Source organism: Anabrus simplex, chromosome 1, assembly GCF_040414725.1.
Source record: "Anabrus simplex isolate iqAnaSimp1 chromosome 1, ASM4041472v1, whole genome shotgun sequence".
NCBI classification, from domain to species: domain Eukaryota; kingdom Metazoa; phylum Arthropoda; class Insecta; order Orthoptera; family Tettigoniidae; genus Anabrus; species Anabrus simplex.
Window position 1 is genome coordinate 567,001,110 of NC_090265.1, and position 144,179 is coordinate 567,145,288.

A 144,179-nucleotide genomic window follows, 5' to 3' on the forward strand; every position below is an offset into this window, starting at 1 on the left:
AGTTTTGAAACTGACCCAGGTAGAGAAACCTGTTCTTACTAATCATCTTCCTGGAATTCGTGAGTATTGAGACGACACGGATTGAAAGAATGAGCTGCTCGGTTTACCGCCAAATAACTAAACGCATATGCAGTTCCATCACAGCATTTACCAAATTGGCACTTAGAAGTACGTACAGCTGAATGAGGAAGATAATAATTGAGGACGTATTAGATAGCCAGAAAGGCGATTTATCTATTACGCATCACATATCAGAAGCTCACATCAGTGTCACAGGTCGAGCGCGACAGAATGTTGGAATGGCTGCGCGCTTGTTTTCACACCGTACAGCTAAAGCATTGAAGTATGTTCTAGGTAAGGAACGCGAGAGCATTTTCTTTGAATTAGTGAATGATGTTTTCGATGTTCTGAATTCTCGAGTTCTCTTTGACCATGGTACACCTCTTCGTAGCGGATTCGGTCTCAATCTTCCGAGCCAGGAGAATACATTAAGAAGGTTCATGGACGTTTGCCGTGGCATGTGCTTTGGAAATAGAAAAGGTTTGTTGCCGTTTCAAAAGGGATTTCTCATTTCCATCACATCACTTCTGGGACTGTATCCAGTAATCGGGAGATAGTGGGTTCGAGCCCCACTGTCGGCAGCCCTAAAGATGGTTTCCGTGGTTTCCCATTTTCACACCAGGCAAATGCCGGGGCTGTACCGTAATTAAGGCCACGGCCGCTTCCTTTCACTTCCTAGGCCTTTCCTATCCCATCGTCGCAATAAGACCTATCTGTTTCTGTGCGACGTAAAGCAAATACCAAAAAACGTAACATCTCGATTAAATCAAGACTGTCTAGAAAATTATTTTTCGAGAATTCGAGGTCTTGGTGCTTTTTATAACAATCCTACAGCACTTGAGGTGAAACACAGAATTCGGCTTCTTATCTTAACAGGAAACTCAAAGGACATACTCTTATCAGGAAGTACATCAGTTGCTGAAGAACGAAGCAATACAGGTGTGGCAGACGTTGAACCGCTGGACGAGGAAACAGATGGGGAATTCTTCAAATTCAAAAGTAGTGAACCTTGCATTGAAGTAACAGAAGAAAGCCCAGCGAATATTATACGTAGTTCTGACATTGAAGACATTACAGAAGACGAAGAAGAGTTACTGAGTAAAGTCCATGAGTTAGGGCAGAACTATTCTAATAATGAGGACGTTTCTCCCGATACTGTGCAGTACATGGCGGGCTACCTCGCATTTAAATGCCGAGCGATTGATAAATCCCTGGGATCACGAACTGAAATGTGCCCGATTTCTCGGGCAATTTCTCTTTCCTGGATATCTACTGTTTCTCGAGGGAGCCTTTTTACTCCGACAAAAGATTGGGTGAACACAGTCAAACAATTCGAAAGTATGTTTGTTGGTTTTCATGGACATGACAGTTCGAAGTGTGACAAAGTGATTAAAACTTTGTCTTCCAAGTTTCCTCAGGTGCATGAAAATACAATTCATTTGTATACAAGGACGAGGACATTTATTCGCATCGGACATTTGAATAAGGAAAGGCAGATGCAAGCAGCAAAGAAATATGCCGCAAAGAAAAATCTGATGTGGACTGCATCTCAGCCAGTAAAATAACGAGGATACTCTTCACTCTCCTGCATACAGGTAGGTTCGGTTTACGACAAATTAAATTAAATTGATGCATGGTGGACGTGGAACTCGTTCACTTGTATATAGTACCGTATTAATTTTGCATGCTATGTATTTGTGTTTATTTTACACATTTTTAAAACTTGTAAGTTATGAAAGTAGTACGTTCTCGCAACCTACACAGCATGTGCTGTCTCAAGGCTATCCGCCGGTTGACGTCACGCGAAAGCGACCAATGGCAACTTCCATTGCCGGACTGCCCCCCCTGGCCTTTACCTTCCACTCCTCCAAGGGCCTTCATGGCCTGTACGGAGGTGACTTTGCTTTGCTTTGCTTTGCTCCACTGTCCAAACTGCACTGTGAAAACTTCATTACTTCATTACAGTTAGTGATAAAACTACTGTATAGTGGCTGATTCATACTGGAACACTTCTAAAATTTCAGGATAACTGGATACGATCATTATAATATTTTGTATTTGTACATTTATATAATGAATAATGATGAAAATTCTGTAACAATATTGCCAATTTACGGAGATGATAGACACTTATATTCAATTGTCTATAACAATGTGAAGTTGTTTTGTCACATATATAAAGAGTATTGCACACCATGTCTGCTATTGTTCCTTCAAACATATTTAGTAGTCGGCAAAATATAACAAAGCTAGCTCACGGGCAGTAGCCTAGCCAAGATCGAGCGACTGGGAGGGGGGGTTGTATAGCTACAGAATGATGACAGAACATAATTAAGGTGCTTGTGAGTGTTTGGTGCGCATGCATGAGTGTCTTTATAAGGACACTGATACAAGTGAGTTACGTTAATATTCAGATTGCAGTACACTACAAAATCTTACAATAAAATACAGAACAAGAACAATATGATCAAGGTGAACTGTTTTACAGCGAAAGGTATGTTCAGATTACAATCTAAAATCCAACTTTCGAGGCTTCCTAGAAAATAGATTTCAAGAGATCTGTTGATTTTACGGTTATGTCTCTGTGAATGTTCAAAGGAGCCAACACATTGACTCGACTTTCACTTGTTTATTGTCAGTTTCTGTTTATGCCCTTTTGGTTGGTGGGGGGGGGAGTTCTAACCCCCCAGTAAGCCCCCTTGGTTACGCCCCTGAGTCTTACGAATGTTGAAAGTGCTTATATAAATAATATGTATTTTATTTACATAAGCATGAAAAATTAGTTGTTGCACATCCACTTGAAGCAGGTCATTAAGTATCAAATACACAAAATTCTCTCACTGTCTTACAGATTCATCCGAAAGGGTTAAAATTGAACATTTTAGAAACTCTACAAATTTATAGGCATCAATTGATTCCTTAACAAGTACTCAATGATAAAATTGAAAATGAATAGTTAAAAACTAAGCTTCTTGTTGTTGTTTGTTGTTTAAAGGGGCCTAGCATCTAGGTCATCGGCACAAACTAAACTTCATTACCAACTGAATATTTCTGAGATGACACAGCTATAGTTGATTCAACATTGATGTAACAAATTCAATAAAATGGTATAATATTCTTAGAAAACAGCTGTGTATTAAATAGAGCAACAATTAAATGTCACAATTTCACTACCTGACAATAGAGTATAAGCTCAGAAAGCGTTGTGGAAAACAAATTAATAAAAATTGTGACATAATTATTTCATAACAAATAAATTACCGCCTCTGTGGTGTAGTGGTTAGTGTAATTAGCTGCCACCCCGGAGGCCCAGGTTCGATTCCCGACTCCACCATGAATTTGAAAAGTTGTGATGTAACCGTTCACTGCCATACTAATAGGCATGTCATGAGGTCCAATAAGTAATATATGCCGTTTTCCGCGTCATTCTACGACATATTTGGTGGTAATGAGCATTTTTCGCCCAGTCCGGGATCCGACTGGCGTTGCGCTAGCTTGGAGGGTGAAGGTCTAGTTAAGCGTACAGAGGGAGAGAGAGCTCATTGCAGCTGAACCTTGAAATCGCGCTCTCTATTTGTCAGTGGGGAAGGAAATAGAAAGCCAAGCGCAGTGAACATCTACTTCAGAAGGCGGAGTCTGTTTTACAGTGTTTTAACCCAAGAACTGGAGATTCTCAGCGATTTCCCTGTATATTCACGAGTACCAACTCACAATTCACGCGCGTAAATAATAATAATAATAATAATAATAATAATAATAATAATAATAATAATAATAATAACATTTTTATACAAGCTTGCGAAATTTACGAGTAAGGACTCATTGGAATCAGCGTAATTTCTACTATTGAATGATGTCAGAAGATGTATTACTTAATGAATGTATCGGTAATAACGCATCTAGAGAGATGCGCCTAATGGAAACCAGATGTTGAACGCCCGTAGCCTGACGGAAGTGTGGGGTCCCCAACTAATAATGGCTGGGGCGCACATTTGTAAGACAAAGCTTGTAAGATTACTAGAGATTCAGCGATGCGATCTACATGAAATTAGATCAGTGAAAAGTAGAATCCAAGAGCTACAAAATGACTTTTCACACGACTATGAGAGATCATTGCTAACGGATGATTTTTCACTTGTGGGCGGAGTCAGCCCTCTCTCCAGCTGGCAAGGCGGATTTGCTATAAATGGAACATAAAACTCACTGCAGGAAATGTTCACGCACCTATCAATGAAGACAATAAACGTAACCCTGAAAGTACCGACAAATTTTGGGAAGAACTAGAGGACATCATCAGCAAAGTCCCAGAGCGTCATACAATCATTTTACTCGGGGACTTCAACGCACAGTTAGGGAAAGAGCGCAAATTTAGAGACATTGTGGTAGAATACCCAGCTCACTTACGAACAAATAGAAATGGGGAGCGTCTAGTGGTACTCTGCAAAGCCTTCAACCTGGTAATGAAGTTAACGGCCTTTAAGATACTACCAAAGAAACAGAAGACCTGGACGTCACCCAACAACCTCTTGGGAGAATTTCAGATAGATCATGTTGCCATTGCAAGGAAAGCTCATAGAGAGATCCAGAATGTAAGAGTGTTAAGAGGAGCAAATTTGGACTCCGACCACTACCTCTCCAAAATAAAGCTGAAATTTCTACCTAGGAACACTAAATGAACCAAGTCAGTTAAACTTACTAAGTTTGATTTAGAAAAACTTGCATCTTGCAAACAGTTTACAGAGAAAATGGAAAGAATAGAATGCAGAGACTGGGATGAATTGAGGGAAAATCTAGTTAAAGTAGCAACAGAGACTGCGCCATTACTAAAACAGAAGAAACATGCCTGGTGGACAGCTAGATGTGAAGAAGCTGTAATGCAGAGGCAGATGGCCTGGTTAAAGTGGAACTCACAGAAGACACAAGACAACAGAGTGAAGTTCTTAGAGCAACGGAAGATAACTGCCAATATCATCAGACAAGTGAAACGGCAATTCACAAAAGACCAATTGACACAGTTGGAAGATGACTTCAAGAGGAACAACACCAGAAACTTTTACAGAGGCTTTAAACGGAACCTTAGTCACTACAGTCCACCCAGTCTCCATTTCCGTGGAACAGATGGGAAGATAGCCTACAATGACTCTGACAATTGCCACCTTCTCGCCAAGTACTTCGAGGATCTCCTTAATTGTGAATCACCTGATACCATTTTTACTTACCAAGACAACATCAAACAACCAAACTCGCAACCACCATCCAAAGAAGAAGTAATACAAATCATCCAGTCTCTGAAAAACAACAAAGCATCAGGAGAAGATTCAATAGTAGCCGAACTTTGGAAGCAGGCTGGAGACAATACTGTGAGCAAGTTGACAGAAATTCTACAAAACATCTGGGATACCGAAACATTACCTAGTGACTGGACCACTGCATTGATTCATCCCTTGCACAAGAAAGGAGACTTGACTGACATCAATAATTGACGAGGAATCTCATTGGTACCTGTCACACACAAAATTTTCTCTAAAGCCTTATTAAATAGAGCCGAACCTCAACTAGACCCACAATTAGGAGAGTAGCAGGCAGGATTTAGAAAAGGACGCTCTTGTACAGAACAGATACTCAAGCTTCAATCAGTATTACATCAAGCAAAAATGGCCAGTAAGAAATACGTTGTCATTTTCGTCGACTTTACAAAGGCGTATGACTCAGTGGACAGACCTACTCTTATGAAGATTTTTGCAGGAACTAGGACTAGATAAGAAGACCCACAACCTAATCAAACAGACTTTAAGCAACACCAGATCACGAGTAAAGTTCAGAGGAACCATATCAGAAAGTTTTGAAATTAAATCAGGAGTGAGACAGGGAGATGGTTTGTCCCCTCTCCTCTTTAACGGTGCCCTGGAAAAGGTAATAAGAGAGTGGCGAAAGGAATTAGCTAGAAAGGAGATTCCAAGTGGCATTTACCTGGGACATAAGCGCAATGAGCTCAATGTTGACAGTCTGGCGTTTGCCGATGACCTGGCCATTATATCTAATTCAATAGAAACTTCAGTGAAACAACTAAATGTTGTCAGACAACAAGCAGCAAAGGTTGGGCTACATGTGTCTCTTGAAAAAACACAATTCATCACGAACATCGGTGAATCTCCTTGTACGTTGCATCTGGAACAGGGAGAGATCAGGAAAACCAACAGTTTTAAGTACTTGGGAGAATGGTTGGAATCTAATCTCACTGAAGGAACAGCTTTGTCAACTCGAATTAACAGGCTTGAAATGGCCTACCAACTGACGAAGAATACCTATAATAAAAAGTGTCTCTCTCGTAATACTAAGATGAAGCACTACCGGACAGTCATCCGCCCTGAAGCCTTATATGCTTCAGAATGTTTAACACTCAACAGGAAGGGACTTATGGAAAAACTTGAAATCCGGGAAAGAAAGATAATGAGGAAGATACTGGGGCCAGTCAAGGAAGGTAACAGTTATAGAAGACGGCCTAACCAAGAGCTCTACAAGTACTGTGAAAGAATAACGAATGTAGCAAGGAAGAGACGCCTAGCATTCTATGGGCACATCTATAGGATGCATCCGACCAGGTTGACCAACCGGATTCTCAGCTACTGGCAAAATATGAAGACCAAGTCACCATGGTTGATGGAAGTGGATAAAGATCTACAGGAACTGGGAATAACAGAAGGAAACTTAAAGGATCGGACAACACTCAAGAAGATACTTAAACATAAGGAGTTCCAGGACAGACTACCAACGAAGAAGACTGGCGCCCTTTGGACAAAGGAGAGGAAGGAGCAACACAGCCTGAGGATGCGCAACTACTGGGCAAACATCAAAGCCCATTCCAAAATGTAATAGTCGAATGTCGTGGTCCTTAGCTGGCCTATACGAAACAAGAAGAAGAAACATAAAACTAGCCATAGTATCCATACTGATCTATTCTACCGCAGTCTTTACTCGTTCGTTGTGGAACATCGTCGGTCATTGTGAACCTTTGAGCTCGGTTATTGTGATTCAGTACTACTGAAGAATATTGTGTGTTATTCATTTTTACTAATTGTTAGACAGAAATCTGTTCTGTGTTAGACCGATACACGTATAAGTAATCAGACAGTATGGTGTAAAGTAATGATTGTGGTATGCGAATATAGGTGCCTGTAATAACCCACATTCACATATTAAGGGGATGCAGAATGTTAAAATCAGTAGCGGCTCACATGAATAATATTTAAAGAGCGGGTAAAACTTCTGATAATCGCTCAGACGTAGTGAGATGCTGACTTTAGTCTACTAATAATTATTGGCCGGAATTAAGGCAGGTGCAGTAGTAGGAGATGTTAATCGAACTAATAGAAAGTGCTAAATTAGCCAGGGAGTGATGTCTGATTGAACAAGTGACGCTCACATAAAAATAACGGCAATCATTAATTTCGTCGTGTGACAACAAAAGGGAAATGAGTAGCGATCTCCAGGGACATAACCGCTACTCCGGTAGTCCATTCGAGTTCTTGAGTGGATCTAGCAGTACTTCACTAACAGTTTCCCATTTGCCAATATGTGTGTGAGTGTTCATCAAACCCAGGATTGGAATCAATCAGAACGCTCCATTGTGCCAGCATTTGCGGAGGGGAATCGACTAGAACGCGCCATTGTGCCTGCACTCATCTCTTCAGCGACTGTCCAGTACTTCCGACCGCAGGGCGCAGATCAGGACATCACGTACGTGACCCAGAAGAAGATGAAACAAGGACTCTCAGCTAACGAGGTTTCAGTGATAGAGGCTTAAACCCAGAGGTGTACCCCCGGATGACATCACGACTACATGTAGAAATGTTGAGTACACTTCATTTTTCTATGCATTTTTGTGTCGCCGAGATCTTACTGTCCCCGCACCACCACTGATATGGGGTACGGGCCCGCATCACTCCCGTGATGTCTACCTGTGTACGGCGCGCTGGAGTCCATCTCCCGGCAAAGGCTGAAGTGCGGCGTCCCTACCGCAAATTCATCTGGGGACTGTACGTACACTTCTGATCTGCGGCGTCCTCCACCACGATTACCCCTCTCATAGTAGCGCGAGAGGTGTATCTGAGGGTACTTGAGGGGTCCGGGCGACCTCAACTGGATATCGGCAGCGGCGGCAGTACTTGCCGTCAAAATTATCAACATGTATTTCAAAGTATACTGCAACAAAGACACTCTAAAGCTAAAGTTTAACTAGTTGCTACCTGACTACTTCAAAAAACTTAGAAATCTTTTTCTTTCCTTCAAAGTTAAATAATATTTTTTTCAAAATTCTTCTGTGTCACCCCTTGGAAGGACATTTTGGTGGGGGGAGGTCTATACCGGGAGGTACACCTCTACGCCGCACATTTAAATCTTGCCCCTAAAAGAACTCCTCTACAGGAGAAACACTGAACTTGAAACTAGACCTACTTAAACCTTTACTCAGAAGATGTCACTACCGGAATTTTTGTTCTTGTGAAGTTTCCAGTACTGTGTGAATTTCAACTTGTTTTTGTTTTCCATTCATCAAGAAGTTTGGACACTCTCTCATAGATGTCACTGCTAGAAAATTATAATCATGCACCATGGTGCGAAGTGAAATAACTTTGTTTTGAGAAGTTTTGTATTCATAAGTTTTTTTCTAATTGAAGTTAATTTATTTTTAGGTTGGCAATATTTATCTTTTCTTTCCTCCAGTTTTGAATCCAGCCAATACCTAATTTTGTAATTAATTTTCAATCAATCCCGTATTTCTTCGTCGACATTGAGTGTACACTTTTCATCCACCAATAAAATTGTGAGGGTGTGGCTGTTTTATTCGTGAAAGGTCTCGAACTTTCCCCGAGGGTGTATAAACTGCAGTTTATCTCGTCTCTTGGCCATTTTTCATCGTCATCTAACTAAGTGTGTGTGTCAAGCAGGGAGCGGGAGGCGCCTCTTTCATCAGGCAGCAGTACTCCGACAAGGTATGGCCACTTAACATCTTCAGTTTTGCTAACTTCGCAGTTTAACCCGAGGGAAAGGTTCGAAACTTTAAATATGTAATCAACTTCCTTAAAATGTAACTCTCCGTTCGGCTCATGTAAAATTTCATAAATCTTTAACTGTAATCCGGGGATAGAGATATACCCTCTCGAGCTCATCTCTTGTTTTGAGGTACCACATTTGTTTATGCAATGTATTAAAGTGATTTCCATCCGCGCTACCTCAGTAGATTGGGATTAGCCCCTGTTTCGTTGGCCAAGTGCCCTATAGGTCTGTAAATTTTTTGTGGAGCTCCATCTCCGACTCCATTCCTGTTGTACTCAGGCCGTTTATTGAACCTGTTCTTTTTTACTAAGGCCCCGTAGGTTGGGTACTAGATACCCCTGTGTAATAAGATGGATGGCTATTTGTAAGTAGTGCCTTGTAAGGCCAGTGATTGTCAGCCTTGAGTAGGCTGTGAATACTGAGAGCACGTTAGCTCTTTTCAAGTATTGTAAGAATGCCTCTAGGAGGCTTGATATTGTAAATTGGGAGCAAGAGCTCCATGTATCAGGGGCTTTCTGCCCTTGTGTAAAATTGTAATCTTTGTAAAGTTGAGCTGAGAGCTCAGGTAATGTAAAGCGAGGGTTTGGAAGCCCTGGTTACTAAACAGTCACTAAAGTTTGGGTTTTCATGCTTTGTCTAAACCTTGCCATTGTACCTGATATGTCATTGTTATCTCACTAAGTGAAAAGTTGTTAAAGTTTTGTTAATTTTCAAAAATATAACCTTTGTTAAAATTTTAAATTATCTTTGACATTGTAGTTAGACCCATCATCCCGGCACCTTCTTTCACCTCTGCTGGTCCACGGGTAACCCGGTAACAACAACAACAACAACAATAATAATAATAATAATAATAATTTCGTGTGGCTATTCGTAGCCGGGTGCATCCCTTGTAATGCAGACCCTCCGATGAAGGTAGGTGGCGTCTGCCATGTGTAGGTAACTGCGTGTTATTGTGGTGGAGGATAGTGTAATGTGTGGTGTGTGAGTTGCAGGGATGTTGGAGACAGCACAAACACCTAGTTCCCGAGGCAAGGAAATTAACCATTTAAGATTAAAATCTCCGGCCCGGCCGGGAATCGAACCAGGGACCCTAGTGGCCAAAGGCCAGCACGCTAACCATTTAGCCATGGGGCCGTGTAAGGTGTCGGCAAATGAAAGGGAAGCGCCACGAAGAGAGTAAAATGAGACTCACTATGCCTCTAAAACCTAAAATGTCGCAGTCGGAAAAAGAAATACGAGTTGAGCAGGAGGGGGGGGGGGAGAGGGGAGGGGCGGTTAGGAAAGATGAAGGTGTGGAGCCTGACACAGTTAAGTGGAAGAAATGTCAGACTCAGCCAGCGGAATGGTGGTTATCAACCTACGCTCCCAAGTTGAGAGTGCCTGGTCTCCTTTCTAGTGACTTCTTACGACAGGCAAGAGATACCGTAGGTCTTATTCTATCAATCCCATACACAGGGGTCACGTGGTCGAGAATGGAGCCGCAATCAACTTACGGTGGCGAAGGGGTTAATGAATGTATATTCTTCTTCTTTATCCGTTTACCCTTCAGCGTCGGTTTTTCTCTCGGACTCAGCGAGGGATCCCACCTCTACCGCCACAAGGGCAGTGTCCTGGAACTTCAGGCTTTGGGTGTGGGGATACAACTGGGGAGGATGACCAGTACATCGCCCAGGCGGCCTCACCTGAACAGGGACCTTGCGGCGGGATGGGAAGATTGGAAGGGATAGACAAGGAAGAGCGAAGGAAGCGGCCGTGGCCTTAAGTTAGGTACCATCCCGGCATTTGCTTGGAGGAGAAGTGAGAAACCACGGAAAACCACTTCCAGGATAGCTGAGATGGGAATCGAACCCACCTCTACTCAGTTGACCTCCCGAGTCTGAGTGGACCCCGTTCCAGCCCTCGTACCACTTTTCAAAAATTTCGTGGCAGAGCCGGGAATCGAACCGGGGCCTCCGGGGGGTGGCAGCTAACCACACTAATCTCTACACCACAGATGCGGACATTTATATTCTCCTATATGAATAAATGTTGTACCGGTTGGTACACCTATACGCCACACATTTGAATTTTCCGCCTTAAAGTACTCCTCTACAGCTGAAACTCTGAACTTTAAAACTGAATTAATTCAACCGTTTACCAGAAGATGTCACTGTGTTCATTTCGAATTGTTTTTGTTTACTAATTATCAAGAAGTGTGGACATTCTCTCACAGATGTCTCTACCAAAAACTACGATCACGCACCCTGGTGCGAAGTGAAGGAACTTTTCTTGGAGATATTTTGTATTTATAAGTTTGTTCTTTACTAAATGTTGTTCTTTCATTTGTGGGTTGGCAATATTAATCTTTCTTTCCGCCAGTTTTGAAATTAGCCAATCGTAAATTTCTGTTATTAATTTTCAGCCAATGGCGTCTTTCTTCCCCAATGTTGATGTGTAACTGTAAGCTACCCAATAAACGACTGTGGGTGTGTCTTAATCATTCATGAAAGGTCTCGAATCTTCCCCGAGAGTATAAAAACTGCTGATTTTCCTGGCTCTGAGCTACTCGTACAACATCTAGCTTAGTGTATGGAAGTATAGCAGGAGGCGGGAAGCGCCTCTTTCATCCGCCAGCAGCTCTTCTACAAGGTAATGGCCTTTTAACATCTTTATTTCTTGCTAGCTCAGCAGTTTAGCCCTCGGGGAAGGTCCGAAACCTTTTCAATGTAACCTATCTTTCGAAAAATGTAACTTAGTGCCGGCTTATGTAAAAGTTTCTTATTATTTAACTGTAAATCGGGGATAGAGAGTGCTTTACCCTCTCGAGCTCCCCTTCATTGTGAGTTGAGGTGACTACATTTTCATAACCGATTTCCTACTCTTAATGTATCAAAATTTTCTTATACGAGTCACCTCCCAAGTTTGGGAATAGCCCCGTATCATCGGCCTAGTGCCCCTTAGGTTTTATAAAGTTCGAGTAGGAGTGCAAGCAACGCTTCCATTCATCTTGATATTTTGGGCCATTTAATTAACCTGTTATTTTTCTTTTAAGGCCTTGTAGGCTGGGTACGAGATGCCCCTGTTTAATTCTTGTAAGTTGTGCCTTGATGGCAAGTTTTTGTAAGGTCTGGTATTGCCTTTAATAGGCTTGAAAAATTGAGAGCGGGTCAGCTCTTTCTTGTGTTTGAAAAGTGCCTCTGGGAGGCTTGAGGTTAAAAGTTGGGAGCAAGTGCTCCTTGAATGAAGGAGGGTACCTTGATAATGTTGGGCTAATAGCTCAAGGATTGTGTAACTGAGGCTCGAAGCCAGAATTTGTAAAGACCCCTTAACTTGTGCTTTCGTTTGTAAAGTTATAATTGTACCTGATTTTTCATTGTTATTTCACCTAGTGAAAATTTGTTAAATCTTGTTGTCTATTGAAAATATAACCTTTATTGAAATTTTAATTCATCTTTCGGACTTGTAGTTAGACCCATTCCAGCCCGCACCTTCTTTCACCTCTGCTGTTCCACAGATACCTCGGAACAAATGTAAATGATTATTTTGAATTAGTTATGTTGAAAGTTATGAAAACATGAATGTGACATGCAAACCTTGCTTGGGAGCAAACTTTTTTAAAGTTTTAGTCTCGCACTGTACATCGGTCCCGCTCGGCTTGGCTCGGACTAACGCTTCGTCTCTAGGCTACTCGGCTAAGCTCGGCTAAGCTCTGCTGTACTCGGCGCAACTCAGCTCGGATTTGGAGCGCTACGGAGCAAGTGTGGAAGAGGGAGACAGGGGGAGCGAGCGAGACAGGCGTGAGGAAAGAGAGTGTAAAGGTCGATTCACATCTCCGGGACATGACGGCGCTCTCCGTGTCCGTATCCGTCCTTTCCGACATGAATATTTCACGTCTGTTCTCACACTTCAGTTCCGTGCAGTTCCGCGCAGTTATAAGTCGGCAATCAAGTGTTTGATTATGAGTATTTTTTTAGTGATGATTAACTGTTAATGATAGCTATAATTTTGGATGAAGAGGAGAAAGAGAGGAAGAATCAGTGGGTTCATCCTATATGGAAACGCAGGGGTTAGGAAGGAGAGTTTTCTACTCTGTATAAGTGCTTGAAGGACGACGAAGTAAAATTTCACGAATACACTACATTTGCTTTTAATTACTTGAAAAATTAAATAAATGAAATCGTTGATTAATTTTAATACTCCTGACTTTGTAGATTGGGGGCAGAAAGTGCCTTCCCGCGCCAAAGTCGGTGCCTTTGTACAGACAGACTGATTTCCTTAATCTTAAAAGCAAAAAGTGTTAGTTAACTACCTTCAGCTTCCATTTTCTCGCCAATTTCGTCCCATACACGCTTCTTCAAACCACTATCCATATATTTCGAATCAGCTAAATTATATAGAAAAGAGTGTGCCTTCCTCTTTAAACAATCATCATCATCATCATCATCACTAATTCAATCAGCAGTTCGTCCTTCATTTTGGGAGGTAAAGAACAGTTCAAATGTATACAGTTAACCTCAGTACGCGAAGAAAGCAGGAAGGCGGGAAGAGAGAAGTCACGTCCGTGAAAACAAGAAAATATCGTTGGCCAGCGAATACGTATTGCCGGCACGGATCACGGAGAAGCAGTGAAGGTCACGGCGAATGACGTCAACGGAAGTGTAGGAACTCATCCCTTCGTTTACATGGCGACGATATTTTATTTTCACGGAAGATTCCGTCACGTCACGGAAAGCGCCGTCACGTCCCGGAGATGTGTGAATCGACCTTAAGCGCTATTCTTCTAAATCGAGGAGTTGGGGGGGTCTGCACTCTGATCAATAAAGCGAAGTCGTCTTTTGCACCGTGCACAGTGCATGCACCAGGCGCATGCAACCTGAGAGGCCCTGTCCTAGATCAACGAAATCTTGAACTGAAGGGCGCACATAGATAGCGTATCAGCGTAAACGTTGAGGAAAGTTCGATGAAAGTGAAGCAGTAAAAATGTGATAAAAGTGCTTGTAGGAACTAAACCAACGATATCTTGAAGGTATTGGCGTACATGATAGCAATAGATAGCACACATGCATAAACGTTGCGAAATATTCGATAAATATGACACCATACTCTAGTTAGTGGAAAGGGGATAAGGTGGCTCTTTGTTCATTACTAAGGGAAAATCATATTTCATTGCTGAGTTAATGTTACCTGAAACTTTAAAAATAACTGTGAATGAAAGATCCCTTATCCCGCTTAATTTAAATTTATGTTGCAAATAAATGCATATTTCGGACATTTTTATTGCTTTGGTCATATTTTTTATTTTAATGGTATGTGGTCATATTTTATATTTTAAGCATTTTTGTTTAAGGTGAGGCATAATTTTTTTTTAACAAGGTACATGTTGCCTGCATCGATTTTAAAACACAGGATTACAAAATACTGTAGTAGATATATTTTTCTTTCTTTTCCCGAAATTAATAGGTAGCAGGTTTAGAATATATGATTTCGAGAAAGAGAAAGGGATGCTGTACGAACGTGCGCCAACAGATATCAAAAAGCATGCCAATACTTCATTTTTGGTTATTTTTTAGGAAAGCAGAATAAGAACTGCGCCTCAGGGCTATGCTACTGAATGAATGTATACAGTTTTAATTTACTTACTGCAGTTCTGTCAGTTTTCATGATCAAATGTCTACGATATTATCGCCAATCACTTTTTGACACGCTTAATGCTTTGCTACCACTCCCTAAAATGATGAATTCGTATTTTACCTTTTTGCATGTTTCTTTGGTGTTAGGTTGTGGAGTGTGTTGTATGTATATGAAGAAGAGATTTTGAATGAATGAATCAATGAATGAATCAATGAATGAATGAATGAATGAATGAATGAATGAATGAATGAATCAATCAATCAATCAATCAATCAATCAATCAATCAATCAATCAATCAATCAATCAATCAATCAATCAATCAATCAATCAATCAATCAATCAATCAATCAATCAATCAATCAATCAATCAATCAATCAATCAATCAATCAATCAATCAATCAATCAATCAATCAATCAATCAATCAATCAATCAATCAATCAATCAATCAATCAATCAATCAATCAATCAATCAATCAATCAATCAATCAATCAATCAATCAATCAATCAATCAATCTTCTGCATTTAGGGTTGTCCTCCAGGTGGCAGATTTCATACAAATTATGTATCTAGCCTTTTCTTAAACATTTTCAAGGAAACTTGGAAATTTATCAAACATAACCTCGATAATGTATTCCAGTCCGTTACTCCTCGTCCTATAAATGAATATTTGCCCAAATGCCCTTTTGAATTCCAACTTTATCTTCATTTTTTGACCTTACCTACTTTTAATATCTCCGCTCAAACTTATTTGTCTACTAATATCATTCCACGCCATCTCTCCACTGACAGCTCGAAACATACCGCTTAGTCGAGCATCTTGTCTCCTTACTCTCAAGTCTTACCAGTCCAAAGTTCGCAACATTTTCGTAACACTAGTACTTTGTCGGAAATCACCTAGAACAAATCGTGTTGCTTTCCTTTGGATCTATTCCAGTTCCCGTATCTAGTAGTTCTGGTGTGGATCCCATACATTGCAAGCATACTCTAATTGTTTTTTTTTTCAGAGACTTAAACGCCCTCTCTTTTACATCCTTACTACAACCTGTAAATACTTTCATAACCGTGCGAAGAGATGTACAACCATTTTTAACACCGTCGCTAATATGGCTACCCCAATGAAGAGCATTTCTTATATTAATACCTAGTTACAGTGTTCCCCATCAGATACTACCACCCCATAACCCCTAGGTACTTACAGTGTTCCCCATGAGGTACTTTCACCCCACCAATACAATAATTAAAACTAAGAGGACTTTTCTTCTTGTTGACACAGCTTGATTTTCCATTCCATTTACCGTCTTACCAATGTCCGCTGTCCATCTCACAACATTGTCTAGGTCCCCCTGCAGTCGCTCACAATTCTGCAACTCATTTACTACTCTATAAAGTATAACATCTTCCGCAAATAGACTTATCTGTGATTCCAATTATTTACTCATATCATCACGTGTTGGGACAAACACAAAATCCCAGCCACCGAGTCGGAAGAATTAACCAGTAGCGATGAAAATCGCCAACACAGTGGAAAGCGAACCCGGTTGCCTCAGAAACGAACGTCTCACCGCTGACCATCCAGCTAAGGAGTCGGTCCTCCTATATTCATATATGTCATGATGAGGTCCGTTTGTACGTAGACTTTTTTCTCTTAGAAGCATGTAAGTTATTAGGAACGCTCTGCCATCTGTTGAATTATATTTAGAAGATGGGAAAAGTAAGAGAATCAAAGAGTATGTAGCAGGGAATACTATTCTTCCGTGATAAGAGGAAGTATATATTTTATGGCTTGATAGATAGTAATCAAACATGGCTGCATGCAATGACATTACTAAGGATGAAAATCACCGGGCGAGTTAACCGTGCGGTTAGGAGCGCGTAGCTGTCAGTTTGCATCCGGGAGATAGCGGGTTCGAGCCCACTGTCAGCAGCCCTGAATATGGTTTTCTGTGGTTTCCCATTTTCACACCAAGCTGTACTTTAAGCCTTCGCCTGCAATAATTATTGGAGAGATCATTTAATGATTTGGTTTTATGATTACTCAAAATAAAGTTGGCTGAATTTCGAGACCTATCAATGTCTCATGATTCACCAGCAGATAATTCCGGAGAGAAAATAATAATAATAATAATAATAATAATAATAATAATAATAATAATAATAATAATAATAATAATAATAATAATAATAATAATTGTACCGGGCGGTACACCTCTACGCGACGCAAGTTCAAATCTTGCGCCAATTGAAACTTCTCTACTGGAGAAACCCGGAACTTTAACAACTGAACCAACTCTACTGGTTATCAGAAGATGTCACTGTGTGTTTTTGATTTGCTTTTGTTTTTCATTGATCAAGAAGTGTGGACATTCTCTAACATATGTCTCTACCAAAAACTATGATAACGAACTCTGGTGTAAAGGAATGAACCTTCTTGGAGAAATGTTGTATTCATAAGTTTTGTCTTTACTAAATTGTGTTCTGTGGTTTGTAGGTTGGCAATATTAATCCTTTCCTTCCGCCTGTTTTGAATTTAGCCAATCAGTAATTTCTGTAATTAATTTTCCTCCAATCATAGCTTTCTTCTTCGAATTTCCATGAGTAACTCTTAGTCAACCAATAAAAATTGAGTGGGTGTGTCTACTCATTCCTGAAAGGTCTCGAATTTTCCGCGAGGGTATAAAAACTGCTGATTTTCTTGTCTCCGGGCCACTTCAGTAACATCTACTTAGTGTGTGGATATGTAGCAGGGGGCGGGAAGCGCCCCGTTCTTCAGGCAGCAGCTCTTCATCAAGGTAATGGCCTCTTAACATCTTTATTTCTTGCTAGCTGAGCAGTTTAACTCCCGGGGAAGGTTCGAAACCTTTAATATGTGAACTATTAAACATGTAAACCCTTTTCCTGGTAAACTTCAGTTTTCTTGAACTTTAATTCGCGGATAGAGTGTGCTTTACCCTCTCGAGCTCCCCTTCATTTGAAATTGAGGTGGCTACGTTTTCGTGACCGTTTCTTCTCTTCCTTAATGTATTAAAGTTTTCTCATACGAGTCACCTCCCTAGCTTGGGATTAGCCCCTGTGTATCGGCCTAGCGCCACTTAGGTTTTAAAATGTAGATTTAGGAGTGCAAATTCACGCCTCCATCCTTTTTGTTTTGGGCCATTTAAATTAATCTAGTTTTTGCACACTAAGGCCCAGTAGACTGGGTACGAGATACCCCTGTTTCTGTATTTTGCCTTGATGGCAGTTTGTGTAGAAGTCTGTTATTGCCTTTATAGGCTTGAAAGATCGAGAGCGGGTCAGCTCTTTATGGTGTTGTGGTAAAAGTGCCTTAGAGAGGCTTGAGATGTAAAGTTGGGAGCTAATGCTCCATGTAATTAAGGGTTTTCTGCCCTTTGGTAATTTGTGGTTATGAGCTGAGAGCTCAGACTTTGGGGTTCGTAGCCCAGAATTTGTAAAATTACACTGTACCTGATATTCTTGTTATTTCACCTAGTGAAAATTGTTAAACTTTGTTGTCTGTTGAAAATATAACCTTTATTTACATTTTAAATTCATCTTTCGGACTTATACTTAGACCCATTCCAGCCCGCACCTTCTTTCACCTCTGACTTCCACGGATAACTCCGTAATAATAATAATAATAATAATAATAATAATAATAATAATAATAATAATAATAATAATAATAATAATAATAATAATAATAATAATAATAATAATAATAATAATAATAATTGTACCGGGCGGTACACCTCCACGCCGCTAATTCAAACTTTGCGCCAGTTGAAACTCCTCTACTGGAGGAAGTCTGAACCTTATCTAATGTGTTAATTTTCAAGTTTCTCAGAAGATGTCACTACTTGTAAATTCTGAAGTTTCTGAACTGGGTCGTTTTCGATGTATTTTTGTTTTGCCTGTAGTAAGAAGTGTGGACATTCTCTTCCAGATGGCACTACCGAAGAATTACAATTATGCACCCTAGTGCGAAGTGAAAGAACTATGTTTTTGGAGAAATTTTGTGTTCATAAGTTTATTCTTTGTTAAATTTCCTTCAGTCATTGTTTGTGTTGGCAATGTTAATCCTTTCGTTCCGCCTGGTTTGAAATTAGCCAATCCCGAATTTCTTTAATTAATTTATGACCAATTAGGTGTATCTTCTTCAACTTGGATATGTTGCTTAACCCTAGCCAATAAAATTATTGTGGGAGGGTGTTCTCATTCCTGAAACGCCTCGAACTTTCCGCGAGGGTTTATAAACTGCTGATTTTCGGGTCTCCGGGCCACTTCAGTAACATCTATCAGTGTGTAAAGTACGTAGCAGGGGGCGGGAAGCGCCTCTTTCTTCGGGCAGCAGTTCAACCACAAGGTAATGGCCGTTTAATAACTTCTTTTCTTGCTAGCTCAGCAGTTTAACTCTCGGGGCAGGTCCGAAGCCTTTCACCATGTAACTTTCCTCTAAAATGTAAAGACACTTAGTTTCAATCCTATCTTTTTAAACTACAAACTGGGATAGAGAGTGCTTAACCCTCTCGAACTCCCACTCATATTGCATTGAGGTGAACTTATTTTCTCAACCGTTTCATCCTTAAACGTAATGTAAATTGTCTTCTTCTATAAGTCACCTCTCTAGTATGGGATTAGCCCTTGCAGTAACGGCCTAGGGCCAAGTAGGTTTTATATAAAGTATATTAGGAGTGCAAGAACGCCTCCGCTCAAGTTGGTATTCTAGAGGCCATGTAATATTTCTGTTTCTTCTCTGAATAGGCCTCAGTAGGTTGGGTATTTTTACCCCCGTGTATGTGTCCTTGGGGGACAGCTTGAAGGTGGAATTTGATGTGGCCTTTGATAGGCTTGAACTTAAGAGCGGATCGCTCTTTCTTAAAATTTGTTTATGCGTGCCTCGAGGTGGCGTTACTGTGTAATTGGGAGCAAGTGCTCCAGGGCATGATTGGGGTCTTCTGCCCCTTTGTTGAATTCTGTATATCGTAAGGTTGGGCTTATAGCTCAAGAATTGTGTGTCTGGCTCTCGGAGCCCAAATCCTGTAATCACTGTAATTGTACATTTTCAAATTGTGTTTCGACTACTAAGTACCTGTTCTATTTGTTATTTCTTAATCGTGAAAAGAAATTATAACCTTGTTAAATTTTATCTTAACTTTAATTTCGTATTTTGAGACCTGTTCACCCCCGCACCTTCTTTCACCTCTGCTAATCCAGCAAACCACGGTAACAAGTGGTAGCAGAGCGTGGTTGAATGGGTTTCAATTTAGCCCCTTTTGACGTCTAAACATTGCCGTATTTTCGAACTCTAACAATTTTCTCAGTTGCTGGAATTTTGATTTTTCCGTTTGTTTTCAAAATTGCTTTGTCATCATGCCCGGCCCTCGCGATGTTCTCCATCTTAACTATTTGCGCAAGGAGGAGTTGATCTATGAATTAACTATTAGAAATGTGCAATCTGGAGGCACGGTTGCGGTAGACACAAATAAGCTTAGAGAGTCCCTTGATTTGCCCATTTCCATCCCCACTTTGGGAGAGAAAGAAATTGACGACTCTCTTTCCACGATCACTGACAATACTACTGAGCTAGCATCTGTAATTACCTTTTTTGAAGAAAATGATCCTTCTCCCAATCAAATTAAACGTGTGCAAGCCAGGTTATTTCATTTTTCTAATAGAGTTAACGATCTGTTGTCTCTGAAGTTGAATGACGTTCAGAGGAAGGAAGCTAGTGTGGTTCTTGAAAATCTTTCTGAATTGTCCAGTAAGGTTACCCAATTGTTAACTGGGGAAGTTCCTCCCAAAACTGATCAACCCACTACGGTGAATGTAGGTAGCGAGGAAGAGTCTCCTAAGGGAGAGGTCAATAGGAAAACCGTTGGAGCTCAAACAATCTCTGCCCCATTGTACAACGAGTCTGAACGCCGTACCTCGTTAAATAATGTACGTTCTGAATTTACTTCTTTGCCACTTAAACCTTTACCTACTATGTCACCTGGGTTCAGCAGCTTGCCTCATCCATTAGCAATGTTGCTCAGAGGTATCTCTAAGTTTTCTGTTAATACCACCAGTGAAGTAATTTCATTCTTAGGGTTTTTAGTTGAGTTTCAGGACCATGCTCTTGTTTTTTCTCTTTCTCCATGTCAAATTTTACAGATAATTTATCCTTATGCAATTGGTGTTCTCTCAGACAAAATAGTAAGAGCCATTGCCGAACAATCATCTATTGAAGACTTCCACGCCCACTTGCTAGCTAACTTCATTCCGGCTAGGGCAAGGTCCTCACTTATTCAGAAGTACTATTATCGTGTACAGCGGTTGGATGAAAACTTGGCAGATTTCATTCAAGATATTTTCTATACTAGGGTGTTTGCTCTTCACTTCCCTGAAGATCAGATTGTACAGGCTATTGTGGAAGGTATTTCACCGTCTTATAGGTCATATTTGTGTTTCGCGGCGTGCCCGCAAACCTTCTCTGAACTTGAAGCATTGGCCGTCTCAGGGGAAGGAGTTAGATACGCCGATTCCTTGCGTGTCGCGAAAGAACCCCCTCCTTCTTTTAGTAATCCTCGGCCTCCACCTCGCCGACCAGTCACACCCCGTAAATGTTATGCTTGCGGGTCGCCTGACCATCTTCGCAATAAATGTCCATTGGTCAAATCTAGTAGGGCAAATAATGGAGCTGGTTCATCACAAGGTTGTTTTAAATGTGGGGCTTTCTCACATATCGCTAAGAATTGCCTAAATGCGAATAGCACCCCCTCCTGCTCAACTTCTGGTGCAACTTCCACCAATGTCACTAATAATAAGTGACTAGCGGCTTCGGCTGAGTCGACTAATTCAGCTTCCCAAGGCTCAGCCCCTGGTAAACAGGTCGAAAATTCAGGGAAAATTCAGTCTTCAAATTCATCTTTTGAATGCCCCAAAGAATGTCTTAGGATTGCGGCGGACTCCCCCGCACCCGTACCTTTTCTTAAAATTGAGTTAAATAATGAACCTGTAACAGCTCTTTTAGATTCAGTTTAGATTCAATTATTTTGGCTCAATGGTATTCGAAATTGAAATCTATTTGTAAACTTCCTGACTATTGTTCATCGTCTGTTCAATATGTTTCGGCTAATTCTTCTCCATTAGAAATTTTAGGTTCCTTATATGTCAAAATTCGCATTTTTAAATTTACTTGGAAAATTAAATTGTTTGTGGCCAAGCACTTGTCTTGCCCCATTATATTGGGAGGTGACTTCATTTCTCACACCGGTCTAGTGCTCGACCTTCAGAGTAAGTCGTGCACGTTCAAATTTGCTTCCAATTGTAAAATCCCCTTGTTAAAGTGTAATTCTGTATCATGTTCCTCTATTTCACCTACCCAGGATGAGATGATGTTAGACCTTAGACATCTACCTGAGGAGCAGGCTGATAGTATTCGTAAGTTGTGTCAGTCGTTTCCATAGGTGTTCTCCGATACTCTTGGTGTTACTGACCTTATTGAATACAAAATTGAGGTCACGGATTCGGTTCCTGTCCGTTTTCCACCTTATAGGCTATCTCCACCTAAAATGAAGGCTCTGAAAGAAATCATTGATCAAATGTTGAAGGATGGTATTATTAGGCCCTCTAAGTCGGCGTATTCTTCACCTATTTTTCTAGTCCCGAAACCCCAAGGGGGCTTCAGGCCTGTCATTGATTATAGGACTCTCAATCGGAAGGTGGTGTTACAATCTGTGTCCCTTCCTGACCTTCATTCTTGTTTTGCATGGTTTCGTAAGGCCAAGTTCTTTACCATCTTGGACCTGAATCAGGCCTACAATCAAATTCCCCTAGCCGAAGAGTCTAAATACCTTACAGCGTTTGCCACGGATTGGAATTTGTATGAATACAACCGCGTGCCTTTCGGGCTCCCCACGGGAGCAGCTGTACTCACTAGACTGCTAGATAGGGTCTTCTCCGACATCAAATTTGAGTACTTGTATCACTATCTTGATGATGTCGTCGTATTTTCGGAGACTTTCGAAGAACATCTAGATCATTTGCGAGAAGTTCTCAATCGCCTTCGTAAGGCTGGGTTAACTGTGAAGTTGTCCAAGGTTGCCTTCGCTAAGCCCTCCATGTCATTCCTAGGGCATATCGTGTCACCCGATGCTGTTGCAGTCGATCATTCTAGAACACAGGCCATCCGTGATTTTAAACCTCCCAAGGACGTTAAAGGTATCGCCAGGTTCATTGGTATGGTGAATTTCTTCAGGAAATTTATTCCAAACTTCGCTAATAGAGCGGCGCCCTTGAACCTTCTTCGTAGGAAAGGCATCAAATTCGAGTGGGGGCCTTCTCAACAAGCCGCTTTTGAGGATCTTAAATTAGCTCTCTGTAATGCCCCTGTCCTTGCTATGCCTGATTTCTCGAAGAAATTCATCGTCCAAACCGACGCGTCGTCGTCGGCGGTAGCTGCAGTCCTTCTTCAAGAGACTGAACTAGGGAGGCGACCCATCGCCTATGCATCTAGGACTCTATCGGCTCAAGAAGCCAAGTATTCCATTTATGAGCTCGAGGGTTTGGCAGTCTTATTTGCCTTAGAAAAGTTCCATCTCTATCTGGAACATGTCAAATTCGACCTGGAGACGGATAATCAAGCCTTAAGCTGGGTCTTAGGTAGGCCGCGTCGTACTGGTCGTATAGCCCGTTGGGCCATCCGAATTTCTGCCTTCCAATTCGACGTTAGGCATATCAGAGGTACCGAAAATGTCGTCGCAGACGGACTTAGCCGTATGTTTTCCAACGACGTCGAGGCTCATGAACCGGTCGATAACTCATCATCTCCCGAGTCCATACTTTCTGAGGTTAATGCCATCTTAACTGATGCTCCCATGCTCTTTAGGGACATTGAGAAATATCAACGTGAAGATCCGACGCTGGCTCCGATAATGGAAACCCTTTCTTCTGGGGAACATGTTGTCCCTTATGTACTGAGGAATGGAGTTTTATGTTGCCCTTCGAGGCATGATAAGATGATGAAAGTTGTAGTTCCAGCAGTTCTTGTACCTATGATCTTCAAGTACTATCATGAGACCCCATTAGGGGGGCATCTAGGAATATTTAAAACTCGTGAAAAGATTCGTGAAAGGTTCATCTGGAAAAGTATGGACGGTGAAATCCGTGAACTAGTAAAGGCTTGTAAGTCTTGTTTGCTTAGTAAACCCACCATGTCCACCAAGGTAGGCCTTTTGTCTTCTCATCAGGCTTCGCGCCCAATGGAACGCCTGTATATTGATTATGTAGGACCCTTCCCCCAGTCAAAGGGAAATGCCAACAAGTTCATCTCTGTATGTGTAGATGGTTTTACGAGATTTTCCTGGTTATTTCCGACTAAGCTGGCTACCGCTCAGTCCACTATTACTTGTCTAAATTCAATCTTTGCTTCGTTTGGTCCGTGTCAATATATTGTGTCTGATAATGCTAAGGCTTTTACATCTAATCTATTTCGTAAATTCTGCTTTGACCTGTCCATCTCTCATGTGACAACTTCTGCTTATTACCCTCAACCATCTCTGGCTGAACGGGTTAATCGTAATCTCAGGTCCGCGCTTATTGCCTATCATCATGAAGATCATTCTAGGTTGGACACGTCCCTGCATTGGTTAGCTTTTGCTTTGAACTCGGCTGTTCATGAATCACATAAATTTACTCCAACTTCGTTGATGTTCAAGTTTGTTCCCAACACGCCGCTCTCTAACCTCTGGTCCCTGTGTGACATTCTACCTGAGACAATAGATCCCAACAACATTAGAGATCTTTGGAAGAAGGCTAAAGCCAATCTTAAAGTGTCTCATGAAAAGGTTAGGGAAAGATATGATCGTGGACGGAGACCCACCAATTTGAAGGTAGGGGACCAGGTGATGGTCAAGAATTTTGTTCCCGCGGGCAAGCTTGCCCCCAGATTTCATGGGCCGTGTACTATTCTCGATTTCCTTTCACCCGTTACCTTATTGCTAAGTAATCCAGCCACCGAGAGGATATTTAGGGTTCACCTCTCACAGGTGAAACCGGTGTAATTTCTGTGTTAACTTGCTTCATATAATTTTGAAAGAAATATGAAGGTTATATTTTTGTTTGAGGGGTTTCACTTTTAAGGCCTTCTGCCCTTGGGATTTGTTTCCTTAGTGTGTAACCCTTTATTGTAAACCTTCCCCGACCAGTTAAACTGCCATCCTGTCCTTACCACGGCCATTACCACGCTCCCGTCTCCTGCCCAACAAACACACAGTGGCTTTCAAGTGAAATAAATATTTCTACGCCACTGGCCCCTCAGTTCCACCACAATGAATGTACCCTAAAATCATTCTGGTCAAACAAAATTCTGCCGCCGAGCTTTAATGTTTCAGTGCCCCCGCAGCAGCGCGGCGCCGTACCGCTACTGAGGTAGGGTATGGGCCCGCCCTTCTCCAGTGAGGCCAACCAGTGTACGGCGAGCCGGAGTCCTCCTCCCGGCCAAGGCTGATGTGCGGCGCACAACCTGTAACTGGCCCGCGACCTGCATGTTCGCCGCGGGCGCGGCGTGCTTCAACTCCACTACTCCTCTCATAGTGCGGGCGAGTGGTATCTCAGGGTACTTGAGGGGTCCGAGCGGCCTTCTCTGGACACAAGCTGCAGCGGCCGGCCTGGCCGTCTAACTTAATCAACCTTGGATATATGTAATCAGCTACATGGACATTTAATATCAACAATTACTACAGTTTTGAATCCAACTGCAATATCTGGTGGACTTAGAAAATTTTTCCTCAACTTTAAAAACTAAAAGTTCCCTTCTGAATTCAACCTCTACAAGCATAAAGACTTTACATCTAAAGTTACTATAAAGAATTCTGAAACTGAATCAAACCAAATTTAGAATTTTTTTAAATAAATGCTTCTGCAATTAACTTCTATATCAACATCATAACTTGGACCTTATTTTGAAACAAAAGTTTATGTTCTTCTGTGTTACCCCTTGGTGGAACTTTTTTTTGGGGGGGGGGGGAGGTCTGTACCGGGCGGTACACCTCCACGCCGCTAATTCAGACTTTGCGCCAGTTGAAACTCCTCTACTGGAGGAAGTCTGAACCTTATCTAATGTGTTAATTTTCAAGTTTCTCAGAAGATGTCACTACTTGTAAATTCTGAAGTTTCTGAACTGGGTCGTTTTCGATGTATTTTTGTTTTGCCTGTAGTAAGAAGTGTGGACATTCTTTTCCAGATGGCACTACCGAAGAATTACAATTATGCACCCTAGTGCGAAGTGAAAGAACTATGTTTTTGGAGAAATTTTGTGTTCATAAGTTTGTTCTTTGTTAAATTTCCTTCAGTCATTGTTTGTGTTGACAATGTTAATCCTTTCGTTCCGCCTGGTTTGAAATTAGCCAATCCCGAATTTCTTTAATTAATTTATGACCAGTCAGGTGTATCTTCTTCAACTTGGATATGTTGCTTAACCCTAGCCAATAAAATTATTGTGGGAGGGTGTTCTCATTCCTGAAACGCCTCGAACTTTCCGCGAGGGTTTATAAACTGCTGATTTTCGGGTCTCCGGGCCACTTCAGTAACATCTATCAGTGTGTAAAGTACGTAGCAGGGGGCGGGAAGCGTCTCTTTCTCCGGGCAGCAGTTCAACCACAAGGTAATGGCCGTTTAATAACTTCTTTTCTTGCTAGCTCAGCAGTTTAACTCTCGGGGCAGGTCCGAAGCCTTTCACCATGTAACTTTCCTCTAAAATGTAAAGACACTTAGTTTCAATCCTATCTTTTTAAACTACAAACTGGGATAGAGAGTGCTTAACCCTCTCGAACTCCCACTCATATTGCATTGAGGTGAACTTATTTTCTCAACCGTTTCATCCTTAAACGTAATGTAAATTGTCTTCTTCTATAAGTCACCTCTCTAGTATGGGATTAGCCCTTGCAGTAACGGCCTAGGGCCAAGTAGGTTTTATATAAAGTATATTAGGAGTGCAAGAACGCCTCCGCTCAAGTTGGTATTCTAGAGGCCATGTAATATTTCTGTTTCTTCTCTGAATAGGCCTCAGTAGGTTGGGTATTTTTACCCCCGTGTATGTGTCCTTGGGGGACAGCTTGAAGGTGGAATTTGATGTGGCCTTTGATAGGCTTGAACTTAAGAGCGGATCGCTCTTTCTTAAAATTTGTTTATGCGTGCCTCGAGGTGGCGTTACTGTGTAATTGGGAGCAAGTGCTCCAGGGCATGATTGGGGTCTTCTGCCCCTTTGTTGAATTCTGTATATCGTAAGGTTGGGCTTATAGCTCAAGAATTGTGTATCTGGCTCTCGGAGCCCAAATCCTGTAATCACTGTAATTGTACATTTTCAAATTGTGTTTCGACTACTAAGTACCTGTTCTATTTGTTATTTCTTAATCTTGAAAAGAAAATATAACCTTGTTAAATTTTATCTTAACTTTAATTTCGTATATTGAGACCTGTTCACCCCCGCACCTTCTTTCACCTCTGCTAATCCACCAAACCACGGTAACAATAATAATAATAATAATAATAATAATAATAATAATAATAATAATAATAATAATATCTGAAGATATTCATAAATTGATCGTTGCTGACAGTGTTTACTTATAGTGTACCGTGCGGTAATAACTATAAAAGCTGTCCATTTCCTTGCAGTCTCCTCGTACGCTTCCGTGTTATTAATTTTATTGTGCTACTCTACGGCGTCCACTGAATATAGGCAGAGATATGCCTCATACTCACCAATTAATACGCACACATCACTCGGCCATGAAGACAAAGCCATTTTTGTTGTTTTTGTTCCCGTCCCGACATCCCAGCATGCCTAGCGGCATTACTGTTATTACTGAAATTCGATTGGTCAATTCTGTCAAAAACTTGGCAATTCTTTGATCGATTAGTACGTGTTCTAATTCACTTTCAAGATTTTTGAACACTATTCAAGACTTGTCAGGTATTGCAAGCGATTTGACAAGTAAATTTATGAAGTAGGCTACTGAAAATTGTTGTGAAGTCTTGTATCGACAAAAATTTGATCGTGTACAACAGGTTTTACATTTGTGTCCTAAGCCACATGGGTATAGAGAGAATCGAGTTAAATGGTCAGGCTGCCTAGGAGAGAGGCACGTTGCGTCCGTTGCCTTACATATTTCCAGCCATGAATATACGTTATAGGCTGAGACATTTTTTATGTTACCAATGGGAAAAGGAGTGGCAGGCCACCTTTCTTTGTTATAAGTTGAGAGCGACTATAGGAGCAACGAAGGACCGGGGTCTCCCGGAGAGGAGCAGTGGTATTGTGTCGTCTTGAGATCGTCCATGATATAGCAATGCACTTCTATATACTGAAATGAGATGACTCCCCGGTGTATACTTGCGGCGGCCATCTCAGCGTAGTAGACATTCTTACGGAGTACGCGGACCCGGCCGATCTGCGTCGTAGTCCAAAACTTGCGAGTACCATCTTCCTCATTCTAGGAGATGATGAGCAATCGGTAGACCTCGTCATACGTTTGATGTGGTATAGCGGTCTTTTTTATCGGTTTCAAAAGTAATTTTTTATCGAAGTTATTTGTCTTTAACTATTCCTCGTGTGTGAGGTCTGCAGATGAAGAATATATCCACGCTTTCCCCAGCCTGTCGTAAGAGGTGACTGAAAATGGTGACCTAGGACCTGAAGAGAATTATGGCAATGGAATCATGTACTGGAGTTCCTGTGGGTGGGTGAGTTTGAATACATCCATATGTAATCGAGTTGAGGAGTTTTCATTATAATGTCAGGCGCCCTTGCCTGCTGCCAGTCAGAACTGAGTTGAGGTGTACTTTTAGTAAAATGCTATTTGTTCAGGGCGTCGACCTATGAAGATCTTTTGCCCCTACTTGCACCATATGTGAGGAACCTGCGTGTGTTCATGTAAATGGCTGAAGTGTAAAGTGTTGAATGTGAAGAAAGGAACGTTAAGGACGACACAAACACCCAGTCCCCAGGCCAGGGAATATTAATCATTTACAATTAAAAACCCCTGATCCGGCCGGGAATCAAGCCCGGGGCCGCCGGGTGACAGGCGGACACGTTGCCCCCTACACTGCGGTGTCAGACTTGAGGTGTACTAAAAGGGGACTAAAAGGATCATGTCACCATCGGTCTCCTCTAGTGGGTGACTTGGAGACTGATCAAAATTTATTTGCGTGATACTTAGGAACAGCCTCTTACGTGTGGTATTACGCTCAAATCCCATACGGTATCCACAACCCGTCGGGTGGGAGTGCTCTGTACCCTGCAGTAGTATCCGTCTGACAACGCAGGTCCCCGCATAGCCGAATGCGTGACCATATCACTAATTTATTTTTATTTCTATACTAGCTGACGTGCCCGTCCTTTGTTGCGAAATTCTACATTGTACACAGAATTGTATATGAAGTACACATTGTAATATTTAATCACATTGCATGGCTCTTAGTCTTACCCGAGAAACACCACGGGGAAGTCACCAAGCGCCGTCCTTCATGTGAAGTCCGGTTTGGGGAATTTTATTGGCAGGCCCCCTTGCCTACTGCCGTAACAATCGAGTTGATGTGTACTTATTATCATTACTAGCGAATGTACCCGTGCTTCGCTACGGTATTCTACATTGTATTCGAATATCGAAGTAAATAGTGTACATGCAGTAAATAAGATTGTTTTAAAATTGCATGCCTCTTAGCGTTATCCGAGAAAGAGCATGGGGAGGTCCCCGTACGTTGTTTCCAATGTAAAGTGTTTGTTACGGATTTGTGATATAACGGCAGGCTCACTTGCCTACTGGCATTCACAATCAAGTTGGGAAGTTTACATTATAATTGCAGGCCCCATTGCCTACAACGCGGACAGCATCGATTTGGGGAGTTTTCGTTAAAATGGCAGCCCCCCTTTCTTACTTCCAGACAGATTACAGTTGAGGAGTTTCTATTATAATGGTAGGCAATTACCCTACTATCACTCGAAATTGAGTTGTGCAGTTATCATTATAATGACAGGCCCCTTTTCCTACTGCCAGCCAGCGTACTGCCAGTCGCACCAAATTGGTGAGTTTCCATCAAAATAGCAGGCCACTATGCCTAATGCCAGTCACATTTTAGATGAGGACATTTCTTTATAATGGCGGGCACCCTTGCCTACTGCCAAGCACAATCGGGTAGGGGAGTTTTAAACAAAACTGCATGCTCACTTACCTTCTGCAAGTCAAATCGAGAAGGGAACTATTCATTACAATTGTAGGCCTTCCTTACTAATGACAGTTACACAGGAGTTGGAGAAGGAACCCTTTCCTACTGCCAGTCAAAGTCGGTGTGGGGAGTACTGATTACAATAGCAGACCCACCCTTTCTCGATCGCTAAAAATCGACATCAGTGAATATATATAGATCGACATACGAAAGTATATGCGTGTTTACAATATTGAAGACCTTCATTTACAGATTAACTGCTACTAAACGTACGTCATATCGACAAAGGATTATACCATAAGACACGCCGGATTTAGTGGCCTAAATGGCTGGTCCTATGATATGTCATCTATTCTTGGGTCAGATTGAGTTAGAAACGTGGAACAGGGTAAAGGTTTTGTAAGATTATCTCACATTACATTACTTTTCGGATAATAATGTGACAGCTACATACGTAGCATTTGGCTCACATATGGCTACTGGGTGGGCTAATTTTCGTGAAGAGTTTGATGATTCTCTATTTCATATAAGTAATTGAAAGTATGAATTATGCATGTGAAAATTCCAAATTGACTTAACATCGATTAATAGAGAAAAATCAAACGTAAAAGGGATACAGATACGGCAAAAAGTCATAAGACCAAGGTTGTAGATCATTCCAAATTGAACGGAGATTGTGCAATCCGTTATGTGATAGGAATTTCCGAAGGTCTGCACCATCATTAAAATTGCCTGCATATTTCGATATTCTTCGGGGATAAAAAATGAAAAATGTAATGATATAGGATTTTTCCATTCGTTACAGGCTAAAACGTATAATTTTGTCAAATTTCAATTATATTCTTATTCTTCTGGCAGATTATGCCACAATGTGGATTTTGGGCGAGGCGGGTAAAAATTAGGACTTTCAGGAAACTAAACCAAAAATTATGGAGATGTTTATTACTACCCCTTAAACGGAAAGCTGTACGAAAATTTCGCCAAAATAGTCAGTGTAGAGGCACACAGTCGTTACGATTTGATTTATATAGATAAGGAATCTGCTCCATGTAAAACACCTTTTGGGCTATGTCCGCTGGACTTAACCTGCAAAAGTGACCATTCATGATATCTCCCTTATTAATCCTCCTGACGAAAAAATGCACATGAAAAAAAGGTTTAGAGGTGGAATTCCATCAGGTTTGGTTGATTTCCAGTCAGGTTGGTCTTGTTCTGTATATATTGTGGAAGAGTAAAATCACCATTTGTGTTCCCTATAAACCGCCAGTCCATTTCGGAACATGAAATGTTATTTACGTTTAAAACCCACCTTTGGACATGTGGATGCTAAATATAAATTTTGGTTCGAATGTCTTCAGTAGTTTTCAAGTTGTAAGGAATACGCTTTACACGCACCCGCTCGTGAGTTAAGTCTCCCTTATTAATCCTCGTATCGAAATGATGCACATGAGAAAAAAAGGTTTAGAAATTAATTTCTACCAAGGTAGGTAGATTTCCATTAAGTTTGGTTGTGTATATTTTGTGGAAGTGCAAAATCACTGTTTCGGTTTCGTATAAACCCCCAGTCAGTTCAACGATTTAGAAACAATATTTGCCCTAAAACCTATCAAGGACAGGTGTATTCTAAATATGAGTCTTGGTGGAAATACATCCAGTAGTTTGTAGCACTCGCGTACATACGGTGTAATTAAGGAAGAAATAATACAGTTAAGAAAGTTGAAAGTAATAGCAAATGGATTATAATTGAGGACAGCCGGGTAACGATAAATATGTAAATGCCAAGTGAATGTATTGGAAAATCAAATGCACCTCAATAAATTATGCTAGTGTGAGTTATGGATATAATAAAGCGGTAACAGAGGAGAAATTTAGGTCCAGTGATTCTTAGGTAAACAAATAAGAAGATGACTAATGGTGTTATTACTTAATCTATTCGAGGGCGGTTATAACCTCCAACGATATTCCGCCAATATCCCACAGATGAGCCGATTGACACCTCTCTTGCCATCTACCCAAGGAACAACCACGAATTTAAAAGCATGATGAGGAAAATGGCAATACGTTACTTCCCTACTGGCATGCAGTCAGAGACGTTGCCATGGTAACCTGTAGGTTCGTTGTCGGTCTGTCGGTCACTAAATGCAGAGCATGATACCAGCAGAAAATTGTAAATTTCTCCGTCATGTGAAGAGTAAGGTAAATTATGAACATAACGAAAGTTGTTTATAATGAAGAGATGTTTCACGTACGGTAAACGAAGTTTACAGAAAATCAATAGTATAAGAGAAAATGGAGGAAAACCACTGTGGTTTTCCTATAAACACCCCGTCTATTCAAAGATTTTCAAATTATATGCATATTGGAACCTTCCCCGGGATGAGTATACTCTAAATATGAAGTTTGGCTGAGATCTATCCAGCCGTTTCGACGTGATGGTGGAAAATCCATTCTGGTTTTCCTATAAACCCCCGTCTATTCAAGGATTTTAAAATGATATGCATATCGAAACCTTCCTCGGGATGAGTTTACTCTAAATATGAAGTTTGGTTGAGATCTATCAAGCCGTTTCGATGTGATGGTGGAAAAAACATTCTGGTTTTCCTATAAACCCCCTGTCTATTCAAAGATTTTAAAATGATATGCATATCGAAACCTTCCCCGGGATGAGTATACTCTAAATACGAAGTTTGGTTGAGATCTATCCAGCCGTTTCGACGTGATGGTGGAAAAACCATTCTGATTTTCCTATAAACCCCCCGTCTATTCAAATATTTTAAAATGATATGCATATGGAAAACTTCCCCGGAATGAGTATACTCTAAATATGAAGTTTGGTTGAGATCTATCCAGCCGTTTCGACGTGATGGTGGAAAAACCATTCTGGTTTTCCTATAAACCCCCTGTCTATTCAAGGATTTTAAAATGATATGCATATTAAAACCTTCCCCGGGATGAGCATACCCTAAATATGAAGTTTGGTTGAGATCTATCCAGCCGTTTCGACGTGATGGTGGAACAGACAAACAGACAGACAAACAGAAACAATTTTATTTATATAGAAGATAGAAGATATTGCCAGGCCCCTTTGCCTACTGCCGGTCTCAAACGAGATGGGAAGTTTTCATTATAATGTCAGGCGTCCTTGACTGCTGCCAGTCGGAATCGAGTTGGGGTGTACTTATTTTCATTATAAGGACAGTCCCACTTGCCTACTGCCGGTCACAAAACCAAAGCAAGAGACCAAGAATAAGGCATGCGCCAGAATAAAATAACGATCATTTCTTCTCGAAAACAATTAGAGATACCAAGAACATTCATATGTCTTTTCTCTGGAAAATCGAATTTCATGTACACTCGGTGCGCTCCATTGTTCACTAGGACTAACCATTTAGGCAGCGTATTTAGTTTTAAAGGTCCTAGGTGTTCGGTTTCCTCTGACTTGCTTCTCACTCTTTCTCTACTACCTACTGCGGGTGGGGAACGCAGACGAAGAATACACCCATTGTAAACCGCTGTCTGCCGTAAGAGGTGACTAAAAGGGGTGACCTAGGCAGGGAAATGAAATGCGGCCTTGGTGCCATGTGTTGTAACTCTGTGGATGGGAGGGGCTGAATACATCCACCGGCTACCCCAACCTGTCGTAGTAGGCGACTAAAAGGATCGTGTGGCCATCGGTCCCCTCTTTATTTTTTCTTGAGGGTTAGTTGTGGACCAAATCAAAATGCGCGTGCTGCTTGGTGATGGGCCTCTTATGTGTGCGACTATGCTCGAAGGCCCGACTGTATTCCAGAACCCCAGTCGGGTGGGAGCGCCATGTACCCAGCAGTAGTATCCGCCAGACAACGCAGGTCTCCACACAGCCGAATACCAGGGGGACATAATATTATTAATTGCTTTTCTTTTTAAAAAAAAATGTGTACTTATTCCTCTGTACACGCTATTGCGGGTGGTTTAAGGAAGGGAGTCCTAGTGCTCATTGTCTCAGTCAGGCCGTATTAAGCATCGTCCAACATCGGATCTCGGGCAATACCTGCAACGACCAGGTGGGTATTGCCTTGGCTGCTTGGTTCGGCTGTAGAATCCCCTGATCTGAGTGGATGGCATTCCGGGCTGGAAACAAACGTCTACAGTCTGCCCAAGGTTGTCCTCTACCGAAGTCTTTTGGTTTAGTGTAAGAGAAGGCCTAATGGCCTTAACTACGCCAATAAAGACATCTATCTATCTATCTATCTATCTATCTATCTGTCTATCTATCTAACTATCTATCTATCTTTAAATTTTTATTCCCTCATGGGGTAAAACCCCCGGGAACAAGCGCAGCGTTAATGCATGGGATGTAGCTTCCCTAGGTTCCTGGTTGCTACCAGAACCGAAGGGCAAGATTTTAAGCTGGTGAAGTCTATTTTGTTTAGTAAACATACAGAAGGTGTCTACGTCGAAGTGGAAGACCTGAAATAATTGCGCAACGGTTGTTTGTTGCTAAAGACGCCCACTGCCGTGCAAGCTGATTTGTTGCTGAAGTGCGACCACTTTGAGGGAATTCCCGTGAAAATGGAAGAGCACGAAACCTTGATTCTAGTTCGTGGAGTTATCCTCCACCGAGATCTCATCCTGAAAACTGACGATGAGTTGATGAAAGACTTGAAGCACCGTAGTGTTACACACGTCAGGCGCATTACGCGCAAAGTCAACGGCGGAGGTAGCATTGTCGACCGGGGCTGGTAATTTACCTCTCAGCCCATCTAAACAAGAAATACGTCCTTACCAGGCGTTCTCCCTTCCCTCCTGTGAATGGGAACACATGCCCTACATCGGGACGGTCTGTGTGGGCACCAGCAAATAATCCTGCTGGAAAACCAGCGCGCTTCTCTAGTAAGAGAAAAAAAATAGATTACGCTCAATTGAATTGGATTATGCTAACCGAGCTTCCGATTGCGTTGGTATTTTTACTCGTTCTGACACCTACAGCGAACTGGTTCCACTAAGAACCAACCTGGGGGCAGTTGCGGTACGTGTTACCTCGCCTGTTATACTGTAACTACAGTTTCATTTCCCACCAGGCCAGCATCATTAATTTCCATGATGTAATTAATGTTAGAGACCAACTCCCACCTCCTTTTCTCTTACTCATTATGGGGCTCTGAATTGCCTTTCCGCAGAATACTGTTGGAACAGTTATAGGAGAGATGGATTTGTGCATTTTGAATACAGGGGAACCAACACATTTCAGCGTAGCTCACCGTGCCATCTCCTGCATTGATATTAGTTTGTGCAGCCGTACGCTCGTTTACTTGCTTCGGTGGGATTTACACCATGACCTCTGTGATAATGACCATTGCCCTATTCTTTCTTTGTTGGAACAGAAATCCAACGAGGCTCCTCACCGTTGGATTCTTAAAAATGCTGATTGTTCACATCACTAGCTGTCTTTCACGAAGCGAATAGTCCGCGCGTTGACGATGATATAACTTGTATCATGCAAGTTAGTTCTGCTGCTGCTGCTGTTGAGGAGTCCCTTCCGTCCTTTTCTGGGTTCTCCACGACGAAAGCTCGTAACTTGCTGGAATGAAGAAGTTGCAGCAGCTATGAAAGAACGTTTTTGCGCCCATAAATGCTATCTTAGGAAGCCTACTGTTGCCATCTTTGTAACGTTTGAAAACTTCCGCGATATGGCGCGAGTTCTTATTCGACAGAGTAAGAAAGCTTCATAGGTAAGGCGTGTACCTTCCATGACGTCACATACACCGTCATATCAAGTGTGAACTAAACTTCGACGCATTTCGAGAATACAAGGACAATCTTTAGCACCGGAAATTCCCATTGCAAGCAGTATCGTCACTGATCAACCCACGGTTGCTAATCATCTAGCAAGTCATATCGCAGGCGTGTTGGATTCCGGGAATTTCCATCCTGATATCCTTGCTCTGAAGCGGGAGGCAGAACGCCATCATCTATGATTTACCACCCACGCTTGTGATTATAACGTGACCTTTGCGGGTTAGGAACTTAGCAGTGCCTCGGCAATTTGTAAGAACACGTCTCTCGTACCGGATAATGTTTATAACCAGATGTTCAAGCATCTCAATGGAGATAGCTTATTATATCATCTTGAGTTGTTGACATAATCTGGATAGACTGCTTTTCCGCCACAGTGATGAGAGGGGATAGTACAGTAATCCACCTCCTCAAGTCTGATAAAGACATTGAAATATGCAGGAAGTTACGGACCTATTTGTCTCACTACTTGCCTGTGTAAACTACTGAGAGTGTACAACTGTTTTAAAATAGTTTCTGGGTGGGGTGAGGGGTATTGCGGGTCGAATCCACTGATTTCTTAAATTCATAATCATTGTGCATCATCTCTTTGTTTGACTTCTAGTCAGTGGATTAATTTTGGAATTATTTTTCTTTTCAATATCGTGAGTTGGATTCGCTGATTATTTTAAATTCATATTCATCTACTCATTATTCATCATCACGGTTTTAATTCTTGACAGTTTTGAAATTTTAAATTGTCATTACATTTCGTCTCATTTCATACCATTAGGGGCCGATGACCTAGATATTAGGCCCCTTTAAACAACATTCTTTTTCAATTTGCTTTACGTCGCACGAACACAAATAGGTCTTATTGCGACGATGGGATAGGAAAGGGCTAGGCGTGGGAAGCAAATGGTGTGACAATTGGAAACCATGGAAATCCATCTTCAGGGCTGCCGACACTGGGGTTCGAACCCCGTATCTCCCGAATGCAAGGTCACAACTGCGCGACCCTAACTACTCTGCCACTTGCTCGGTCCTTTAAACAACAATCATCATCATCATCATCATCATCATCATCATCATCATCATCATCATCATCATCGGGTTTCTCGGAGAGAAGCTGTGGTACTATATCGTCTTTGGATCGGCCATGGCATAGCAACGCACTCCTACTTACTGAAGGAAGAAGACTTCCCGGAACTTCTGAGTGCCTTCTCCCTCATTCGACGGGATGACGAGCAGTCAGAAGTCCCCGTTATCCGTTTTATGAGTTATAGTGGCCTGTTTTTTCGTGTATAAAAGTAATGTTTATATTTGTTTTTCTTTCTTTTAATCTGTTTACCCTCCAGGGTTGGTTTTCCCCTCGGACTCAGCGAGGGATCCCACCTCTACCGCCTCAAGGGCAGTGTCCTGGAGCATGAGACATTATGTCGGGGGATACAACTGGGGAGGGTGACCAGTACCTCGCCCAGGCGGCCTCACCTGCTATGGAGAAACAGGGGCCTTGGTGGGGGATGGGAAGGTTGTAAGGGATAGACAAGGAAGAGGGAAGGAAGCGGCCGTGGCGTTAAGTTAGGTACCATCCCGGCATTTACCTGGAGAAGTGGGAAACCACGGAAAACCACTTCGAGGATGGCTGAGGTGGGAATCGAACCCACCATTACTCAGTTGACCTCCCGAGGCTGAGTGGACTCCGTTCCAGCCCTCGTACCACTTTTCAAATTTCGTGGCATAGCCGGGAATCGAACCCGGGCCTCCGGGGGTGGCAGCTAATCACATTAACCACTACACCACAGAGGCGGACTGTATTTGTTTTTAATTTTTAATTTGTTGTTAACTACTTTTTTACTATTGACTATGTTTTATATATCTATGTGTCCGCCTCCGTGGTTAAACGGTTATCGCGCTGGCCTTTGGTCCAGAGGGTCCCCTGTTTAATTCCCGGCCGGGTCGGGAATTTTTACATTAACTGATTAATTCTGATGGCTCGGGTTTTGGGTGTATATGCCTTCCTCATAATTTGAATTCATCATAGGTAGGGCCCCTTCCTCATAGACGCGCAGGTCGCCAATACGGTGTCAGCTCGAAAGACCTGCACCAGGCCTCTTCGGAGGCGACACGCCATTATCAATATTATCTATCTATATGTATTTTTAATATTTATTGCTTTCATTTTAAATTAAATACATACATACAGCTTCATTTTAGTCTGTTATGCCTTTCAGCGTTCACTCTGCAAGCCTCTATGAATTAACAAATCGCCGCCACAATTATCTGTAACTAGTTCTGTGGCCTCGTTTAGTCCTATATCTCTTATCTTTAAATAACACTATGCAATAGGGGAAAAACCTTTTTTAACAAAAGTAGGTGTACTTTATGTATTTCTGCCTCCTGAATTCAAAAATGACACTGAAAATATTGTATCACCCAAGGTTTTGGCACAAAACGTATACTTTGTTAATAATGATATGACATATTGAAGTAGTACATATGAATATGGCACACGAATCATGCTGAACTAGAACACAAGTTTAAACCAACAACCTATTGAAATATGCACACAGCGAACAGATGCATACAGAGAATGTGGTAAAAACATGCACTAACGTAATTCATTCCGTGCTTTTGTGGTGTGGTTTGTCAATGTGGGGTGCTAATAAATATTATGTTCATACAAATGGCTAAAAGGACGAAAATCTTAGCATAGATAACGATAGGATGGTCGACCCACAACATCAAAGATCGTCAAACGGTGATCATTAGGACACCATAACGCTAGAGGGTAACAAATGTTATTTCACTGGTGGTGACTTGTCGGACCACGGAAAGGCATGCGCTTGATACCTTGTTGGGTTAAACCTAGTATATCAGACTTATTATTCATCAATCAGCAAAGCCAGTGGACGCCACGGCGGGCTAACCAAGAGGGGTGTCCGTGGTAAGTACAATGTTCAAAAAAAAAAAAAAGGGAGAGGGAAAAGGTAAAGAGAGAGAGAGAACGTACAACGAACCAAATGTAAGAAAAGTGAATTGATTTAAAACAAGTTGTATTTAAACTTCAAATGACTAGAATAGGCAGTGTATAACAAACAAAGAATGGGAATCACAAACATTTAACAAGGGCTCAGCCCGTTTGACAACCAAAATACAATCAAGAAATATAAATATAATTAAGAATTCTCGGGAATAACGATTATGATTTTCAAGAAAAGCCCAAGACCAGAGTTCGACAGAGAAAATCAGAATCAGCACCTATATAAGTTCACTACCTTTTCTTTTGTTTTTTTTTAAAAAGAACACATTGGTTAAGAAATAAAGGGGGGGGGGTATATTTGAAAAATAATGATTTAAGGCCACCCTTACAATCTTCATTTAAAACCCAAAGGAGGGCAAGAGAGTTAAAGCACGTCGGGAGGCAAAATTTTTACAACTCAATACCGGAAAAGAAGAAAGGGAAAGAAAAAGGAAACAGAGTGAGAAGGGAAGAAGAGAGGAAAACAGGGGGGGAATCCTTCCAGGCTGCTTAAACGCTATCACGTTGGCAATGTAAGCGACCACTCGGGCCTGTAAAAAAAGTTCAGGATGTGGCAACACTTCTATCACTTGTCCAAGCACAGCTTATTTTGGCGTATGAGATAGATAAAGGTATCAGTCTGAAGGACTCAGTTAGAATGAAGACCATGAAGCCACTAAATAATTTAACATTCAAAGTTCAAATCTTGATATAGACCACGAAAGATATAAAAGGTTGTAACATTTTGCTCACCCAGTCTGTTGGTAAACAATGCAGCTATTCACAAATAAAAGTAGGTAAAACGTCGCAACGGGCCAGCCGCTAGCGAACAGTTCCGCTCTCTCCACTCGTGTTGTTTTCCAACTCAATGTCTGACCGCGGAAACTAAGGAATAGCTCGCTTATATAGGTGGTGAACAGATTCGAGAAGTTACTCGATGAAAAATACGTGGGTGTGACGTCACAACGAGGGAGCAGCAACAGTTCCGGAGAACAGACCAGTTAGTGAACAGCTGGGCGAGCAAGCAGATGAATGCGACAGAAGGCAGAAGGTAAGATGTAGTAGAGCGGTCGTAACATATTCCCACCACTCGGCGAATCCGAAGGATGGGGGAGATGACGATGATGATCCAGAGGCGGAGAAGAAATTCCCATGTTGAGCACGGAAGATACCATTGCCGGAACTCGTAGAACGATGAAGCAGAAACGGAAAGCAAAAACCAAACAGGCATAAGCAGCGAAAATAAAAAAAGGAAAAAAGGGAAGAAAGGGAAAAAGGGATGGGATGGGATAGAGAGATAAAGAGGAAAAAAAAGGTGTATAAAGTAAAAAGGAAGAGAAAAGTGATATGGATTGAAAGAGAGAATTACAAAAATATACTTATATACATTAATAAAGAAGGAGTGGCCTTAACATATATATATATATAGATGCAATAAAGATAAATGTTTTAGAACAATATAATGTAATTTAAAATAAAGTTTCCCATATTAGAAATCAAAAATGGAATATAAAACCCCCAAAATTTATATATGGGAGAGTCAGACATAGGGCGAGGGTGAGTGGAGAGAGCAGAACTGAGTGAGCAAAAGGAAAAGAAAAAAATACAAGTAAAGAAAACTCAAAATGAACAAATGAAAGAAGATAAATAACCTAACCAAAAGGAACAACAAAGACAGCCTGGAAGAATTCTCTATCCCTAACCCTCAGGAACAGAAGGAGGAAAAAATTTCTTCATCTGAGAAAAATGAGCCTTTTTAACATCAGTAGGAGTGTCAAGGGATTGGAGGAGGGCAGTGGTCGGAGAGGGAAAAGAGAGGATACGGAAAGGGCCAATCCAGCGAGGGGAGAGCTTTGCAGATAAATTTTGAGAAGTAGAACTAATGGGGTGATTCTTTAATAATACAAAATCAGAAACTTGAAAAGATGGAGAACAGACTCGGGAATTACAAGCCTTACGGTGAAGATCTCTGGCGTGAAGAAGTTGTTGAAGGGCGTGATTCAGTTGAGTATCAGTAAGAAGATGAGAGGGGGTATCCAATAATGCGGGTAAATTCCAAGATAAAGAAAGGGGTGTGTGTAACTCTCTTCCAAGAAACAACTTGGCAGGAGTAAAAGAGGTAGAAGAATTAATAGTAGCATTTAAGGCCAAAACAAAATGGGGGAGTTCGGAATCCCAAGACTTATGGTCAGTAGAATGAAAAATAGAAAGAAAGGTTTTGAGATTTCGATGGTAACGTTCTACAATGTTACCCTGAGGATGATATGGGGAGGTAAAAACTTTCTTGATACCGTGAGAGAAACAAAAATTATAAAAGTCTTTAGAAGTAAAAATAGAGGCATTATCGGAAATTAATACTTTAGGAAGACCAATGATAGGAAAAATCTGAGTGGATAATTTAATAATTATTTGGGAAGAAATATTTCGTAACGGACGAACAATAAGAAACTTTGAAAAACCGTCGAGCAAAGTGAATATATAAGCATTTGCTTTTGAAGATTTAACTAATGGGCCAACAATATCAATATAGAATTTTTCAGCGGAATAAGTGGCAGGAGAAGCGGCATAGGTACCATAGGGTTGGTGGTTGAGTGGCTTATGTTTTTGACAAGAATCACATAAACGAACCCAAGAATATATGTCTTTTCTCATCTGTGGCCAAAAAAATTAAGAGGCAAGACGAGCATAAGTTTTGGCCATTCCAAAGTGGCCCCCAACAGGGGAACCATGGAAATACTGAAAAATCATAGGACGTAAATTTGAAGGAAGAACGAGGCGATAAATAGCACGTGGAGTAGGTTTAAAAATAAGGAGATGATTCTGCAAACGAAAAGGACCAGAGTAATTTGGAAGAGAAAGGTCTTGAATCAGCTGTTGACAATACGGATCTTGTTTCTGATGGTCTACACAGGACTGAAAAGAGAGGGGAAAATTGGTAAGGGAGGAAATAGAGGTAATAGCATTAACAGGCAAAGAATCAATTTCAGGTTCATGGGATTGATTATCTTCAAAAAGGCGGGATAAAGCATCAGCAACTGAATTATGGAAACCCGATACAAACTTGAGCGAAAATTTAAAGCGAGATAACCGAAGGAGCCAACGACCCGTACGGCCTATTTTAGGAGCATTATGAAGCAATCAGGATAATGCTTGATTGTCGGTATGTACTACAAATTCCCGATGGTCCAAGTATTCGGCAAAATGTTCAATAGCCAGAAGAAGCCCCAGAGCTTCTCTTTCGTAGACAGAATATTTTCGTTCGGCAGGAGATAAAAGACGACTAAAATAGGCAATGGGTAAGGTTTGGCCATTACAAGTTTGTTGTAAGACAGCACCAATAGCGACGTCAGAGGCATCAGTTGAGAGTTCAAACGGGAGGGAAAAATCGGGGATTTGCAAGAGAGGGGCATGAGAAAGTTTTGATTTTAAGGTATCAAAAGCAATTTGTTGAGAATTAGTCCAATGAAATTTAATGCCTTTTCTTTTAAGGAGATTTAAAGGTTCCGAAATTTGAGAGAAATTAGGAATGTATTTGGCATAAAAGCCCACCATGCCTAAAAAGGAGCGCAATTGTTTCAAATTCTGAGGAGGGGGAATTTTATGAACGGCGGAAACACGGTCAGGATCAAGAGCGACACCCTGTGAGCTGAGGATATGACCAAGAAATTTGATAGATGTTTGAGCGACAAGAACCTTGGAAGGGTTAACAGTCAAGCCAACGGAACGAAGACGTGTAAGAACTTCACGGACATGCAGTAGGTGAGATTCAAAATCAGGAGAATAAACATGGATATCGTCAATAAAAGGAAATAAATATTTGTACTTAAGATCGGAAAATAAAGAATCAACAAAGCGCTGCATGATCTGGGATCCAAGACTGAAACCAAAAGGAACTTTTTTGAACTGATATAAACCATTAGGCGTAATGAACGCAGTGTAGCGAGAGCTAATGGCATCAAGGGGAATCTGATTGTAAGCGGAGTTGAAATCAAAAATAGTAAAAAAATGAGAATTAGAAAAATGTTGAAAAGCGGATTGTAATTTAGGCATCGGATAGGCATCATACAATATACGGGAGTTCAATTTTCTATAATCGACAATAAATCGAAAGGAGCCATCAGGTTTATTAACAATGAAGGCAGGAGAAGCATAATTGGAGGATGAAGGAACGATAGTGCCATCACGAAGCACCTTATCAATTAATTCATTAAGAATCTTCATCCTAGGAGGGCTGAGAAAATACGGAGAAGAACGAACCGGAGTAGTGTCAGTCAGATCGATATGGGCAGTGAAGTTCTTAACAGTCCCTAAGTTAGGGGTGATCACATCAGAAAATTCCTGGAGGAGAGACTGTACCTGATCAGAATAAAGGGAATTAATTGTGAGGGAGGAAGACTGATGGGAAAAGGGATAATCAAAGGGGTTTATCAACGGAACAGATTTAGTTGAAAAATGAAAAGAAACCTGGGAGTGAACAGAATTAAGAATGAGACCAGTGTGAGAAAAAAATCAAAACCTAAAATGAGAGGAGACGATAAATGTTCAACCACAAGAAAAGTAAAAGGCCAGGAAAAATATTGCATTTTAATGTTTAAAGATATAGTGCCAAGGACATGAAGGGGTTGGTTTGATGCGGAAATACATTGCCGAGAAGATGGAGTATACTGCAAATGAGGAAAATTGGCTTTTAATGATTCAAAAAATGGTAAACTAATAAGGGATACGGCAGCACCTGAATCTAAAAGAGCAACCGATGGCAAATTATTCACAGTTATCAACACATGAGAAGTACTTGGAAGAAAAGAAGCATTATATATACTAGAAGAAAACTGAGAAACATTTTCAGCAGGAGAAAAAGTAGATGAAGGCAGGTTTTCCCCAATAATACGACGACTGCCTAACGACGTGGGTGGAAGGCGTTTCCCGAAAGTGAGGCAGTACAATACTTAGAAATATGTCCCTGACCTTTACAACGAAAACATGTTATAGTTGAACGATTTGTTGATGGAGAAGGGGAGACGGAAGGCGAAGGTAACGAAATAGGTAAGGGAGGGGGTACGATACCAGGTGGGGGAATAGATGAATAATATGAAAGATCTCCTAAGGAATTAATGACATGAGACTGAGACAAATTATATAACTGAAGCATGGTAGTGGGGGGTTAAGTGCATCAAGGAGCTGACGAAAGGAAGGAGCAGCATAAAAACGGACAATTGAAATTAATTCAGAAGTATTATAAGCAATGTTCAATACATCACTATAGGTAGTAATAGAATCAAGATAGTCATGTGTAGATTCAGTAGGTAGTTGGTGGCGACGGACAAACTCAGTACTTAATTTGTAACGAATCTCATATGGCAAAAAATAATTGTGTATTATAGTCCGTAAGTGAAACCATGAAGAGAAATTAGACATATTATCAAGCCAAAATTTTGAAAAGAAACCAGTAGTTTTAGCCGACAAAAGACCGATTAATTGAGGAAAGGAAGCAAGTGTAATATTTAAAAATTTTCTCACAGAAAAAAGCCAAATGGTCAAGCTGCGAGGATCAGTAGCCTGTAGCTGAGGTACAAGAAGCAATGACTGCTTAACTATCTGAATATTAAGTGCACTGTCAACAGAAGTAAGATGAGGGGAGGAAGAAAAATGGGATGGTGGAGACGGAAACATTGCATGTTGAGCAAGGACTGGAGGAGATTTTATGTCATCAGAAGAATGAATTAATGAATCAGAAGAAGGAGAGAAAGAAATCAATTCCCCGACAGGAGGGTTGGGTAAGGACAAATTATGATATGAAGGAAGTGGTGAAGAATTAGAACTGTCACCCAGAGGAAAGTTATCCGAAAAACATGCCATAACGATAAGTAAAAGAAAAACAGAGCGTATAATTAATAGAAAAGATTGTCTGCTACCATTTGTGGTGTGGTTTCTCAATGTGGGGTGCTAATAAATATTATGTTCATACAAATGGCTAAAAGGACGAAAATCTTAGCATAGATAACGATAGGATGGTCGACCCACAACATTAAAGATCGTCAAACGGTAATCATTAGGACACCATAACGCTAGAGGGTAACAAATGTTATTTCACTGGTGGTGACTTGTCGGACCACGGAAAGGCATGCGCTTGATACCTCGTTGGGTTAAACCTAGTATATCAGACTTATTATTCATCAATCAGCAGAGACAGTGGACGCCACGGCGGGCTAACCAAGAGGGGTGTCCGTGGTAAGTACAATGTTCAAAAAAAAGGGAGAGGGAAAAGGTAAAGAGAGAGAGAGAGAACGTACAACGAACCAAATGTAAGAAAAGTGAATTGATTTAAAACAAGTTGTATTTAAACTTCAAATGACTAGAATAGGCAGTGTATAACAAACAAAGAATGGGAATCACAAACATTTAACAAGGGCTCAGCCCGTTTGACAACCAAAATACAATCAAGAAATATAAATATAATTAAGAATTCTCGGGAATAACGATTATGATTTTCAAGAAAAGCCCAAGACCAGAGTTCGACAGAGAAATGTCGTGACCTACCTGTCCTGTGAGACGATCTCGTAGGTTGGTCACCAGGCCGTTGGAAGTTGAAGTATTACCTGACCTGCCGAGCGGATTGTAGGGAGGTAATTTGTAGGTATGACTCGTCCCGCAACTCACGAAATAAAAGATGATGTTATTTCCTTGTCCTTTATTACTGAGGACAACTACAACTACTATGTACAGTATATTTACAAGTCTGAATGTAATGATCTGTAGAGAGAGCGAGCTTGTTCCACGCGCCTACAGTCCTACTACGCGTCTATCTGAATCTTGCCCTACGGCACTTGGGCTACGCCCGAACAGAATATCGTTCTGACAAGTACGAACTACTAGCTGGAAGAAGGCCCCGCGCCATCTTGGCCAGGGGTTATATCTCCGCTCCTGAACTCAAAGTTCTATCCCTACCTCCTACCGAGGGATTGGGTCTACAGGCATTGCTAAACTGATCATCCAGTCACTAGCGCCCTCAAGTGGCTATTCTCAATAGTTGTCACAGTAAGTGCTGCTACCTAGGCACTCTGTCTTCTGTCTTACTTTGTCCTCATCTTTCCTTGTTTTCCTAAAGCGCATCTGTAATGGCCTTGACTGGCCGTGTACTCACTTTGTCCCTTTGTCGGTTTATCGGGCGGCCGCCTGGCTCGCCGGCATACTACCAACTTTGTTTGTTGACACACAGTAAATATCTTATTGTAGTCAACAGCTTTCGTAAGCTAGCGCGTTTCACAAACCGCTCTCCAATACTTAACTGAAAGCTTCCTTCTGCTTTCCAATTATTAAATCTAGCTATAATTATTATACTTATTATACAATTACTCAATTACTACAAGGTGTCTCCTGTCGATGACTATCATTATTCTAACACTAATTAATCTCCTCTGACACCTTGAGCTCTAGACTCGGCTGCGAATCCCGGCTGCCTTCCACCTGGCAGTCCGCCGGTTCGAGTCCGTGGGAGGTCGGTACACGACATCTCCCCCCTTAGGGAAGAAATGGATGCAACCATACGTTGCGTCCATTTCTGTCCTACACTATTCATACTCTGATGTTACTTGTGCGTAACGATCGGCGACCCTGTGGTGAAGGGGAAGGTTGTTCTCTACTCTGATTATCATTTGCATCCATTTCTACTTCTTCTATAGATCTCACAGGCGTACTAGGGCGTCCCCCAGCAGGCCTGGAGTGTAATTCCATGATCTCCTCAGACATCTCCGAGCGTCCCCGGATCCGCCTGGGACGTTGGAATATAGTTAAATCCTCATCTGAAGTCTTAACCTTATCTCCCTTCGTGATTACCGTTTGCTTTATACATATGTTAGGGCAATGAGCCCGTGCATCATCAAACCATCTCTTTGCTGGAAACCCTAGTTTCGGACAGCAACAATTACAACAGTAACAAATTAAAATTAAACTTGTGATACCAACAACTATCCACACAATATATCTATACACATTAATATGCTGATAGACCATTTGTCTTTGCAGTTCTTCTTCTTTTTGTCTCACCATATCTTCCACTTCTTGTGTCTTATGGGTAGCCCATTGTAAATCGTTAATGTGATTTAGCAAATTATTTAAGGACAACTTATTCATTTCGGGTATCTGTTCTAACTTGATTTCACTACCTATTTGTTCACAACAGTCATAATCAAGTGTGACTTCTGGTACAAAGTCTTTACTTTGTGTAGTGTTCACTTCACCTACACCTTGTATTTTATTATGTGGCCCATATACTGTGCAACCTGCACTTAAAACAAGAGTACCAGTGCCTGTTAACCTGATATCACTGGTGGTATCCTTACACATACATGTTACTTTAACTTCTTCTGGGGATACGTATATATATCTGTTAGCTCTGATAGGTATCCACATGAGCTGTTGAACGGGAAGTATTCTTTTATCACAATAATCTGGAATCTGACTAATTCCTAAGATAAGCTGGACTGCACAACTCTTTTGAGTGTACACTGTATTAATAGGGAATTTAACATGACATAGTTTCCAACTGGGTGTTACTACCTTACATTGATTTACCTGATCTTTATCTAACTGAACATAAGTTTGTTTCTCTTTGTCCATAAGGATATAGTCCTTGGTCTCTTGAAGATAAACAAAATGGTGTGGATTACTCTTCATATACGTGGGGAATGGAATCATGTGATACAATGTATAAGTTACCCTATCTGTAAGGGGTGTCTTGATGACGTACACTAGATAATTTTTGTTGGCGAACACTTCCACTGTGGCTACCTTGTAAATCAAGTAGCCGTAAGCTGATTTTAAGTCAAATGGCAAGGACAATCTTTTAGGGAAATCTCCCTGAGCTTTCTTATAACCTTTAATAATATCATCTGGTGAAATTATTTGCACCTGAATGACTCCTACCTGAGCATTCATTATACCTGATAATACAACACTGTAATGCTCATACAGTTGTATGAGAAGGCCTTCAATCTCAATTAAATGCCTATTCACTGAGTTTTCTAATTCTACTTGCTTAAGTGCTTCTGTAATCTGAAGCGTGCTATTGGCAAGATAAGATCTAATTTCTGCAATGTTTTGAGTTAATCTCTGTTCATTGGCTGTGACATCGTAAATGGTGCTGTTCATAGATTGCAATGTTGATTTTACTACTATCATCTGGTCTTTTGCAATTTTCATAATTGAAAGCTGTTCCTGCTCTAACTCACTAATTTTTGACTCATATTTATCGGCATCCTCTTGTCTTAATGTTCCAAATAATGCCTTTGCGATGGAACCTACTGCATTAATTAGGCCTCGTTTTCGCCTAGTGTTATCCGTTTCCCCTATTGGTTTGGTAATCCTCGTAATTAATTCCCTCGATTCCTTAATTCTTTCGAATTATGCACTTAGCATTCTAACATCCTGTTGACATGTTAGGTTAGTACTTCTTTCTAACTGTGTACATATTAATTGAGTCCAATGTATGTGTCTCTTTACATTTGAAAATACATCACTTAATTTATTCAGGTTTACATAGGTAACAAGTGTCCATTCCATATGGTATAACTGTATCTCACAATCCTAGCATTCGCGCCATATCTGCTGTCTATCTGCGAGGTAAAGACAGGATATGTGTCACCCTTCTGTCTATGGATACATTCGCTTCCCAGTTCTCATTTCACTCATCTACAAGTACAATTTCAAACGATTCTTATGTACCTTAACTCTTTTTCCCTTCTTATTCATCTGTAGGGTGCAGTTCACCCCTGAAACATCTACTATCTCGTACGGACCTTCGAATGGTGGGCTTAGCTTTCTGGATTTTCCTCTTCGCAATGCGTCATTGCGCAAGAGAACCTTATCACCTACCTGAAAGGTGACCTCATTTTGCTTTTTGTCGTAGTGTTCTTTCTCTAATTCCTTTCGCTCTATTAAGGTCTTTCTGGCGGCCTCGTGATTTCGCCTAAGCTGTGCCGTCAGTTCCTCCACCACGTTCTGGTGTTCATTGTAATTCATTTCAGGTGGCTTTTGCAGCACACCTGGGATATTTGCCTTCCTCCCAAAAATTAATTCGTAGGGTGTGAACCCTGTACTTGTGCTCTTTGTGGTATTATACACAAAGCTAGCTGTAGGCAAATACTTGTCCCAGTCATTCTGCTCCCCTGAGCAGACATAATGCCTTAGGTACTCCGTGAGCACCTTATGGGATCTTTCTATGCTACCGTTCGATTGTGGCCTGAAGGCCGTAGTGTGTGTTTTCCGAATGCGCAGCGTTTTACACAGCGTCTTAAACACATCACTCATGAAATTACTACCCTGGTCAGTGAGAATCTGCTCTGGTATCCCGTAGATACTTATTACGTTATTGATTAGCGTCCGTGCCACGGTTTCTGCCTCCTGATTAGGCATGGCACTCGCTACTAGGTACTTTGACAGCTGATCTTGGCATGTCAGTATGTACCTGTTTCCTGCCTCTGTCAACGGAAGAGGTCCAACTACGTCTAGGGATATCTTCTCAAAGACTGTGTTCGGGGTATCTGTAATTCTCATGGGAGCCCTGACGTCTGGTCTGGTCCCTTTATTCTTTTGGCAGGAGGGACATGTGCGTACATAGCGCTCAATGTCCCCTTTCATGCCCTTCCACTGAATTCGTTCACGTACCCTGGCGTACGTGCGCGCTATTCCTTGGTGGCCTCCCACCAAAGAATCATGACATTCTTTCAAAATGGCTAACTTTTCAGCTTCGCCTAATTCGTTCTCTTCCTCAGATAAGCTACCTTCGGGCGAAATCTCCTCTGCGTTAGCGTCCTCGGAAACTTCGCTACCGTCCGCTTCAATTCCCTCTGCCGTAGCGTCCTCGGGTTTTGAAGACAGTACCTCCTCTCTATTCTCGTCTGAGGCCTGAGTTTCTAACGTTGTCTCTGAGTGAGACCTGTGCTGAGCCGAGTTAACCACTCGCGCTTGGCACTTGGGTTCAGTGGGATTCCTACTCAGGGCATCTGCATTGCAGTTCTGTTTGCCCTGCTTATATACGACGTCGAAGTCGTATTCCGCCAGCTTCAGTCTGAACTTTAGCAGGCGTGAAGACGGATCTTGCACGTTGAAGACCCACTTCAACGGCTTATGGTCTGTCACAACAGTGAATTTTCTACCAAACAAATATGGTCTGAAATACTTTACTGCCCACACTATTGCCAACAATTCTTTCTCAGTTACGCTGTAATTCATTTCTGCTTTGTTAAGCGTTCTACTTGCATAGGCAATTGGAAGGTCTTTCCCGATAGGTCCTTGTGACAATACTGCCCCAACCGCTTCGTTGCTCGCATCAGTGGTAACAACGAATGGTTTTTCAAAATCCGGATACTGCAATATAGGTTCCTCAATTAACTTTTGCTTTAGTATCTGGAACGCTTGTTCCTGATCGTCTCCCCATACAAAGGGAACGTCCTTCTTCACTAACTGATACAGCGGTTTCGCGATTTTGCTGTAGTTAGGTATGAACTTCCTATAGTACCCACTCAGTCCGCAGAACTGCTTGATCTGGCGGCTAGTGGTCGGCCTCGGAAAGTCCTTAACGGCCTGTACTTTACGCGGGTCTGGTAAGACACCTTCGTCAGTAATTACATGTCCTAGGAACGCTACCTCAGTTCTTAGGAATTCACACTTATCTGGCTGGAGTTTCAGCGTGTTCTCTCTCAGCCTTTGAAATACGTCTCTTAGCTTCGCATTGTGCTCCTGGATTGAACTCCCGTACACAATGACGTCATCCAGGTAACACAGACATTTTATACCCGTTAGCCCTGTGAGCACATTGTTCATCAGCCTCGTAAATGTGGCTGGCGCGTCTTTCAAACCCATGGGCATTTTCCTGAATTCGTACTTGCGTCCTAGCGCAGAGAATGCTGTCTTTGGCCGGTCTTCAGGCTTCAACAACACCTGGTGATAGCCACTCGCGAGATCTAAGGTCGAAAAATATCTCGCCTTTCCAAGGGCGTCTAACAGTTCTGAAATTAATGGCAGGGGATAACTGGTTCCTATCGTTATCTCGTTCAATTTTCGAAAGTCGATCACGACCCTCCATTTTTGTTTCCCTGAGGCGTCTAATTTCTTTGGAATTAAAAGTAATGGCGCATTCCAGGCTGATGTGCTAGGTGTGATAATTTCATCACTCAGCATCTTATCTATCTGAGCTTGAATTTCCCCTTTCTGTGCTTCGGGAAGTCTATACGGTCGTACGTTAATTGGAGGATGATCTTGGGGTGTAGGGATCTCATGCTGTAGTACGTCAGTGTGAGTCAGTTTGTCTCCCTCAAGATGGAAGATATCATTGTACTCCGCACAAATGGCGTATATCCCTTCCTTATCTACCTGCGTGAGGTGATCAACTCGCAAACAGTCTATCACCCGCTGTGATCGGGGCTTCTGGGTGGCCGATTCTCCGTTTGCCACTCTACTGTTCTGCTCTACCTTTCGCACTTGTGCCAGGCAGGTTTTATCTACCTCCTGTATGTGCACTCGTGGACTGTGTAAAGTCACCGCCTTTTCAGTGGTATTCATCATGCTAACCACTGCTTCATGGTGCTCTGATTTGGTTAGGCACCCTGCGAGGTACACCCCTGGTATCACCTCTTCCTTCTCAATAATTCCTAAGGGTAGATTCCGATCTACTTCTATAACAACGACCTTCTGGGTCCTTGGTTCGAGACGGATCACCTTCGTCTCTCGCGCCCCCATAGGGTATTGTCGCCCTCTTATGGTGACATGACCCTCCTTATAGTCAATCACACTATCTGTCAGGATGTCTCGCCCAACTATACCATCCTGTGTTAATTGGAAATCACTCCCTACCACATGAAATGTGTGACTTGTGTTTCCAATGGCAAAACGTACAGTACCTTGGGTGTAAATTATTCCCTTACTTACACCCGCTAATTCAATTGATTTGCTCCCGTCAATCAGGCATTCCTTGGGTACCGATTGCCTCTTAACTAGGCTGACATCGGACCCAGTATCTATCAAAAATCTCAACGGTCTTCCTTGGTTCGCAACCTGGATCAGCACCGTGCCTTCTACGTCAGAATTCTTGGGACCTTCTGGTGTGCGGGCCTCCGTAACTGTCCCCTTGCTACGGGCCCGTTCTAGTTTGCTGCCTGAGCCACGGAGGCTTTCGTGGCTTGCGTACTGCCGCCCTTCTTTTTGAACCAACAGTCTTGGGTTCGGTGTGACCATCTATCACAATGTTCGCACTGGGCTCGGTATCTTACGGCCTTGCCCATTATGCGTCCACCCTGAGCTTGGCCTTTCATGGCCCTACTGCCTGTGGACTCGCCTTGGGCTTTTCGACAGTTTCTCTGAATGTGGCCCTGTTGGCCACACGAATAGCATCTACGGCTATCCGTTCGCATCGCCGGAGTGTGTGCACCTTGTGTGCGTGCACCTTGAGTGTGTGCACCTTGTGTGCGTACACCTTGTCGACAATTCACCTGTATGTGCCCTTTTTGGCCGCAACGATAACAAGTTCTGTTTTCACCTGTCACTGTGTTTGGTTGTGTGCGTACTATGCGCACTGCTTCTCGTACCTCTTTTTCCTTGTCCCTCTGTTTCTTTCTACAGTCACGTTCAATGTGCCCTGTCTTCCCACAATAGCGACATTTTAATTTACTGAAGGTGCCCCCTGTAGCTGTATTGGAACTAGCGGTCTGTGTGGTGTGAGCCCCCTGCGTTCCTGTGTTCTTACAGTTCCTTGCTATGTGGCCTTCCTTGCTACAATTGTAGCAGACCACCCTAACACTAGCATGTGTTGGCTTAGTATGCCACTTTGGTGCTGCACTGCGCTCCTGTTCTGGTTTGCGCTTGCTAAACCCTGAGCTACCTTTGTGTTGTAGACCTTCTCGTGCCTTCTTTGACAATATTACGGTTTCTTCCTGTTGAGCAAGTGCAACTGCCTTTTCGAAAGTAATGCCCTTTTCTGACTGAACCTTAGCTTGTATTCGAGGGTTGGCTAACCCTTGTATGAAACTAGCAACACATATTTTTCTCGTTATTTTCAACTGCGCGTCACGATCCTCCTCTAATTCATCCTCAAGTATTGCCTCTCTAAAAGAAGCTGACAATGTTTCTATTTTGTGTGCCCAAAGTGCGACTGATTCTCGCGGGTCCTGCGCTGTTTGGAACATTTGACAAATGTACAAATCTAACGTGCCTTGCTGGCCATAATATTCTATCAATGCCCGCTTGGCTTTCTCCCAATTATGTATATCACGTCTGTACAACAACTTATCTCGGGCTCTCCCCGTAACCTTAGTTAAAATATACTTGAAAAACAACTCTTGATCCTCATCCTTAATCATACGAACAGCAGCATCTACGTTAGCTATGAACTCATGCAATCTATCTGGTTGACTGCCATCAAACTCTCGTCCAATGAGGCGATGTCCTTCTACTACTGTCACAAAAGGCCCACTCATACTTACTGATTCCACCTCGTCCTCGAGCATCTCAGTGCCTCGGTCTGCTGGTACTGAACTATTCTGTCGTGCCATTTGAAATAAATATTCAGCTTACCTTAATCTGCAATGCTGCCTCACTGCTGGGCTGGATGAGTAGTCGGCTGTAGTGCTGCGTCTCCACCGGATGGCGTTGTCTGCTACTGGACTGCTACCCCTCTGCTGGGCTGGCTTAGTAGGCTGCGGTAGTGATGCTCCTCTTCTGCGATGCGCGGCACACGAACGAAACTACGCGGTAGCGCGGTTCGGACAATCTTCTGCGAAGTCGCGATTTTCTCACACGGAAATCTTCTGCGAAGTCGCGGTTCTCTTACGGACAATCTTCTACTAAGTCGCGGTTCTCTCACGTTATTTCGGTGAGTTGACACTGTTCGATGATCGAACTCGGGACCCCACACCTGACACCAAATTTTTATACGTGCCTGTCGTGACCTACCTGTCCTGTGAGACGATCTCGTAGGTTGGTCACCAGGCCGTTGGAAGTTGAAGTATTACCTGACCTGCCGAGCGGATTGTAGGGAGGTAATTTGTAGGTATGACTCGTCCCGCAACTCACGAAATAAAAGATGATGTTATTTCCTTGTCCTTTATTACTGAGGACAACTACAACTACTATGTACAGTATATTTACAAGTCTGAATGTAATGATCTGTAGAGAGAGCGAGCTTGTTCCACGCGCCTACAGTCCTACTACGCGTCTATCTGAATCTTGCCCTACGGCACTTGGGCTACGCCCGAACAGAATATCGTTCTGACAAGTACGAACTACTAGCTGGAAGAAGGCCCCGCGCCATCTTGGCCAGGGGTTATATCTCCGCTCCTGAACTCAAAGTTCTATCCCTACCTCCTACCGAGGGATTGGGTCTACAGGCATTGCTAAACTGATCATCCAGTCACTAGCGCCCTCAAGTGGCTATTCTCAATAGTTGTCACAGTAAGTGCTGCTACCTAGGCACTCTGTCTTCTGTCTTACTTTGTCCTCATCTTTCCTTGTTTTCCTAAAGCGCATCTGTAATGGCCTTGACTGGCCGTGTACTCACTTTGTCCCTTTGTCGGTTTATCGGGCGGCCGCCTGGCTCGCCGGCATACTACCAACTTTGTTTGTTGACACACAGTAAATATCTTATTGTAGTCAACAGCTTTCGTAAGCTAGCGCGTTTCACAAACCGCTCTCCAATACTTAACTGAAAGCTTCCTTCTGCTTTCCAATTATTAAATCCAGCTATAATTATTATACTTATTATACAATTACTCAATTACTACAAGGTGTCTCCTGTCGATGACTATCATTATTCTAACACTAATTAATCTCCTCTGACACCTTGAGCTCTAGACTCGGCTGCGAATCCCGGCTGCCTTCCACCTGGCAGTCCGCCGGTTCGAGTCCGTGGGAGGTCGGTACACGACAGAAAATCAGAATCAGCACCTATATGAGTTCACTACCTTTTCTTCTGTTTTTTTTAAAAAGAACACATTGGTTAAGAAATAAAGGGGGGGGTATATTTGAAAAATACTGATTTAAGGCCACCCTTACAATCTTCATTTAAAACCCAAAGGAGGGCAAGAGAGTTAAAGCACGTCGGGAGGCAAAATTTTTACAACTCAATACCGGAAAAGAAGAAAGGGAACGAAAAAGGAAACAGAGTGAGAAGGGAAGAAGAGAGGAAAAAAGGGGGGGAATCCTTCCAGGCTGCTTAAACGCTATCACGTTGGCAATGTAAGCGACCACTCGGGCCTGTAAAAAAAGTTCAGGATGTGGCAACACTTCTATCACTTGTCCAAGCACAGCTTATTTTGGCGTATGAGATAGATAAAGGTATCAGTCTGAAGGACTCAGTTAGAATGAAGACCATGAAGCCACTAAATAATTTAACATTCAAAGTTCAAATCTTGATATAGACCACGAAAGATATAAAAGGTTGTAACATTTTGCTCACCCAGTCTGTTGGTAAACAATGCAGCTATTCACAAATAAAAGTAGGTAAAACGTCGCAACGGGCCAGCCGCTAGCGAACAGTTCCGCTCTCTCCACTCGTGTTGTTTTCCAACTCAATGTCTGACCGCGGAAACTAAGGAATAGCTCGCTTATATAGGTGGTGAACAGATTCGAGAAGTTACTCGATGAAAAATACGTGGGTGTGACGTACAACGAGGGAGCAGCAACAGTTCCGGAGAACAGACCAGTTAGTGAACAGCTGGGCGAGCAAGCAGATGAATGCGCCAGAAGGCAGAAGGTAAGATGTAGTAGAGCGGTCGTAACACTTTCTTAGTTGTGGCGTGGCCCCTGCTTTTCCTCTAATGGGGCATTTCTGTGTGCTCACGGCGAAGCATCCAGCAGTAGTCGCCCAACATCCGAACATCCCAGTTCCCTGGTATCGTCGTTCCATGTCCTTTATATCCTGATAGAACCATTCACCCTGTTCCTCACTTACAGCACCCAGGTCTGGAGAAGAAAAGTCAAGGTGAGAGTGTAAAAAATGTAACTTCAAACTTATTGAGCATCCCAGCATTTTCAACTTCGTCAGCATGTTCTCCACTATGTCGACATACTCTGGGTTGGGATTGTTTCCCAGGAAGTTTTGAACCACGCACTTAAAGGCAGTCCAGGCTTCTCGCTCCACGGCATTCATTGAATTAGGTAAATCTTCACCTAGCATTACTTTCCGAATATCGAAACCATTGAACACGCCCTCCTTCAGCTTAGAATCTGACAGGTTGGGGAACTTGTTACATAGATATTTGAAATAGTTGCCACACCTAGGTAATGCTTTGACAAACTGCTTCATTATGCCCAGTTTGATGTGCAGAGGTGGCAAGAGTATTCTGTCCCTTTCCACTAGAGGGTGAAAGAATGTTCCTGACTCGGTTACTTACTTGAAAACATACTAATCTGAATTTATATTGAAAAATATGCAATATCTGCATTTAAAATGGAAATTATGAAAATTAATATTCATTAAATACACAGTCGTCGAACCCTGGACTCACATTTACTTCTTACCTTCTTACTTACACATACGTTATTTGAAGGGCGCCAGCTACCACTCAGTGCAGCAATAATAGAATGAGAATCGTGACTATCTCTAGGGTGTGGGGTAATAAGCTTACTTTTGACAACATACCATATAAGTTCTGGGAAAAGGAGAATGGCGTTCGGTTTCCCCATTAAATTTGAGGTTAAGATATTTTACTGTCATTGAAATAATACAATAAATTCATTTGATAGAACAATATATATATTCTTTAAATAATATATAAAAATAGTGAGTCTTGTTGCGATAAAACAGATGAGAATATGAAATTATGACATTGCAACTGAAAGAAACTAGGCATGAATTTGAATTCTTCTTGACCGGATATTTAACAATATATACAAAATATATCCCTCACTGTTTCACTTGACTGTACCTTCAACACTTTGAGTGTAATTACGACGTATTCCTTAACTCTGGTGTTTACTGTAGATGTGTCACGCCTAGTTTGGTGATGTATCCATGTGACTGCTTCTTCTCCATATCATATGATTTATTGGTAAATCTGTATGGTATTCAACTGAGTGACCGACCAACTTTGGCCTCACTCTCTCAATGACCAAAGACTAATGCCTCACTGAGTCTTCTCCATCTCGTTCCCTTAATGACGAGCTGTGGCCTCTGCTTCCAGTAGAATAATAACTGTCCACTTATCCATTTGACTTCTTCACTGTTCAGCTTCTGTTTAACTAATGACTGGCGCTATTTTTTTGTTGTTGTTGATAGCACGTACACGAGAGTCCCGTGGCGAACACTAGGCCACTCTACTCGTCGGTTTCAGCGACATGTGAAAACTCACATCAGCACCAGCACGATACACTAGCGGGGAAAAATCGGCTCTGTCGAGGCGAAACAAGTTCACCTGTCAGAAAAGAAAACCCCTCATCGCTGCACTGCTAGTAATCAAATTTAACTAGTGCTAGTTGGCAAGGTGGGAGATGGTAGCTGTAATGAATTTCAAATTGCAAGAGAAGAAGGCAAGTAGTGAGGGCAAGGCGATTTTTCTTGGTGGGGGGTATCTAGGGAACAATGAGTTTTCGGGGAGGCATGGCTGGGAGTTGAGTAAGGTGAGAAGAAAGAAGGTTGAGAAGAAGATAGAGTAGTGCAGGGTTGTTATTACTGGGTTGAGAAAGATGAGGAGTGAAGCTGTCCCCACCCCTCCCTGGTCATCCAATGTTACAATTGCCTCCAGCTGCACCACACAGCTGCGACTTGCACCATCTCCACCAGGTGCAATAGGTGTGGTGGTGCCCATCGCCACACTGACTGCAAGGTGCCTCGTGACCAGGCGAGGTGTGTGAACTGTGAAGGGAAACATGCGGCCTCATTCCCAGGGTGCCCTTTCATCAAGAAGGCCATACGGTCTCATTACAAGAATGCTAGGCACCTCCGCAAACCAAGTTCTCCACCACCACATTTCGACTGGCGCTACAATATGCAGCCACCTTTTATAGACGTTAGGATGGCACACCTACGTAACCTCCAGAAATAACTATAATTTACTCCCACCCGCCTCAAACTGTTGCATGTAATGGTGAAATGCCCTGGGGCTCCTGAGTATCTGAGCGCATTGCTAAATGCACACGATGACGTAGCCATGACGTGGCGATGACTTGACAAAAATGTCAGCAGTATTGCACAATATAGCAATGTCATATCCAACATCTGATATATAACAATTATTCTCACTGTACATGTCTTGAGTGTTATTCTACACATACGTATATATGCATACAACTAAGTACAATCCTGCAAGCGACAAGCATTGCAAAATTGAATTGAATAAGAATGATAATTACAATAATAGTAATAATATCACAGATGAAATAATAATAATACTGACATAATAATAATAATAATAATAATAATAATAATAATAATAATAATAATAATAATAATAATAATAATAATATTAATAATAATAACACAGATAAAATCATAAAATAATAAAAATACAGATATCAGGGTCACACTTGATATTTTTGTCCTCTGGAACCAATTCCAACTTTCGGAGCCACTGCTTTTGCTCCCAATGTTTGTCACGAGCACGACTGTCCCTTTCACAGATGAAACAAGGAAATTTGGTATACCCGGTCTGTTGTCCTAGAAGCATACCCAACACTTTCAAATCGCCACATACCATCCAATTGTGATACTCATAATGAATGGTAGTAAAAGTAAACACGTGTCCTCATCCCGAGGTGGTGCAGCTCTTTTCAGGCACACTCCCATTGGAGGTGAGCTGCATGTATCATATCAACCACATACCAGCCCTCCTGCCATTCTTAAATTTCTGGTAGTACCGGGAATCGAACCCGGGCCCCCGAGGACGGCAGCTAATAACACTAACCGTTACGCTACGGTGGCGGACAATGGTAGTAAGAAGCACCTCCATGTTGTCGTATGTTTCCTTCAGGTGCACAGAATGCCCGACAGGTATTGAGGCATGCATGTTACCATTGTGCAACAGAACTGCCTTCAGGCTTCTTTTATATGAATCAATGCACAGTCTCCAGTCACCGGGTGTGTACGGAATGTTGAACTGTCTCATCAAACCTTCTACATCACTGCAGTACACTAACACGTTATTTTGAGAAAAATATTGCGTGAATACCAAGTCCATTTTTCTAGAAAATGTAACGGACGTTCCGGGTACTAAGAAAAGTCTTTCACGCAGTCTTGACGCTAGGAGCTCTGCTTTATCCTTTGACAGTCCCAGATCACGGACTAAATCATTTAGATTTGGCTGAGTGAACAGAAGAGGGGCCTCATCTGTGTCTACTTCAAAGTCAGTATCATCCGTCTCCTGCACGGTATCCATGTCATCACTGTCATCTGTATCTAATGTACCCGATGCATTTACTGGACGTATTCAAAATGGCGCCTACGGAAGGTAGAGGCCAGCCAAGGCAAAGAAATGTATAACAAGATATCGATATTGATGTATGCTAGGAGGCCTTGACTAACTAGAACCTACCACTATGAAGGCGGTGTACAATGGTGCAGAATCGATAGAATTGTTTTTTAAAAAAATAAGAAGGATAAAACAGATTATTACAAAAACTGACTTGAAAAATTGAGGTGGTGAGAACAAGACGTTCCGAACTTCGTATTCTAAAATAAGCAATATTGGCCACATTTTGCGAGAAGTATTACGCTGAAAACAAGGAAATACTGAGCGAATCGTGTAAATAAGCGTTAAAAATACTGGAAAGAGCAAGTAAAATCCTGAAGCTTAGAATAATACGTCCAGATACTCAGACGCAAAGCCGTTTGAAAATAGGAACTTGATTGAGACGAAAGAGCTCGAGATTAAGCCACGCTGAGTGAAAATAATCACTAGAAAAACCAAATAAGGAAGCAATCACCATAAAATATATATTCTACGCAGAGCTATGATGAGCTTATATTTTTCAGAGTCATCGCATTTTGTCTACTGTCTTGCTAAGCAGATGATGGCTTGCTAAATCGGCATAGACCAACCTGGAGGGAGATGTCGTCCTGGCCGTTAAAACCACCCGACCCGTGCGGAGGAGATCATTCTACCTGACATCCCACTGGTGGAATTTCTACCTAGTTCCTGAACCAAGGACTACGACCGCACCGAGAAGCAACTAAGGCCCGAGATATTGAATGGCGAGCTAAGTAATAGCATTAAGTAATATAATTTCTTATGTGGAGTATTACCAGTATATACAGTAGATCTGAATAGCCTAAGCATGAGATAATTAAGTGTGCTTATGAATATAAGAAAGTGCAATGTGAAATATTTAAGTTGACATCTCGTTATGAGGTGATAGCGTGTTACTACATTACTTTATCCAAGGATGAAGGAATACCATTTAAAAATACGACATAGTGCAACAGCTATTTTCAAGGAATCCCGGTTAGTTAGGAAGGTCCATGCGTGATGTAGTAATAGTCAAACCCGGTTACGTCACAGAGGGACGCACGTTGAATTGATTAAGACTAGTTACCATACTCTTTGCTGTATGATTTTATTGAAAGGAGAGATATTGAATTTGGGGTTATATACGGAATTGCAAGATTAAGAAATGCGTTCTGAGGAACGAATTCTGCGCTATTCATGGGATACATATCATTGTATAATTAAGTATTGGAGGTTAAACGCGCTAGTTGTGAATGCTAAATGAGTTAAATAAGAATTGAATTGGAGGTTAATGGTGAGATAATAGAAGTGTGTATAGTATTTGAAATGATATATTGCGCAGAGTAATTGGAAGGAAAGCATATTTGATATGTTTAATATGTGATGTTGGAGTACATGCAGTGCCATTACAGAATATAAGTATGCCCCAGCGAGGAACTACAGCAAGGTACGAACTGTAATATTATATATTTTAATGATGTGTGAAAGTGGTTTGACAGGAATAACAACCGGTGATGAATAAATGAATACATGATTATGTCATATACTGAATGAATGGATATTGCATGGAAGAATAAGCGTGTATGCAAGTAGTAACGTAATGTAGTATTGAAATATCTTTGTGTTGGCATTAGCACACATATATATGGTAAATGCTTACTGGCTGTATGTATATTGAGCTGGTATACGATACATAAGAAATTATTTAGGTAGAATAGGGAATTTATTTGACATTTACGTAGGATATCATCGATGTTTTGTTAATACGGAATATTATTAGAGCGAATACTTAGTTAGGAGCCGTAATTTAAATGGCAATAGGACCGAGGAACTTAGTGCATCATTCAATATTTCATTTTCTTCACGTTAACCTGCACCAACGAACTCAGATACTTCTCAACATAACATAGGTCACTGATATTTGTATTCAGGACATATAATTCAAATTCAATTCTTTTTCGTAGAGACTTGAACAACGTGATGGTTGTATTTTTAATAAGCTATATAATTATACCGTGATTGATGGAATAATTTATTGGAATAATGAATTTCGACCGTCGCCAAAGGACTGTGATATAACATATTTAAGTAACCATATGTAATTTTTAGAAAGGAAGATAATTCATTTCAGGAATACGTTACTCAGTGAATTCAGATGAAAGCTTAGTTTAGGAAATAGGCAGCGCTGACCTAACATATTTGATTCATTGATTAAAATATTAATTTATTAAGCTGATAATTGAAGATTATAAGTCATACCTGAAATTAACCATTTCTTTTGCGAAACTTGACGATTTAATAAATGTGTTTCTTGATTAGTTTCTTATATAACGAAGTGAGTTTTCATTTATATTGGTAGTTAATAGTTTTATTTAGTATGTAAGGTTCTCGTTGTGCGAATATATATATATTTTTTTAATTTGTTTATTTCTAAATGGATGACTAAAATTTGCGTTTACGAAACAACTACTGAGCATTGGATATCGTTACTTTCTCTACACCGCGCATTGCATCGTTACTTTTTCTGAGCTGCTTATGGTTCCGGTATTTCTCCTCGGACACACGTAAAACCAAACATAGAAAAATTAACCATTTTTCTGGAGGCAAGGATACCCTGAGATGCATTTAACTGACTAGTTGGGAATTACTGTGGTTACCCTGACCCGTAGGGTGCACTAATATCTGCGGAGGCTGTGGTATAGGTAAATTCGGGCCATGTGGAATAGGACGAATAGCTGAGCGAATGTTGTTCGGATACTCAATAGTCTTCTTGTTTTTCTTGTTGAAACCAGTTACCTTACAAGAGCAGAAAGTAGCAGTCGTCGGTATGATCCTGTTGCTCTCGCCAGACCATAGGGATGCCAAATCGTAATAACTTCTTCTTTCCTGCCACTCACCGTCGTAAATCTTCTACACACACAATGCACACGACCTGTGGAACCCATGGTTTATCGATGTCGCCGAGTTTCAATCCGAAATAGGCATGGTAGACCTTTTTCACGAAAGTAGTAATGTTTCTTCGGTCCTTTTTCACCACAAGTTCACCACATATATAACAAAAACTGTTAGGAGAGTTTACACAACCTCAGGTAGACATTCTGCACTAAGACTAACACGTACTTCCTTCCACAAACACAACACAGTGACGGAAAGGCAGCTCCATTTGCAACGTGACAGTTCGCTACGTGCCACTAGGAGCGCAAGTGTTGAACAGTTGAAAGCGATGTACCGCTTCTGAGCTTCATATGGTGTTTTCATGTCTATTATAATAAACACTAAAACCCCATATGAAGCTCAGAATATCAATCAGAATATTATTATAATACCATTAAACTGCATTGTCCGCCTCTGTGGTGTAGTGGTTAGCGTGATTAGCTGCCATCCCCGGAGGTCCGGGTTCGATTCCCGGCTCTGTATTATAAAGACTAATTTTCATATCATACTCATTGTATCCATTTTCAAGTTCCAAGATATTAAATTGCAGGCTTTCGGCTGAATCTGCCATTAAGACCAGGTCGTCAGCATAGGCCAGGCTGCTTACTACATTTTCCTCTAACTGAATCCCTCCCTGCCACTTAATACTTTTCAGCAGATGATCAATGTCCACCTCCGTAGCATAACGGTTAGTGTTATTGGCTGCCGTCCTTGGGGGCCCGGGTTCGATTCCCGGTACTGATAGAAATTTAAGAATGGCAGGAGGGCTGGAATGTGGTTGAAATGGTACATGCAGCGCACCTCCATTGGCGGTGTTCCTGGAAAGAGCTGTACCACCTCGGGATGAGGACACGAGTTTACTTTTTAGCAGATGATCCATGTAAACTATGAACAATAAAGGTGAACGATCACAGCCTTGTCTAACCCCTGTAAGTACCTGGAACCAAGAACTCATTCCACTATCATTTCTCACTGCAGTCCAATTGTCACCATAAATACCGTTGATTGATTTTAATAATGTACCCTTATTCCCGTCCGCCTCTGTGGTGGAGTGGTTAGTGTGATTAGCTGTCACCCCCAGACGCGCGGGTTCGATTCCCAGCTCTGCCGCGAAATTTGAAAAGTGGTACGAGGGCTGGAACGAGGTCCACTCAGCCTCGGGAGTTCAACTGAGTAGAGGGGGGTTCGATTCCCTCCTCAGGCATCCTAGAAGTTTTTCCGTGGTTTCCCACTTCTCCTCCAGGCAAATGTTGGGGTGGTACCTAACTTAAGGCCACGGCCGCTTCCTTCCCTCTTCCTTGTCTATCCCTTCCAAACTTCCCATCCCCCCACAAGGCCCCTGTTCAGCATAGCAGGTGAGGCCGCCTGGGCAAGGTACTGGTCATCCTCCCCAGTTGTATCCCCGACCCAGTCTGAAGCTCCAGGACACTGTCCAGGCGGTAGAGGTAGGATGCCTCACTGAGTCCAAGGGAAAAACCGACCCTGGAGGGTAAACAGATTACGAACGAACGAACCCTTATTCCCATAGTCCCCCAGAACGGCGAACATCTTTTCCCTCCGTACTCTGTTATATGCCTTCTGTAGATCCACGAAGCATAAACTTAACTGTCTATACCTCTCGTAGCATTTTTAAATTACCTGCCGCATACTGAAAATCTGATCCTGACAGCCCCTCCAACTTCCTTTCAACCACTGATCGCACCCTATCTTCCATGATGTCAGTGTACACTATGCCTGGTGTACTGATTAATGGGATACCTCGATAGTTGTTGAAATACTTCCGAGAATTCATGAGTATGAATGTGGTAGTCTAGCTGGAGTACACGTGGAGATATGCTTGTGTGTAAGTAAACTTACTTGACAGTGTTCAACAAATCCTATGAATTGCATCGTATGTAAATACGATACTTGTATAAGCACATTCTGTAACCTATATTTGTAATTATTTAACACTATAATAATTTAAGGTGGGGATCGAGGTACCTTGGCGTACGTGGGGCCATACCCTTCCTCTATTCATCATCCGTGAATATAACCTACATTTCATGGAAAATAATAATAATATCAACTCTCCATCGCCCAAATGCAAGCTAACAGCTACGACATTCAAACCGCATAGCCGATGCGATTGACCTTATAGGTCCTAATGAAACCCTGAATTAAAAACAATTGCTGGATTTCATCTAATTCCTCCTACAATTTTTATAGCATCCGATGATTTCTCGTGTCAACTACGCCATTACCAATGCGAGAGGGGGACATTTCTCACTTGTTAACGATTGGCTGTCGTATAGATTAGGAAATAAGTATAATTATTTATCTTTTAGTTCCACTTAAAGTTATCTGTTCAGCTTCGCCGTCACGAAAGTGCATGTAGAATTTCCCTATCTTCGCAACATATTATAATTAGTTGCAAACACGTTCTCATTTTTGGTATATATAGCAGTCGGTATCCAGACAACCGACACAGGACGTACAACACCGGCAACATGTACAAACAAGTCTGTGTTCTTCTGGCTTTTGTCGTCATAGCAGGTATTCTATTTATAGTTTTATTCTTGATATCTTCACCCATTCCTCCTTTAGGGTTTTGTTCCAAAATAAATGTTCTATTTTTAGAGTGTCACGGGGGATTGAATAGAGCATCTTACTATGGCTTAGTCTGAAATCAAAGGTATAGCTTTTTTGACAGCGATGAGAAACACAGGCCACGAACCTACTACGCTGGCGTAGCAGCGTGCGTCCCAGGTGGCGGATAGCAGGGTCCTAACCGGCTTGCCGGCGGACTTGAGCGAAATAAAATATAGCTCTCGCTCACCAAACACACAACCCCCTGTGAGTGGGGGACGCAGACGAGGAATACACCCACGGTATCCCCTGCCAGTCGTAAGAGGCGACTACAAGGGGGGACCAAGATTGATTAAGAACCATGAGACTACTTGTGAATAATACCATCACTCGGGGAACACCATGGGTCACCGTTACTTGCGTGTAGTACCATTACTGTATATTACGTGCAGAATAGGTTTGTGATTAGTAGCAGCAGGTAGTGGTTCACAATGGGTTCACAGTACCTGTGATTAATACCACAATATGCGGAAGACCACGGGCTTACGTTGGCTGTGCTTAGTACAATTACGTGAGAAACACCACGGGTCTCGGCGTTAGCTATGATTAGTACCGTATATGAGCGACACGGTGTGTCTGCGTTGCCTGTTATTAGTACCCACTATGTGAGAAACATCACTGGAATACCGGCGCCCTTGTTTAGTACACCTATATGAAGAACACCATGGGTTTGTGTTGCCTATGAGTGGCGCCATTATGTGAGAAACACCATAGGTCTGCGTTACCTGTGCGACGTACAGTACTTGTGAGTAGTACCACAATATGTGGGAACACCGTAAGTCTACGCTACTTTTGAAGTACTGCAGCACGAGAAATACAATGGTTCTAGCGATAAGTACCATTATGAGGGGCCGATGGTCTGGATTTTTGACTTCTTTAGACAACAAACATCATTTATTCAGAATTTTGCTTTGGAAGCCGTCCATTGGTCAGTGACACTATTGTTTTAAGATATTTTCTGGGAGGGTGGGACATTGCGGGTCGGATATGCTGATTGTTTTAAGTTCATAGTCATTATTCGTCGTCGTCTTTTTGAATTCTAGGAAGTGGATCGAATTTGGTTTTTTTTTTTTTTTTTTTTTTTTTTGCTATTTGCTTTACGTCGCACCGGCACAGATATGTCTTACGGCGACGATGGGATAGGAAAGGCCTAGGATTTGGAAGGAAGCGGCCGTGGCCTTAATTAAGGTACAGCCACGGCATTTGCCTGGTGTGAAAATGGGAAACGACGGATTACCATCTTCAGGGCTGCGGACAGTGGGGCTCGAACCCACTATCTCCCGATTACTGGATACTGGCCGCACTTAAGTGACTGCAGCTATCGACCTTGGTGGCATGATTTTTAAGTTTGAGTATTGTGAGTTGGATGCACTGATTGTTTTAAATTCATATTCATCCATTCATTCTTCATCATCACGTTTTGAATTCTGGTCAGTGGATGAATTTTGTACTCTTAAATTGTCATTAAATTTCGTCTCATTTCGTACCATTAGGGCCGATGACCTAGATGTTAGGCCCCTTTAAACAACAAGCATAAGCATCGACATCATTATCATTATCGTCATCAGATAAATAGGGAAGCCTAATAAGTGGCTGCGATGAAGGCAATGCCATGGAGGCCTTTGGCGTAGTGATTAGTACCATTATGAGGGGCCGGTGACCTGGATGTTGGACCCCTTTAGGTGACAAGCATCATCCCAATGATTAACACATTGTGAATTGGATCCACTGATTGTTTTTGTTTCACAATCATTTTCTCATCACCATTCGTTTTAGATTCTAGTCAGTGGATACATTTTGAAGTTTTAATTTGCATTTCGTTACACCTCGTACCATTAAGAGCCGATGACCTAGCTGTTAGGCCCCTTTAAACAATCATAATCATCGTATCATCATCTTGCATAGTAGCCCTTGCCTCAGTTCCAGAAAGTAAGGCTGACAAAACTAATAGGTCATAAGTTACAAGTTGTGAGCCCCTGAGGCAGCTCTCTAGTTAGGTCAATACGAATAGAGCACAGCAGCCATCTTTCAGAGCAGCCCTCACCTCAGTTCTTGAAAGTTAGAGTCTGCTAAAACTAATAGGACATAAGTTACAAGTTGTGAGCCCCTGAGGTAGTTCTCTAGTTAGGTCTATACGAATCGAGTATAGTAGCCATCTTGCATAGCAGCCAAGTAGTATAATTGGACAGTTCTGCGGCCACCGCCACCTCCGGCTCTCGGGAGAGGCCTCCACCTCCCGCGGGAAATTTGAATTTTGGCGGGAGATTTGAATTTGTAAACAAAGCCACGTGCTTTTTGACAGCTGTCATCGACAACAACGCAACGCTAACCTCAGTACTGCCATCTTGACGGGCCTAAACCTCAGTAGTGCCAACTTAACCTAACTAGCATGAGGTAAACAAAGCCACGTGTTTTTTGACAGCCACGTGCTTTTTGACAGCTGTCATCGACAACAACGCAACGCTAACCTCACTGCTGCCATCTTGACGGGCCTAAACCTCAGTAGTGCCAACTTAACCTAACTAGCATGAGGTAAACAAAGCCACGTGTTTTTTGACAGCCACGTGCTTTTTGACAGATTTGTAAACAAAGCCACGTGCTTTTTGACAGACAACAACGCATCGCTAACCTCAATACTGCCATCTTGACGGACCTAAACCTTAGTGATACCAACTTAACCTAACTAGCGCGAGGTAAACAAAGCCACGTGCTTTTTGACAGCCACGTGCTTTTTTGACAGCTGTCATCCGCCATCTTTAAACCACAAAGCACTGTGCTGCCCTCTATATCGCAGTAGCTGCAAAATTCGTCACCTGTCATCGGCAGTGCTGCCATCTTGACGGGTCTAAACCTTAGTGCTACCAACTTAACCTAACTAGCGCGAGGTAAACAAAGCCACGTGCAGCCGTCATCCGCCATCTTTAATCCATAGAGCACAGTGCTGCCCTCTTTAGCTACTTACCTTTGAAATGTGGTGGCGGATAATTTGAAAAATGCTTTTTGACAGCAGCCATATTGCATCGCAAACCTCAGTGCTGCCCTCTTTAGCTAGATACCTGTGGTAGCAGACAATTCCACGTGACAGCAGCCATCTTTAATCAAGAGAGCACCGTGCTGCCCTCTATGTGGTGGCGGCAAATTGAAAAATTCCACGTGCTCTTGTTTGGAAACAAACTCACGTGCTTTTTTTGACAGCTACCATCCACCATCTTTAATCAACAGAGCACAGTGCTGTACTCTTTAGCTAGATACCTTTGAAATGTGGTGGCGGCAATTTGAAAAATTCTATGTGCTCTTGTTGGGAAACAAAGCTACGTGCTTTTTTTTGACAGCTGTCATCCGCCATCTTTAATCAATAGAGCACTGTGCTGCTATCATGCGGGCAATTTCGTTAGCTGTCATCCGCCATCTTTAATCCAGAGAGAACAGTGCTGCCCTCTATGTGGTGGCGGCAAATTGAAAAATTCCACGTGCTCTTGTTTGAAAACATACTCACGTGCTTTTTTGACAGCTGTCATCCGCCATCTTTAATCCAGAGAGAACAGTGCTGCCCTCTATGTGGTGGCGGCAAATTCCACGTGCTCTTGTTTGAAAACATACTCACGTGCTTTTTTGACAGCTGTCATCCGCCATCTTTAATCCAGAGAGAACAGTGCTGCACTCTATGTGGTGGCGGTAAATTCCATGTGCTTTTCTGACAGCTGTCATCCGCCATCTTTAATCTAGAGAGAACAGTGCTGCACTCTATGTGGTGGCGGCAAATTCCACGTGCTTTACAAACCTATGCGCTTTTCTGTCATCCACCATCTTTAATCTAGAGAGAACAGTGCTGCACTCTATGCGGTGGCGGCAAATTCTACGTGCTTTACAAACCTATGCGCTTTTCTGTCATCCACCATCTTTAATCTAGAGAGAACAGTGCTGCACTCTATGTGGTGGCGGCAAATTCTACGTGCTCTTATTTGGAAACAAATTCTACTCGCTCTTCAGCTGTCATCTACCATCTTTAATCAAGAGAGCACCGTGCTGCCCTCTTTGTGGTGGCGGATAATTTGAAAAAATTCTTTTCGACAAGCAGCCATCTTTAATCCAGAGAGAACAGTGCTGCCCTCTTTAGCTACTTACCTTTGAGGCGGTTAATTTGAAAAATTCTTTTCGACAAGCTGCCATCTTTAATCCAGAGAGAACAGTGCTGCCCTCTTTAGCTACTTACCTTTGAGGCGGTTAATTTGAAAAATTCTAGCTGCCATCTTTAATGAAAAGGGCATCGTGGTGCTATCTTGCGGGTAATATTTTACGTCACAGCTGTCATCCACCATCTTGCATTGCTAACCTTAGTGCTGCCCTCTTTAGCTACTTACCTTTGACAAGCTGTCACCCGCCATCTTGCATCGCAAACCTCAGTGCTGCACTCTATGTGGTGGCGGATAACTTGAAAAAATCTTTTTGACAAGCAGCCATCTTTAATCAACAGAGCACCGTGCTGACATCTTTAGCTACCGCCATCTTACATCGCTTACCTCGCTGCTGCACTCTATGTGGTGGCGGTTAATTCGAACAAGTTTAATCACGCATCGGGTAAGCTAGAGTAAGCACGTGCTGCAGTGATGACGTTATCATGCATGTTTAAACCCGTTCGTTGACTAAAAGCTTTAGTCTTCGGGAAACAGTGATAGAGTGTGGAGTGCAAACATGACGAAAACATTAATAGTTGATGTGCAAGGCTTTAAAGTAAACGGAAACAAGTTTGTGTTTAAAGAGGTGGCTGTGTTAGATTGCTGTGTGTTGTGGGCACCAAAACTTGTTAGTTTAGTATTTAGTCCACCGTTCCCTTACTGTTTGCAAACAGATGAAGATAAAAAGCAGACTCAGTGGATTGAAAACAATTTAGGTTTGAAGTGGGAAGAAAAAGGAATACCTTATCGTTTTCTACCTTTAATGATGAATGCACATTTGTCAAGAGCAGATCTTGTTCTTTTAAAGGGTTGTGAAAAGAAAGAATGGTTGCGTGATTTTCTACCATCATCATGTGAAGTTATCGACATGCATGAATTGGGGTGCCCATCATTTAAAACTCTTCCGAAAGAGCATAGTAGAGAAACAACTAAACAGTCTTTACAACATGTATGCATGCTCTTTGATTGGTTGTGTCGCAGTGCATGTCGGGAAGTGAACAACATATGTAAAGTGCAGTGTCGAAATAACCTTAGTGTAAAAGAAACATTTGTAGAGTAAAGACATCATGTCATTTCTAACAGATACTAAGTGTAACGCAGTTAAAAAGGCGATCGTAAAGTTTTATGCATGCAAAAAAGAAACTAAACACTTTTACTGAAGAAGAGTTAAATGCATTACCAAAGGCATTTTTGGTCAATGTAGCTGCGAATGCTGTAAAGAAGATTTGGGATAAGGTGCCTCGTGAGTGAACTCAAGATCCTGTTTTGTCAGAGCTTCAAACGTGTAGTTTACATCATGAACACGTGAGTTTAGCTAGAAGACCTTCTGTGAGACAGTGCCGTACATGTCAACTAATTAAACTGTATCACGGACCTAAAACTAACGAGTTGTCTTCGCTTATAAACACTTATCATGGCTGTGGAGAGAGTAAACAAGGAAAAGGTGAAGAAACGTGCTGGGAGAAAGATGAGGAAGCATGTTGGGCGTGGACTCATCAATAGAGTGATTGATCTTCTTTTCTTCGTGCTTCATCTCCCCTGCGGCCCTAGAACACGTTCGCCTGATACGTAGTTACATGCTGCCTGCATAGAGTGTAGCTGTTAAAATCTGCTTCGTAAAGTTATGCTGTGTGTGTGTGTGTGTGTGTGTATGTGTTATTACCTAGTGCTTTAGCTGCTCAGAAGAATATAGCAGCACTTGTCGTTGTTGGTGCAATAAAACGAAAAACTGAGTGACAAAGACCGTAACATGAACAAAGGATAAAAATGTATGTATATAGTCTAAAATAAATATGAATTGTCAAAACATATTACAGGTGTTGTTTAATCCTACAGCATGTCCTAGTGACTTAGAAGAAAGGAAACGTAGAGGATTAAAAGAAAACACACATAAGATTTAAAGTACATCCTCTTTATTAATCCATGAATTAAAGCTGTTATTAAAACCAAGCCATTTAACATACAGTTTATTACCACGACGTCGAATAACACGTTCAACTAAATAGTGATCAGGATATTTTGTTTTCTGCAGTTCTTCGATGTAGAATCCTCCTTCAATAGGCTGTCCTCTGAGATCGCGAAGTAAATACGTAACTGGATTAGTAAGCTTAACACTTCTGATTTGAAAAATTTCAGTGCTCCAGTTAGGTGTGTATCCTTTTGCAAAGATAGACTTGTGTTTGCTGATGCGAACGAAATCACCTTCTTTAAAGCGATAGCGACGTGGATAAGCTGTTTTGATTACAAGATGAATAGCATCTAGACGAGGTGTATTCTTTGTAACAAGACGTGGCTTTGTTCCGATAGTGCGATGAGGTGTATCGTTGTAGGTAGATAAAAGTCTAGGTAGCAGATCAATCCAACGATATGAACCTTGCGCTGTAAATTCTCGCCACATCATTGTTTTGAGTGTACGATTAAAGCGTTCTACAACACTTGCCTTGAGATTACTGAACGTAGAGTAGTGTTGAATGCCAAGTAACTTGAGGTAAGAAGAAAAATCCTTGTTGTAAAACTCTTTACCTTGTTCAGTTTGAAGAAGCCTTGGGCAGCGTTTCGATTCTTCAACAATATGTTTAAATGCTTCTTTAACTTGAGCTGCTGTTTTAGAACGCACGGATTGTGCAAAAGCAAACTTTGAGTACACATCGATAACAGTAAGTAGATACTTATAGCCTTTATTACTAGAAGCATATGGAATCATTTCTACTAAGTCTGCTTGCCAGAGATCATCTTTTCCTCGTGTAATAACGCGTCTGCGACAGTAGGTGCGACGTGCTGGTTTATGTAACTCATGTGCGATGTTTACCTTTACAGGTGAGATCTTCTCTTGACGAGCCATTATAAAATAATACCGGCATAACGTAGTTCTCTTTCTATTTCTAGAATTTCTGATCCGTGACCAGTGTGACCAGCCTCTTGCGATGCTCTTAAAAGTTGTAATCGTTCAACGAGTAAGTTTGGGTCATTCCAGTATCTTACATCCACATACGGCAACAAAGGCTTGTAGATAACGTCTAGACAACGTGCAGTCGGAAACAGCTTAGAAATAAACTCTAGATACTTGTAACTCTTATTCGCATTTACAGCTTCTGTTCTCTTGTAATTACGTCGTGTTGCATCGGTAGCAAAAAGTATTGCTTTATACTTTTTAAGATCATCTTGTAAAATTATATCCTTGTCAGGTATTCGTGAGAAAAGAAGTTCTAAGAGTCCTTTCGTAGGTTTATAGGTAACACCTTTTACAATGAGTTTGTTGCTATTAATCTTAACATTTGAATTTCCTATCCGGAAACAGTCATCTTCGTAGCGAATACCATAGGTAGTGTCAGTTTGTCCTGTAAAAAGTTTTTCTATATAAGGTGCAAAGAGAGATCCATAGGTATCTTGAATAAAAGTTCTAAACTGATTGCGATATTCTGGTGTAATCATAACCTCAGACAAAGATGGTAGATTTTGCGTCGATGTAGTAGGTGTTTCTGCAATAACATCTGTAGTTAAAAACTCAACACGCTTAGATGGTGATGCATCATTAAGTTCTTCTTCTTCTTCTTCTTCTTCCTTATCTTCCTCTTCTTGATCTACATCCTGCTTCTTCTCTTCCGTATCTTCTTCATGCTTTTCTTCTTCATGCTTCTCTTTATGATATGATGTTTGCATAGAAGCAAAACTTGAAGTAGACTGCGGTAATGAAGTAGAATTAAAAATTTCTTTGAGTGGTGTACTTAGTTGTGTTTTTAAAAATAAATCCGTGTCTGCTTGAATACGTTTAAGCTCTTTAAATTTCCGTCGAATATTGTTTCGAGCTTGGATGATATGTTTTGTGATCTGCTTGCTAGATGTTAACATGATGGTGGTTTTTAATCAAGTAGTTACTGTAATTCTGTGTTAATGCATATAAAATGATCGAAACCCATGCGATATCGTCCATGCTGTACATCACTTTCTTTATCAATAACTAAAAAGCTGTAACGGTGTAATGACCAACATTTAGCACACATACGTTTAAAGTCATCGAATGTCATATCAGTGTTAACATGATCGTTATACACATGTCGCATGTTGCGCTCATCTTGCCGAAAAAGCACAATAACATTCGCGTTGTCGCGTATCAACTGCTTAGGCACACGAGAATAGGTTTGGCACAAATAGATGCAATCAACATATTTATGTCGACCCATACTAAAGAATGCACGAATAACGTTTTGCTGTTCTGTTGCGACATCATCAAAGATCATTAGAGAATTAGGAAGCACATCGTCTGGTGATGGTACTTGCTCATGTGAATTAAATTTAAAATATCTTATTCCATCTTTAACTAGATCGTGCATTACAGTTTGTAGAATAGTATATAGCGGCTGATAGAGTGACTTTGCGAAAACGTAAATATTCTCGAAGCGTATACCATTTACAGAAGTAATAAGTGTGAGTAAAAGATTTGTTTTACCGCATCCCGACGGACCTGATATAATACATCGCACAGTAAAAGGAAACAACGTTCCATGACGTTTTCTTGTAGTTGTACTAGAACTAGGTAAGAGATGTGGTACAATGTCGGTAACAGGTAGCGTGTCTTGCTGCTTTATAATCTTCATGATAACTGAATCATAAAGTACGTAATAATAATATATATATTAAACGAAACAAGAGGCAACGGTTAGTTTATGATTTGCTCTTGACTAGTAAGGTCGTGTCCAGCATGGTGAAACAACGATATCCAAACGACATGAAGAAGAAGAAGAAAGTAAAAACTGTTGGATGGAAAGATGTTATAAAGGCTGCGCAAAAAGCTATTCGAGGGGAATACAATCCTTGTGTAGCTATTACTAAGGCGTTACGCGCAGCAAGAGCGAGAATTTCTCCAAAGTGCAGAGCAATATTTAGTAAACGTGCGCGAATTATTCCTGTACCAAAACGAGGAGGATTTCTTCCTGCGCTGTTTGCTGGCTTAGCAGCTTTAGGGTCATTGCTAGGTGGTGCTAGTGCTGTAGCGAGAACTGTCAAAGCTGTAGAAGAAGCGAAACAACAGTTGAAAGAGAGTGAACGTCATAACAAGACGATGGAGGCAATTGCGTTACGAGGCAAAGGTGTGAACATGAAGCTAGCGCCATACAAGAAAGGGCTTGGTATCTACATTTCTCCAAAAAACGTCTACTGAATGCACTGCCATATCGAGCTCTAACGCATGATGAAGTTTTTACGTTTGCTAAACAACTAGGAATTCATTATTTTCGAGGAGTGTATATGCGTGATGAACTACCAGCACGTCCACGTGAACGTGAAAGTGCCGTAATTAACTTGGACGACAGTCGTGGACCTGGAACTCATTACGTTGCTTATGTAAAACGTAAATCTAAAGTATGGTATTTTGATAGCTATGGAGATTTACCTCCTCCTTTTGAGCTCATACGTTATTTCGGAAGCAGTGCAGACATTGTTTACAATAAAAACCGTGTGCAAAACTTTAATACACGCATGTGCGGACGATTATGTCTTATGTTCTTATATCAAACCCAGACAGTAGAGAAAGTGTATTAGTGTCTACGTGATGACGAACAGTGAAAGAACGTTTGCTGTACGTGGAGAAGGACCTGAAACAACCATCTATTTTAATCCGCCAATCGAACTTGGTTATCAGCCGCATAGTCTTGGACTAGTATCGTTTGAAAGCTACAATAAAATCTATAATGTGCGTGATGGTTTAAACAAGTTCTATTACGATGAGTATGTGCTAACACTACCCTCAGGTAGTTATACAGTAGATGATATTCACGACTATATTGAAAGTACGTTAATTGATCAGTTTGGGGAAGATAGTTTTAGTAATCATAATTACAAGTTCTCAATCACTATAAGCAACATTACGCACAAATGTGTTATTGAATCATCATTTAAGATTGACTTCAAATCACAACCTGATTCGATTGGTCCACTGCTTGGATTTTCATCGAGGGAGCTCCTACCGAACGTACGTTACGAGTCTGATCAACCTATAAAACTCTTCGATGATTATAATGTGAACATTACTTGTAATATTATTACAGACTTGAATAGTAATCTACAACCTTCGCACGTCCTGCACGACTTTATTGTTACAGAGGAACGTGGATATACTATTTGTGAGAAACCAGCAGTAGTTCTTTATCATCCTGTGTCTGTAAAACACATTAGCAACATTACTCTTAGACTTGTAAATAAACATAATCAGCTTATTCATTTAGATCAGCACGCGTACGTAGCTTACAAACTACATCTTAAACCAGTATGAAAACCATCTATAAAACACGGTGTACATTCCGAAGGCATACTACATGTGTGCAGAGACTCATCGAGTTAACAGATACCCATAAGCAGATACTCCAAGATTTAGGATATACACTACTACAACAGAATGGAAGAAATGCTAGACATTACGAATACAGTAGAAAGTCGTGAAGGTGTAGTACGAAGTGAGCTTCATTCTTATCAACCTTTTACGTTTGGATTAAATAACAATGATGAAATTCATTTTATTATTAATCAACAAGATGTTTACACCTTACCACACGAAAGCTACCTCTATATTGAAGGACGATTAGAAAAGTCTGATGGAAGTGGACCAAGCACTTCACAACTAAACAACCATGCTCTAGCTTTTCTCTTTTCTGAAGCGCGATATGAAGTAAATAATGTTGAAATAGATCGAACGAAGAATGTTGGTATTACAAGCGCAATGAAACTCTACCCTTCTTTCTGTGATGAAGAAAGTAATCTTTTGCGGATGGCTGGATGGTGTCCAAAATCTACTAACAACTGGATGATTAATGAGGATGGAACTTTTACGGGTATGTTATCACTGAAACATATTTTTAGATTCGCAGAAGACTTTACACGTATTATAATCAACGTAAAACAAGAGCTTATTCTAATCCGTGATCGAAGTGATTACAATTCTCTTAAAGCAGTAGAAACACCTGTAGAATCGAAAATAACACTGCATCGTATACTGTGGCGGATCCCACATGTAACCTTATCTGATCGTGAAAAACTTCGATTGCTCAAGATTGTAGAAAATGATACACCATTACCTATACGTTTTAGAAGTTGGGAGCTGCATGAATATCCTGTGTTACCACCTACAAACAAGCATAGCTGGGCAGTTAAAACATCACGTTTTACTGAGAAGCCCTTGTACATTATTTTTGGATTTCAAACTAATCGTAAATTCAATCACGAAAAAGATAGCTCACTGTTTGATCACTGCAAATTAAGACACGTTAGACTATATCTCAATGGAATTACGTATCCCTACGAAAACATCGACATTAACTTTGAGAAAAATAAGTTTGGGATGCTCTATGACATGTTTTGTAAATTTCAATCATCGTATTATCAGAAAGAAGATCGTCCGCTATTTACACCTCAAGAATTTAAAAATAAAGCACCGATTGTAGTTATAGACTGCTCTTATCATGAAGAATCTATAAAAGAATCTCCAGTTGATATTCGTTTAGAATTTGAAACATCTGAAAACATTCCTGCTAACACAGCAGCCTATTGTCTTATTATTCATGTGAGTGATGTTACTTACCATCCGCTAACGAATATTGTTACGAGACTATAAATAAGAATAGATCTTTATCATTTTCATTAGTGTGTGCTTCGACATCGTACGCTATGGAACAAAACTGTAAATGTGCATGCTGTTTGCATGCTCATACGCAACATCTTATTTATGTTTCACGAGTGAGTGAGGCTATTAAGATGTTCTATAAACGTAGATCATCGATGCCGAAACATCTTATTCAATACTTACCACCAGGATTTTTATATACGTACGCTGCCTCTTACGTACATAATTTTTGGGACATCCTTCCTCTACACAGTAAGATGTCAATCGAAGTAGCTTTATGCAGAACTTGTGAGCGACATTACAAGCATCGAGGAGAAAATGGTGATGATGATTGGGATGGACCAAATCCGAGGATTGAACACTGTACACAGTGTATGAATGAACTTTCTCTAGTACTTCATGATGATGATGATGATTCCGAAAAGGAATAACAGCAAGGTAAGAAGTACATGATCTTCTCTGTAAAGCATAACATACTTAGTATAATATATTTCTAAATGCTTTGTTTAATTTGAATGTTGCAGGAGGCATTTCGGAAGCATACGTTGTTAAGAAGCACACCAACCTTGTCAGCAGCAAAAACGAACACTGTTGTAGTACATTTGTAAATAAATATTTGATCGCATTCAAAAAATGTTGTACTTATTGCATTGCTTTACACCGACTTACTCTTAAGAAAAACGATCAGGTCTAAACATGCACAATGACGTCATCACAACAGCACTTGCTTACTCTAGCTTTCCCGATGCATGTTTAAACTCGTTCGAATTTACCGCTACCACATTCCTTTACATCGACTTACTCTTAAGAAAACGGACAAGTCTAAACATGTATGATGATGTCATCACAACAGCACGTGCTTACTCTAGCTTACCCGATGCGTGATTAAACTTGTTCGAATTAACCGCCACCACATAGAGTGCAGCAGCGAGGTAAGCGATGTAAGATGGCGGTAGCTAAAGATGTCAGCACGGTGCTCTGTTGATTAAAGATGGCTGCTTGTCAAAAAGATTTTTTCAAGTTATCCGCCACCACATAGAGTGCAGCACTGAGGTTTGCGATGCAAGATGGCGGGTGACAGCTTGTCAAAGGTAAGTAGCTAAAGAGGGCAGCACTAAGGTTAGCAATGCAAGATGGTGGATGACAGCTGTGACGTAAAATATTACCCGCAAGATAGCACCACGATGCCCTTTTCATTAAAGATGGCAGCTAGAATTTTTCAAATTAACCGCCTCAAAGGTAAGTAGCTAAAGAGGGCAGCACTGTTCTCTCTGGATTAAAGATGGCAGCTTGTCGAAAAGAATTTTTCAAATTAACCGCCTCAAAGGTAAGTAGCTAAAGAGGGCAGCACTGTTCTCTCTGGATTAAAGATGGCTGCTTGTCGAAAAGAATTTTTTCAAATTATCCGCCACCACAAAGAGGGCAGCACGGTGCTCTCTTGATTAAAGATGGTAGATGACAGCTGAAGAGCGAGTAGAATTTGTTTCCAAATAAGAGCACGTAGAATTTGCCGCCACCACATAGAGTGCAGCACTGTTCTCTCTAGATTAAAGATGGTGGATGACAGAAAAGCGCATAGGTTTGTAAAGCACGTAGAATTTGCCGCCACCGCATAGAGTGCAGCACTGTTCTCTCTAGATTAAAGATGGTGGATGACAGAAAAGCGCATAGGTTTGTAAAGCACGTGGAATTTGCCGCCACCACATAGAGTGCAGCACTGTTCTCTCTAGATTAAAGATGGCGGATGACAGCTGTCAGAAAAGCACATGGAATTTACCGCCACCACATAGAGTGCAGCACTGTTCTCTCTGGATTAAAGATGGCGGATGACAGCTGTCAAAAAAGCACGTGAGTATGTTTTCAAACAAGAGCACGTGGAATTTGCCGCCACCACATAGAGGGCAGCACTGTTCTCTCTGGATTAAAGATGGCGGATGACAGCTGTCAAAAAAGCACGTGAGTATGTTTTCAAACAAGAGCACGTGGAATTTTTCAATTTGCCGCCACCACATAGAGGGCAGCACTGTTCTCTCTGGATTAAAGATGGCGGATGACAGCTGTCAAAAAAGCACGTGAGTATGTTTTCAAACAAGAGCACGTGGAATTTTTCAATTTGCCGCCACCACATAGAGGGCAGCACTGTTCTCTCTGGATTAAAGATGGCGGATGACAGCTAACGAAATTGCCCGCATGATAGCAGCACAGTGCTCTATTGATTAAAGATGGCGGATGACAGCTGTCAAAAAAAAGCACGTAGCTTTGTTTCCCAACAAGAGCACATAGAATTTTTCAAATTGCCGCCACCACATTTCAAAGGTATCTAGCTAAAGAGTACAGCACTGTGCTCTGTTGATTAAAGATGGTGGTTGGTAGCTGTCAAAAAAGCACGTGAGTTTGTTTCCAAACAAGAGCACGTGGAATTTTTCAATTTGCCGCCACCGCATAGAGGGCAGCACGGTGCTCTCTTGATTAAAGATGGCTGCTGTCACGTGGAATTGTCTGCTACCACAGGTATCTAGCTAAAGAGGGCAGCACTGAGGTTTGCGATGCAATATGGCTGCTGTCAAAAAGCATATCCAGTAGTTTTCAAGTTATAACTCAAACAGACAAACAGACAGACATCAAAGCTAAAAAAATATGCAGATGGTCATTATTACACCTGAACGGATAACTGAATGAAAATTTCGCCAAAATAGTCATTGTACAGACACACGGTCGTTACGATTTTATTTATATAGATAAGGAATCTGCTCCACGTACAACACCTTTTGGCTATATCCGTTGGACTTAGCCTGCAAAACCGACCGTCCACGATATCTCCCTTATGAATCCTCCTATCGAAGAAATGCACACGAGAAAAAAGTTTTAGAAATAGATATCCACCAAGGTTTGTTGATTTCCTGTCAGGTTGGTCTTGTATATATTGTGGGAGAGTAAAATCACTGTTTCGGTTCCCTATAAACCCCCAGTCCATTCCGGGAATTTGATATTGTATGGACGTAAAAATCTACCTTTGGACAAGTAGATGCAGTATATGAAGTTTGGTTGAAATATCTCCAGTAGTTTTCAAGTTGTAAGAAATACGATTTACACGCACCCACTCTTGAATTAAATCCGATGGGACTTGTACCGAAAAACGGTCCGTTAATGATATCTCCTTTATTAATCCTCGTATCGAAATGATGCACGCGAGAAAAAAGTTTAGAAACTGATTTCCATTAAGGCAGGTTGATTTCCATTAAGTTTGGTTGTGTATATTTTGTGGGAGTGAAAAATCACGGTTTCGGTTTCGTATAAACCCCCAGTCAATTCAGGAGTTTAGAAACAATATTGGCCCTAAAATCTACCCAAGAACAGGTGGATTCTAAATGAGTCGTCCAGTTGCAAAACCCCGTTATGTCCATTTTTTCTCAAAATGAGTTATCAACGCCATTGTATCCAGCTCATCAAAATACACAATCCAGTAATGTAATACGTGAGCAAAGGCCATTTAATCCATATGTTTAAAAGTGACAAATAACGGAACTGCTGCAAAAGTCGTTATGTCCAGCGTGTGTTATGCAGCAAAGCTCGTTATGTCGCATGTAGATACATTGAAGGTGACTACGACAAACTGAAAAAAAAATGCGTGAGGGTGGTTTGTTATTGAAAATGCGCACAGCAGTTCAGACTGATCAGTTACTCAAGTTCGACTACTTTGGTGAAATCCCCGTCAAAGTGGAGGAGCACAAAACTTAAATATGGTTGGTGGAGTTATATTACACCGTAATATCATCTTGGACACTGACGGTGAGTTGATGGAAGACATGAAGCATAGTGGTTAGACATACGTCCGGCGCATTACGCGCAAAGTCAGCTGTGAAGACGTTGCCACGGGTGCGTTCATTGTGTTCTTCAAATTGCCAGCGTTGCCAGATAAAGTCAAGTTTACAACCTGTCGTTGCATGTGAGGACCTACATTCCGTCTCCCATGCGGTAGTATCAAAGATTCGCACACATGGTATCTCGTTGTTCGAATCAGTCTGTATGTGGTACATGTGGAGGAGAAACTCAGAGCTCGGATGTGTGCAGATCTCCTTACAGATGCAATAACAGCCCTGGTCTTCATTCCTCTCGCGACAGGAACTGTTCGCTATATCTCAGTGCTCCTGTGAGGAAAACTGCGAAGAGAATGAACTTGAAGGTGGGGACCACCCAGCCTTCGACCACAGCTGGGAATCCAAAATCGGCTCAACAAAGGAAGCCCAGGTTTCTTCCCCCAAGAATCGGTGAATGCTGCAAATCCGGCAGATGTGGCATCGTCTACGGCGGCTGGAAATTCACCTTCCAGGCCGTCTAAATAAAAAAAACGAAGGCGGTGAAGAGGGACGCAGATACCAGGCACTACTCCACTCCTCGTGCGAAAGGGGAAACTTTCCGCCCAATCTGGAGGATATCCATCAGCGCCACCAGGTTCATCTCCACCTAAACCAGTGCACTCCCCTCGTAAGAGGAAAGCTCACCACCGTAAAGCGTCATGGAAAGTCTCGAGTTAATACCTCGTCCGCTAATGAAGAGATGGATGTCGAACATTCATCTAAATCCATGGATGTAGATGTTGGCTAGCCTCTTAATATCAATGATGTAACTGATCGTATAGATCAGCTCCATTATCCTTTACTCTTCCCGGGTGATTTACCGCACTTCACCCATTATGGCGCTCTGAAATGCCTTGCCGCAGAGGTAGGGACCTCGATTTATGCATTTTAGGTGCAGATTTCAGCGTAACGCACGGTATATTTTCGCGCGTTGACGTTATTCTATGCACACGTGCGCCCATTTTCCTGTTTTGGTGGGATATACACTATGACCTCTCTGACAGTGACAATTTCCACATTATTGTTAATTTGTTGAAACAGAAATCGACGAAGGCTCCACACCGCTGGATTCTTAAAAGTGCTGATTGCCCAAAGCTGTTTTAACGACGCGAATATTCGGAACGCAGGGGACGATAAGACATGTATCAAACGAGTTATTCTTGCTGCTGCTGAGGAGTCGATTCCATCCTCTTCTGGGACTCCTTGGTGGAACAAAGAAATTGCATCAGCTATAAAACAGCGACGTCGCGATGATAAACGCAACTGTAGGCAGCGTACTGTGGTGAAATTGTTAATGTTCAAATACGCCGCACTAAGGCGCGAGTTCTTATTCGACAGAGGAGGAAAGCTTCATGGGAAGGATATGCATCGTGTGTGTCGTCACATACACCGTCATATGAAGTGTGAACTAAACTTTGAAGTATTTCCGGAGTACAAGGACCATACTCACTACCGGGAATGTCCTTTGCAGGCAGGATCGTCACTGATTCAATCACGATTTTTCACCCTCTAGCAAGTCATTCCGCAAATGAGTCTGGTTCCAGGAAGTACCATCGTTATTTCCTGGCTCTGAACCTGGAGGCAGAGCGTCATCATCTCAGTTTTGCCACTTAATCTTCATATTGCTATGAGGTGCCTTTACGGAATGGAAATACAGCGAGGATAGCCTCTTTGGGGTGCTCAACCGAATTTGGATAGTGGGTGATTTTCCGTCACAGTGGTGAGAGGGAATAGTAATTCCTCTCCTGAAGCTTGACAAACATCGTTAGTATGGAGGAAGTTATCGACCTATTTGTCTCAGTAACTGTCTGTGTAAACTATTTAAGAGGACGGTAAATCGCGGACTTGTACGGTGTTTGGGAAAAACAGGACTTTTTTCCGAGTACCAATGTTGTTTTGGAGCCACCCGCTGCAGTACTGACCACTTGTACGCCAGGGAAGTTCTATCCAGGTTGCATTTCTCTGAAAACAGCATTTCGTGGCTGTTTTCTTTAGTTTAAGAAAGGCTTACGACACCATATGCCAATATGGAATCCTTTCAGTCCTACATCAGTGGAGGTTACGAGGTAACTTGCCGGATTTTATTGCGAATTTCTTGTCCCTCCGTGCATTCCGTGTTCGAGTAGGGACGGAATCGTTGCAATACCATGTTCATGAAAATGGAGTGCCCTGCATTGTAGTTCACATATACGGCAGTCTCAGAGTGGCAAATACAGCAAGCTATTAGGAGAGTGAAACAATGGACCCGAGAAGGAGGCTTTCGATTTTCAACTGCAAAGACCGCTGCTGTTCACTTCTGCCGGAAGCACGCACTTCACCCCCATCCCGATCTATGTCCAGGGGGTGTCGCTCTTCCTGTAGTTGACACTTACCGATTTCTTGGGTTCCTTTTCGACAGTAAATAGTCATGGGGGTTACACGTGCGTTAGTTAAAAGCTAAATGTGCTAAGAACTTTAATATTTTGCAGTTTCTTAGCGGTTCCTATTTGGGGCAGGCCACCCCCAGTGGGTGGCGGACGCAGACGGAGAATACACCCACGATACCCCTGCCTGTCGTAAGAGGCGACTAAAAGGGGCGACCGAAGGATGATGAGATTAGAACCATGAGACTACTTGTGATTAGTACCATTACGTGCCGAACAACATGTGTGGACGTTACTTGCGACCAGCATCACCTTGCGAGGAAAACCATGGTTCTACGTTACACAGGAGCAGTACCATTATGTAAGAAACGTTACGGGTCTGGTAGTTGCTTGTGATGTTATCGTGTGTACTCCACTGGCCGGGTCCACTGTGTTCAGAATGGGCCTGCGTTATCCATGAATAGTACCACTTTATGGGAAACACCAGGGGTCTACGTTGCCTATGATTAGTGCCACTATGTGAGAAACACCACGGGTTTGGCTGGCGCCCGTGATTAGTACCACTATGTGAATAAAGCCATGGATCTGCGTTGCCTCAGAGTAGTACCATTTTGTGAGGAACACCACGAGTCTTTGTTGCCAGTGGGCGTTGCCATAGTGAGTGATACGTCGAGGGTCTACATTGTCTATGATTAGTACCAATATGTGAGCGACACCATGAGTATACTTTGCCTGCGATTAGTTCCACTAAGTGGTGAACTCCACGGAAATACTGGCGCCCGTAATTCGCTCCACTATGCGAGGAACATCATGGGTCTGCGTTGCTTGTGGGTCGTTGAATCTCGTACCATTAGAGACCGATGACCTACCTGTTAAGCCCAATAAAACAACAAACAACATCATCATCATCATCATTGGAGCAGACCGCACGGTGCGCCTACGATTTTATAGAGCAAATATTTTATCAAGGTTAGACTACGACAGTGCAGCATTTGGATCGGCAAGACAAAGCATCCTTGAGAAACTGAATAGCACACACAATAGCGGGGTTAGTTTGACATCGGCGGCATTCCGTACAATCCCCACTGCAGCCTGCTCGCTGAATCTGGTATGCCGCCTGTACATCCGACAGATGTCACTTCACCCAAGTTATCCCTGCGTATTCCACAATGGAAGCCGTCGTCTGTACGCTGTTTATCCACGAGCAACGCAACCAGTTGGTATATTCTTTGACGACATTCACAGATTGTTTGATGTACCTTCGGTTCCGTGTCTTCTCAAACGACCTGAAACAATCCTAGATGTGCACACCGGTCCAAAGAAGAACATGGACCCTCCATTTTTCGGAGGCTCTTCCTGTCCGTTGTTGGCCGGTATCCAGATATGGTAGTTTTTACACGGATGGTTCGACGGCAGAAGCGAAAATAGGCCGTGCGTTATTTGTCGGTAATAACAGGTTCCCCTTCTTCTTCTACCTGGAGTATAGAGTGTGTACACAACGGAGCTCTATGCTATCCTTGAAACTCTGCACTACCCGCTGTGTACCGATTCCTTGAGCCCGTTAGAATCTGTTGATGTATGTTTCCTTTATCCCCCTCTGGTGCAGCGGATCCACGGCCTGTTGGCCGGGTGTTGGAGTGCTAGCACCAGAATCACGTTCTTGTGGCTCCCAAGCCACATGGTTGTAGTGGGAAACGAGTTAGCTGGTAAGGCTGCCAAGCAGGCTGTTACACTGCCCCCGTTGTTTTACAAGTTTCCAGCCAATGATATTCGTTCTTAACTGGAACTTTTGATTGTATCTCAGAGAGAGGAGTGGCAGACCACCTCTCTTCCAAATAAGCTAAAAACGATAAATGGAACTACGAAGGCATGGAAGATTTCCCTTTGGGTTTCTCTGAGAGAAGCTGTGGAATAATATCGTCTTCTGATCGGTCACGGTATATCAACGCACTCCTACTTACTGAAGGGAGAAGCCCTCCGGAGTGTACTTGCAGCGTTCATCTTACAGTGGTACACATCCGTGTGGAGTGCGTGGACCTGGCCGATCTGCGCCGTATTCGAAAACTTCCGAGTACCATCTCCCTCATCCTACGAGACGACGAGTAGTCAGCAGACCTCGTCATCCGTTTTATGAGGGAAAGTGGCCAGTTTAATTGTGTATAAAAGTGGGTCATTTATCTGCTTTTAATTTTATTTTATTGTTAAGTATGTTTTATTGTGTTAAATCTGATTTTGTTTTGTCTATTATACTTCATTTTACTTTTAACTTGAATGATATGTATGACTGCACTTGAAGGCAATACCTTATTCTATTTTAATACACTGACTGACAGTGACAATGCAACACCAAGGAGGAGTAGTTCGAAAGGGATGAAAGTTGGGAAAAAAACAGAGACGGCACGGATGAATAATTGATGTTTATTTCAAACCGATATGCAGGTTACACAATGCGCACGGCATCGACTGAGTAGGATGTAGGACCACCGCGAGCGGCGATGCACGCAGAAACACGTCGAGGTACAGAGTCAATAAGAGTGCGGATGGTGTCCTGAGGGATGGTTCTCCATTCTCTGTCAACCATTTGCCACAGTTGGTCGTCCGTACGAGGCTGGGGCAGAGTTTGCAAACGGCGTCCAATGAGATCCCACACGTGTTCGATTGGTGAGAGATCCGGAGAGTACGCTGGCCACGGAAGCATCTGTACACCTCGTAGAGCCTGTTGGGAGATGCGAGCAGTGTGTGGGCGGGCATTATCCTGCTGAAACAGAGCATTGGGCAGCCCCTGAAGGTACGGGAGTGCCACCGGCCGCAGCACATGCTGCACGTAGCGGTGGGCATTTAACGTGCCTTGAATACGCACTAGAGGTGACGTGGAATCATACGCAATAGCGCCTCAAACCATGATGCCGCGTTGTCTAGCGGTAGGGCGCTCCACAGTTACTGCCGGATTTGACCTGTCTCCACGCCGACGCCACACTCGTCTGCGGTGACTATCACTGACAGAACAGAAGCGTGACTCATCGGAGAACACGACGTTCCGCCATTCCCTCATCCAAGTCGCTCTAGCCCGGCACCATGCCAGGCGTGCACGTCTATGCTGTGGAGTCAATGGTAGTCTTCTGAGCGGACGCCGGGAGTGCAGGCCTCCTTCAACCAATCGACGGGAAATTGTTCTGGTCGATATTGAAACAGCCAGGGTGTCTTGCACATGCTGAAGAATGGCGGTTGACGTGGCGTGCGGGGCTGCCACCGCTTGGCGGAGGATGCGCCGATCCTCGCGTGCTGACGTCACTTGGGCTGCGCCTGAACCCCTCGCACGTGCCACATGTCCCTGCGCCAACCATCTTCGCCACAGGCGCTGCACCGTGGACACATCCCTATGGGTATCGGCTGCGATTTAACGAAGCGACCAACCTGCCCTTCTCAGCCCGATCACCATACCCCTCGTAAAGTCGTCTGTCTGCTGGAAATGCCTCCGTTGACGGCGGCCTGGCATTCTTAGCTATACACGTGTCCTGTGGCACACGACAATACGTTCTACAATTACTGTCGGCTGAGAAATCGCGGTACGAAGTGGGCCATTCGCCAACGCAGTGTCCCATTTATCGTTCGCTACGTGCTCAGCACAGCGGCGCATTTCACATCATGAGCATACCTCAGTGACGTCAGTCTACCCTGCAATTGGCATAAAGTTCTGACCACTCCTTCTTGGTGTTGCATTTGCTCTGTCAGTCAGTGTATTTTTGCTATCATTTTTTAAGAAAATAAGGCATTACTAATTAGATCCATTGATTACTTGAAATTCATAGTACCCCTTGTGGGTGGGGGCGCAGATGAAGAACACACCCACGGCATCCCCTGCCTGTCGTAAGAAGCGACTAAAATAGGCCCCAGGGGCACTCAACTTGGGAGTGTGTGTTGGTGACCACGAGACCCTTAGCTGAGTCCTGGCATTGCTTTCACTTAGTTGTGCCAGAATCCTCACTTTCATTTATAATGTCCAGCCTCCCTTGGTCGACTCTCCTTCTTTTCCGACCACGATATGGTATTAGAGCATTCGAGGCCTAGGGAGTCTTTCGTTTTCACGCCCTTCGTGGCCCCTGCCTTTCTTCGTCCGTTACTTCATTTTCCGATGTGACGGATCCCTTCTTTTTCCTTTTTCCCTCTCTCTCTCACTACTCCCTGTGGTTGGGGGACGCAGACGAAGAATACACCCACGGTATCCCCTGCCTGTCGTAAGAGGTGACTAAAAAGGGGCGACTATGGTACGTACACAATAGGTATGTTTCGTAGCGTAATGGTTAGCACTATTAGCTGCCGTCCACGGTGGCCCGGGATCGATTCCCGGTACTGCCAGAAATTTAAGAATGGCAGGAGGGTTGGTTGAAATGGTACATGCAGCTCACCTCCATAGGGGTGTGCCTGAAAAGAGCTGCACCACCTCGGGATGAGGACATGAGTTTACTTTAATAGGTATGTGATTAGTAGCAGCAGAGAGTGGTTCACTGTGGGTTTACGGTTCCCGTGATTAGTACCACTATATGCGGAACACCACTTGCTTACGTTGCCTGTTATTAGTGCCGTTATGTGAGAAACACCACGGGTATGGGCGTTGCATGTAATTAGTACCACTATGTCCGGCTTCATGGCTAAATTGTTAGCGTGCTGGCCTTTGGTCACAGGGGTCCCGGGTTCGATTCCCGGCAGGGTCGGGAATTTTAACCTTAATTGGTTTATTTCGCTGGCACGGGGGTAGGGTGTATGTGTCGTCTTCATCATCATTTCATCCTCATCACGACTCGCAGGTCGCCTACAGGCGTCAAATCAAAAGACCTACAACTGGCGAGCCGAACTTGTCCTCGGGCACTCCCGGCACTAAAAGCCATTCGCCATTTCAGTACCACTACATGAGCGACACCGTGGGTCTGCGTTGCCTGTGATTAGTACCCACTATGTGAAGAACACCACGGGAATACCGACGCCCGTGATTCATACACCTAGGTGAGGAACACCATAGGTTTGCGTTGCCTATTAGTTGTGCCATTATGTGAGAAACACCGTAGATATGTTTTACGTATGGAACACCTTGAGGTAGATAATCAGTAGAAGTACACGTTATTTTTAAAGTACCACATCAGCTAAGGAGTCGGAATGATACAGGTGCAGGCTACATGACGACTGACTCGAGGTCAAGGGAAAGCTTAGGCTGTGGATAAACGAGATAGGAGTAGCCAATGAGGAAGCTTTATTTGAACGGCCACATGACCTAATGACGTACACATCGTCCAATCCTGACGCAGTGACAATCTAATACACCTGCTTATAATCACATGGTTTACAATCGTAAGTTCTAGAAATAAACCTGATAATTTTAACTGAATATGTACCGGGCGGTACATCTCCACGACGCAAGTTCAAATCTTGCGCCAATTGAAACTCCTCTACATGAGAAGCTCTGAACTTTACTACTGAACTAATTCTACGGTTTATCAGAAGATGTAACTGAGTGTTTTTGAATTGCTTTTGTTGTTCATGGATCAAGAAATGTAGACATTCTCTAACAGATGTCTCTACCAAAAACTATGGTAATACACTCTGGTGTAATGGAATGTACTCTCCTGAAGAGATTTTGTTTTCCTAAGTTTTGTGTTTACTAAATTTTGTTCTGTGGTTTGTGGGTTGGCAACATTAATCCTTTCTTTCCGCCTGTTTTGAATTTAACCAATCACTAATTTCTGTAATTAATTTTTGACCAATAGTGTCTTTCTTCTTCGATGTTGATGCATAACTTTTAGCGACCCAATAAAATTGAGGGGGTGTGTCTACTCATTATTGAAAGGTCTCGAATTCTCCACGAGGGTATAAAAACGGCTGATTTTCTTATCTCGGGGCCACTAGTATAACATCTAACTCTGTGTGTGGATATGTAGCAGGGTGCGGGAAGCGCCTCTTTCTTCAAGCAGCTGCTCTTCAACAAGGTAATGGCCGTTTAACATCTTCATTTCGTGCTAGCTCAGCAGTTTAACTCTCGGGGAGGGTTCGAAACTTTTAGTATGTAACCTGCCTTTTATAATGTAAATTCCTTTCTGTCTATGTAAAATCTCTTTTACTGTAAAGCGGGGATAGAGAGTGCTTTACCATCTCGAACTCCCCTTCATTTTGAAACTGAGGTGACGTTTTTATAACTGTTTCTTCTCTTCCTTAATATATTAAAGTTTTCTCACACGGGTCACCTCCTTAGCTTGGGATTAGCCCCTGGGTTTTGGCCTCGCGCCACATAGGTTTTAAAAATAAAAAAAATACTGTAGTGTAGGAGTGCAAGTAATCGCCTCCATTCAAGTTTGTATTTTGGGCCATTTATTTAACTCGTTTGGTTTTCCTTCCTGAGAAGGCCCAGTAGATTGGGTACGAGATACCCCTGTACCATTATATGTGTGCCTTGAGGGCAGTTAGGAGTGAAGTTTGTTGTGGCCTTTGATAGGCTTGTAAAATTGATTTCTGCGTGCCTCTAGGAGGCTTGACATTGTAATTAGGGGCAAGTGCTCCTTGGTATGATGGGGTTTTCTGCCCCTTTGTTTAATTTTGTACCTTGGTAAAGTTGGGCTAATAGCTCAAGGATTGTAATTGTGGGGCTCGATGCCCAGATTTTGTAATTATCCCTTAACACTTATAATTTCTTTGTACCTGATTTTGGCTGGTTGTTGAATTGTTACGTTTTCAAATTCTATGTCACCACTGTTAAGTTTTGAAAATATAACCTTTGTTGAAATTTTAATTCATCTTTAGAACTTGTAGTTAGACCCATTTCAGCCCAAATGAGGCCACACCTGATATACCTTGTAGTATTTGTTCAATAACTCTTTGAAAAATACCCGGTGCTGACGAGATTCCATAACAAAGACGGTTGTAAGCAAATGACCCTTTATGTGTACTTATAGTACATAGTTTTTACTTCCTTCGTCTAACCACAACTGCATGTAAGCTGATGACAAATCTATTTCAGAAAACTTAATTCCCTTTTGTAAGACAACAAAGATGTCTTCAATTCTAAGTATTGGGTGTCTATCTACTTCTAGAAAGGGGTTTAAAGTGACCTTAAAATCTCAGCAAATACGGATTTTACCATTCTTTTTTAATACTGGAACAATCGGAGTGCCCCATTCACTTGAAGATACTGGGGAAATAATTTCCTCATCCACTAAACTTTTCAACTCTTGTTCAACCTTTTCTCTTAAAGAATATGGTATTGACCTAGGTTTATGGTACTTAGGTACTGCATTTGGCTTAGGTTTAGTTTTACTGGGTCTCCTTTAAAGCACCAAGTTTCTTCCGAACTGTCAAAAGGTCCAATATTACCAATTAAAGACATGGCGTGATATGAGTGAGCTAAAGTTGAAAAGGCGGCGAAAAAGCTGTTGTCCAAGGGCATGGAGTGAAAGGCATACCCAATATTACGTTGCTTCAGGAGGAGGCCCGATACATCGGACTATACTACTATACTATGTTGCGTCATTCACTGTGAAAGCACACGAGAAACGTTTTGTTTCCATGAGAAAGCACTGGCAGTCGCTGCAATGTGATGACTTTTGCCTCGTCGCCAAATTTTACGTATGGAACACCTTGAGGTAGATAATCAGTAGAAGTACACGTTATTTTTAAAGTACCACATCAGCTAAGGAGTCGGAATGATACAGGTGCAGGCTACATGACGACTGACTCGAGGTCAAATGAAAGCTTAGGCTGTGGATAGGCGAGATAAGATTAGCCAATGAGGAAGCTTTATTTGAACGACCACATGAACCAATGACGTACACATCGTCCAATCCTGACGTAGTGACAATCTAATACAGCTGCTTATAATCAAATGGTTTACAATCGTAAGTTCTAGAAATAAATCTGATAATTTTAACTGAATATATTACAATATGCGTTACCTGTGCGACGTACAATACTTGTCAGTAATACCATAATGTGTGGAACACCGTAAGTCTACGCTACTTTTGATTAGTACCGCAACACGACAAATACCATGGTTCTACTTTACTAGCGATAAGTACCATTATGAGGGGCTGTTGACCTGGATTTTGAACCCCTTTAGACAACAAGCATCATCGATTCAGGATTGTGCTTTGGAAACAGTCCCTTGGTAAGTAATACTATTGTTTTAAGATTGTTTCTGGGAAGGTGGGGCATTGGGGGTCGGAAATGCTGATTGTCTTAAGTTGATAAGCATTGTTCACCGTCGTCTTTTTGAATTCTAGTCAGTGGATTGACTTTGGAATTATTTTCAACTTATAGTATTGTGGGATGGATCCGCTGATTATTTTAAATTCATCCATTCATTCTTCATCATCACGTTTTGAATTCTGGTCAGTGGATGCATTTTCGACTTTTAAGTTGTCATTACATTTCGTTTTATTTCGTACTATTAGGGGCCAATGACCTAGATGTTAGGCCCCTTTAAAATACTGATTTATCGTCATCATCATTATTGTGCTCTTGTCCGCAGTGATGGCGCAGGATAGGGACCCAAGATGCTTGAAGGACCCTCCACCTTCAGAAGGACCAATTGACAACTTTGTGAACATCTACTTCTACGACCACGAGGAATCGGCCTGCTTCTTGAATTTTGTTGAACCTGAAGGACTAAAAAACCCAGATTATGCTAACCAGTAAGTAAGCATGGTGTACAGTATATAGTTTCATTGTTTCCAATTTTATGTACACCCTACTATGAACATTATGTGACACATGTTATTTGGTATTTTATTTTCAGCTTTGACACAGAGAGGGAGTGCGAGAATGCATGCAATCCTGACCATAAAACAGGTAGGCAAGACATTCGTCCTCCATATAATTTGATAGTAAAGACGCAATATTTAAGCTTGCTATTTGGGGGTATATAGTGAAAAACGTCAAGTTAATTAATTGAGAAGATGGGAAATGGCTACAATAGAGAAGGATGCGGCCGTGGCCTTAATGAAGTTAGAGCCTGGTAGCTACCAAATAGGCAAGATTTTAAGGTGGTAAAGTCTATCAGTAGACACATAAGTGAACTGGAAGACATAAAGGATCTGCTTGTCCGGGTGTTGGAATCACGTTCATTTGGCTCCCAACTTACGTTGATGTAGAGGGAAACGAATTAGCTGATAAGGTTGCCAAGGAAGCGGTCACATTACAAGGTTCCAGCCGGTGATATTCATTATGTGCCAAAAGAGGCACGCATCCCTTCATTTATCAGAGGCTCTTCCAGTTCATTGTTAGCCGGTTATCAAATTCACTAGTTGTTTAAACGGAAGATTCGAGGGCGGAAGCGAACGTAGGCTGTGCGTTCGTTGTCCACAATATCAAGTTTCTTTCTCCTCCACCAGAAAACTGTAGTTTGTACACAGCGGAGCTCTGTGCTATATTTGAATCTCTGCGGCACGCGCTGTCCAATGAACGACGGCGCTTTCTTCTGTGTATTGAATCCTTGAGCTGGCTACAGTCTATTGATACATGTCTCCCTCGGCACCCTCTGGTGTAGTGGATCGAGAAAATGCTTGCCGGGTGTTGGAATGCTAGCATTAGAACCACGTTCATTTGGCTCCCAACTCACGCTGATGTAGAGGGAAACGAGTTGGCTGATAAGACTGCCGAGGAGGCGGTCACATTGCTCCCGTTGTTTTATAAGGCTCCAGCCGGTGATATTCGTTCTCAGCTGATGAACTGGGTTATGTCCCATTGGGAGATTGAATGGCAGGCCAGGCCGTTCACAAATACGCTGAGAGCGATGAAAGGAACTACGAAGGTATGGAAGACTATCCTTCGGGCTTCTTGTGCGAAGCAGTGGTATTATGTCGTCTTCGAATTGGCCACGGTATAACAACGCACTCCGACGTACTGAAGGGATAAGCCCCCGGTGGGTACTTGCGGCGGTCTTCTTACCGTGGTACACATCCTTACGGAGTGCGTGACCTGGCCAGTCTGCGCCGTAGTCTACAACTCTCGAGTACCATCTCCCTCAGCTTACGAGATGACGAGCAGTCAGCAGACCCCGTCATCCATGTTATGAGGGGTAGTGGTCCGTTTCATCGTGTATAATGCACCGTACGGGGGTACATCATTCGTATTGTGCCTTTTCCCTAACTGCCTCATTTGCTCCGGCTAATAATCTAATAAAAATATGTTGGATGGTCAAATAAATATAATCATCTCCTGAAAATTCCATGACGTCACGCAGATAGGAATAAAAATAATTACATCAACTTAGGTCTGCGACCAAATAATATTACAATTATCTATGTTTGCGAAAATCGTTTGTATATTTAATCCCATCCGACATACGCATTCATTTGTCTGCATCGATACTGGCTTATTTCGGTGAATACCACATGAGAATCATATTTTGTTGTCAAACTATATATTCATTCGCTGCACAATACCTTTCAGGGATACACATTTCAATTAACTTTCCTTTTTAACGTGGACTCAACTGAGAAATGCACAGCCTCTTCCCCAAGTCCGTCCGCGAAACCACTTCCGATTAACTGTAGCCAATAAGAAAATAGATCCTAGAATTTATCCATTGATTATTTATAAGTACTCCATCTGATATCTCTTACGATAATGAAATGAATAAATAGTAAGAATTCCGGTTCAAATCCTTTTCTCCTATTTTATTGAAAATCCATTGTACTTGGAATGAAGTATGATTACATTTACATGTTCAGTTACATTCTTAGGAATTCCAATTCCAAATTGATATACAATTGATATTTTCTTAAAATATTATAAAAATATCGTCGAAAATAACATTAAAATATCGTTTAAATATTTTTGAAATATTATTAATTCATTGAAATATTACTGAAATCTTGTTAAAATATCCCCTAAACATTGTCGAGATGTCGTTGAAATGGTTGAAATATCTTAGAATATCATTGTAATAACGTTGAATTATTCCTTAAAATTCATTGAAACGTCATTGAAATGACAGAAATACCTTGGAATATCATTGAAATAACGTTGAAATATTCCTTAAAATTCCTTGAAAAGTCATTTAAATGACTGAAATACCTTAGAATATCGTTGAAATAATGTTGAAATATCCCTTAAAATTCATTGAAACGTCATTGAAATGACTGAAATACCTTGGAATATCATTGAAATAATGTTGAAAATTTTCCTTAAAATTCATTGAAACGTCATTGAAATGACTGAAATACCTTGGAATACCGCTGAAATAATGTTGAAATATTCCTTAAAATTCATTGAAACGTCATTGAAATGACTGAAATACCTTGGAATATCGTTGAAATAACGTTAAAATATTCCTTAAAATTCATTGAAATGTCATTGAAATGACTGAAATACCTTGGAATATCGTTGAAATAATGTTGAAATATTCCTTAAAATTCATTGAAATGTCATTTAAATGACTGAAATACCTTGGAATATCGTTGAAATAATGTAGAAATATTCCTTAAAATTCATTGAAACGTCATTGAATGACTGAAATACCTTGGAATATCGTTGAAATAACGTTAAAATATTCCTTAAAATTCATTGAAATGTCATTGAAATGACTGAAATAGCTTGGAATATCGTTGAAATAATGTTGATATTCCTTAATATTCATTGAAATGTCATTGAAATGACTGAAATACCTTGGAATATCGTTGAAATAATGTTGAAATATTCCTTAAAATTCATTGAAAAGTCATTGAAATGATTGAAATACCTTGGAATATTGTTGAAATAACGTTAAAATATTCCTTAAAATTCATTGAAATGTCATTGAAATGACTGAAATACCTTGGAATACCATTGAAATAATGTTGAAATATCAAGAACATTATTTAAGTATCACTCAATTATCAATTAAACATTATTGAAATATCATCTGATTTTCATTGAATATCCCTACGAAATTCATATGTATTATCTTTGCTTTCTTTGTTTTCTCAAGTCTTCATCGTGTAATAACGATAACAACATAAGTAAGTTCCATAAATATGGTCAAAAATTACCATTCAGCTATATACCGACTCAAATAAAACCGAAAATAAAATATTATTTATACTAGGTAAACTAATTTAGTCATATAACCTCCTGAAAATAAGTAGGAATAGCCTACCGTAACACACATGTGCAAACAAGCTAGTCAAACATCTAGGAATGCCATACTTCCCTTCATAAACAATCATCTTTTCGCGAAATTAAGACAGAAAATGGTATCGGAAATTTATCTGTTTACGGGCAGTAGTCATTTAAGTCATGAAGACGTTTCCTCCTTCCAAACATGCGCTTGACAGGAAATCAACTTGGGCTTAGCTTATTATGTGAGATTCTTAAAAAAATGTTAATTTTCAATCGTAAATGCCTTGTTTTAGGATATAATTTTCGATGACCGTACACCACAAGTAGCCTGTAAGTTTATTAACCTCTTACAATCGTATGCATGTGCCATATAACCCGACCTCGTATACCGCTACTTAATTCACATGTCGAAAACATCAACTATAACCTAACATTAGCGTTATGTTGCTTAAATATTACCAACTGCTCAAATGTAGTCGTATTTCACCAAATACGCGTTCTATCTATACAACTCCTCATTACTTATACACTTCCGTATATCCATTATTTTAGCCTATAATCTCTTAAAATCATCGATCATAACAACGATTCCATATAACAAAATCATTCCTTGCTTTACATATGGCGCAGTATACGTATATTCCATTCACATAATCCCATCACACATCATGGGTTTACAGTATTCCGTAACACAAGCAATCACATATCCCCAGCAAAAGAACGCATGTATTAATACTTCAGGTTCTACTTACTTACTTTTGGTGTCAGGTTATCGTTAAATTAAGTTCTATTAATCTAGAAGACGGTCTTATACCATTCTGCATTGCACTGGAGTTGAATTACACAATGAAAGGCATAAATCTTCAGAATCACATTGATAACGTCGATTTTCAAAGCTTTACATAAAATAAACAAGCATTCCTACTCATTGAGTGTAGATTTGAGATGTCAAAGACTACCTAACTCCATATTCTAAAGAAGTTATATGGATTCCTTTTTAATGACACTATTCATGGAACTTTTATCTTGAAGAATTAAACATTAACCATACTACAATCATACATTAAAGTAGTCATTTACTATCGTTCATCCAAATATAAGTAGTTTAACTACGAAAAATAAATCCATGGAACTTGACTTATCTTGTTTTCGTTATTCGACTGGGATGGTTTTCATTCTGGATCTCCTTTGGCTCCCGACTCGAGTTGCGGTTCACGTCATCGTTGGTTACTGGTGACTGGCCTCGGGTGTGGATGATGGCTGGTAAGGCTCCCACGGGACTGTGACCCCATTCTCTTAGTTTACTCAGCCATAATATCTCCGTCGATTACATGCGATGGAAACATAATGAAGGATAGCATTAGATGCGTTCTCCAGACAGGAAATAAATAATTTTGAATATATTTTATCTCTCTAGTAAATTACTCGTCAAGATGCAATATTTAGTGCAATACTTTAAGTATTTCTTGCTTGTCGCTAGCTTGAACAATAACCTGCCGATCTCTAAATTTTTTTAAAGATTTCAGCTATGAGTTCGTATTGCCAACTATTACGGGGCGATGTCTTCCTCTTTCCATTCACTTCTTTCACGCCCGATGCTTTTAATTCGTATTTATGGTTCATATACCGCCGTAATTATACTACTAGCAGTTCTCTTCTCCGATTTCAACCTCTTCTTTTCTTGTATACCGATTCTTGCTTACAGTTTCGTTCCGATGATCAATACGATTTGTTTAAAGGTGAAGTCTTTTTTTTACTCGGGACAACAATCTGATTTTTTTACTCACGGCCATTTGGATTCCTTAGGTCTGATCGTCGCAATATTAACTCATGGCCTACTTGACTTGTTATATCTGCATTTTCTCTCTAGAATATACTCTTTCATTATATAACTTCCGACATTTTTATCGCGATGCATGGCAAATATTAGGGACGTAACTCCCGCTCATGACGCAAATCGGGCAATGAAATGGTACAATAAAAGTGTATTTTCTACTCGCTTTTTATTTTTATTTGATTGTTAACTACGTTTTATTCTACTGATTCTGTTTTACTTTGTCTTTTCGCATTTGTTGTGTTATTTCCATTTCTATTTTGAAAGATATATAAGATAGCACTTCGAGGAAATGCCCTTTTCTACCTTAATATCTATTTTATATAATTTTATCCGACGTTAAGGCACTGAGAAATAGTTCCACTGATTATTTTAAAACCATACTCATTTTTCATCATCATTTGTTTTAATTTCTACTCAGTGCATACTTTTCAGAATTTTTATTTTGATTTCATTTCATTGGACCTTATACCATTTGGAGCCGATGACCTAGATTGTAGGTCCATTTAAACAACAAACATCAACACCATGATGATGATGATGACGATTTTCATCATCATCATCATCATCATCATCAGTTAGTGAACCAGTGAACCGTAAAGTTATCTCCAAATTTATTATTATTATTATTATTATTATTATTATTATTATTATTATTGTTATTATTATTATTATGACACCTACTAATTAATTCATTCGTGCTTACAGTTTCAGATTCAGATATTGAATGGATTCGAAGTACGTACCAAAATTTGAGCAAGAGATATGAAGACTAGGAGATGCACATCAATGAAATATTTTCTGTTTCACATTACAGGTATTATGTAACGCACAATTATCACTACAAATAAATTTGTGTAAATTCAGGGTGCAAGAGTTTTATTATTGTTTCTTTTCCCTAAATCAATGTAAATATTATATTATGCATGTATCATATTTTAAGAGAATGGAATAAGAATAAGCGTTGTCCTCAATCAAAACTCTAAAGGCCTCGACACCTCGCATGATGTCAAATTCTGATTGTTAACCTCGTCCCCAGCTGACAGATCATAAGTATTCAAAACCGAAAATTTGCGAGCAATGTGTCTCAAAGAACTTAAATGCATCCCATTATTAAGATGAATTGCCTAATACCTTCCACACATAAGACGGTATCGAAGGACTAATTTCAGTTACCACAATGAAAGTAACAAGCAAGCAGTTTTCGTCTTTGAAGAGAAAGAGACTATTTACCAAGTATGCATGCCTCGCCTGAGTGAGAGTTTTAACGTGGGTGAGGCATAGAATACAACCTCAGTACATCTTGCCTGTCATAGTAGGCGACCAAAAGTGGCGGCATTGGCAGGATCCTGGACTGCGCAATTCTACTCGTGAATTGGAAATCCTCCTGTAATCATGACCTGTCGTAAAAAGCGATTAAAAGTGTCATGTAGCCAACGGTCTCCTCTTGACCGTTTGTTGTACACTGATTCAAAATTTAATGTGCTATTTGGAAGAAGAGGCTATTCAGTGTGTGACCAAGCAAGTCCGGAACCCGCCGGGTGGGCGCTTCATGGGTCCTACAACAGATGTCGCCGGAGAACACAAGCCATGGTACTTTTGAATGCCTGAGTTCGAATATCTTCTGTACGCTATGGAGAACATGCCTGTCCGAAAACCGTAAAAGTAGTCAGTGGGACGTAAAGCCGAGAACATGCCTGAAAGGAATCTTCAAACATCGGATCCCGGGTAATTCCTCCTATTGCCTTTGTTGCGTGGTAGTGTTCGGGAAGGATACATTCGGTCATTGCTGCTGAATGATCAAAGCGTATCGAGAATTGTCCACCACCAGAGTTTTTGATTCCATATGGGGCGCAACGCCACGGGAAGATTCGCAGCATGAAATGATTGGATCCAGCTTCTCTAGGTTCCTGCTTGCTACCAGGCTTTGTGGGTTTTAATGGCTCTGTAAACTTCTCCAGATGAGAACTTCATTAACTGGAGTGTGTCTCCCACCGATAGCTGCCCCGTTTTGTCATGGATCATCCAGCGTCTGCAGATTTCGCCTGGAAAGACTCATGATTGTTAGGCGAGGATCAGACCGCAACTGTTAAAGACTGAGCGAGTCACGAGAGTAAAGTGTGTGAATGTGCCTGTTACTTTCTTTTAACGTGGTATTCACAATTTCTGGAGGGACGAATTGGATAGATTTGAACTAGATTTGAAGTAGATCACCACTTCGCGCGTGTATTATCCTACTCAGTAGACTCCGTCATGGCGATGCTGTTGACAGGTAGCTTCGGTATTATCACCACCTACTCCTTTCCCTCCAGGTACCCTCGGAGAAACACATGTTTGTTGATAGTGGGATGTGACGCATTTTCATCGTTTGCTACTGAAATTATTCCCAGTAATGGGGTGAACTTCCGATATTCCCCCTGGGGAAGCTGATAGGGTAGTTGTTTTATGCGTTTGAGTACAGCGGAACCAACTTATTTTAACGTAGAACATTAAACATTGTCCCACAACCGTGCGATCGTTCCCCTTTAGTGGTGGATGTACATGCCGACCTCTGTGGTGTCCATTTTCCTGTCGTTCTATGTTTGTTGAAACAGAAATCTATCGAAGCTCCTCCTCGATGGACTCTGACTGGGAAAAGTTCAAACCACTAGCTATCTTTGGCGACTCGGATAGACACAGCGTAGATGATGATATCGCTAGGGCACACATGCTAGTTTTGCTGCTGTTGTAAGTTCATTCCATCATTCTCCGGGGCACTTTGACGTGAACGCATTTCTTGCTGGAACGACAAATGAAATTATAAAAGAGCAACGTTGCTTTAATAAACGCAATCAAAGGCAAGGCAGTATGGACAAGGTGGAAAGATTTAAGAAACGCTGCCCTAAGGGGTCAGTTCTTATTCGGCAGAGTAAAACAGTTTCAAGGGAATGGTATGTGCCGTCCATAAAGCCACATACACCGCCACTCAAGTATGAATTATGTCCAACGGATTTCGAGTTTACAAGGATCATCTACTGCAACGAGAATTTCCATTGCATGGTCTATCGTCTCTGATTCAATCTCGGTTGTTAATCATCTAGTTAGTCGCTCGTACATTTGACCGGTTTTGGATATTATCATTCTGAATGTTCTGCCCTGAAATGTATGCCGATCGCCGTCATCCACGTTTTAGTACTCATATTTCAGAGTATGATAAAGTACAATTCATGAAGAGGGTGCATTGCAAGGACAGGGCTTCCAGACTAGGTAACATCCATAATCAGATGTTGAAACATCTCAGAGAAAAAGTGGTATTATGTCGTCTTCGGATCGTCCACGGTACAGTAAAGCACTCCTACTTACTGAAGGGAGAAGCCTTCGCCCCCGGGACGGTGTGAACTTGTGGGGTCATCTTGCCGGGGTACAGATTCTTACGGAGTGCATGGACCTGGCCGACCTACGCCGTAGTCTAAAACTACCGAGTACATCTCCCTCATCCTACGAGATGACGAGCAGTGAGGAGATCTCGTCACCCGTTTCAGGAGGGATAGTAGGCTGTTTTATCGTGTATAAAAGTGAGTCTTTAATCTGCTTTTAATTTATTGTTAAGTGCGTATCTAAAGGGGTCCAAAATCCAGTTCACCAAGCTCTTACTAATAAAGCAGAAATACGGTGTTCTTCCTACAGTGGTACTAATCACAGGTACCCCTGTGAGTGGGGGACGCAAAAAACGAAGAATATACCTACGGTATCCGCTGCCTGTCGCAAGAGGTGACCAAAATGGGAGGCCAAGTGATGATTGAATCAGAACCATGAGACTACTTGTAATTAGTACCATCAGGCAAGGAACACCATGAGTTGCCTTTACTTGCGAGTAGTACCACTATGTTAGGTACACAATAGGTTTGTGATTAGTAACAACAGAGGGTGAGTCAGTATGGGTATTACAGTACCCGAGATTAGTACCACTATATGCGGAACACCACGGCCTGACGTTGTCTGTGATTAGTACCACTGTGAGAAATACCACGGATCTGGGGGTTGCTTGTGATTAGTACCACTATATGAGCGACACCGTGGGTCTGGGTTGCCTGTGATTAGTACCCACTATGTGAGGCACACCACGGGAATACCGGCGCCCGTGATTAGTACACCTATGTGACGAACACCATGGGTTTGTGTTGCCTATGATTGGTGGCGTAGAGAAACACCATAGGTCTGTGTTACCTGTGCGTATTACCCTGTGAGTAGTACCACAATGTGTGGAACGCATGAGAAATACCATGATTCTTACTTTCCTAGCGATAAGTACCATTATGAGGGGTCGATGACCTGGATTTTGCACCCCTTTAGATAACAAGCATTATCACTTCAGGATTGTGCTATGGAAGCAGCCCCTTGGTCAGTATATACTATTGTTTTAAGATATTTTCTGGGCAGGTGAGGCATTGCGGGTTGAATCCCTGATTGTTTTAAGTTCATAATCATTGTTCATCGTCTCTTTTTTAATTCTAGTCAGTGGCTTAATTTTCGAATTATTTTTAACTTTCAATACTTTGAGGTGGATCCGTTGATTTTAAATACATATTCATCCATTCATTCTTCATCATCACGTTTTGAATTCTGGAGAGTGGATGAATTTTGGACTTTTATATTGTCATTACATTTCGTCTCATTTCGTAACATTAGGGGCCGATGGCCTAGATGCTAGGCCCCTTTAAACACAAGCCTCATTATCATAATCAACCGTCACTTCTCACAGCAGCAGCTCCTGAGATTGTCCTATAAGCCTAAGACTGAACCCCATTCCAACCACGAATTCAAGACTTAAATCCTTGGACGAGCCGCGAATTCAATGCATTATTTCCAAGTAAGAGAGATGCACTATGACACTGCCAGATTGTCCTGAAGAAGGTTATTTCACGAGCATCTAAATCTACTTATATTGAATTTATGGCAATTAAGTTCTCTTAATAAATTAAGCAGTCACCTGTAGTGTGTACACAGCGGAGCACTATGCTATATTCGAAGCTCTGCGGTACGCGCTGTCCAATGAGCGCCAGCCATTTCTGTTGTGAACGGACTCCTTGAGCTCGATATATTGATGTAAATTTATCTTGGCGCCCTCTGATGCAGCGAATCTAGGACCTGCTGGCCGGGTGTTAGAGTGCTAGGTCCAGAATCACGTTCACGTGGCTCCCAAGTCACTTGGGTGTAGCGGGAAACAATTTAGCTGATACGGCTGCCGAGGAGGCTGTCACATTGCCCCCGTTGCCTTACAAGGTTCCAGCCAGCGATATTTGTTCTCAGCTAAGACAGCTGGTTATGTCCCATTGGGAGATGGAGTGGCAGGTCACCCCCCCCCCCGCCCACCCGCAAATGAGCTGAGAGCGATAAAAGGAACAACGAAGGTATGGAGGACTTCCATTCGGATTTCTCGGAGGGAAGCAGAGCTATTTTATATCGTCTTCGAATCGGCCATGGTACAGTAACGCACTCCTACAAACGCTGCACTGAACATTTAGATAAGCTTGAACAGACTCGACTATCTGCGTCATACTTAAACGTCCTCATACATGAGATAAGCCACAGAAATCTTCGCATATAAAAGGAAATTAAGATTAAAAATATTCCCAATTAATATGGGACACATAATCCGCAATAATGCTTGGTTTAGAACTTTCTGATACCCTGAAAAGGACAGTGAAGGTAGTATGAGCCTTATCTCATAATCAAAGATTTGGACTGAACCTCTCATCCCCTAAAGAACATACGAGCTCTCCCCTTAGCAGTTTACAATGAAATGACAAACACGAACATTAAGATACAATGCAGTAACCAACATCAATAAACAAAACACAAATATTCCACTGGATCTGAAATAAATACACAAAATACACACTGGTCTGGAGGGATTGGTGACGTAATCGCATCACCAGGTCATCTCCTACGCCGACGTTCACTGACCTCACATATACTGGGAGAATGGAAAGGCCGTCTTCCTCTCGTTGTTCCAAACAATAACATTCACCTGTCTGCAGATGCACATAGTTACACGGCCAAATTTCTTTCACTTTTGATAATCGTCAGGTGGCTAATGGGTCCCCTTTCTGCCCGACAGTACAAGGCAGTGCTCAGCTCGGCCGGCTCTCATCCCTTCGCTAGAGAACATCACATTGCGGGCGCTATTGGCCTCTCAATAACACATAATAACACAGCTCTCAGGTCTGGAATTATTTTCCTCAGGCTCGCAATTAATATCGGATGGGCCTACATGCTTGGCCTCATCTCAGCCCATCTGGAATATACTCAGTAAATCTCCTTTCTCCATGCAGCGGACCCAGATTCATGCCACGTTTAAAGCCATGTGTTAACTTGCCGGCATTATTTCGAAAACTCTTCCTAATGCAACGCTGAGAGTTAATATCCTCAGCTTGCTCTGCATATCTGAAAGGCTCGTGCACATTAACATAACACGCGGTTCCTATTCCTTAGGTCGTCTATTCCTCGCAGTGAGAGGTGGTGGTGGTGATTATTGTTTTAAGAGGAAGTACAACTGGCAACCATCCTCTCTCACCGTAAGAGTCTCCACATTCGATACTTAAGGCCCCTCCGTCCTTTAGTTTTCAATGATCTTACCTTCTCAAGTTTTCACAAATCAATTCCAAATAAGAATAACACTACTTTACATGATTATACAACAAACCTAATTTAAAACCAATACCCTCGTAACCATGCACAACCATTTCAAAGCTAATAACACAGAAAACACTAGCATTAGTCATAAACGCATTTACATGATCGCCATTAAATCATCATGAACGTTTATGTACAAATAAGCTGATCTGTCTTTCTCTCAGGCTAAAAAAAGGTCTGTACAAACTTACCTGTTATACTGCGACCTCACAGCTCCTCCACCCTGGATTGGTCAAATGGATTTAACACCTTGTGTTGCTAACGTCGCAAATGGGCTGCAAGTCCTCAGTTCCATTTCACGGCGTTTTCTATGGCGTTGCCAGCGCACAAGTATGTGGAAAGGTCTTGTGTTTAATCACCTGTTGTCGTAGATTCAAGTGGTAAGCTCTAAAGTTAAAATCAGAAATTTAGTGTTTCTGACTTTAACATCCTTTAACAGTTTAGCCCTTTAGTGCCCTTTATCCCATTAATGTTCTTTAGTGCCCTTTTTCCCTTTGGCCGTTAGCCCTTTTCCCCTTAGTCCTATTGTGCCCGTCAGCCTATTAGCCCTTTGTCCTTTAGTCCTATAATGCCCTTTAGACCTTTGTGATCGTTAGCTTTTTAGTCCTTTGCCTTCTAGTCCTATAGTGCCCATTAGCCCTTTAGCCTTTTAGACTTTAATGTCCGTTACCCCTTTAAGGCTAGAGTGCTCTTTAGCCTTTTCGCTTTTTACTCTAAACGTAATTTCAAGTATCATCAATACTTTAACGTTAGACGTCACTTTTACCCAAAACTTTGAAAACAAACAGTCGGGGCTGAGTTGATATCGGTCATGTACACATTTATTTATTAATTATTTTAGGCAGTGAAAAACGTTTGTTAAGCTCCCTCGTACATGTTACAGAAAGTTGCATTAGGTTGCACATGCTTACACAACCTTTCTAGCCTGGTAAACACCACTCCGTCTTAACTAAAAGAATTCACAGAGAGAGAGAGAGAGAGAGAGAGAGAGAGAGAGAGAGGAAATATGTCAAACCAGAAAAATCGATAATGATACCTCCACCAGTTGAAAAAATGGCCGAAACGCGGCGATGCCAGCTTGCAAGCTTCATTTGTATGATAAGATTTCGAGATATGGATAACAATTAGTATGGGAAACCTCGGGATGTCATATGGTTTCATAATAGACCGCTGCCAAAATTCCAATTTTTTTTATAAATTATTAACGTGTGGAAAAATACGTGATCATTTGGATTATATAACCACTAAGCGTCAGCACGCTCACCATGTACGCAGCACCCTCATGGGAGACTCTGTAGGGGCATTATTTTGATAATTAATTTTAAATAAACGGCCGAACGATCCAGGTTCCGCATATAACAAGAATACTTAAGAGTCTGAGTCACGCATTTAAGCGCATTACCGAGGTCATACATGTTGAACTATTAATTTAAAAAAGTAGTGGGGATTAGCCACTGTCTGTTGCGTGAGTAGGGGAAAGCTTTTAAAAGGGGTGGTGGTGATGACACCAGACTCCACTTGACGCGAAGGATTCAAGGCAGAACCACGGTTTGCTGGTGTTCTGACTTTACTAGTATTTCAGAGTGGAAATATTCATTGTGCATCTTCGAGACTATTATCATTATCTACAAATGATAGTATTGATAGGGTTGAAGTAAAGTGACCACAGGAACGGCATTACAGTGGTTTTGTTAAAGTGACGCAACATATGCCAAAATCATTAAGGTGCTACAGTAGTTTTTTTAAAGTGACGCAACATATGTTAACATCAATAAAGTGTTACAGTATTAATTTTTTTAAAGTGACGCAACATATGTCAGCATCATCAAAGTTGTTATAGTGTAGAAGAGGACCCTGGATCATGAACGCGCTCAGCAGGAATAGCAGTGGAAACGAACCTGGGACCAACTTCAGCGCCATGGCAGCTTAGAAGACGATGAGGGCCTTTCACTAGGCCCGAGCCTTGGATTTTAAGACATGATGATAAGTACTAAAATGTAATAATTTTTCTAAATAAATGCGCGGTTATTTAATATGTAGATCACATAAATTAAGTTAGAAATGAAAATTGCATCTATTTTTGAATTAGAGAGAGAACTTGTGAGTGGTCTTCATATTCGTTTATATTCATCTAGATGGAATTAATAGTCTACTACATGGGCTTCAAAATATATATAATGTAATGAATGTCCGAGATTTGATGAAAATATTAGTCTGAGAGTGCTTAGATTAGATAAAAATGCAGATATGTATTTGTACTGATCCCAAAACCGTGATATGTATAATTTATTTACGACATATCCGGGTTTATTTGTGATAATGCATGGTGACTATGTCTTCAAAAATTGGACTATCGGTTTATAACATCAAGATAGGAAGGCACTCTTATTTTCACGTAATTTGCATAATCATATTTGTAGATGGCTGTATTAATTATTTGCGTAAATTGTGACATGCCTGGACAACGAACAAACGCCCTCCCATTGAGATTAGTGTTTTCCTTTAATGTCAAATATTTTCCCTTTCTGCATATGAATAACATTATGGATATGTTTAAAATCCATATTTGATTTTATTGGTTTGAGTTTAAAATGTAGGAAAACCTAGGCTGTAAAAAATTTCTGTAATCGGATGGATACGAACCCGGTCATTCTAAGTCTAAGGATGTGAATATGAGAAGATGAAAAGTGGCTTGATATTGTATTAAAGAATTGTGACAGGGCAGTGAATTAATAAGCCAATGGAGCTTTGGAATATGATATGAGAATATGTATTGAAATGAGATTATTTAACAATGATGGATTGTAAGGGAGACGATTTGGTCTCGCCTTGAGCTGTTGACAAGATATTTCTGCCACACCAGGCCATTACTTGCTATGGCATTGACGTCGAAAGATTTACACTTGAAGGGGAACGAGAGAGCTTATCCCTTGTAAATGGTTACTGTATACTGTATTGTTCGAGCTATTCCACTTAGAATGAAGGCAGGGAAGTCTGCACAAAACCGATTATAGTTTAAAGGATTCTTTTCACTTTTTCATGTTTAATTTTATAATGAAATTATCTAACTGGAACGCCAGTATTATTATTGACTTGTTGACCCTATGATTAACTGAGGGAGTTTTTATAGACCCGTTTGTCGATGCCATCCTGGATGTCATCGGTTCGAACTCTGAGGCATCCATGGGTTTTGTTGTCATACGATTTATTTTTCTTTTCCTGTATACAGCCAATTGCATGCGTATATTGTTCCTTTTAAATTATGTGTACATATTTCTTTTTTATACGTTTTTAGTTGTGTTTTACATTTTTATTTGATTGACAAAACGAGCTCAATTTCGTTATTTTGTCAATGGATTCATTGGGATGTGGGTTCGATTTCTGGACCCGACATCAGTCATTTTATTTTTGATCAGGATTTTATCGACTAGAATTCACTTATTCTTTTGTTTACTGATTTGTAATATATTTAATTTAGCTAGGTGACCACTCCAAGTTATCTTAAATTTTATCTTGTTGTATAGATAATTGTTTCTTTTGATAGTGAAGATAGTTCTTAATGATAACCGTTTCATTTACAAGGATATTTCTGATTTAAAAAATATGTCATACAAATTTTAATGTAATATTTATCGTCATGTCGGAAAGCGGGAAAGGAAAAATCAACTTTGACATTTCACAATTTTGTATATAGTCCATTAGACATCGCATATTTTATTATGATTATATTATAAATATTCAGGGTAAATTTTAATTAATTTGATTTATCAAGGATTAATAAATAGGTAATTAAACTTTTGTTTGCCTGTCATTTTGCCGAAAAACATTGCATCCCAAAATTTCCTTCCGTTCATTTATGCCTTTAAGCTAGTTATGTGTTATTTTCTTTGATTCTCTTGCCGCGAACGCACCATGGCCCTGGGAGGCCGGTGGTTTGATTCTATGGAACGGAGGAGTGCAGTTGATCCTTGCACGGCGGAAGAGCTTTTGCTCACCCATCATTCTGAAGATTATCCTTTTCGTTCTTTCTCCATGAGGTGGCATTTGACTCTAGACTAAAAAGGTCCCTTACCATCGAACGTCTTGGCGTATGGTGCTATATGGCGGTATCCCGATATTATGGGGATTATCATGCCGTCATGTGGTTCTATGGGGCAAATGGCGTGGGTGGAAAGGTTGCAATATATCACTGGTTAGAAGATATTTTGTGATAAATTTCAAGCTAAACGGCAGTTTTCTACAACCATCGATTGAACAGATATTGAATTTTTAACTTAAGGAATGTTTTCAAACTCAAACAATTTTTTACACCAATAGTCATTTAAAGTATTATCAGAGACATTTTTTTAAGGTTCGAGGTTATTTTACCTATAATTTAGAACAGTCGTGTTGTTAAATATTTCTGCCTTAAAAACGGCTACATTTAGGTCCCTAGCAACGAAACAAATTATCAGACAAACATTAAAATGAATACATTTTATCAGAAACATACCACTTTAATCTGTTGACATAAGTTCTATGTTTGTAGATCATGCAGGAAAAAAACCCAATGTCAGTTCAACTATAAGAAGTACATAGCCTACATTTAAGCCGCTAGCAACTAAATAAATTATCGGTGAAACATGAAAGTGAATATATTGGATCGGAAACATACTACTGGAATGTGTTTGCGTAAGTTCAAAGCTTATAGCTCATGCAGGAAACAAAGAAAGCAATGCTAGTTCTGCCATAAGAAATACATAGGACACATTTAAGCCCCTAGTAACGAAACAAATTATCAGATGAAAATGAAAGTTCATAAATTAAATCGGAAACACACCACTTGAATCTGTTTGGATATGTTTTAATCGTGTACCTCATGCAGAAAAGAAAAATAAATAAACAGTGTCAATTCTGCCGTACATAGGATATATTTAGGCCCCTGGCAACGAAACCACTTGCTGGACAAACATAAAAGGAAATACACTGGATCGAAAACATACCACTTGATTCTGTTGACATCAGTTGTAAACCTGTAGTTCATGCAGATCAGGGGCGGTTTCTCCATAAGGTTGCAGGTTTGCGCTACCCCCATTAATGTTTTATGTTGATTTTAGGTAAAGGTTTATAATTTGGAATTTTCATTCAACAAGACAAACCTTTCAAGAGCTTGAAAGAGCAAATATTGACTACAGGAGACTACAAGCCGGTACTCGTAGATGTTCACTGCAGGAGCCGAAAAGTTTGCAGCAGAGAGTCAACCTGAGGTAGGATGACACCCTTGGCCGCCAGAAGGGTGCGAGGGGCTGATCGAGGGGTACTTTTGGACTGGTAGAGGGGTGCGCGGGGAGAGGAAAAGATAGGCGTGGGTTCTTATACGTTGCTTAAATGGAGGTTTATCAACGTGGCTCCTCCTACCACGGCCGACTTGATGCGTCGCTCCAGCTAACTCCTTGCAGCGCAGCGAGGGATCCAGTCGGCCGTGCTCCTACGAAACCAACTACTAGCAAAGTCGCTAGAGACCGTTGGCGCTCAATGTGAGAGTCTGTTATACATACATTTATTGAACATAACAGGCGACTTCGCCCCTATACATGTTCACATGCAGAGTAAAATAAATAATGAATAATAATAATAATAATAATAATAATAATAATAATAATAATAATAATGATAAGGATAATAATAATAAGAATAATATAGTATTCTTCTAGCAGTCATTGGCTGTAGCAGTCACTCACTCAATGTTCAAACATGCTCATCCAGTGTCCTTATTATGCTCTGTACTTGCGTCACATTATTGTTCCTGACCTACACCTAATCAATAAATCAAACAACAACACTCAGCATTTCAGCACTTGCATTCCAGCCAACTTTAAAACAAACAGACCATGCAATCCCGTATCATTACCCAACTCCACCTAACTAAGTACTCGACCCCTATATTCTCTAATCCATTAGAATTTTATCATACTATCCCCTTCCCTTATATACATAACTATTCTACCCCCTGCCCACCCTTTAACTCACTCTCCTTCATTTTACTCTCGCAGGCCTTTTTTGTCGCACATAAATACCTGTTCAATTCACCCCCTTTTCCCATTGTTTAATAATCCATCTCAGGATTGCGTTCTCATCCCCTCTCCCCAATATTTCCCGCTGCTCGGCACTCAACAATCCATGTCTTATCTCCCTCGTTACCTCACAGTCTCTTAGCAAGTGAAAATCATCATTCACATCTCCGCAAAGTACACACCTTGCCTTATCCCTCGCCTGTAGCCACCCTGTATTCCTTTGCAAACCTAAAAGCCACCACATCATCCCATACCGTTTTGACCTATCAACGTATCTAATATTCAACCCTGCTATCTCCTCTATTTTCGTCAAAACAGTCAGCGAGTTTCTTAGTCTGCTTTCCCCCAATAATTTCTGCATATGGATATCTCTAATTCTCCTTTCCAGTATCTTCATCCCTCTCACTTCTGTCTTCGACCAAACCTCCCCCACAGGTGTCCTAATCCTATCCTCTCCAAATATTCCTTTATTTTTCTGACCATCCACCCCTATACATGCTCTCACATTGCTGTTCATACGCTGCCTGTAATACCCTCCCACCTTCCTGTCTTTTAAAATTCATCCAGTATCTAACTATTCTTTTCACACCCTCTGATTCCAAATCCTCCCCACACATTAATGCCACCCTTACATTTGCTGTACACCTCGGTAAACCCATTACTAACTTAGCAAAACTACTAACAATCCTTCTTAGTTTCCTCTCTTTTCTCATCCAGCCCCCAAACTTCTGCGCCGTATAATAATCTCCCAAAAATTACCGACCTCAACACTAGCCTCAGTGTTTTATAACTGATCCCCGGGTATTTGGCTAGCAAATTTCTGACTGAGGCTAAGGCTGCCAATCCTCTATATTTCACCCTTTTGATCTGGTCATTCCACGTTCCTTTATCATTAAAAATAACTCCCAGATATTCCAACTTCCTTACCTGTTCCAGTCTTTCTCCCTGAATTACCCAATTACCTTCTATCTTTTTTCTTTTGTCCACCTGGTCTACTAATATTTTAAACTTATTTCCATTAATTCTCAATCCCCATTTCCTCGCAAATAGCGTCACTGACTTTAAGGCCCTATTCATCGCCCCTGAAGTTATCGTCATCAATAACACATCATCCGCAAATATCAGTCCTGGTACCTCTAAACCATTAATCACCGTCACAGCCCAATTTTCTGCCCCAAACCCCTGTAAAATATCGTTGATAAATAAAATAAACAGTATTGGCGATAACGTGCATCCTTGTTTTAAACCCACCTTGGACTCTAAGGGTCCACTCAGTCTCTCTTCTCCACATTTTACACAAAACCTGACAACCCTATATATTCCTTCCACTGCCCTCAACATCTTCTCCGAAATCCCTAGCCTGCCTAATTTCTCTAATAGGGCCTCTCTATTCACCTTGTCAAAGCTTTCTCAAAATCTATTGCTGATACATAAACCGTACTTCTAGCCATATTCTTATACTTTTCTAGAATAGTCTTTACTATCATTATATTATCCACTGTTCTTTTCTTTTTCCTAAATCCCCCTTGGTAATCTGTCAAAATTTCATTATCTTCCGCCCACCCGCTTATTCTGTTTGCTAACACCCCAGTATATATTTTACTCAAAGAATCCAACAGAGATATACCTCTATAACTGTTCACATTGTTCCTACTACCCTTCCCCTGGTTTATAGGGCATATATTTCCTGTTTCCCATTCCTTACGGTAATTACCTCCCTCAAATATCTTATTGAATCATCCTCATCATCTCCTCTTTCAAATATTTCACTTCCCCTCACAATAACTCGATTTCTTTCTCATTATTATCAACTCTTCTGCTTGATTCCTCCGTCCTCGTTTCTAGCCATTTCTTCATGTTGCCTATCTCCTTTCTCTGCTCCTCCATCATGTCCTTTATTTCCTGCACTTTCTCCCACTGGCATTTCTCCTGCATGACTTCACTCACAACCACCCTAAGTGCGGCCAAATCCTCTGTGTTATATTGTACCATTACGTTACATTAGCAGCCGTAAATGTCATGGAAACAGTGGACAAATATGGCGCACAATAGCTTCAGGTAATGTGCAAATACACAGGGTAGAGATCTAGTAAATCGATATCGTCTGGCCGCAAGGAAAAGGAATCTCAAGATTAAATAATGATGGACTAAAAAATTTGAATGAAACCGATTCTTGACTACCTTGAGAAGAAAAAGTTACGAGTTGAAGAGGAGCAGCACGACTTACGGAAGGATATAATAGGGTCAACGCAACGTTAAATACTAAAGTCTTAATATACAAACAGCAGTGGAGATTACATCTGCAAAAATATCGGCAGAAAAGGCGTAGATTTGAAGGAAAATATTTGTTACTGTAACACCTAAACTCAGAAGCGAAAGGAAACTACAGCCGAGTCATACATTGCCGAAATTAGTATTATAGCGGCAAATCCTTGTTAAGGAAGGCATAATTTATTGTTTCCAGGAGGGAAACAATATCTGTTTAAGCGAAAGAAATAGCAAAAAGTAGGCCGAATTAGAAAAATCTCTAAATTTAAAAAAGAATATTTTCGACCAATACGAGATTCTGAAGACAAATAATACGTATTGAGTAGCCTACTATTCACCAGTATAATATGAATTCTACTATGTATTTGTTATTTTATGATTTCATGAGAACCGGTGACAAGATGGAGTCAGCTTAAACAGATGGAAATGGTCGCTCAAGATGAAATAGCTCAAGCTTAGATCTCCAGCCGGAGCCGCAGATGACGTAATCTTTGGACTGCAGGGGCTGCCTACTCCAAGATGCCCTAGACCAGGAGAGATCCAGCAGCAAAAATCCCGTTACGAGATAAGTATTATGAGTTGCATCGTAATGAATTTGAAATCAATTGATGAAAAATATTTATATGTGTGCAGGAGTGCTAGAAGTAAGAGATTTAGTGCCAATGAACGGATATTAGAGTATAAATGCCAATTATTAGCCGATGATGTGTGCCAATTTCTGCAATATAACTATGGTGCTAATGTAATAATTTTAAGGTTAATGGAAACTAGATCGGATTGTGTATTCGTGCATGTTTAGTGCCAATCCATTCGTGTAGACCGTGAAACGTTTAACCAGTTGTGGTTGTAGAAAATGCAGGCGAGATACGAGACGTAACCTAAAACTTCAGGTCAATATGTGTTGCAATCATGGCCCGTACGATAATTGTATTTTGTAAGGAAATGTTTGAAATATTACGAAGTTGCAGTGTATGAGAGAATAATCAGGTTATTAAGTATTGCTACCGTAACACAGAGGTTATTTAAGTGGAATTGAAAGAATATATTTTTAAATATGGAGGTATATATACATATGAAGGAAATGGAATGTTAATGTGGCAAGTTGTAATTAGAGTGAGGAGATATGTTTCTGTTCGTTGCTAGAGAATGGGATAGATGAATGAATTGCGAATTCCTGTGTTACGTATTATATTTATATTTGGATTAGCACTGCAAGTGAAGGATTTAGGCCATGTTAAGTTGAATGTATGTCTTGAGCCAAGCATAATGTGTCTCGTAGTAACTTTTAGCGGAAGATATTGATAGGTTACGTGTTTGTTATACATTACGTGATATAAATATTCTAGAATAGAATGGAGTTTCACATATTTATATATTTGAAGGTCAGCGCGTCAATGCTAGTATGAAGAACGGTTTTCTTTGACAGAATCTTGGCACAGCGAAGAGATATTTGAGAATAAGTAAATATATTGGCATATGATTAGGAATTCATGGCACGATTTTCGCAGGTTAGACTGACGTACTATCATATCTATGGCACTCTGTAGTAAGATTATTTGATTTATTTTGTACATACGGTGATGTACAGTTTTAATTTATTCATTTTTCTTGGTTATGATAGGAATGTTAATAACTGCATGGGAGTTTTGAACCCAGATTTAAACATGGTAATGCTTATCTCGTAACGTGATGAGTCACAAGTGAAAACCCAAACAAGAATCCAAACATGTATCCAAGTAAATTTGGTCAAACAGACCGAAATGAGAGATGAAACCTAAATGATGCCCCAAAGAAAATCCCAAACAATATTAGACGGAAGATATTCCACTCCTCCTTGGATTAATAAAGTTTTGGTCCCTATTCTTCCCCTTGTATCAATTTAAACATGGAAGATATGGTATATTTTTGAAACTTAACGAAAATGTAAGAAAATATGATGATAATTTAAACATTTTTCAAATATGTTTATCTCGGAAGTCAAACATTTGAGAATGATATTTGTAATTTCACACGATTTTCCTTTCTTTATTGCCGATGGATGCATATTATTCAATTTTATAATACATTAGCATGCTAATAAACTAGATATAGTTTTGATTTTGCGTTTATATTCCTTAAGTAACTTGTAGTACATTGTAGTGTGATAATATACGGATCTATTGAATTAATTTATGCTAAATACTAGGTGATGATCAGATAATTTCCTTGACGTATGGATACGGAATGACTGGTTGAACGGACAGATACTCTTCAACGGAATCTAAGATTTGTCTAAAGCATATGGGAATATAATGAAGCGAATTTACCCTGAGAAATGAATATGCACCATGTTGTTGTAGCTCGTGTTCATAAATGATATCTCAGTTCAGTCTAGGTATGATTTTCGACCCGATGCTTTGAATTTTGTAGCCGGAGCGTTATTTAAACAGGTGTATATTCGGTTAATGCTCCAACGCGGTGTAATAAAGGAAGTCACCGCGGGAACATTAATAGACTAAAGGTGCATTAAATTTGTAGCCCATACGTGTGGCAAGTTGAAGAGAAAGGTATCGTGGTCGCCATATATCATTTAATTGGTTCCCATACGTGCGGCAAGTTGAAGAGAAAGGCATCGTGGTCGCCGCATATCATTAAATTTGGCGTCCCGAACGTGAGGCAAGTTTGAAGAAGTCGGATGAATAGTTAAATTCTGGATACACAGGAATTTGATAACTTGTTTATGGAGCAAAGATGGAGGATGAAATATGGATGATTGGCTTGGACATGGGTTATGTGATGCCGTAGCTTCGAACAAGTTGAAGAGAGTACCGTGGCTGTTGTGTAATATTTTGAGCTCTTATTCATAAAGTGAGTTGTTGAAAAAGGAACGATGGAAGAAAATGATTTGATGGGAATTGAAGATAGACGTTGGACATGGTTGAATATAGTTGAATGATACAGTATAAGGCAGAGGATGAGGAGAAGATATCGCGATAAATGAATATTGAGAAGACAGATTATGGATGACATGAAGATATATGAGGTCAGATTGTAGCGGTGAAGAGAGATAATAGGAAAAGAGGATGGCAAACATAATATAGTATACCCTAATCAAGAAGAAAGCTGCACAATGAGTTAGAATGTAACTATGAGACGGCATGGAAGAATGAAATGAAGCATGATGAATTGCGGATGCAAATATGGCATGCGATGAAGGATGATTTCTTGTATACTAGGAATGAAGTAGGAAAGGGATTGACTATACATTTATTTAGATTGTTCCGAGAAAATTTCGTTAGGTACTTAGGATAGTGGAAGTGTATTAATGGAATGTTAATTTTATTTATGGTATATGTAGATTATGTGAATAAGGGATAAACATAATTGAAAATGATTATTATTTTAAATGTTTGGATTCTCATGTGACTTGGACGGGCTGGTTTGGTTGAGCCAAAGTAGTCTTGGGTGATGATTCCTAATTAAGAAAGAATTTGTTGAAGTAATAGAAGTTGTAGAATAAGTGTATAATTAAGTCTGACAGACTGTTTTATAGTAATATTTGAGATCGAATTAGTTGAATTTACGGATACATAGAGAAAGTTAGGCTTATAGAGAATTGAACAGGCATATTAGAGAATTTTAAACGATATAAAGATGTCAAATCTAGCTCAGCTGAAATCCCAACTGGAGGGTTACCAGAAGGTAACTGAGGAGGAAGTCAGGAAGAGATACGAAGCGATACAGGAAGTCAGGGACAATCAAAAGGGGATCTTGGAAAGATTCCAAGAAATAATTAGCAGGCAGAATGAGAAATTCCAAGAAATGATTAAAGAGGAAAGAAGAGAAAGACAGGAGGAAACAAGAAGGCAGAATGAGAAATTTCAAGAGATGATTAATAGGCACAATGAAGAAGCAAGAAAGCGAAATGAGGAAGAAAGAAGGGAAAGGCAAGAAGAAGCAAGGAAACAAAATGAAAAATTCCAAGAAATGATTAACGAAAAATTTCAAGAAATCAGTCAGGAGGAAAAGCAGCAAGAAGAGATTAACAGGCAAAATGAGAGGCAGCAAGAAATGAGGGAAGAAATGAAAGAGGTCATAAGAACGGAGATTGAGAAATTTGGAAGCGAGTCACGCAAATTAAAACAGATATCGACGAGCTGCGTAATCAGATGACGGAAATTGTAGAAAATAGGAGTGAAGAGGTTAATAAAAAATAAATGAAGTCAGCAAGGAGTTGAAGGAAAATAGAGAGGTTATACGAACTCTGAAGGAGAAGGAGATGAAGAGTTTGACGGAGAATTTGGAAAGCTTGAAATTATATTCCACAGAGAGATGGGAACAATATCAGGAGAGGATGAACAAATTAGATGAGATAATAGGAAATACGAATAAGTCAGTGGAATTAAATTTTATCCTGGCGAGAGAACAAGTATCGAATAAAATAGATATAATCCGAGAGGAAGTAGAGCGGAATAAGAATGAGGTTGACAGTAGAGTTAACAATACGGAAAGGGAGTTGCGGACTGTCCGAAAAGAGATACAGGAATTAAGGGTACATGACCAGAACACAGGATCCAGTATGTTAGGGAATATGGATATTCGGATGAACGAAAGAGAAACAACACCAACGATGACAACGGATTCCAACCAGATTATCAACGGCGGAATAATTGGAAACGGGAATTGTAGCAATGGAGGTCCAGCAGTAATAAATATTATTAAGACAGTTGATGATAGACCAAAACATTTTGATAACACTGCAAGTCTATCGCCTAAGCAGTTTCTTCGGGAAATGGAGGATTATTTTAGGGCTAATCAGATTCCGAATGAAAGGAAGCTCAAACTAGTTGAAAAACACTTAGACTCCAACCCCGGTATATGGTACCAAGCATTTAGGTACAGCTTTCATGATTATGAGGAATTTAAAACAGCATTCTTGCGAAGGTATTGGAGCTCAGAGGTACAATTACAGCTTAGGAAGGAGCTATACTCCCGGAAATTCGCATTTAATGGGCAGACAAGATACTCCGATTATTTCGCGTTTCAATTTCAACGATTTCAAGATCTAGACGCCGCACCAAGCGAATTGGAAGCAGTAAAAACAATACAGAGGCAGTTTCCTCCCGAGGTGTAAAGGCATTTGGCAGTAGCAAATGTTCAGACAGCTATAGAAATGGAAGACCGGCTAAGGCAACTAGACATGGCAACTGCACATCCTACAACCAGGTTAATGCGGAATGCAGAGAATGAGGCATCGATAAATGTGATAACGCCCGAGAATGTGGAAAATAGTAGATGGAGAGAACTTAAGAATGGTGTTTGAAACCGGGAAATAGATGGAAAGAAAGAAACAAAAGAATGCCAATGCCAAAAAGGATATGTAAATCGACGGACATATCAAACGAGCGATAGATATGTACCATATTATAGGATGAATAATAGGTACTCAGGAAACGGAGCTCGGAATAATTTTCCAAGAAGGCAACCCTACGAAGGAAGGAGAGAAAAAAGTTACAAGGGTAGAGAATTTGCCAAAAGAAAGTATGTCCAAGAGTTAAGGGAAAATTCAAACAATAAGGATAAATGGGAACAGGCCATTAAGGACAAAGAAGTGGTTGGTGACATAGAAGGTGCGGAGAGCTTAGAACTCCAGGAGTACAAGAAGATGGAGGCAGGGAAACGAAGGTTGAATCCGAATGCACAAAACTTTAGTGCAGGAATAGATGTTTCCGAGAAGAAAAAGAAAACCATGGATTTTTAAGAATTAGTTGTAATAAGTGCAATAAAGAAAAGAAATTGGATGACAAAATTTTAAGTAGAATTAATGCCAAATAACATATTGAAAATCTGTGAGAAAGATAATGATCCCTATATTGAATGTCAAACAGATAATGGGAGTGAAAACGATCAAGAATGATTGTGAGAAAGGAAATAAAATTACATCAAAGTAGATAAGATATAATCAAACATGAAATGAGATACAAAGAATGAGGATAATGTAACGTAAAGGTCCATTATACAAGTATATGGAAGAGCGGATTAAATATGCTGTATCCAACATACTTAAAGTTAACGTGGAGGTGAAATGTACCATTACGTTACATTAGCAGCCGTAAATGTCATGGAAACAGTGGACAAATATGGCGCACAATAGCTTCAGGTAATGTGCAAATACACAGAGTAGAGATCTAGTAAATCGATATCGTCTGGCCGCAAGGAAAAGGAATCTCAAGATTAAATAATGATGGACTAAAAAATTTGAATGAAACCGATTCTTGACTACCATGAGAAGAAAAAGTTACGAGTTGAAGAGGAGCAGCACGACTTACGGAAGGATATAATAGGGTCAACGCAACGTTAAATACTAAAGTCTTAATATACAAACAGCAGTGGAGATTACATCTGCAAAAATATCGGCAGAAAAGGCGTAGATTTGAAGGAAAATATTTGTTACTGTAACACCTAAACTCAGAAGCGAAAGGAAACTACAGCCGAGTCATACATTGCCGAAATTAGTATTATAGCGGCAAATCCTTGTTAAGGAAGGCATAATTTATTGTTTCCAGGAGGGAAACAATATCTGTTTAAGCGAAAGAAATAGCAAAAAGTAGGCCGAATTAGAGAAATCTCTAAATTTTAAAAGAATATTTTCGACCAATACGAGATTCTGAAGACAAATATTACGTATTGAGTAGCCTACTATTCACCAGTATAATATGAATTCTACTATGTATTTGTTATTTTATGATTTCATGAGAACTGGTGACAAGATGGAGTCAGCTTAAACAGATGGAAATGGTCGCTCAAGATGAAATAGCTCAAGCTTAGATCTCCAGCCGGAGCCGCAGATGACGTAATCTTTGGACTGCAGGGGCTGCCTACTCCAAGATGCCCTAGACCAGGAGAGATCCAGCAGCAAAAATCCCGTTACGAGATAAGTATTATGAGTTGCATCGTAATGAATTTGAAATCAATTGATGAAAAATATTTATATGTGTGCAGGAGTGCTAGAAGTAAGAGATTTAGTGCCAATGAACGGATATTAGAGTATAAATGCCAATTATTAGCCGATGATGTGTGCCAATTTCTGCAATATAACTATGGTGCTAATGTAATAATTTTAAGGTTAATGGAAACTAGATCGGATTGTGTATTCGTGCATGTTTAGTGCCAATCCATTCGTGTAGACCGTGAAACGTTTAACCAGTTGTGGTTGTAGAAAATGCAGGCGAGATACGAGACGTAACCTAAAACTTCAGGTCAATATGTGTTGCAATCATGGCCCGTACGATAATTGTATTTTGTAAGGAAATGTTTGAAATATTACGAAGTTGCAGTGTATGAGAGAATAATCAGGTTATTAAGTATTGCTACCGTAACACAGAGGTTATTTAAGTGGAATTGAAAGAATATATTTTTAAATATGGAGGTATATATACATATGAAGGAAATGGAATGTTAATGTGGCAAGTTGTAATTAGAGTGAGGAGATATGTTTCTGTTCGTTGCTAGAGAATGGGATAGATGAATGAATTGCGAATTCCTGTGTTACGTATTATATTTATATTTGGATTAGCACTGCAAGTGAAGGATTTAGGCCATGTTAAGTTGAATGTATGTCTTGAGCCAAGCATAATGTGTCTCGTAGTAACTTTTAGCGGAAGATATTGATAGGTTACGTGTTTGTTATACATTACGTGATATAAATATTCTAGAATAGAATGGAGTTTCACATATTTATATATTTGAAGGTCAGCGCGTCAATGCTAGTATGAAGAACGACTTTCTTTGACAGAATCTTGGCACAGCGAAGAGATATTTGAGAATAAGTAAATATATTGGCATATGATTAGGAATTCATGGCACGATTTTCGCAGGTTAGACTGACGTACTATCATATCTATGGCACTCTGTAGTAAGATTATTTGATTTATTTTGTACATACGGTGATGTACAGTTTTAATTTATTCATTTTTCTTGGTTATGATAGGAATGTTACTAACTGCATGGGAGTTTTGAACCCAGATTTAAACATGGCAATGCTTATCTCGTAACGTGATGAGTCACAAGTGAAAATCCAAACAAGAATCCAAACATGTATCCAAGTAAATTTGGTCAAACAGACCGAAATGAGAGATGAAACCTAAATGATGCCCCAAAGAAAATCCCAAACAATATTAGAAGGTAGATATTCCACTCCTCCTTGGATTAATAAAGTTTTGACCGGGCGAGTTGGCCGTGCGCGTAGAGGCGCGCGGCTGTGAGCTTGCATCCGGGAGATCGTGGGTTCGAGCCCCACTGTCGGCAGCCCTGAAAATGGTTTTCCGTGGTTTCCCATTTTCACACCAGGCAAATGCTGGGGCTGTACCTTAATTAAGGTCACGGCCGCTTCGTTCCAACTCCTGGGCCTTTCCCATCCCATCGTCGCCATAAGACCTATCTGTGTCGGTGCGACGTAAAGCAAGTAGCAAAAAAAGTAAAAATAAAGTTTTGGTCCCTATTCTTCCCCTTGTATCAATTTAAACATGGAAGATATGGTATATTTTTGAAACTTAACGAAAATGTAAGCAAATATGATGATAATTTAAAGATTTTTCAATTATGTTTATCTCGGAAGTCAAACATTTGAGAATGATATTTGTAATTTCACACGATTTTCCTGTCTTTATTGCCGATGGATGCATATTATTCAATTTTATAATACATTGGCATGCTAATAAACTAGATATAGTTTGGATTTTGCGTTTATATTCCTTAAGTAACTTGTAGTACATTGTAGTATGATAATATACGGATCTATTGAATTAATTTATGCTAAATACTGGGTGATGATCAGATAATTTCCTTGACGTATGGATACGGAATGACTGGTTGAACGGACAGATACTCTTCAACGGAATCTAAGATTTGTCTAAAGCATATGGGAATATAATGAAGCGAATTTACCCTGAGAAATGAATATGCACCATGTTGTTGTAGCTCGTGTTCATAAATGATATCTCAGTTCAGAGTCTAGGTATGATTTTCGACCCGATGCTTTGAATTTTGTAGCCGGAGCGGTATTTAAACAGGTGTATATTCGGTTAATGCTCCAACGCGGTGTAATAAAGGAAGTCACCGCGGGAACCTTAATAGACGAAAGGTGCAATATTTTCCACTGGTATTTGGGCCTGGGTTTAATTCCACCCCCCCCCCAATAACCAGTAGCACCGCTATCACTGCCACTACCAGCACCGCTTCACTCATTTTTAATCCGTCCTTACTTATCACCAATCCATTCTTGTTCTCCTTCTTCCTCTTCGCCTGCCATTTGCCAATAGCGGCCCGGTACTGCTCGATGCCAACCATGTTCACCGCACGCACTACTCTACACGACCTCTCTCCTCGACCGCTCGAGCTAGACTGTGGAGAGTCTGTTATAGAACAGGGATGTCACCTAGCGACATTGGATGGAAGTTCATCTGTTGGACATATAACTAATGGCTTTGAATTTGAAAATAAAAATCGCCATTTCTTTCAGTATAGTTGTGATCTTTGTTATGTGCGTAACTTACAAGCTAAGTAGCTTATTGATTTCACTGTGTAAACATTCGTGTCAGCGTGTGTGCTTTTTTTATTGTGCGTTTTTATGTTAGTGGCATTTTGCCAGATCATGAATTCTGTGCAGTCTTTAATGTCTGGGCCGTTTCCGCAACGGACTGCCGAAGAAAAATCCGAGGTGAAACGAATGGGTAGGCCCACGCGACGTTTAATTTCTAAACCAGATACAAACCGGAATTAGGCTACGTCAAAGTGTTTCATTTCAATATGGTAAAAGAGTTTTTAAATGAAAAACTTATTGGGTTGTAGTGATATTCCTGAAAATAGAAATGTAAAATGTTTGTTTTATTTTTAATAATAAAAAGTATTGTTCATGTATCTGGATTTGAAAATTAGCCTGTATTCATATTATATCAATGGTAAAAATTGTGCACCACTGAACTTCTAAACCACCAGCCGCCACTGATGCAGATAGAAAAAGCACTGTCACTTCTTCCATAAGAAATATATAGGATACATTGAGGCCCCTTAACAACAAAACAAATTATCGGATAAACATAAAATTTCATAAATTAGATCGGAAACGTACCACTTACATCTGTTTGCATAAGTTCTGACCTTGTACCTCTTGCAGAAAAGAAAAAAGCAGAGTAGGTTCTGCCATAAGAAATATATAGGATTCATCTTGGTCCCTAGCAACGAAACCAATTATCGGTTAAACATGAAAATGAATAAACTGGATCGGAAACATACTACTTGAATGTGTTTGCATAAGTTATAATCTTGTAGCTCATGCAGAAAAGAAAAAAGCCGTGCCAGTGTTGCCGTAAGAAATATATAGGATACATTTAGGCCCATAGCAACGAAACAAATTATCGGATAAACTTGAAAGTTCATAAATTGGATCGGAAACATAGCACTTGGATCTGTTGACAAAAGTTCTAAGCTTGTTGGTCATGCAGAAAAGAAAAATAATTGCAGTGTCAGTTCTGCCATAAGAAATACATAGGATATACATTTAGGCCCACAGCAACGAAACGAATTACCGGACAAACATGAACGTATATAAGTTGGACCAGAAGCATAGCACTTGAATTTGCTGACATAAGTTCTAAGCTTGTACTGTAGCTCATGCAAAAAAGAAAAAAACGAAGGTGTGGCAGTTCTTCCATAAGAAATACATGGGCTACATTTAAGCGCCCAGCAACAAAAAAATATCGGATAAACATGAAAGTTAGTAAATTGGATCGGAAACATACCACTTGAATCTGTTGACACATGTACTACGTTTGTACCTCATGCAGGAAAAAAAAGCGAATTCATTTCTACCATAAGAAATACATAGGCTACATTTCAGCGTCTGTCAACGAAATAAATTATCGAATAAATATATACCAGTCTATGCATAAGTCTTTTCCGGTTTCACTAAGAGATGGCGTCAGCGAACAGTACGTAGCGTATACATTTGACACATACCGGTACGTCACCTTATTCATCTGACATTAACCTACCAACACACAAGTTGAGTCCGCCAAACACTAACGTCTGTGTTGTATCGTTCAGTGATCATGTCGACGTTTGTTTCTGAAAAAGAACATTTGTGGCACGCATTCTTTTTCTTATTTAATCAAAAGAAAAAAGGGTGTGGAAAGCCATCGTTTGCTGGTAGAAACATATGGTGAACACGCTCTATCGATTGGAACACGTGAGACATATTTTCGACAATTTAAACGGGGTGATTTCAATGTGAGAGGCAGCGCACGCTCTGGTAGACCACAAAAGTGCGAATATGACCAATTGCAGGCGTTACTGGATGACGACCCAACTCAAATCAACAGCAAGTGGCACAAACATTTGCAAAGCCACTTGTGAAATGCTGCTTCAACGCCACGAAAGAAAACCATTTCTGTACCGAATTGTGATGGGTGACGAAAAATGGATTTACTTTGAAAACCCGAAGCGGAGAAAATCGTGGCTGTAACCTGGCGAAATCGCTTCGGCAAGAAGACGATGCTTTGTGTCTGGTGGGATCAGAGTGATATTGTTCATTATGAACTCTGGAAGCCCGGTGAAACCGTTAATGCACAACGCTATCTCCAACAAATGATTAATTTAAATCACTCATTGATCGAAAGACGACCGGAATGGGCCAGAAAACATGGCAAAGTAATTTTGTTACACGACAATGTGCCATCTCATACAGCAAAACCAGTGAAAGACACCTTGAAATCGCTTGGATGGGACATCCTTCCATACTCGCCGTACTTCCCCGACCTCGCTCCACCTGACTACTTCTTCGCACCAATGGGGCACGCACTCGCAGAGAAGTACTTCAGAAATTTCGAGGAAGATGGAAAATGGCTCGACGAATGGTTTGCCGCAAAAGATAAGCAGTTTCTTTGGCATGGTATTCATAACTTACCTGAAAGATGGGCGAAGTGTGCAAAAGCCGATGGCCAATATTTTTAAATAAACAAAAAAAATCCCTCGAAAATTACGAGTTTTCTTTACCGCAAAAACTGACAAAAACGTATGCATGCACCTGCTAAGTTAATAAAGTACATCAGAAACATACCACATGAATCTGTTTGGGTAAGTTCTTTGTTTGTAGCACATGCAGGGAAAAAGTAGTGTCAGTTCTGCCATAAGAAATATATAGGAGAGTCCCACAGGGATCGGTTCTTAGCTTCGCTCAGTTCGCAGTTGCCATAAACTCTACTGTCGCTGCCAATGGTTCCGTAGTATTACCGTTGCTATATGTAGACGATTTTGCTCTGCATTATAGCTCGCACAATATGGCAGTCGCAGAAAATGGCTTTCGGTTTTCAACCTCAAACACCTCTGTTGTACACTTTTGCCGGAAGCGCACTCTTCACTCTCATCTTGAGTTTCTTTTGAGTAATGTCGCTCTTCCTGAAGTTGACACCGATTTTTTGGCTCTTTTCGATAGCAAATAGTTGTGGGAGCCACACGTACGGTGGTTAAAAGTGAAATGCACTAAGAAGCTGAATATTTAGCAGTTTCTTAGTGGCATTACATGGGGGAGCAGACCGCACGGTGATCCTACGATTTTATAGGGCACATACACTGACTGACAGAGCAAATGCAACACCAAGAAGGAGTGGTCAGAACTTTATGCCAATTGCAGGGTAGACTGACGTCACTGAGGTATGCTCATGATGTGAAATGCGCCGCTGTGCTGCGCACGTAGCGAACGATAAATGGGACACGGCGTTGGCGAATGGCCCACTTCGTACCGTGATTTCTCAGCCGACAGTCATTGTAGAACGTGTTGTCGTGTGCCACAGGACACGTGTGTAGCTAAGAATGCCAGGCCGCCGTCAACGGAGGCATTTCCAGCAGACAGACGACTTTACGAGGGGTATGGTGATCGGGCTGAGAAGGGCAGGTTGGTCGCTTCGTCAAATCGCAGCCGATACCCATAGGGATGTGTCCACGGTGCAGCGCCTGTGGCGAAGATGGTTGGCGCAGGGACATGTGGCACGTGCGAGGGGTCCAGGCGCAGCCCGAGTGACGTCAGCACGCGAGGATCGGCGCATCCGCCGCCAAGCAGTGGCAGCACCGCACGCCACGTCAACCGCCATTCTTCAGCATGTGCAAGACACCCTGGCTGTTCCAATATCGACCAGAACAATTTCCCGTCGATTGGTTGAAGGAGGCCTGCACTCCCGGCGTCCGCTCAGAAGACTACCATTGACTCCACAGCATAGACGTGCACGCCTGGCATGGTGCCGGGCTAGAGCGACTTGGATGAGGGAATGGCGGAACGTCGTGTTCTCCGATGAGTCACGCTTCTGTTCTGTCAGTGATAGTCACCGCAGACGAGTGTGGCGTCGGCGTGGAGAAAGGTCAAATCCGGCAGTAACTGTGGAGCGCCCTACCGCTAGACAACGCGGCATCATGGTTTGGGGCGCTATTGCGTATGATTCCACGTCACCTCTAGTGCGTATTCAAGGCACGTTAAATGCCCACCGCTACGTGCAGCATGTGCTGCGGCCGGTGGCACTCCCGTACCTTCAGGGGCTGCCCAATGCTCTGTTTCAGCAGGATAATGCCCGCCCACACACTGCTCGCATCTCCCAACAGGCTCTACGAGGTGTACAGATGCTTCCGTGGCCAGCGTACTCTCCGGATCTCTCACCAATCGAACACGTGTGGGATCTCATTGGACGCCGTTTGCAAACTCTGGCCCAGCCTCGTACGGACGACCAACTGTGGCAAATGGTTGACAGAGAATGGAGAACCATCCCTCAGGACACCATCCGCACTCTTATTGACTCTGTACCTCGACGTGTTTCTGCGTGCATCGCCGCTCGCGGTGGTCCTACATCCTACTGAGTCGATGCCGTGCGCATTGTGTAACCTGCATATCGGTTTGAAATAAACATCAATTATTCATCCGTGCCGTCTCTGTTTTTTCCCCAACTTTCATCCCTTTCGAACCACTCCTCCTTGGTGTTGCATTGCCACTGTCAGTCAGTGTATTTTATCCAGGTTAGACTACGGCAGTGCAGCATATGGATCAGCAAGGCAAAGCGTCCTTGCGAAACTAAATAGCATCCACTAGAGCGGAGTCAGGTTGGCAACAGGAGGTTTTCGTACAAGCCCCATTTCTAGCCTGCTCGCTGAATCTGCCGTTCCACCTTTACACCTGAAGCGCCAGCAAATGCCTTTGTCCTATGCTGTAAATTGCGACAGATACCATTTCACCCAATCTACCTCTGCGTATTCCACAATGGAAACAGTGGGATATATGATGCGTATCCTCCAACAACGCGGCCGGTTGGAATACGCCTGGATAGCTTTCACGGACTGTTTGATGTACGTTCGATTCCTTATCTTGTTAGACGACCAAATAGGGTACCTCCTTGCATAATACGACGAACTGAAATAGTTCTAAATTTGCACACTGGCCCGAAGGAGAACACAGACCCGTCCATTTACCGGAGACACTTCCTGTCTGTTGTTGGCCGACATCCCGACTTAGTCGTTGTTTACACGGATTGTTCGAGAACAGAACCAGGAGTAGGTTGTACGCTCGTTGACGACAATAACAGGTTTCTTTTCCCTCTCCTGGAAGCCTGTAGTGTGTACACAGCAGAGTTCTATGCATCTGTGAAGCTCTGCAGTACATGCTGTCCGATGTGCGCCGGCACTTTCTGCTGTGTACCGACTCCTTGAGCTCGCTACAATCTACTGATACATGTTTCCCTCGCTACCCTCGTGCAGCGGGTCAAGGACCTGCTGTTCGGTAGTTGGGATGCTGACAATAGAATCACGTTTACGTGTCTCTCAAGCCACATGGGTGTAGAGGGAAACGAGTTAGCTTATAAGGCTGCCAAAGAGGCTACATTGCCCCCGTTGCCTTACAGGGTTCCAGCCAGTGTTCGCTTTCAGCTAAGACATTTGATTACGTCCTATTGGGAGATGGAGTGGCAGGCCTCCCCACTACCAAATGAGCTGAGGGCGGTAAAAGAAACAACGAAGGTATGGAGGACTTCCCTTCGGGTTTCTCGGAGGGAAGCAGTGGTGTTATGTCGTCTTCGGATCAGCCATGGTATATTAAAGCACTCGTATTTACTGAAAGGAGAGACCCCTCCAGTGTCTATTTGCGGCGATCATCATACCGAGGTACACATCCTTACGGCGTGCGTGAACCTAGCCAATCTGCGCCGTAGTCTAAAACTCCCTGGTACGATCTCCCTCATCCTACGAGATGACGAGCAGTCAGCAGACCTCGTCATCTGTATTATGAGGGATAGTGGGCTGTTTTATCGTATATAAACGTAGTATTTCCTATTAGCCTTTAAATTATTGTCTACTACGTTTTATTCTATTGACTATGTTTTAGTATGTCTTTGTATACTTTAATGTGTATTTCTAATACTAATTAGCATGATATATATTATTGCATTTTAAGGCAATGTCTTATTCTACCATGATCTATATTTTTAATCATTTTTCAGAAAGAAGAGGCATTGCGAATTAGATCCACTGATTATTTTAAACTCACAATCATATTTCATCATCATTTGTTTAAAATTCTAGTCAGTGGATATAATTTAAAATTTTAATTATCATAGCATGTCTAACTTGTACCATTAGGGAATGTTAGGTGCCTTTAAACAACTAGCATCATCATCATCATCAATTTATAGGTTACATTTAGGCCCCTGGCAACGAAAAAATTATCGGATAAACTTGTATGTGAATAATCTGGATTGGAAACATACCACTTGAATCAGCTTGCGTCGGTTGTAGATCATGCAGAAAAAAGCGGTGTCGGTTCTTCCATAAGAAATACATATGGTACATCTAGGCCCCTAGCAACAAACCAAATTATCGGTTAAACATGAAAATGAATAAACGGGATCGGAAACATACGACTTGAATGTGTTTGCGTAAATTCTAAGCGTGTAGCTCATACAGGAAAGAAAAATAATCTGTGTCAGTTCTACCATAAAAGCATAAGATACGTTTAAGCCCCTAGCAACGAAATAAATCAGACAAACATAAAAGTGAATAATTTGGATCAAAAAAGTAGCACTCGTATCTGGTGACGTAAGTTGTATGCTTGTAGCTCATGGGGCAGCTCTCTAGTTAGGTATATACGAATAGAGTGTAGCAAATATCTTGCCTAGCAGCCCTTTCCTCAAACCCGAAAGTTTAATGCTGATAAAACTGATAGGTCATAAGTTACAAGTTGTGACCCCCTGAGGAAGCTCTCTAGTTAGGTCTATACGAATAGAGTTTAGCAGCCATCTTGCCTAGTAGCTCTTTCTTTGGTTACAGAAAGTTAGTCTGATAAAACTAGTAGGTCATAAGTTACAAGTTGTGAGCCCCTGAGGCAGCTCCTTAGTCAGCCAATTCCATAATGAAATTTCCTTTTACTATACTTCTACATTCGACCTACGAGTTGGCCGTGTGGTTAGGGACACGCAGCCGTGAGCTTGCATTCGGGAAATAGTGGGTTCATGTGTCTGGAGAAAAAGGACTTTTTATCGAATACCAATGTGAAGATGGTTTTCCGTGATTTCACATTTTCACACCAGGCAAGTGCTTGGGCTGTACCTTAATTAAGGACACGGCTGCTACCTTCCCAGCCGATTTACCATCCTCTCAAATAGCTTACACAAACTAATGTCCACATTGCCAATGTGTGACATTAAACAAGTAGAAAAAACCTTCTACATTTGTCCAAAATAATTTTGTATTTTGATAGTAAAACCTTGGAAAAATTTGATTTTTATATTTAAATGTCATGGTAATCTGTTTTTTATTATTTCATCATGCCTATTCATCAAGATAATGAAAATCCACAGCCTGTTTCCAGTCATTCGACCTACGAGTTGGCCGTGTGGTTAGGGACGCAGCCGTGAGCTTGCATTCGGGAAATAGTGGGTTCATGTGTCTGGAGAAAAAGGACTTTTTACCGAATACCAATGTGAAGATAGTTTTCCGTGATTTCACATTTTCAAAGTCAGGAATGGAATGAATGAAGCTCCCATGTAGCGGACTAATGGCGAGGATAGAAATTGTGCCGGCTGCCAAAGCCTGTCGCACTCCTCTGGGGCAATGATTATTGACTGACAGATGAAATAAAATTATATTGGAGAGTGTTGCTGGAATGAAATGACAGGGAAAAGTGGAGTACCCGGAGAAAAACCTGTCCCGTCTCCGCTTTTCCCAGCACAAATCTTACATGGAGTGACCGGAATTTGAACCAGAGAACCTAGCGGTGAGAGACTGAATAATTTGGAAGCATAACATAATAGCTTATGCTTTCATGGTCAGCTTCTTGATGAGTATTGGAGTCATTTTACTATTTGTAGACCATAGTCAAATTGAGTTTCTAGTTCCCATAAACTGTGCCTAGCATTTTTCAAAGGTTTTCTTACGGCCCACTACTCTCCTTTCGAATAAAATTAATTTTTGGTGATGAAGACACATTTTCACACTTTAGATTTAAATCAAAAGGAATTTATTTATTTATTTGACTTTTTGAAAGTACACAGGCAGTAAGCCCAATACAGTACCTTCTTAACACAACAGTCAACAGTACTTATAATGCATACATGTAAGTAAAGATAAATACACAATAATAATGCTGAAGATAATAAAGACAAGGAAGAAGAATGAATGGAAAACACATACACAGAGACAATGACAATCCAGAGTACAACAATGATTATTTCTACACTATAAAAATACAAGAATTGCAACAAAGATATAAATAAAGTAGTAAGTGACTATATTAATAAATAAGTTAAAGAGCACCTATTATATAGAAAAGGAGTCTGAATTTATAAATTAGAAACACAGGCCTTTAAATGTATATTAATGACAGTGTGTGATTCTGAAAATAAATCTATTCCTGCAGCAAATGTGTTATAAAATCGTAGCATTTTAATAAATGGCGAGTTCAAGTGATGAGATGTTCTAGATCTTGGAACTTGAAATACTGTGTTCATGCGAGCTCCAGCTCGTGGAACATGAAAGGAGATAAAATTGAGCAGTCCTATGGAATTAAATTTATTTCTAACGATTTTGTTTAACGTTTTTAGAGAAATAATGATTCTTCTGTTACGCAACGACGTGAGGTTAAAGTTACTTCTTAAATACCGTGTTGATGTATCAAAAGGGCAAAATGTCTTATTTGTTTTATAATACAGATACCGCAAAAACTTGTTTTGAACAACTTCAATAGTATGTATTTGTTCGTTAGAACACGGGTCCCAAATTACAGATGCATATTCTAATTTACTCCTAACAAGGCTAGTAAATAACTGAATAACAATCGATGATTGAGCAAATAATTTAGAACTCCTTATTATAAAACCGAGCATACGGTTGGCATCGTTCGTTATTTTTGTAATATGGGCTTTGAATGTTAATTTTTCATCAAATATTACTCCTAAGTCTCTTATTGCCGAAACTGTTTCTAGTTTGGTATCTTTTATATAGTACGACGCAATCGTACCTTTCTTTTTCCTGGTAAAAGTTACTGATTTACATTTCTTTACATTAAGAGACATATGATTCATATCGCACCATTCTACAACACGATCAATGTCCTGCTGTAGCTCATCCTCATCCTTCTTGTGATGTATGACTTTAAATAGTTTTACATCGTCAGCAAACAGCAAACAACTGGTATGACGAAGATTATTCGGCAAGTCGTTAATCAAAATTAAAAATAGAAGGGGACCCAAATTAGATCCTTGGGGAACACCGGAGTAGCTAATGAAGTTGTCTGAGATTTCGCCTTTAAAAGACACAAACTGACGTCTATCTTTCAGGTAAGAACAAAACATTCGAAGTAGTGGTTTCGAGAACCCAAACTGGTGCATTTTTTGGACAAGAATTTCATGATCTACCTTGTCGAATGCTTTTTCGAAGTCTGTATAGACAACATCCGTTCTTCCGTTGTTATCCAATACATCATACAGTGTCTGAGTAAATCCTACAAGATTTGTAATAACAGATCTATTAGGCAAAAATCCATGCTGAAATTCGGAAATACCTGCCTTAATGTGATTATAGATCTTAAAATATAGTATATGTTCGTATACTTTTGCAAAGGCGTCAATAATGGAAACAGGGCGGTAGTTAGATATATTTTCATGAACGCCTGCCTTCGGAACTGGTGTAATTTTTGATATTTTCCACCTTTCAGGGAAGCAAGACTTTTTTAATGAAAGGTTGAAAATGAAGGTTAGCTGTGGAACCAGTATTTCAGCACATCCTTTAATTATATAAGGTGGGATGTTATCTGGACCGCTTGACTTTTTAGGTTTTAGTTTTCCATTAATGACTCGTTTTACCTCCTCTTCTGATATAGAAGTAATATTGAGCACATCCATAGTTGGTAATACAGGAATCTCATCCAAGTCCATGTTATCGATATTATAATTAAAGTCCGGGATGGTATACACCGATGAGAAATATTGCGCAAAACCTTGCGCAATATTTCCAGTTTCATACGTGTTGTCATTATAGAAATAGGCATTATCACCTATTCGCGTTTCTCTTTTACTACTAGTAAACGTCCAGAAATTATTAATATTGTGTTTTATTCCATTTTCTAAGTTGTGAATATATATTTTATATGCAATGTTTATTTTAGATTTTAGTTCACTTCTAAGCTGCCTAAATCGATCGTCATAATATTTTGAAAACTTTCTCTTCCTGGCACATTTCTTTTTTCGCTTTAGAGTTTGGATAATATCATGTGTAAACCATACGGGATATTTGGATTTTTGAATGAGATTCCTCTTGGGAATGCATACATCAAAACATTTGTAGAGTGAGGTGTAAAAGAAATCTACTGCAAGGTCAACGTTCTCAAAGGAATACAACGGGTTCCAGTCAAAGTCACGCACTTCACAGTAAAGTTTCATAAAATCTGCATTTTTGAAGTCATAATATTCACGGCATATGTTCTTAAAAATGGGAAGTTTCCTGGTTGGTAACGATAATAAAGAGAGTGCGGGATGATGCAAATCTTCTGGAACCAGTACGAATTCTTCATGTTTTATATTAATTGGTATGTTGGCCAAAACCAAGTCTAGTGTTCTAGAGTTAAAATTGAGAACATTGTTATATGATTTCAATCCTAAATACGACATGAAATTAGCTAGACTACGACTGGCCGTTGATCCTTCAGTAAAATTATAATTTACATCATTAATTTCAGCTAAATTAAAATCACCCATAATGATGCAATCGGACATTATAAGGTGATCAATGTTTTCGACATAGTTAATGTAATCCTGATATACAGAATAGCCGGAAGAGGGAGTTATATAAACAACATTTATAAATAACTTTCGATTGTTACCGAGAATTTGAAGAGTTAGAGATTCACATTGTTGACTATTGTAAACAGAGGATAGCTTTACACAGTATCCCTTTTTAATAGCTATTAATACTCCACCTCCACGTGACTTTCCTGTTAGTGATGCGTCCCTATCATTTCTAAATACTACATATCGATCATCGAATAATTCACTATCAAATACATCATTCGCCAAGAACGTTTCAGTTAACACTAGTACATCAAATGAACAACAAAGGAGATTTTGAAGAAATAACTCACACTTGGTACGAAGTCCTCTAACGTTTTGGTAATAAATTGACAAATTGTTCACTGACATTTAAAAGGCAATAAAAAATGTTAAATAAAATGTAGAAGTTAACAAATGACTGGTCATTGGAAAATATACAAACATTAAGGGTAGTAAAGGAAACCAAAACGCATTACAGTTTACCTAAATCTTCGACACTACGAAGGACATGAACAGGACTTCCGTCTTCTTTCCTGATCATTATTTTTCCACTGTTATTAACCCATAGGTATTTATAATCTTTGTCGTGCTGCAGCTGTTTTGCCTTAGCAAACAGAATTCTCCTCCCTAGGGATAAGGACTGATTAATGTACACAGGATTAGTAACTGTAAAGCCCAGGTGAGAAGTCGATAAGTTTCTTTTGATTTTTCGCCTCTCGAGGAGCTGTTCCTTATGACATCTGCGAACGAACTTCACAATAATGCCTGCAGTTGGACGATTGTTGACCTTTTTTAATCTATGGCAAGCATCAATCATGTCCTCTTTAAGCTCAACATCTAAGGCCCTAGCGACATTTATGACAGTCTGAACAACGTTTTCATTGGGAACCTCGGGAACACCATATATTTCAAGAGTATTTACCCTAGAATATTGTTCACTGTCATCACATCGGATCGAAAGGTCATGTACTGTTTTCTGGAGCCGCTGATTTTCGGATAACAGATTGTCAATTATCGTTTGCTGTCTTGCTATTATTGCTTGCTGATTATCAAGAAGTTTCTGATGCTCATCTAATCTCTCGTGGCAGACATTAATTGAATTACCTAGCTGTCTTTCAATATCAGTAGTTGATTTCCTTAGAGCTGCCATATCCTCCTTCAGAGTAACCAGAAGTTCATAGATGTCACCAACAGATGGCATCTCAGCTACTAACATTTCATCACTCACAGTGCTCGATCTTTTTTTACTATGACAAGCTTTGCACCTCCATTTATGATCACTGGATGAGAGTAACTTCAAGTCTCTGTCTTGGAGATTCACACATTTAGAATGAAACCATTTACTGCAATTAGAACACTGTATTTTGGCAGTGGTATCCTGCCTGGATACGGATTTTCCACACTCCAAACAGGTGCTCATCGCAAGCGTAGGCAAAGTCGATATCTCGAACAAAGAGTGAAGAACGTACTCCGGTGTTTTGAATTCGTTGGGTTTGCAACACTGACCGCCTAATGTTTACATACAATATCCTTTAAAAAGAATACAAATTAAACCAGTATTACGGCTATCTACCAGTGAAACTTAGTGTTATTACTGTCCGTTGAAACTTACTACATCGGTAGACACAACTCCAAGTCAGGAAACCAGCATAATCAGCAAAAATAACACATTTACACCGGAGCACTATTCACACACGTCCTCACTCAACCGCCATCCGCTCATTGGGCAGCACTCTAGAACCATGTGTACTTCTACAGTACACAACTGACCTTTGAAGAGAGCAGACCTTCTAATAATGCCCAGGTGTTGATGATCGATTTGCAGAAATTACCTCCCAACTGATAAATAACGTCGACGAAATGAGAAAAACCATTAAAACTCAAGTAATATAACACGTTAGGGAAGATTTAAAAGACGTTCTTCCTTCATTCCCACATCTCACACGAGACATTGTCATTTTAAAACCAAATTTCAGGAGTCACAGGGCCAGCTTTCACATGCGCAGGCTAAGATTGTTTCCGTACAGGAAAATCTTAGTGAGTTATTCAGAAAGGACTTTTCAAAGTAGGAAATGAAATTAGCGTGGTAAAAGCTAAACAGGGATATTTTGACAAACGGTTCACTCAACAAGCCGAAAGTACGAGCAAGAAAATCAGTCGTATTTGTAAAGATGTTGGTGAACTAAAGACGGAGCTCAAAAAATAACGTCAAAGAGGTTGAAGGGATCGTTCAACTTCAATTGGCGGATGTTAAGACCAATTTGGAAGGGATCGTCTAACTTCAATTGGGAAATGTTATGACCAATTTAGAAGGAACGATAGACCAGCTGGCGGATAAAGTCGTAAATTTAGAGTCTCGAGATATATCTAGACCAGTCTATAGTACGATAGATGGAGTAGGAGAGACTTCACATCAGACGACAATAATTAAAGTCCAAGACGAAAAACCTCCTAAATTCTCAGGCAAGGAAGACTGCACTGCTGAGGAATTCTTACATAACGTAGAAGAGTACTTCCAAGAACATAGGATTAGTAAGGATAAGAAGTTAAGAACTGTCGCCCGGTTGTTAGAATGCAAGGCTCTTTCATGGTATGCTGTCTTCAAATTGAACATTAAAACCTACTCAGAGTTCAAGTATGCGTTGATCGAGCGTTTTTGGAACGTGGAAAGACAACATCTAATCAAAATTCAACTGTATTCAAGAAGGTACAATACCTCGATTAATACCTCTCGATATTCTTGTTTTCTACTGTCACAGTTAAAGAAGAAGTAATATTTGGATTCTCCTTTGCCTGAAAACATAGTTATCACTTTGCAGTATCCTTCTCATATCCAAATATTCAAGATTTAGACCAATTAGATGGGGAACTGAGACGTCTTGATACCGCTCATGCTCAAGGTATTCTAAAGTCTAGCAAGAGTAAGGACCTAGCTGCACATCCATTTCAGATCAGCACTCCTGAACAACAGATCAAAGTCCAGAACGGGTTGAGGGAAGGGAAGAGAGGGATACTCAATCAGCTGCACCTATGCGATATAGAAGGTACGGAAAACGCCCGTACCATGGCAAGGCGCCATGTCAACCAAAACATACCTGGCGAAGGCAAGGTTGACAGCAAGAAGAGAGTAGAGACTCTAATCGAGCCGACCTGATCTAGAGATGTAGAGAGACGCAGGACTATCTCCAGCAAGTCAAACAAGAAGACAACCAGCCTGGAGCAACTTCTCTTGAATTTCAAGAGTATAATAGGAGAAACAACACCTTTGGTCAGACCTCAGATTCCACAGGTGCATTTGTCAAAAAACTTAAAAAAGTTTTCTCAAACAAGACTGCCTGAAAACGAGCTTGTAGAGTCATTCTATGTTGACATAGTCAATTATTGGCACATTAATGATGCCGGATTACTGCACGAGGACGAGTCACTTATTATTCCAGAAGTGCAACGTAGCCTACCAATTATTAATATTACCATTGGTGACTTTCAGATTTCTTCATTAGTGGTTTCAGGCGCTCAGATTTCTCTGATTTGTGATAAGTTAGTAACCATGATTAAGGATAAACAACATATTCCTATCTTAACAGTGGCACAAGTGAAGATTAAGGGCATCATTCCTGACAAAAAAGTCAAATGCAAACAACAAGCTTTTCTTGAGTTCGCCATAGAAAACGAAGTGTTTGAAAATACACTTAAGAAAATGGAAATTGCAACACGATGAAGGCATTGGTCGTTTGTGTTGATTTTCAAGATATGGAACTATGCCATGTAGGTATGTAAACGATCAAAGTTTCAGACCCACTTAAGAAAATGGAAATTGCATCACCATGAAGGCATTGGTCGTTTGTGTTGATTTTCAAGATATGGAACTATGCTATGTAGGTATGTGAACGATCAAAGTTTCAGACCCACTTAAGAAAAAGGAAATTGCAACACCATGAAGGCATTGGTCGTTTGTGTTGATTTTCAAGATATGGAACTATGCCATGTAGGTATGTAAACGATCAAAGTTTCAGACGCATTGTTGCTACAGGTCTCCCCACGTGATTGGTTGCGGAGGAATCAACTCCACTATACGGACTCTGGTGTAGCGTAGTTGACTTGCAGTCTGTGCAGTGAAGTGTTCCCCGTCAAACATGCCTCGACGACAGAGAAGAGCACGCTATCAACAACTGTCGCCGTTTGAGAGGGCTCGGATAATTGGGCCTACATGCTTGGCCTCATCTCAGCCCATCTGGAATATACTCAGTAAATCTCCTTGGGCTGTGTGCGGCTAGATTATCGCTAAGGACTGTCGCTGCACGTGTTGGTCGACAGGCATCTGCGGTACAACGTGTATGGCAGCAGTGGTCAAATGAAGGTACCCACACTCGTAGACCTGGCACAGGCCCAGCGGGACAGACAACTGTGAGAGAGGATCGCCGCATCATTCGGATGGCCCGGATGGAACACTATACAACAGCAGCGCAAATTCGAGCAGCTGTGGCACCCCACGTTACACCACAAACAGTTGTTAATCGCCTGCGTGCAGCTGGCTTACAAGCCCGTGTCCCTGCGGAAGGTGTTCCATTGACCCCACAACAGCGACGTGTAAGGCTGGCCTGGTGTCGAGAAAGATCGACGTGGGTCGACGAATGGCATAGGGTCGTCTTTAGTGATGAATCGCGCTTCTGTCTTGCCCGCAGTGATCGCCGGAATCGTGTGCGCCGACGTACCGGCGAGAGGGGCCCCCCAGATCTTATTGTCGAGAGGCACACAGGGCCAACACCAAGCATTATGGTCTGGGGAGCTATTGGCTTTAATGCGAAATCACAATTAGTGCTTGTTGACGGCACTATGACTGCTCGACAGTACGTTGATAGGGTACTCAATCCAGTGGTTGTCCGTATGATGGCGAACATTGCTAATGGGATGTTTCAGCAGGACAATGCCCGGGTTCACACTGAACGCATCTCCAGAGAAGCTCTCCACGACATCACAACCTTAGAATGGCCTGCCAGATCCCCGGACCTCAGTCCTATTGAGCATGTGTGGGACATGATGGGTCGACAACTGGCCAACCGTCCTCAGCCACCCACAACTCTGGAACAACTGACCCGTGCAGTGCAGCAAGCATGGGTCACAATTCCTCAGGAAGCGATCCAGGGCCTTAACATCTCCATGCCTCGACGAATTCATCAATGTATTGCAGCTCGTGGTGGGCATGTCCTGTATTGATTGTTGTCCAAACTTGCGGTCAGAGGGACCTGAAAGTGTAATCATCGAAGCACAACCGAACACTCGTCCTGCATGTTCAATTGCAGTAATGTAGCACCACTTCTTCTGAGTGCTGCAATTTCCATTTTCTTCACTGTATTTTCTTGATAATCTCACAAATGAAATTCTACATTATCCTAGGTTCGGATTTTTTTATTGAAGTATAAGGCAACTACAGATTACTCTGCCAACATCATTAGTGTATGCACGGTTGGTTCTGCAGAACTGCAGGTGTTAGATGGTGAAGACAGTAGACTCCAAGGAATTTACAAAGTGCAAAAGTCTGTGGTGTGATTGGCGATACCGCCCCAGTCGACCATGTAAAAAATGAACAGGGTGATCCCGAGGTAGAAGAGGGACCCATGTTACTTAACGAGGGTGACCCGAAAGAAGAGGGACCCATTTTTGAAGTTTTATATGACGAAGGGCCTGATTTCTTCATCTATATTGCCAGTGTGATTGAAGCCCCAGAACACAATCCAGACGTAGCTGCGACAGAAAAAGGGATTTATCTTTCCTGCCCTGATGTATTCGATGAGAATCCAGGGGGACTTAGAGGGATCAAATACCACTTCACTGTCAGTGATCCATCACCGTACAAGCGCAAACCATACCCGGTACCCGAGAAGTACAAGGATGAAACCAGGGTACTCAATCGTCAGATGGAGGCTGACGGAATTATTTCTAAACTAGCTGATGTACCCGTGATTCGCTGCGGGATTCTCAGAAAGACTGACTTTGTAGTTTTCATAACTGAAGTCAACATAGGTCATTACGAAAACGTCAGTAGGAATATTGCGATTACAAGCAATGTTATCATATAAAATACTCGATGAAATTAAAAACCGCACACTTTTAACGAACAGTAGGCCCTACTACGTTGCCAATCTAACAGTCCAAAGTGCCACAGCTGGAATGACCAGGACGCAGACTGCCGTGAACACTCCTCTGCCATTATTCCGTTAAATATGCACACTTCTCAATCCAATCAGTGCCTCAGAGTAGGGATTGAATATCTCAAATGCTATGATGAACCAGTGTGTTGCGTACCAGTAATATCAGAAAATTTACGAACCAGAGGAATGACATGCTAAGGAAAAAATTATCTGACTCCCCAGCTACTTCCCGTCAATATTCAGGCAGGCTGTTAGACTCTGTACGACCGGGCGAGCTGGCCGTGTGGTTAGGGTTGCGGAGCTGTGAGCTTGCATTCGGGAGATAGTGGATTCGAACCCCACTGTCAGCAGCGCTGAAGATGGTATTCCTTGTTTTCCTACTTTTCACACCAGGAAAATGCTGGAACAGTACCTTAATTAAGGCCAAGGCCGCTTCCTTCACACTCCTAGGCCTTTCCTATCCCATTGTCGCCATAAGACCTATCTGTGTCGATGCGACGTAAAGCAAATAAAAAATCTCGGTACGCAGCAGTAATCCTATCTACCGGGGATGAGTGGCTACAGAAGACACAAAACACATTGCAAAAAACAATGGTCAATATAATGTTATTGTTGATCAATGTTATAAATTTTCTATATTGTATCCCTTCACATTTATTTTTCTCTCGACTCTGTGATTTGTAAAATTATTTATAGCGTAGACTGTAGTTCTTTCTTCTCCGACTTTATATACCGATTTTCATTAAATTCTGTTTACTTACTTTCTCGTGACTCGGCGCTGATTTGGACTTAGTAACAAAAATCCAAATTCATGAATATCTTTGTGATCATAGCCGGTACGGTAAAATGTATAAGGCATAAACAATCGGAAATTTTAATACTATATAATTTTAGTTGTGTAGTATTTATTGATACGACCTCTAATAACAAATATTTGATAATTAGATTTTAGGCCTTGCCCTAAACTACCATTTCACTCGGCGTGAATAAATTTATTTATAGCCTATGTTATAGCGACTTATTCTCCGACTTTGCGCACTGATTTTCTTTGAGATAGGACCACTAATAACATAAATATTAGAGAATTAAATTTTAGGCCTTTCCCTAAACTACCCTTTTTCTCAGCGTGAATACAATTATTTATATGCTAGATTGTAGCAACTTATTCTCCGACTTTGCTTATCGATTTTCATTAAAATACGACCACTAATAACATAAATACTTGAGAATTAATTTTTTGGCCTTCGCCTAAACTACCATTTCATTCAGGGTGAATACAATTATTTATGGCCTAGATTGTAGCGGCTTATTCTCTGACTTTGCATACCGATTTTCATTAAATTCTCTTCAGTCGTTTTCTCGTGATGCGTGTACATACAGACAGACAGACAGACAGACAGACAGACAGACAGACAGACAGACAGACAGACAGACAGACAGACAGACAGACAGACAGACAGACAGACAGACAGACAGACAGACAGACAGACAGACAGACAGACAGACAGACAGACAGACAGACAGACAGAAATTACGGAAAATTAAAAAGTGCATTTCCTTGCTACTGTGGACATGACTGATACATAAATGCCATCCTTTTAAAATTCTGAGCAATGTGCAGACAAAACTCTTATTTTATAAATACTAGCTGTAGTACCCGGCGTTGACCGGATAGTTTTTGAATGTTTACCTTTAATATTTGTATTACCACTTAGTTAAATGTGAAGTGAATGCTTAAAGAATTCTCTTTGAGATGTTGATTTTACGACTTATTATGTAGCTTTAGAGTTATTTAGATGTATCTGATTTCAAGTTTTAGATTATTTAATTATCGAGTAAACACTAATCCCGGTCATTTTATACTATTTACTTTTAAGCCCTTCTCAGCTCCTGCCTCGATGGAGGCTGAACGTGGACTTACACGATATCCACAGCGTCACAGTTCGTATCAGCGACACATAAACAATGGATTTCGACATTAATATTGATTATTTTCCTTATTTTTGCAAGTCAGCCCCTCTCATTCCCCAACAACAACGGGGGCTAGGTGTATCTGACCTCCACAGTAATGTTTTCTATATAGTAAGTCATGTGTTTACCAAGTTTGGTTGAGAGATATGCTAGAACATACACACATACATCCTTAAACTCTGTCCCTTTGGACGTTTTCAATTTTTTGCCAGTTCTCATCCGCCTGCCTATTGGGGCTGAGCTTTATCTTAAACGGCATCCAGAGTGTTACAGTTCATCTCAGGGACCCCGAAAAGAATGGATTCGACACTATTTTCGATTATTTCTACATCTCACTCCGTCGTAGGAGTGCTAGGGTTGTCATACCTCCACGAAGTTTGTCTCCTGACAATAAGTCATAAGTGACCAATTTCTTTTGAAATTGCTCCCGTAGTCCCTAAACGTATGGATTCAACACTAATATCGGTTATTTTCAGTCATAATTATATTTCCTCCCCTTATCTAAGGCTTCTATGGGTGTCTTTCCCCCACAGAATTTTTTTCAGGTAGTAGATAATATTTGTATCAAGTTCTGCTGACAGTTATACTGGAACGTACAAAAAACATCCTTCATCTCGGTCATTTGGATATTTTCTGTTCTTGACTCCTTCTCAACCGCCTGGTAATTGGGGATCAACTTGGACTTAAACGACAACCGGAGTGTCAATCTTCATCTCAGCGACAGCTAAAACCATGGATGTGACATTATTTTCGATTATTTTATATCTAACTCCCCCTAACCTCCCACCACAAAGGGGCCTGAATTTGGACTTTAAAAATCCAGAGTGTCACTATTCATCTCAGCGACCCAGAAAACTGTGGATTCGATACTACTTCCGATTATTTCTATATATACTCACCCCTCGTCCCCCGCCCCAAAGGGGGCTGAACGTAGACTTTAAAAAGATTAGAAGTGTCACTATTCATCTCAGCGACCCCCAAACTATGGATTCGACACTATTTTCGATAATTTTTTATATCTCGCCCCCTACCCCGAAGGGGACTGAACTTGGTTTAAAAGATTCCGGAGTGTCACTATTCAACTCAGTGACCCCGAAAAGTATGGATTGGACAATACTTTAGATAATTTTTATATATCAGCCCCCTCACCTCCCCACCCCTAAGGGCGCCTGGGGTGTCTTACCCTCACGTGGTTTGTCTCATGATATTAAAATTCCGGACTACCGCTATTCGTTTCAGCGACCCCGAAAACTGTGGATTCGACACTAATTACGATTATATTTATGTATCACTCCCCCTTGCCCCACCCTGAAGGGGGCTGAACTTGGAATTTAAAAATTTCCGGGACGTCACTATTCATCTAAGCGACCCCGAAAAGTATGAATTCGACATTATTTTCGATTATTTGTATATATCACTCCCCCTCGCCCCCACACCAAAGGGGGCTGAACTTGGACTTTAAAAAATCGGAGTGTCACTATTCATCTCAGCGACCCCGAAAAGTATGAATTCGACACTATTTTCGTTTATTTTTATATATGACCCCCCTTGCCCCCCGCCCCTAAGGGTTCCTGAGGTGTCTCCCACGTGGTTTGTCTCCTGATACTAAAAATCCGGAGTGTCGCTATTCACTTTGGCGACCCCGAAAACCATGAATTCGACACTATTTTCGATTATTTGTATATATCACCCCCCTTCGCCCCCACCCCAAAGGGGGCTGAACTTGGACTTTAAAAAATATTGGAGTGTCACTATTCATCTCAGCGACCCCGAAAAGTATGGATTCGACACTATTTTCTTTTATTTTTATATATGATCCCCCTCGCTCCCGCCCCCAGGGGTGTTTGGGACGTCTTACCCCCACGCGGTTTGTCTCCTGATACCAGGTCATAAGTGTATGAAATTTGGTTCAAAAATCGCTCCAATGGTTTGGGAGGAGATGTGGTACAAACCCACCCAACCACATACATACAATGACTTTTATATGTATAGATTCTGCCCGTTTAAGCCGCGACTGACACATTAGAGACACGAGACACCCTCAGGGGTGCTCAGTAAGGGATTGACATGTTCCATAAAAAGATGGCTTGGAACAAGGAAATGGGCAGATATCAGTAAATAATGAACCATCGAAATACAAATTAATGGTGGATGATTTATTACAAAATAATTCCGTCCTACTAAGAATTATGATTGTGTAAGATGATCACTAAAAATTTTAAATTTTACGTTAACTCTTGCTGTACATCCAAAAATTAAAGCAAATGGGATGGTACATGTTAATGAATTCTTATTAATTCTGACAAAAATTGTTTTCATAAAAGTCATATTTTATCGAATATTATTTTTGAATGTTAAATTTGATTTTGCTTAGAGAATGATGCTCGTACGCATGTCAAATCATGCCGGAAAATCTGGAACAAAATTTTAAATGCTTAAGTTACATGACTAGTCAAAAAGATGAAATTACAACAATTTTTTAAAAAAAGAACTTTTTTTCACTTGCTAATTATTTCTCCAATTTAACTCGACCTTTCAGTGATTATCTGTTCATCGTAACCTCAGAATATACGTGACTTTGCGTGATAAAATTAAGCAAGAAAGAAAAAAATTAAATTAAATCTTTAACCATGTGTCATGACCTTAACACAACGCCGAAACTCAGAACAACGATGGTAACACACACATCAATAATTCACAATAAAAATAAAATCACTCAACCTGTGGAAATAACAAAATAAAAATGCACGTAATAAGTCTCCCGTTACCATCATCCACCAAGAAAAGAATTGTAACCAACTACAACTAAGGATACTATTTTACAAATATACACACACGTCCACACGTTATCCGTCCATTTCAGACTCCCATAAATAATGGTTTGCACATAGAAGTAATCCATCCGGTACAAATAGTCTGGGTAATGGTGACTAATAATATCGTCGATATCTGCATCGAACTCAGGACGTTGCCAAAATTTATCAAATATCGAGGAATTGAGTAATATTATACAGCTACGATTTTGATATAATTGCGATGACGCTCATCCAGTATGACAAAAAGGCTCTAACCATCTCACACACTCAATTTTATTTTGTAGGAAGACATGTGGTTTACCTCGTGGATCAATAATATTTTATGAAGACGCTATCGCCTATGGTTCTCTCACGAAAACAACTACTCGTAAATACATCAAAATGACGATAAATTATTCCTAAATATCCATTCATCATTGCACACAACATCGCAGAAAATAGATTACATGTGCTTCTGACCATAGATACGCGAAGATTCGCCCCCAAATAGCACATAAAATCACCATAATCCATGCAACATTTTTCCACATGGTACAACGTGAGAGGTACAATATCGAAAATAATTCGCCACATCCGTCCAAAATATCACGGGAAAATTCTCATAAATGACTGGAACCACACGTAAATATAATAATCAGACAATGTCCTCCCTTAAAAGTATGCAGTTGAATCCAAAAGAAAGCTATCCGTATCGTTAGCGTAGCATTAATATGTCAGATGAGCCTGCTCCCTCATGAAAAATGTAGCAAACACTTTCGGTAAAATATAGGAAAAATACATTCCGAAGAATAAAAATATCACAATCCTCAATATTACAGTAATCGAATGGAAACGTAATATTCCTTAAAGGTTAGCCGATGGTTGATATTTAAACCAGATACTTGTCTGATGACATGACTTATTGAAACCCGCGTGGTCGATGATGTTGACATACCGTCATCACGCACTTTAAGATCGTATAGTAGGATAAAATACAAATTCAACGTCGTATAGCACAAGAAAATGACATGGTATAGATACTAGAAATCTACTCAAACTACTGTTCAATGAATAATCCCTTCAAGAAGAAAGTTAACTACTTATTACAGCTACATAGAACAGATAATACCCAGTATAAATGAAATGTCGACTTAACTTGGATGTCTTGATGACCCTTGTCTCCTTCTAGGCTGGATTCATGGCATTAGGACGCTGTCGGCATTGGTCCTATCTTTTGGTACTGCATCCTGATGTGGGCGATGTCTCCGGGGCACACGAATTTCTTACTGTAGGTCTTCATTGCCTTGGCCGGTATCC

The 144,179-nt window shown here is 41.0% G+C and overlaps 1 protein-coding gene across 3 annotated transcripts; it reads left to right on the top strand.

The window, feature by feature from the left end:
• The first annotated feature begins 277 nt into the window (after positions 1 to 277).
• On the top strand, positions 278 to 97,485 carry LOC136870206 (uncharacterized). Of its 3 annotated transcripts, none has more exons than XM_067144903.2 (4): positions 278 to 354; positions 91,219 to 91,381; positions 91,486 to 91,538; positions 97,333 to 97,485. In XM_067144903.2, the coding sequence occupies exons 1-4, from the start codon at positions 300 to 302 to the stop codon at positions 97,398 to 97,400; spliced, it is 339 nt and encodes a 112-aa protein (XP_067001004.2). In that variant the 5' UTR covers positions 278 to 299; the 3' UTR covers positions 97,401 to 97,485. The 3 variants fall into 3 exon arrangements, with proteins under 3 accessions (XP_067001004.2, XP_067001005.2, XP_067001007.2); XM_067144904.2 differs by lacking the exon at positions 278 to 354 and adding an exon at positions 64,486 to 64,609; XM_067144906.2 differs by lacking the exon at positions 278 to 354 and adding an exon at positions 90,731 to 90,855.
• Positions 97,486 to 144,179: the final 46,694 nt, after the last annotated feature.

Bases quoted from the DNA above. Each gene is read 5' to 3' on its own strand.
- LOC136870206 (XM_067144903.2), top strand. From the start codon at position 300: ATGGCTGCGCGCTTGTTTTCACACCGTACAGCTAAAGCATTGAAGTAT. The intron at 91,382-91,485 runs GTAAGTAAGCAT...TTTTATTTTCAG, and splicing joins AACCCAGATTATGCTAACCA to CTTTGACACAGAGAGGGAGT. The intron at 91,539-97,332 runs GTAGGCAAGACA...TCGTGCTTACAG, and splicing joins CAATCCTGACCATAAAACAG to TTTCAGATTCAGATATTGAA.